This window comes from Hesperophylax consimilis, chromosome 31, assembly GCF_061612785.1.
Source record: "Hesperophylax consimilis isolate HC1 chromosome 31, BYU_Hcon_1.0, whole genome shotgun sequence".
Lineage (NCBI taxonomy): Eukaryota > Metazoa > Arthropoda > Insecta > Trichoptera > Limnephilidae > Hesperophylax > Hesperophylax consimilis.
This window is the reverse complement of record NC_142866.1, coordinates 1,304,027-1,420,364: the sequence shown is the minus strand read 5'-3', so window position 1 is coordinate 1,420,364 and position 116,338 is coordinate 1,304,027. Positions and strand designations below refer to the sequence as shown.

Below are 116,338 nucleotides of genomic sequence, written 5' to 3'. Positions count from 1 at the left end.
GACACCCGCGAGCTGCTCAATATTTTAAATCATTTTTCATGTACATTAAAAACAAATCTCTATGATAATATATATTTTTAAAGCGGAGACGGTTTACACGTAGTTCCCGTGAGCACTTAGGCCATAGGCCCATTGTACTATCTCCCATTTTACATCAATCCTTTAACAACAACCCAGTCCCTTATAATAAAGTAAAGTCCCTTATAACTTAATAAAGTTCACCAGGGTTGTCATTGGTTATGTGGCTATGTCTTCTGGTTCTACTGTATGTCTCCCCAGGTATCTGCGCCTAGTTCCCAGGACAGGACATTGGCACCATAGGTGAATTGGTGTCTCTTCATCCTCTTCACATTTCCTGCATCTATTGGTGTTTTCCACTCCCAATATCTGCATGTGTCTCCTGAGATAGCAGTGTCCTGTTAGTAGTCCAATTAGTTCCCTCAGCGAGTTTCTGTCCATATCGAGTAGTTTCTTGGTTCGTCTAGGGTCTGGTACTTTTATGAGTACTTTGGATTGTCTCATTCCAGGTGCCCTCTCCCATTCTTTGCGGTGCTGGGATTTGACCCACCTATCAATATGTAATTTTGTGTGGCAAGCTGCTACTCCTACGGCCGGCTCGGATCCTACAAGTGGTGCTTTCGCCCTTTTCCTTGCTAGCTCGTCACCCCGCTCGTTGCCATCAATACCTTTATGTCCTGGTACCCAGATTAGGGTTATTAGCGAGTTCTGTAAGAACAGTTCTGCGTTCCATCACCAGTCTGGAGTCGCATCGGTTACTTCCCAGTACCATTAGGGCTGCCTGGCTATCAGAACATATGCTTATGTTTTTATTCCTGTACCCAACATGTATATTCTACTGTGCGCAGGCCAAGATGGCTTTCATCTCAGCTTGAAACACAGTACAGTGTGTTCTAGAGGTATACTGAGTTCCCTCTGGGATCCCTGCAGACAGACTCCGGTCCCCGTTCCCTCCTCCATCTTGGACCCATCTGTGAACCAGATTAGTTCCTGTTTGGAGGTAGGACCTGGAACAGTGTCCCATTCCTCCCTTGTGGGGTAGGTCAACCCAAATTGCCGTCTGAAGAAGTATTCGGCTTGTTTGCCGTCCTGCTTCATTCCAGCTGTCGGGCTAATTGCCCTCAGTCTTGTTCCAATCTCTGTATGACTGTTTTTGGGCAGCTCACCTCTCCATTGACCTTTGCATTGAAGCCTGTAGGCTGCCGCCATCGCCGCCCCCTCTATTTCTAGGTTTAGTGGGGGTAGGTTCCGGAGCACTCCCATGGCCAGTATTGGAGTGGTTCGCATAGCTCCCGTGATTCCTCTGCAAGCGAGTTTATGAGTTTAGTTTTAGCGTTTTATGCGCCATGGTTAGTTGTTTTCTTGTTTCATTAGAACCTTAAGGAGCGTCGCAATTAATCTTAGGGTTAAACATAGTGTACATTCTGATTTATGCGTTCATAGAGGGCCTTAATTTAATTATTTTATTAAAATACACGCAAGTTATTCGTTTCAGTATAATAAATCAATTCCTTCAAGAAATATAATACAATATAAAGTAGGACCCCGTTATTTCGAAACCCGATAATTCTAAATTTTCGCCAAAAATATTCACAGAAATTTTTTTTCGTACTAAATGGTTTTTAATTTGAAATTTGTAATTCAAAATCAAATTGGTCCGTAAACGAACATTTATTCATGTAATTCGAATAAAATCGATAAAATATTTCGTAAATATGAATCTGAAAGACTGTACAACGATAATACTATTAGAATTTATAGTGTTTTATATATGGTGATTCAATCTAATATTGTATTTGAAAGCCTTTCTTGAAAAAATAGAGTTTTATACATACAAAGTTATTTATTCAAATTTATATTCCATACGTACATCCGCAAATTTTAAAGCATGGTTTGCATATACGTGGTTCTTACCATATCTCGTATATGGAAGTATTTTAGTATATTGATTCAACTATTGTGACAATTTCTTCTATGGTATATTCGTGTGAAAAACTATTCCTAGGCGTGTCGACGACATTGGAAAACATATTGAAGATAATTTGAAAAATCGAGCATTTAAGTTAATTTTTTATGCTCTATTGGATGAAAGCACAGACTTAACAGATACCGCCCAAGTGGCGATTTTTATCAGGGGTGTTTTATTTAATAACATATTCAAATATAGTTAACTAGCTGTTTCAATCAAATATTTTTTTATTTTAGTATACTTTGGCGCTGTTACAGAGGAGAAAAGTGCGGGACGAAGCGGGGGGCGGCACCTGACAATCTACGAAATGCAGTGTTTTATTTAAACTAGTGTCGATAATTGTCTCAAGGTGAAAGGTCGCGCGTCAATTATATTCACGAGTACTTATTGGAAAAACGTTTTTTAAGTGAATTAACATGACTTCTAGAAGACAAAATTTAAAATGTCCGAAATTTGGTGTAAGTGCAGAGTTGAAAGAGAATATCCTACCTACGTATGAAAAAGTGATGAAATTCTACAAATGGGTTCGACAAGACTTAAAAGTAAGGAATAACACAACATAAGAACCCACGTTTTTGGAAATTGCCTAAATAGTTTGAACGAAAATTGAAGAATTGTGGATAATTTTTTTTTTTTTTTTTTTTTTAAAGTCGGAGGCGGTTTACTTACGTTCCCCGCGAGCACTTAGCCCATAGGCCCATTGTACTATCTCCCATTTTACCTCATTCCCTTGCCAGTAACCCGGTCCCTTTTATGAAGTTCACCAGGGCTGTCATTGGATATGTGGTGATGTCTTCTGGTTCCACACTGTGTCTTCCCAGGTATCTGAGCCTTATTCCCAGCAGAGCGGGACATTGGCACCATAGGTGAATTGGTGTCTCTTCCTCCTCTTCACATTTCCTACAGATGTTGGTGTTTTCCACTCCCAACAGTTGCATGTGTCTCCTGAGATGGCAGTGTCCCGTTAATAGTCCTACCAGTTCCCTCAGTGAGTTTCTGTCCATATCGAGTAGTTGCCTGGTTCGGTTAGGGTCCGGTCCGTTTATGAGTACTTTAGATTGCCTCATTCCGGGTGCCTTCTTCCATTCCTTCCAGTGTTGGGATTTGACCCACCTCTTGATATGTAGTTTGGTGTGGCATGCTGCTACTCCTACGGCCGGCTCGGATCCCGCAAGTGGTGCTTTCGCCCCTTTCCTTGCTAGTTCGTCAGCCCGCTCGTTGCCCTCAATACCTTTATGTCCTGGTACCCAGAGCAGGGTTACTTTATTGATGGTCGCCAGTTCTATTAGGATAGTCCTGCATTCCATCACCAGTCTGGAGTCGCATCGGTTACTTTCCAGTGCCATTAAGGCCGCCTGGCTATCCGAACATATGTTTATGTTCTTATTTCTGTACCCGATACTCATATTCTCCTGTGCGCAGGCTAAGATGGCTGTCATCTCAGCTTGAAACACAGTGCAGTGCATTCCTAGAGGTATACTGAGTTCCCTCTTAGATCCCTGTAGACAGACCCCGGCCCCTGTTCCTTCCTCCATCTTGGACCCGTCTGTGAACCAGATTAGTTCCTGTTTGGAGTTTGGACCTGGGACCGAGTCCCATTCCTCCCTTGTGGTGTACGTCACTTTAAACAGCTGTCCGAAGAAGTATTCGGCTTGCTTGCCGTCCTGCTTCATCCCAGCCGTCGGACTAATTGCCCTCAGTCTTATTCCTATTTCCGTGTGACTGTTTCTGGGCAACTCTCCTCTCCATTGGCCATTGCAATGTAACCTGTAGGCTGCCGCCATCGCCGCCCCCTCTATTTCTATGTTTAGTGGGGGTAGGTTCAGCAGCACTCCCATGGCTAGTATTGGAGTGGTTCTCATGGCTCCTGTGATGCTTCTGCATGCAAGTCCCTGTATGTGATTGAGTGTGACCATCACTGTTTTCAGTGTTGTTCTCCTCCACCAGACCAGGGCTGCGTGCATGATCCTTGGTTTTACAACGGCTGTGTAAAGCCATTGCATCATTTTAGGTTTGAGACCCCACGTTCTGCCGCAGATTCGCCTAGTTGCCCACATCAGAGCACAGGCCTTTCTGCCTACAGTTTCCACCTGGTTTTTCCAGCTCAGTTTGGCATCTATGATGACTCCGAGGTACTTAACCGTGTCAGAGGGTTCTAATTCCTTTCCATAGAAGGTTGGATTGCTCCATCCTTCTAGTTTCCTTTTACGCGTAAAGATTACTAGTTCTGTCTTGTCTGGGTTGACTGACAGTCCTGTTTCTTCACACCATTCTTCCACTGTTGCCAGTGTTGACTGTATAAGGCCTCGGGTTGTGTCTGCATCCCAACACCTTATTATGGTTGCAATGTCATCCGCATACCCTTGCGTATATAGGCCCCTGTTGTTGAGTTTCCGGATGAGGTTGTCCACCACCAGGCTCCACAGCAAGGGTGATAAGACCCCTCCCTGTGGACACCCTCGTGTCACCAGCACTTTGATGCTTACCTCACCCCTTGTCACCGTAAGTATCCGGCCTGAGAGCATGTTCCTCAGCCACCTTCTGGTGGTTTTGTCGAGTCCATGTCTTTCTGCCGCTTCATCAATGGATTTAATAGTGGTGCAGTTAAATGCTCCCTCTATATCCAGGAATAGCCCTACCGCCAGTTCCCCAGTCGCTTGTGCCTGCTCCAGTTTGTACACCAACCTGTGCAGTGCCGCGTCGACTGACTTACCTGCTTGGTAAGCAAATTGTAACTCGTGGAGGGGCTTCTCTTTCAGTGCCCCGTCCCTTATGTGCCTGTCCATTAGCCTCTCCATTGTCTTCAAAAGAAATGAGGTGAGGCTAATTGGGCGGAATGCACCTGGTTGGTCGTAGTCAGCTCTCCCCGGTTTGGGTATGAACACTACCCTTGTCTTCCGCCATGGTATGGGGATGTATCCGAGGGCACAGCATGCCCTCAGGATCTTCGTCACCGGAAGTAGGATTGTATCTAGGCCCCTCTGTAGAAGTGCCGGAAAGATTCCATCCTCTCCTGCGCTTTTAAAAGGGTCAAACCCTCTGATTGCCCATTTAACTCTGGAGGGAGTAACTATTTTAGCCGCAGTGTCCCAGTCTTTACCTTCCCGTGTAACTCGGGCTGGTGGTGGACCGGTGTCATCTGCTTCTAACTTTTTGTAGCCGGGAAAATGTTTCCCCAGCAGTACCTCCAACTCCTCCTCCCAACTGTTGGTAAATCCTCCATCAGATTTTTTGAATGGGCCTTTTGCTGCCCCTGGGTCTTTTGCAAGAATTTTTTGGATTCTTGCAGTCTGTGGGATGGTTTCCACCTCCCCACAGTATTTCTCCCAGGAGCATGTTTTGGCTTTCTGGATTGCCACCTTGTACTCTTTCTGGTATTGCTTGTGGGCATCCCAGTTTCCTGACTTTTTGGCCTTGTTGAAAGCTTGCCTTACTATTTTCCGTAGCTCCTGCAGTCTTCTGCTCCACCACGGTGTTTTGTCCCTGGTACTTGTCTTCAGAGGGCAGCTATTTTCGTATGCCCTTATCATTGAGTCCCTCAGTACTTCTACTGCGTCCTCAATTTCTTCGGGGCAGCCGTATTTAGCTGGGAATCTTGTCATTCCTATATTTAGTTCCTCCGAGTATCTAGTCCAGTCAGTTGCTTTTGGGTTCCTATATGTATCGGTCCCCGTTTTGCTTGTTTCTCCCTCTAGTTTAAATTCTATGTGTCGGTGGTCCGACAGGGATGGTTCGTCCGATACTCTCCATCCTGAGACTCTCAATGTTCCTAGGGTCAGGTCTATCACCTCCTGTCTGTTACTTATAACGAAGGTGGGTTCCCTACCTCTATTAAGAATCTCAAGGTTCACTGTCATCAGGTATTCCAGGAGGTCCTGTCCTCGTTTGTTGATGTCCGTACTCCCCCACACAGTGTGGTGCGAGTTAGCATCTGCTCCGAGTATCAGTTCCCTACCCTTCTCCCTGCAGTCCTGGACGAGTCTCGTTATTTCCCTTAAGGGTGGTGGTTCCACAGAGTCATAGGGCATGTATGCTGATGCCACAACTACTTCCCTGCTTCTTTGGTCCAGCGTGACCTGTAGCTTCACAGCCACTAAGTCCCTACTGCAGTGTTCGGGTAGCAGTGTGCCAGGTATCCCTCTGATGAGAATACAGGCCCTGGGTCTGTCCCCCGACTCGTTATAATAGAGTAGACCTTGGTTCATGTTTAGTCCTCTGACCTTCCCCCTATAAGTCCAGGGTTCTTGGATCAGCGCGACGTCCACACTGTCCCGGGTGACTCTACTGCTAAGCACTGCAGTTGCTGCCGGACTGCGGTGCAAGTTTATTTGAATGAACTGTAAGTTTTTAGTCATTACTGCCTAATCCTTAGGTCATTCCTCCTGTTTACGCTCCTCGGTGTTAGGAGGGCGCACCGTGAAAGTGGCCTTCCTTATCCCGACATGCGCTATTTTTCAGGTCCCCTGATGGTCCCTGCATTTCCACGTCTGGATCCCCTGGGGGATCCCGCCGCGTTGCGTCCGTCGGAGGTCCTTCTTTACGGTTCCCAGAGGGCCCCTCAAGGGAAGAGTCCACCAGGGTGGTCCCATCTCTCCTCTCCACTTCCTCTTGGTTCCTCAAAGGCCCCAAGAGGGATGAGTCCACCGAGGCGGCCTCAACTCCTCCTTCCACTCCCCCTAGGTTCCTTAAAGGTCCCTCGTCAGTGTTGTCTTTGTTTTTGCAGTCCATATTTGGTCCCACGAGTATCTAGGGAAATAAAAGGTCCACCCCAGCAGAGCCCCGAATGCCGGGGTAAGGTCTGTATATACTCCGAGATGCGACCTTGTGTCTCGGAGGAACCGTTCGCGACACTGTTCCCCAGTGTCATTCAGCCCTGGGCACGGTATCCCACACCTTAGCTTGGGATGGCTATTGCAGGTCGTGTTTTCACTCCCTGAGCGATGGGTTCGCCACACTCCCTACGCTTGATTGTGGATAAAATCTTCTATTCCAATTTTCACACACAAAAGAATCTTACAGTTAATAAAAAGTTATCACTCGAAGTGTTATAATTTGAAAAAATCTTTGAAGAAACTTAAGGAAGAAAAGTTAGAAGAGTTCAGAGTACAAAGTAGAAAGATTTTTGACATAGCTGAAAGTAAATGTAAAGAATTTGTAACCTGTATTTGTTTGAGAGAAAAAAAAGTGCGAAAAGAGGAACAAATATTTTTAGAAGACTAACCCACTAACTGACTAATGGCTTTAGGAAGAACAGATCTTATCCAGAGTAAAAAATTGCTGAATAGAAGATTACATACTCTAAAACAAGAAATGAGGCATAATAGATAGGATGAAACTAAGAAGAATAAGACAGAAAGTACGCAAGCAAATTTTAACCGAAGAAAAAGTAACAGAAATTCCTTCATTATAATTTGATGGAAGGAAAGACAAGACGGCTAAAACTTTTTTAAAAAGATCGAAGAGGCTTAGAGTGATTGTACAAGAGGAACATATTTCGATTATAAAAGAACCAGATACTGTTTATGTTGAGTATAGGGTTCCAACATCGGGCAGTGCAAGAAATATTGAAAGAGCTATCCACAGCTTTTTAACGACTGAAAAGATATCACTAGATGGTTTAATAGCTGTTGGCTGTGATGGAACAAACACAAATACAGGGAAAGTGGGAGGCGTGATTCGTCTTTTGGAAAACAGACTATCTCGACCATTGCAATGGATAATTTGTCTCTTACACGCCAATGAGTTACCATTAAGGCATTTGTTTACCTATTTGGATGGCCCTACTGCAGGACCTAAATCATTTTCAGGTCAAATTGATAAAGCATTAGAGATATGCGAGACGCTGCCGTTGGCAAACTTTGAGAAGATAGAAGGTGAACTACCTCCACAAATATCCACAGATCTCAGTACAGACCAGAAATATTTACAAGAAATTACTACTGCTGTCATAAATGGATCCTGGTCTCCTGATTTATTACAGAGAAGCCCAGGTAAACTACCCTATGCCCACTGGTTGACAAGAGCTAATCGCATACTGCATTTGTATATTTTTACAGAAAATCCACAACAAAATCTTGTGACTTTAGCAACGTTTGTCGTATAATCATACGCTCCTGTCTGGTTTGCTATAAAAACACATTCATCCTGAAAAGATGGTTCAAATCATTTATGGAAGCTCATTAACAGCACTAGATATTTGTCCAACTAGTTGTTAGCGATAGTGGACCCTGTTATAATTCGAAACAGTTACTTAGCTCATCCAGAAAACTTGTTGTTGAGTATGATAACAGGTTAACGTAAGAACATTAGAGAACTCGCTGTAAGACGCATTTTAAAGGCTCGTCAAGTTAATGAAAATTCTGCTTCGCGCATGCTTGAGGCGCCAAAAGTGGACTTAAATGCATGTTCTTACATAGGACATGATTGACTGGCAACAAAATATATACGAACCCCCAATACTGATGAATATTTCCGATGAGCAGTTACAAGATCTTATTTAAAATGGAGAAGATACAGTGTTGGAGTTTATGAGACTGCCTTGCCACATCCAGGCTGTGGAAAGATCTTTAAAAGTTGTGACAGAAGCAACTCTAAGGACCAGTTGTTTCGGAGAATTTGAACAATTCATCAAATTTCAATGTTAATTTGCGAGTTCTGTGAAAGTCCTATTCAAGTTCTGATATTATATCATTATAGGCTAGTTTCTTGACAGAACTGAAATAATAACAGAACTAGAAAATATCTTTCACAGAGCTCGCAAATTAACGTTGAAATTTGAAGAATTGTTCAAATTCTTCGAAACAACCCGTCCTAAGTGTATTCGACAAGACAAGACGAGAGGGATTCATAAAATCTTTAATTTCAAAACCAGAATTAGGGAACACGAACTATGTTTAAAAAATAATAATTTCTCCGAGTTCGCTAATCATTTGATAGAGACAGGCCATAGCTTCAACCGGGATAAAACTAAGTTTAAACATTCTAACATTAATAAATATTTTAATTTGTGCGCATTAGAAACATTAGAAATCAACAAAAAAATTAATTCAAACATTAATATAGTTAATAAAATAATCGCACCTTGCAAATCACCTCTATTGACAATGTTCCCCGTTATGTTGACTCCTCCCTCCGTTTCCTTCTCAACCCACTCCCCCTCCCTCAAATCCCCTCCCACCAAAGAATCAAACTAAATAAAACCCCATATTTCTGCAATTAAAAATTTAGTTTTATAATAGCTAGTTAATGACACGAACGTGTCGAAACCGGTCGCTAATTAATAAAATTTATAAGTAACAAATGTACATTGTGAATAATAAAACTCATTAAAACAAAAAATGTCTAGAAATTGTTACATAGTGAATGCCAAAGAAATACAAATAATATCTACCATATTATTATCAACTGCACCAGTCTGTTCTGTTGGTTGTACAGGCAGGCTCCAAGGTTCCTATGTCTTATAGGGTCGGGGCCTTCCCTTCGGAATTTTAGCAAAAAAAAAAACATATTCTAGTGGAGGGGACCCAGCAGCAGCGTTTGGGGCGCATTGGATGCCCTCTCCAGCCGGACTCTCCCGGCCTATCGCCTAGCACCGCAGTGAATGGGCTGGAACCAAACGCTCATCACTCCTGGACAGCCTGAACCCCAGATTCCTACCCACCCCTCATACCTTTCCTTTCCAGACCTTCCTTTCCCTTTCCCTTACAAAAAAAACTTAAAATCATGAATATACCTACATCAAAACAATTTTAACATCGTTACAGCGGCGAGTAGCAGGCGTCCCCGGTGCGGGCCAAAACTGTTGGTAAATTTTGCCAGCATTCGCGGCCTGCACAATTTAAATTCTGTTCATCACCATCTTTTGTCCCAACGTCCCAACCTTCTTTTCCTATCCGAAACTCAGATAGCCGAGCCGCCAGATTCCTCCTATCTGGACTGCCCGGGCTTTACCCTTGGAAGCAAGTTCCGACTCAAAGGAGAAGTCTGCCTCGAGCTGACGTCAACTGTGTACGACTATTGAGTCTGGAAAACTCCAGATTCGACGTAATGTGGGTGCGCGTCAATCTTGCCAGTACGGCAAGATTCTACGCATGTCTATACCGCTCACCGAACCATAGCGAATCAGACACTTCCGAACTCTTCAAACATTTGAGCGATACTATTGATGATCTCTTGCCCCGCCACCCTTCGGCCGAGTTTATTGTTCTAGGGGACTTCAATGTTCATAACGAACCATGGTTGAAGTTCTCAGGCCCAACGGACTCGGCTGGCCGACAGGCGGAATCCTTTGCCATTTGCTACGGATTAGAGCAACTGGTTCAGGAGCCTACAAGGGTTCCTGATGTCCAGACTCACCGCTCCAATCTGTTAGACCTATTCTTAACTACTGTGCCACACGGTTTTAAGATTGACGTCACAGCGCCTCTGGGATCATCCGACCACTGCCTAGTGACGACATCAATCCCCGTTAGCCTCAGACCAACCAATGGGAGGCTGAGGAGAAAAGTGTGGCACTATAGGTCAGCAGATTGGTTCGGTATGCGGGCCCATTTCAACGCTTTTCCGTGGTCAGCTGTTTGTTTTCGGACTTCGGACCCTTCAAGATGTGCCCAGGAGATTGGTGAAGTCATCAAATCGGCAATGGATTGCTTCATACAATCGACTACTAAAGAAACTGGTGTGGGCTCAAACCGTGGTTCAGTCGACAATGCTCCGAAGAAGTTCGACGAAAAAACGCGGCTTACCGAGCCTTCAACACATCTAGAACGCCCGAAAACAGATCAGCATACAAAAAATCGGCAAAGGAATGCAAGAGAATCATTAATAGGTCAAAATTCGAACACGACCTGCAGATCAGCAAAAAGCTGGCTGCCTTCCCGCATGGCAGCAGAGCATTCTGGTCGCTTGCGGGCTCAATAGGTCGGAATTTTCGCAAACCCAGTTTGCCGCCTCTTACCAGACCTGACGGCTCACTAGCAAACACCGCCAGCGAAAAGGCCAACCTATTAGGGAAAATGTTTGCGGAAAACTCGACCCTCGACGACGGAGGTGCTGTTCCGCCATCGGTTCCTCACTGCGGCTTCTATATGAAAAAGCTGAGGATCCGGCATCGGGATGTACTCCACGTTATACGGGGGCTTGATGTTAACAAAGCTAGTGGACCTGATGGAATACCTGCCCTGGTATTGCAGAGGTGTGCTGCGGAAATAGTTTCAGTTTTGACAAAGCTCTTCAAAATGTCCCTAAGTGTGGCACTGTGCCCTCTGGTTGGAAAAAAGCGGTCATTCACCCTATTCCCAAGAAAGGTGACCACTCTAACCCGGCCAACTACCGCCCCATAGCGATCACATCAGTTCTGTCCAAAGTGATGGAACGTGTGATCAACAACAAACTGCTCACATACCTCGAGAAGAACAAAATTATCAACGACCGTCAATACGGATTCCGGCGGAACCGCTCGTGCGGTGATCTTCTCGCGTATGTGACGCATGTTTGGGGGCGGTGCCTGGAACGTCACGGTGAGACTCAAACGGTCGCACTAGACATATCCATATCCATGGCCTTGGACCGGGTCTGGCACCGAGGACTTGTCAACAAATTGCCTTCTTACGGACTTCCCGAATTCCTGTGTACGTGGATTGCTGACATCATCAACAGAGATGTGCAAAATGGGTACCCAAAACCATTTGAAATGCAAAATGGAAATGGGTCAAAACTTTTCCATTTGAAAATGCAAAATGCAAAATGGTTTTTAGAAAAGCATTTCAAATGCAAAATGCAAAATACCTATTTTCAAAATGCATTGAAAATGCAAAATGGTTTCTCAGGTCAAACAATTAAAATAATTATAGAATTTTTAAACAGTTTTGTCATTTAATAATGGACATCAATGTAGAACAAACATATTACATGATGGTAAATCAAAAAATGCCACGACTACGGATTATGAACCACAAAAAATTTGCGCGGGACAAATGTTGCCAACGTAAAAACATAGAAACTGCTATCTAAAATTTAATATTACAGCGTCATGGCCCCATGTTCAGTGTTTGAATCAGTAGTTTTTGTAATGGTATCACTCAATTGCCAGGGCTTCTACCAGGGAGCAACTTGACAAATGTAAATTATCTCTCATAGCGAGGTTGAGGACCGACTGATATTTGGGGCTTATGAAAAAAAGATGAGTGGAGATAGTAAGAAGAATGTTGCAAAAAAGCATTTAAAATGGAAAATGCATTGAGAAAAGCATTTAAAATGCAAAATGCAAAATGGTTTTTAGAAAAGCATTTAAAATGCAAAATGGAAAATACCCATTTTGCATTTTGCATTTCCATTTGAAATGGATTTATTTGAAATAAAGTACATCTCTGCACATCAATGACCTTTTGACATGTGCACCGATTCATTGTTACGCGGATGACAGTACAGTTCATGATAGCTTTTTGTTTGACAACCCCCAAAGGGGACACAAACTCCAACGGCTCGGAAGGCTTTGAAGCAGAGAATGGACGGTTATCTCGAGAGTATTTCCTCCTGGGGTAAAAATAATCTCGTCGAATTTAATGTTTCAAAGACCCAATCCTGTCTGATTACGTCTAAAAGGGATCCAAATGATAATCTAGTCTCCTTCAACGGAAGCAAACTTCCGAACAGGCCTTCCATTGATATGCTTGGTGTAACTATAAGTGACCAGCTCAGGTACGGGGGCTCCATCGAAGCCAGAGTAAAGCTGGCCTCTCAGAAGCTGGGCGTACTGTACAGGGCCCGCAGATACTTTAGTAGTACACAACTGCTGACCCTGTACAAATCGCAAGTGCTCCCTACTATCGAATTTGGCAGCCATCTCTGGTCCGGAGCCCCTAAATACCTGAAAAAATCCCTTGACTCTGTGCAAAACCGGGCGGTCCGTTTGATAGATTCCCCAATCTTAACAAACGGACTGCAATCTTTAGAGCACAGGCGTCAGGTAGGTATGCTGTCCTTGTTCTATCGATATTACAATGGAAGATGCTCTGAGGAACTAGCGTCATTGATCCCTTCGGCACCGGTGCGTAGTCGGGATACACGCCAAACGCGCGCCCAACATTTGTACACGGTTGACATTTGTCACATGAGAACGGGTCGCTTCTACGATTCGTTCTTAAGTTCAACAGCTCGGCTGTGGAACGAACTGCCGGCCTCTGTGTTTCCTCCCTCCTACAACATGGGACTCTTCAAGACCCATGTTCACTCCTTCCTCTCCACAAAAAGACCCTCCACACAGCATCCCCAAAGATGACATAGGCCCTGAGGGAAATTATTTTCTTCAGGGCCTCCTGTGTGGAAATATAAAAAAAAAAAAAAAAAAATAATAATTATTGAATACCGTACATTAGTTGCAATTCCTCAATAACCCTTGGGCTCGTGGAACTATTGCATTCCCACTTTAGACACATAGTTATAACTTTCACGAGAAACTCGAGGAGGAGGAGAAACTCGAGGAGGAGGAGAAACTCGGAGAATTTTCAATCCTCAAAATTTATCAGCTTGACCGGCTAGTAGCCGAGTGGACAAACGCGTCGGATTCCAATCCAAGCGTCGCTATTTCAATCCTCTGTTAGCTTAATCATCCAGAATTGCATAAACAACGTTTTCCGCTTGTATGATGATTAAAATATTGTCAGGTTATTTGTATCTCGATAAAGTATGTTTTCTTCAAAACGCAGACCTCAAAGAGCGCCGAAGACGAAAAAAACCGCATTTAATGTAAAACTAAAAGAATATTTAAAAAAAGCTGGTCATTTTTGGCGGGAGCATTCATTGAATACTAAAAATGGAAATTCTGTCCTACCGAAAAGGAACTGTAAAATTGAAATCTTATGAAAATGCGCCGCAGGCTTATTTAGAACATTAAGATTTTCACCACAAAAGAAACCAATTTATTATGATATACACTTTGAAGCCGAGGAATAAACCTGTCTGGAAATTACATGAATCAAAATAACTAAAGTTGTTTTAAGAATTCTATTTTTTCACGTTTTGTAACGATAAAACTACAATGACGTGAAAAGAAAATTAAAATCACAAAATTACATTTTCACATTTACTGATAAAATGCCATTGCCACCTAGAAGAACTTTTCTATGTTACGCTTCAGCATCTACGGGGAAAAGAGAAACCACATCCCCAGGAAATCTCATCCTGCCTGCACCAAAATAATACAATACTTATTTAAACCCCTACATTTACCCCTCTTCTTTAAATTACGAAGAAACCCGCGTAACGAAATCCAAAGAGAAAGAGATGGACAGGTAGCTTGTGTTAAATTAATAATATTGGACTTTTCATTCTAAAACATGAGTTGCGCATTCCCGACCGGTATTTTAGTTCCGTTTATTAGACATTGCACAATAAGATATTCACACTGCGCAGCGGGACGAGTAAACTAAATTATGATAATAATTTATCCGTGCAGCATTATTATTTCTTGTCCTAGAATACTGGAACAAGGCAGTCGCTGTTGAATGATGGATCCACGCATAATTAATTTATTGAAATTCGCAGCAGAAGATCTGATGTCGGACAAAAGAATCTGAAAATCTAGCGATTCAATGTAAATGCACGTTTTCCTGTTTTAACGCATTATACAGAAAACCATATCTTGGTAAAAATCGAACTGAGACAATGTGTTTACTAGAATGTAGACATATGCAAACGTACGAATGACAACATAAGACAAGGACAAGATAATTCAATTTATTGCATTAAAATTTTGCAATAACTCTTTGAATTCTTATATTCAACAAATCCAGTGAAAAATATTATGGCTTAAACCAAGGTTCGTGGAAAATGATTCATAATTGATTAATTCATAACTAATTAATTAATGTATAGGGTATCTATTGGGAATGAACAAAGTATGGAGAGAAGGAAAATAAGATGATAAATCATTTGCCAAGAAGGAGAACACAACACAATATAATGAGTTCTACCGCGGTACCCCGAACACAACACAACGAATAAAACGCTTTCAACTTCTTCTGAATATGTAGAGTTTTATCATGTATAATAAATTTGACGTTGAATAAATAGAAATTATCATAAATTAATTAAACACCAAATTTTATTTATTGTAAATAAATTTAATGAAAATAAAACATTTTGTAAATACCACTACTTCAACAGAATAATCGACATATTTCAAAACCAGTGGTTTCTTCGTCAAGACAACGTATATCGATTTAAACAAAAATAAAAATTAAATAATGGACTAATTTGGAAAAGAGGCAACACGAAATAGAAGAAGAATGCAAATCATAAGTAAAGGCTTTAGTGTATCGGCGGTTTCCGACTTCATATCTTCATAGTTGGTTCATTGTTTTTTATAAATGGCTATTTTAAAAATACAAAGTTAAGGATTATTTCATAGTCCCTATGAATAGTCCATAGACTAGGTACTCCTGTTCCGATGCGGACTGTAGTTGTTGTAAGCTGGGTGGTTATCATGTTTTCCTCATCTTCATGTATGGTGATTTCCTCAAAATAAAAAATTTGAATGTATGTTTTGCAACCAGTTGTGTTGATGTTACTTCGTGATTTTCTCCGTGGTGTTTATAATGTAATTTGTAAGGGCATTATTTAGTTTTGTATCATGGAAATTTTGTTTTTTTTCTTCCGAAAAATGTATTTATTTTTGGGAGGCACAGTAGATTTAAGATTTTTGTCATTGGTGTCTTAGAAATAATTTTTTTAATTTTGAGTAGAGTTTATGTGTTACCTTTCACACAAATTCATAGCTACTAGCGGTGTACCCCAAGGGTCACATTTAGGCCCAATACTGTTTCTCCTTTTCATAAACGATATTGTTACTGTATTTGATAAAAATGTTGAAGTGCTACTTTTTGCCGATGACCTTAAACTATTTAAAATTATAAAAACAATAAATGACTGTATTCAAATTCAATTAAATTTAAATAAACTTCAAGATTGGTGCAAAACTAACAAACTTTATCTCAATATTAGTAAATGCCACATTATAAGATTTTTTAGAACAACACAACCCCTTAACTATCAATACAAAATTAATAATGTTTCTTTCGCCTCTGTAAGTGAAATTAACGATCTCGGCATTATTTTCGATTCAAAATTTAACTTTCTTTCACATGTAGAAACAGTCACCAACAAAGGACTAAAAATGCTCGGCTTCATTCTCCGAAATGGCAGAGACTTTAAAAATATTTCAACACTAAAAATCTTATATTCCTCACTTGTTCGAAGTCAAATCGAATATAATTCTCCTATTTGGTGTCCTTACTTTAAAATCCACTCCGACTCTATTGAAAAAATTCAGCATAAATTCCTAAGATACATTAACTATAAACTCGGTCTACCTATAGAATCAATAAATTACAATCACTTGATGAAAGAATTAAACTTACTTAAACTCTCAGATAGAAGACTTATTTCCGATTTGACTTTTATTTTTAAAATTGTCAATGGTATTATAGACAGCCCTGATATATTAAGCCTAATTACCTTCCATATACCCACTAGAACCACTCGATCCAAAATTCTTTTTAATTTCAATAACAATATCAGGACTGAGTCATTTAGAAACTCGCTTATACCTAGATTGCATGCAGTTGGCAATGCTTTCTCAGAAGTAGTAGATGTGTTCAACTGCACGGAATATAGTTATAAGAAGGCTATAATAACATACCTCTGTCGTAATTATCAAAGTTATTAGGCATAATACCATTCTATTCATAAGTTATCACAGAACCTAAACTATGCACTTACATCAGATATCAGACAGAAGAGTGTTATCTAATAATTTTAAATACTTAATCAAAACTATAATTTTTCCCAAAATTGTTATGAGATGTCTTACTGACAGCCCTGTTTCAATAGAGCTAACTCTTAGTTCTCAGCAAATTCAACCAAATCCAATATTGAAGGTAACAATAACCTCAATACTAAACTACTGTACGGATTGAAAATAAAAATGCTATTGTACCTATGTATACCAGATGTTATTCTTGTTTAATTTTCAACATAATTTCTCAGTAATTATTCTGTTTAACATAATACTGTTTCGCTCCTGTGAACCACTGTAAACATAAATCATGTATATTGTAAAAGCCTTTTACGGCGTCTAAATAAATAAATAAATAAATGTGTGAATTTTGTTTTGATATTAAATTATGTAAGTATCCTTTTTTACTTTTGGTGAAATGGAAACATAAATTGAGAGACCTTATGAACTACAATTGTTCTTAAATAAATATATAAAACCGCCGAAATTATTAAAAAGCATTTGAAATATTATTGTTATTCTTGGAGTTAATGTTTCTAAATATAATGTAGATTCATAATTTATATTCAGTTTGTTTGTGGCGGGCGGGCGGCGTGGATTAGATTTTTGTACATATCTACAGTTTTACCCCGAGGTTGATGAAAATTTGCACACTTGACCTTCAACGAGGGGAGGGTCACTGCCTACATGAGATTTCGAAAACAAACCCATCCTCTTTTCCCACTATACCAGTATTTTGGCACAACTCACAAAGAGTGCCGCGGTGTGTCTTTGTTTTTATATAAATCTATAGTTTTATTCCGAGACTGTTGAAAATGTACACACTTGACCTTTCTAAACAAGATTTCAAAAAAACTTTCCCATCCCCTATTTCCGCCCCGTAAAGCTGGATTTTGCTACATCGTGATGAAATTTTTTACACTTGACGTTCAAAATAAGAGGATTATTACCTCTCCATCTGAGAAACTCAGATGGCTAGATTGTTTCGGCGTAGAGAGCGGATGAACCAAGAAAAGAATCTTATAAGATTATATACCGTGGAAGTGAATAATATAAGAAATCGGGGGCGCCTGAGGAAGATGATGGCACGATGAAGTGAAACAAATACCTACAACATAAACTCTTTCAATTATTCTTAATAGTATTTTTTTTTGCTTTAAAACTACTCCCAGTTTCCTAGAATTGACAACCTCAAAACTTTACTGCAAATCATTCGTAATCCCCGAGTAACGCCAGGCGCACAGCTATCTTTTTCACGGAATTTGATTTTTATACAAATCCACAGTTTTATTTCGACACCGATAAAATTTAACACCCTTGATACCTTTTAAACAAGAGCAACGTCACTGTCTATATATTATTTCTAAAAACTCTGTGTTCAGCTAGAATAGTACATAATTATAAGTACGGTAAAGCTAATTTTTAATTTGATATTTTTAATCATAACCTCAATAATATAAGAATGAGCGAAGAAAAGAGTGTAAGGATAATATATGACGCAAATGTGAATGGCAGCAAAAGATCTATCAACATGAAAGTTGGCCGCCATACTAAAGCCGTATGTGGAATATATATATCCATTTACGTGTATATCTATAATCGTATGTGCACAAAGTTGTTGTTTATTGTCATTAAGTTGAATCAAATGTGTGTGTGTTTTTTAAAATCGGTAATCTTAAATAAAAATTAACATATAATAAAATAACGTTCAATGGTCGGGACAAGAACGTATATTTTTTATATTTACTTTTTTGTTAGATGCTGACACTTTACATTGTGAAAGCCTTGGTGGATGAACGTAGAAGAGTTTGTAATAAAATTAATCCATTAGTTGGGGAACTAAACAAAACGTACTTAATTACTAATTATATCATCTGCATTTTTGGTTGGTTTAATTTTTGCATTTAGAATGAAAATTGAAGGGTTGATCAATATTTATTTTGTATTTAGTCAATAACTTTGAAAGTACATATACGAGGCATATCCAGAAAGTAAGTGTACTGAGGCTCTCACGACCGAATGAATTTTATTTTCGATATGTTGGCTACACTTACGTGTAGCCTGACTCTTCTCCTCCGGAATGAGACCTGTTCAAGGTCAGTACGTTGAGAAGTGTTAACGCGACAACACGTTTCGTGAAAAATGTCAATCCAATCTCCCGCCAAATGCGAAATACGCGGCGTCATCCGTTATCTCGTTTGGAAGGAAAAACCTCCGTTTGAGGTTTATAATGAGGTTAAAACTGCATATGGTGATAAAGCTATGAATTGTACGAGTGTGTACAAGTGGTATCGCGAGTTTAAAAACGGTTCTCACCTCTTCACCCTCCACCAAAAAGTTCAAAACCACAATTTCAGCCAAGAAAATCGTGGCATCCGTGTTTTGGGACTGTCAAGGCATAATTTTGATTGAATATCTGCCTCAAGTGGAGACCATCAACTCTGCAAGATACTGTGAGACCCTAAAAAAATTGCGGAAGGCGATTCATAACAAGAGGAGAGGCATGCTGACAAAGGGAGTCAGCCTGCTGCACGACAATGCCAGACCACACACGGCCAACGCCACGAAGGAACTGCTTGCTTCGTTTAAATGGGATATCCTGAACCACCCCGCGCATTCACTTAACCTATCACCTTCAGATTATTATCTCTTTACCTCCCTGAAGCTGTACATGGGTGGAAAAAGGTTTTCAACCGACGAGGATGTAAAGGAGGAGGTGGAGAAGTGGACGAAGGGGTTGGCGGGAAACTTCTTCGAGGAAGGCATCAAAAATTGATACCCCGCTTCACCACATGCATTGAGAGGAATGGCGACTATGTCTAAAAATAGCTTACATACGTACTACGGTAATCATGAAATTTTTTTGTTTCAATAAAAAGATTTGTAACCTACAAAAATTCAGTACACTTACTTTCTGGATACGCCTCGTATTATGTAGCTATAGGCCACTGGGCTAGAAACCCTTCGCATAGGCGTTTGCGGCTCTTCATACAGCTCCAATTTTACCTCCACTCAATCAAACTTTGGATATGGATTAAATGGTTCTATTTTCTTGACTCATTTTAAAGTCTGCCGACCCCTGTCCTGCGTCGTCTTGTCTTGACTTTTGAAGCTCTTAATATGGGCATTTCAGCTGCTTTCTCGTTCAAAATAACCCTCAAAGCTCGCTTTGAGGGTTATTTTTATTCATGTTGCTCTATCTTTAAGACTCAGACAAGATAAGCCGACAAAGAACAATCCTGAGTTTACTGAAATACTGGAGGAGCACTTTAGTTTGGTGTATTTCAAAGTTTTATCATATTTGAGATCGTCACGACCAAAAGTACTATCGTGATTGATTTTTGGGATATCATGCCGTGTTGCGCTTCCTCCTTCTTTAGCCAAAGTTACAGATGATCTTGCAGTGTCCATCCATTTGATGAATCACCAACATAAAAACATGACCGTTACGCTTGACAGTAGTTGATCACAATTTGATTAGAAACTGAAACGGGCGACCAGGAGACCGCAAAATGTGATATCAAATGTAAAAATATCATAATGGCTCAGATAGTCGATAACATGGTCATCAAATGTGATGGAGCATGAAACACCCTAACCGATAATGTTAGTAATTTTTTGCGAGGCTGCTAAAGAGAAGCAGGCAATTTAGCGGCCTTCTGGTTTCTTCGTTCGCTAAAAGGCGCTTCCTATAAAGCCGTGAATACATTAGATGTAGTACTCCACAAAAACAATGACATGTTATTCTCAAGAACCGGGGCAATCATGTGCGGCGTGGTGGGGGGATCTTTATCGAATCATGGGAGGATGTCATTCATAATCGAAGGCAAGGAGCGCGGGGAGGGAGCAAGCCGGGAGACTACTTGAGACGAGAGGCAGTTACCGCGTGGTACAGTTAGTGGGGAGACTTCGGCCATGCCGTGGCTCAGCATTTGCGTAGCTGCTCTGGCGGTCTTGTTCACCGCGCAGGCCTCCTTCCACCCCATGGTGAGTCCATTGCCACACCATACCTCCTTTTCTGACAGGGGTGATCTGCACCCTGCGACGACTTTATCGCATAAGTGCAAGCGTGTGTTTGTATTGCAATTTTGTGAAATGAAGGTAACCGTTATGACAAAAACAGCGACAGTTTTTAATGGTTTTCTATAGTTGAAAAAGGTAGGAAAATTTAATATTAATATTCTAACCGTCCAGGAAAATTATTGCTTCTTAGAAATGATGCAACAACTGTTTTTTTGTATACAGTTGCTGAGAAAATCTTTTTTTTCTGTATGCAAAAAGAAAACTTAGATTATTTGATCGTTGGACTAGGAAAGTTATGTGAAAAAAATTATACTCGTTAGAGTTTTGGATAAATTGTAATAATTTTGTGAAGTAGCTAAAATGTACAAAGTTTTACATATTTATTTTAATTAAAGTAATAATATGCAGTACATATTTATAATAACTGACCGAGCATAGCTAAGTCCTGATTTAACTCGACCGCTTTGCATTCCGTCTGTCTGTAAATTTGTTTATACCTTCCGTTTCCGGTTCAAGGTGGTAGCCGTTTTAAGAGTTCAGAAAGATTATTATTTCAAATTTGATATCGTCTTGATTATTTTATGATACATGCCTGAAGATAGTTTAAAAAGGATACGTCATAGAAAAATTATATCTAATGTACAGCTTATAATTAAGTAGTCGGGTCAGGCGGGTACTTAAATACAATTACAAATGTGATTTCAGGGAATTTAAGGTTTTGATTTATTTAATAAGATTAAAATACAAACATTATTTTTCTGGACGCGAGGTCTACTGTTCACGGAACTGCTTATATAATGGTCTAAAGACTAAAGTTTTCATGACGGCAGTTGATGAGTTTTTTTACTGTAGACGAGAGTATCTCCGCGTTGCAACTTTTATTTGTTTTTATTAACAATAGAGAAAACAATAAATTACTTTATTAATAAAATATTAAAATCCACCGCAAAAGTAATATCGTTGTTTTGTGATCATTCCTTTCTAGAAGCAATAATGATTATTTCATCAACTTTAGACTTAGCTCCCGAATCAAACGTTTATTAAAGTTTGAATGAATTTGTATACACTGGTATCGAAGTTTCTAAAAAATGACTTTGTCAGTCCCCTCTTACCCCATGAATGCCCAATGATACTGGGTGCGTAGTGACTTTTATCAATTCTGTTTAAATTTATAGACTTCCGATTCAATTATCAGTCCCCTCCTACCCCATGAATGCCCGAAGATACTGGGTGCGTAACGACTTTTATCAATTCTGTTTAAATTTATAAACTTGTGATTCGATTCTTTAGCCTCCTGACAAAATCAAAATAATTTTTTATCCATCCACTATACAAGCAAGGGTCTCTTTAAAATGATTTATTTTTCTTACTTATAGACATCATTTTAAGTAGGTAAACCCGTCATCCCACGGGTCGGCAAGCAATCGACATAAACCAAGACTGCGCAGAAAAGTTCCACACTGAACTGCGCTCCAGACCGTTACCTTACTATAGCGAACTTAATTTTCTGCGAGACCCTCTTGCGGCTTTCGGTTTAAGTCGATTTCTTACCGACCCGTGAGACGAAGTGCTAACTGAATTTAATTAATTTGATGTAGAAGAGAACAGAAAAAACCTCTAAAGAAAATCTAATAAAATAAAAAGGCAACAGTAAAACTTCGTGACATTTTCACATGAGTGGGACAAAAATTGTTTTGGCTCTAATATATCCAGCGGGATTCCCGAAACATTCGTAAAAATAATATACATCCCTAAAATGGTTGTCAAATGTCTGTTTAAATAGGAAAACAAATATTTTTGTAACTACGGTATGCAGTAGCAGAATAAAATTAAAACCAATCTTTTTTATGGAAAATAGATGACACCATTTGACATCCATTCAGCGTCATTTGTCTTGATTCTTCGAAACTCATTGTTTGATGGAAAAGATTGGTGGTTATTTTTTTAGTTGACGTATCATCGTGATTAATTTTTGGTTTATTACACCGTGTTGCGCTTTATCCATATTTAGCCATCGTTTAGTTACAGTAGGTATTTATCATCTGCCTGAACATATCGTATCTGACCTGATGTGGACGCCGTAATGTCCGAAACCTTGGACAAAGAACGGGGAAGCGCAACATGGCGTAATAACACAAAAAAATAAGTGTAAGGTAAAAACAGTAAGTGTTCTCCTTTCACTGGCGGAATCACGCTCATTATCACTATGTTCACAGAATTGTCAGGACACTGAAAAAAGAAAGCATCAAGCCTATCTTCGGAACACCTATTACAATCGAAGACCTTTTGAGGCTTACAAAAACCAACTTTCCTCTTGATATAGACAGATTGAGTTTATAAACTTAACTGTTCAGGAAGTGATAAGGTGTATATAGGCCCAACAAAACTGACCATATCTAAAGGAATCTAAGAACACTTTCGAAAGCGTTCTCCATATCTTTAGGAAGTTCTCCCGATTTATCTCTAGAACATCAATCAAAATGCATTGTATTCAAATTTACATAAAACAAAAAATGTATATTTAAAAAAAAATCATATTTTAAATTTTTTATTGGTGGTTTTTACTAAATTTCATGGTCAACATTACATGAATGAATGAGTGGTAGTGATAAAAATACGTGGCGTTTGTTATCTTTTATTATTTGACCTATTTCATTCCTGTGTGCTATTTCTTTGGTTCCAAGCGTAAGACTTTTTGTTTGATTAGAAGTTTTATATGTCTGATATGATATGTCTTTATTTATTGTATATTTATTGCCTGTGCATAATCAATGAACTCTTTACCAGGACATAATCAGGAAGTTTTAAATATTCAATCTCCACATATTTTTTGCCGCTTGAGAATTTTTAATGCAAAAACTTTTACCATTGTTTATTGACGGGAATCTGAACAGGAATGCAATATAATCATTGTTTTGACAAACAGTTTCTCGTAATTACTTGAATATGAAGTATTAGGTAGACATCAACTATTCAAAGTGATCAGCTAAGCGTTGTTGCAAACTAAATAACTTATTGCGTAGTTACGAATGTTCTTTATGGTATTTTTATAAGTATATTATATTCGTGTAAAAACCCAATAGGCGTCTAAATAATCAAATAATGTTTTTGTGATTTTCACAAAGCTCTCAAAAATTCATAACTACACATAATATTATAGTGATTTCTTTTTGAGTTATTATACCGTGTTGCACTTTCTCCTTCAGTAGCCAACGTTTCTGACAGGGTTAAAGTGTTCATTATCAGTGTAGAACATCTGCCATCAGATGATGGAAACTGTTACGGTGTCCGAAACATTGACTAATGAAGGGGAAGCGCCACACGGCTTAATAACAAAAAATATCACGATAAACAATAATTGTATGGTAAAATTTAAAACTAACCATGTTGATTCTGTAAAAAAATATAACGATATGAACAAAGTTATCAGTTCTGAAATATTTTTGAATGTGAAAATCTCAAATCATGTCTGCTTACATAATATAGCATGATCAATCTGCGTATCTCTAATGGGTGTAAATATTTTAGAAACCTTATTAATATTTGCTCCTTATTCCGGAATGACGATGATGTGAGCACTCAACTAACATTCTTTTTTGGCCACCTCAAGGATAATATAATATCTACTAGTAGGTTTTAATTTGTTAGAATTTGAACAGTTCATTTGACGAACATTTTTTTTCATCAAGCTCTCCCTTAAAGGGATGGTGAGACCCCGTCCCTGCTCCAACACATCGTTCTGTTCCCATTTGAATTTATAGAATATTTATGCTTTTGTTTTTGTACCATATTATTCCTAATTACTATGAATGTTAACATTTGTTTTCTGTTAAAATTTCATTACTCTTACTGTGCAAGTACATATGAGGGTCTAGAGTAATTTTTATACAAATATAGTCTCGTTTAGTTAAAAAATAGGTCTTGTAATGCTCCTTGAAGGAGCTTATAATAGGGCGGGAAAGTGTTGGATCCCCTCAACTGGCCATCTCAAGGAACTACTGCCTAACTCCTAACTTTCCCTCCAGTTATTTACATACATATGAAGCCTTGTTTTTGGTCACTACGCCTTAGTTAAAGTGTTTCTACACTTCTTCCCATCGATTAAGTATGCTTTATGCGATCATTTCAGAGCAGTCACAGTTTATCAAGCTCGTTGTTGTAACTCTTCTGTCTTCTGTCAGACACCAATTTCTTTCAAAGCTCCAATGTTTCTTCCTTGGATGGTTCTCTAAAATATTCTAAATGTATTCTTACGGGTTCAAAACTGTAGGGCGGGAGCTTTTTTACTGGGTAAGACAGTAGTACAAACACGTAGGTTGGGATTGTCGAAGATCTGCTTCCATTTACATATTACCGAAATTTTATCACAGTGCCTAAGATTTACTACTGAGTGACTTATAATATATAGTTCATATGATTTTTGCTTTTTTTTATCAAGCTTTGATTAATCTTCTAGTATCTTCTGTATTTTAATTCTTTCAGTTAAAATTCTTAACATTTGAACTGTTCCAAATGTACCTTTATCATGCGAGCGTTTGCAACAGTTATTAATATTATTATTGTTTCTGTAAAATATTATATCTTATTATTTGTGTGCGAGTGTCCTCAATAATAGCTGTATACCGATTATTTGCGATAAATGAAAATCAGAGACTTATTTCAAGTAATAATATGTAATAATCATTATGATGATTTGTGTCGCGCATGCATTTTAGAATAGTATTCAGTCACTGATGATCGATATACCCAGTACATAATGCGTATCGACACGTCCTCTGTAAAATACGTAGATATAGTGAAAGTTCATTTTTTTATCCGTTTTGACATAGATTTTCCTACTGTGTTTATATGTACAATGTACATATGTATTAAAAGTGTACAAATCTGTTTCAGTAAGGCGCGTTGATACAACAAGTACCTACCTATATATTTATAAGAAATGTACATACAGGTACTAGTTGAATATAATGCGAATGTATCAATTTTTTTCTGTATGCACCTACCTTTTTTTGTCATTGACATTTAAATGAATTTTCAAAAATATTGATTTTTTTTAGGTAAAGCAATCGTCACAACTGAAAGAAAACAGATTCGAAAGTGCTCCGCTGGAAATAGCAGATGCCATCAATAAGCTTGGAAATGAAGCAGACTACGATAAGATAACAGTAAGTTATTTTTTATGTCACTGAAAAATAGCACGAATTAAAACAATAAACTTATCGATGTTCGTAAAATGATTATAACAATGCATATAAATAACAGAAATTTGTGAAATTTCACCTCAAGTATAAAAAAAATCCAAATGATCGCTTTGATGACAACGCTAAATGAGACATGGGTTCAAACCATCGTTACGGAAATTACAACCCGCCTAGAACGCAGAACATTCGATGAACCGTTTCTTTATTCTTATCCAAAATTTTACTTACGTTACCTTAAATCTTTTATTCACGATTTTAAATTTTTATCCACTTTTTGAAATGACAATGATTTTTAATATAATATAATATAAAAAATTTATCGTTCTAAATTATAAGCTGAGCCTTCATCCCGACACAAACAACATTTTCAGCTTATTGTGGTGGTGATAAAAGATTTTCAGCTTATTGTGATGGTAATAAAAGATTTTCAGCTTATTGTGGTGGTAATAAAAGATTTTCAGCTTATTGTGGTGGTAATAAAAGATTTTCAGCTTATTGTGGTGGTAATAAAAGATTTTAAGCTTATTGTTGTGGTAATAAAAGATTTTCAATTATTATTAGGTTATTCGTAACTCTGGAATATTTATCTTAAAAAAGTGATGGAATTCCAACACGAATCTACAGTATCAAAATTAACACTTTAGAAAAAATGAAAATAAATTATATAAAGTCAAAAGTCATGAAAAGTGATGAAAAAACTAAGTAATACGGGTTACCTTAAGTTGGGCCAGGTCAGAATCTTAGGCCCTTTTTTATCACTTTTGACTTTATATCATTTTTAAGGTTTGTTGATTTGTCACTGTTCTGAGTTGTCGTGGAATCAAAAACGGAAATATTATACAAAGTTATTTTGCCAACCTCGCCTATGAAATTTTACTTAAACTTTAAACGGAAACCCGTTTTTACGGAAATCAGGCAAGTTCACTAGTTTCTTCCTATTTATATAGAATTTTTTCAGTCATTTTGGCAGCCAAAGTAATTACAGAACTTACGTACTTACGAACTTACATCAACTTACGATTAGGAGAAAGATTTCAAATGTCTTGTATGACCTTAATATTTTGTCATTTCAAGATATTTAGGTTAACATATTGTGATAAAAAATCTAATGCAATAATAATTCAGTGATCCGAAAAACACTAATGTCATTATTTAAACCAGGAAGCTATTTGAGTTTATCCGTTAGAAAATAATGTATTCATAACATTATGGCTTAACTGTAACTATATATATATATTTTACATAACGTATCTATATAAATTATCTCTTTATATTTAATACTTTATTAATCCCAAAATTATCGATTTGGCGTCAACGGTACCTACAAGTATGTGCGCGAAAGAATCAGGTGAATCATATTCGTTACCCAATTTTTTGCAGTATTTTCAAATTCTAAATCGCGTTGTATCCCGACTTGTCCCCTTTTCCCCTTTCCACACAGAATTGATAACTGAAAAAACTTCCTACACATTGTCATAAAGATTCAAATTATTGACAAGGGGAGCTATCTTGTTTTTTTTTTCATGTATAAAATCAGTCATTTTTACTTTTAAATCATTTCGCATACGAACAGATACTTTCTTTTTTTGTTTTGAAACGTCAAATTAATGGATACAGGTCAAATTTTACATACCTACTTAGGTTTGTGTATTTTTTATTTACTTAGTTTTGCGTATATTCCATTTTATTTTCAATTGAATGTGTGAGATAAATTCATTGAATAACCAACACTTCTGCCATAGGTCACCCCCGGTGCTACGTTCAGTGGCTTAGCTGAGGTGCCATAGTTCATGCGGTGAGGTTTAATTCAATTCAATTCAATTTTGTTTAGTTTCAATTCAATTCAATTTTGTTTATTCATTTTAAAAACATTACAAAATTGTTAATTTCAATGCGTTTTTAAAATATTTTTATAATAAGAATTCTTAGATTAATATTAACAGTGTGTATATCAAATATACCAGTGATAATAGAGCTTGCCTTTTAAAGGAAGTTTCATTGATGCTAAAAATGTCGATATCCGAATTGATTCTGTTCAACAGCAAGATTGCTCTCCCCTCAGGCATGACCATTGGTAAGTTAGTTCTGCAGGCCGGGAGATAAAATCGTCTATGTTGTCGGTGACGTAGATAACCATCTGGAACATAGAAATGAATGCTCTGCATGATGACCAAGTTTTCAAACCATCCACGAATCAGTCTAAAGAAATGTGTAGCAATGCGCACATCTCTCCTGACCCGTAAATATTTCATTCCGAGCATACCCAAAAGAAAGTCAGTGGGATAGAGCCACGGGTAGTAGCCATACTCCCTTATGTAGAGAAATATCAAGAATTTCTTCTGAACTCTCTCCAACATGAGAGAATACTTTACCTGGTGTGGACTCCAAATCACCGACCCACTTTCAAGTCTACTCCTTACTAAGGAATTAAATAAAACTATAAGCACCCGGGTATCTCTAAAATTCCTTGCAGTGCGTCGAACAAAGCCCAGAATTCTCAGTGAAATGCTACATGCCGTCTCAATATGAGCATGAAATGTCAGCCTACTATCAAACATGATTTAATCGAGTCTGCCCACAGTTGCGTGGCGGGCAGGGTCGGGAAAGGCCGGTTGAATCAGACCCTTTGACCTCTCCAACCATACTATCTTAACCCTTCGCCTTGCACAGCAGTAGGGCAATGTTCGTGACTCCTGGACATACTGATCCCTCAGATTCCTATCCACCTACCATGCCATTTTCCTTAACAGAATGTCGTCTAATTAATTCCTTTAAAAAAAGCTCTCTCTTTAAAGAAAGCAATTCTCCTCAGGGCTTCCTGTGTGAAGTTAATGTAAACAAATATATTTCGATAATTGTGACAATGGAAGGTAGGATGAACTAGAAGTATGTCCAAATCTACTGTATATCCCGAGTTCAGGTATAGGAGTACCAGTCTAGGATGTATAATGTAAGATGACAATATTTAACATCACTTTGGTCACTCGGATTCTTGTCCCAATTCACAGTCATCGTCTTTACGACTTTATCATATTGTGGGAGTATACGAGACGAGCTACAGCAAGCACATACTTCGGTCCCACTATATTATGATTCGCGGCGAATTGATTAGAGCTCCAATATTGCGACAAAACCAAAAGTGTGTTAGAAGTGTCACAGATAAGTGATATAAGTCATTGACTCTACCGAGGACGGTCTGAATTAGAGATATTTGGGGCCACTTCCATAACCCCAGATAATGGTGCTAAGGTCATTATTTATAATATGACCCACATCCGAAATAATTGTATTCGTCCATCATGCAAAAATTATTTGTACTTTTGGATGAATTTTTTCCCAAAAACTTAGCTCTAATCTTAACATGGTATCTCAGTCAAATAACGTAACAAGATGTTATCACTATAATATATACGGGATACCTGTAGGTACTCTGTAATTTTAAATTACTTCTACCTACTTGGTCAAGAGGCGGGGTGCTTCCTCATGTAAGAGAGGTTTCAGAAAAAGTTTCTGAACTTTCTCTACATGGAGTGCGGCCACCTTTTGCGGCCATCAATTGCCCTACCCGATGAACTTTCTTCTGGACATGCTCGGACTTCACTATTTGTGAAAGAGTGATATCCCTCTCTAAGGTCAAGATTACTATGATTACCTCTTATGACTACCTTGGGCAGCGTCATCGTAGATTATTCTATCTTCCTGTCTGTGGGACAACCTCCCAATGACTCTCCCGGTAGGGAGAAGTGGAATGCTCCTGAACCAAATCTCTTCCGTTACGGATACATATAGCGTCAGTAAGGAGGGATCAAAAGGGAAATTCTACTAATTCTTGAAATAATCTCTCCCCATCGCTGCCTGATTTTTTATGTTGTTCTGCTTACCTACTGCACCTTAAATATTTGTAAATGTATTTTTTGCGTACATTACATGTTCAATACAATTTTTTTTTATTCAATTTTTACAGGTATACAAGAAATTTAATAAATTAAAAACGTATTGTCATCAAAACAAATATTCTATATATTTGAATACCTGAATAACTGAAATATTATGTGAATTTGAAACAACGTTGAAGTTTAAGGACGGGTTGTTTCACAGAATTTGAAAAATTCATCAAATTTCAAAGTCGATATTCAAGTTCTGTGAAGGTTTTATTTAAGTTCTATCACTATCTCAGGTTTGCGGAATAACTGGCCAATAACGATGTAATAGCTGAACATGAATAGACCCTTCAAAAAACTTGAAAATCAAATTTCAACGTTCACTTTCGGGTTCTGTGAAAGTTCTGGTATTATATCATTATAGGCCAGTTACTTGACAGAACTCAAGTAATAACAGAAATTTCACAGAACTTGAAAATTAACATTGAACAATTCATCAAATTTCAAAGTTGATTTTCAAGTTCTGTTATTATTTCAGTTTTGTGAAACAACTCAGGCCAATAATTATATAAGAACAGAGCTTGAATACAACCTTCACAGATGGTGAAAATCAAGTTATTTTTCAGTGGCAAAAGCTTGGATTTTACAAGCCCCAGGATGTGGAGACGGGTATTTCGCAGTCAGTCTACAGAAGCAGTCCCAAGACGAGATCGCGCAGAGATGCGGCTCTCTCCACCGCCCACAAGCCGCCTTTCAGGGGGCGCTACAGAGGGCAAACGCAGTCACAGTACCTAAACATCGGAGAATCCACTCCCCCCGGCAGGGCGGAGGCCGAGTCTGGTCCTGAAGGCTCTAGGGCTGTCGTCAGTAAGTGCATAATTAAATTAACCAGCTAACTAACTTAACTTATCAATGGTTGTCGTAAATGTTAAAGAAATATTTGAATAATTATTAAAGCGCCATTGAGGATTGCAACAAGGGTGCTGTACAGATATTAATTCCACGTTAGTCTTAGTTAGTCTGTTAGGTAGTGAATAAACCATTTTAATATAATTCCTAGCACAAAAAGTTCAGTAAAATAGATACTCTAACATCGAATAACTTGCGGAATCCTACAGATGTTCAGGCCACTCAGAATATCGGTGTATATACAATATATAATGAGCTTTTGCCGTCTGATACGATTATATTTTTATAACCATAGCAGGCTTTTATTATACGGAATTCTGTCACCCAGTGATATAAAATTACATTTACATAATTTGGAATTAAAGCATTATTATTATATCTGATTATTTTTTCAGGTGGCAACCGTGGAATGGGACAGGCCCAAAGCCAGTCTGGATTTAGTTCAGGATGTGAAGATTGTGATTCACAGTCACAAAAGATAGCTTACGGGGGAGATTACAATGCGGATCCTGGAGAGAGACATCGTGGTTATTTGAGAGGACCTGGGTCATACTCAGATGGAAGAATTTCTGGAAGGGAAATGGGAGGTTCACCAACTGACACCGGTCCAAGAAGCACAGGACAACTGTACCCAAGCGGAACCGAAACACCTGGCCAAAGAAGGAGACCTGGTTCATTCACTCAAGGTGGACAAAGTCCTGAAATAGGACCGCAAGACACAGGGAGGCAAGGTCAGGAGAAGGAATTTAGCGCTGTAGGTGGACAGGGCCAGAGACCAGGTATTTATACATCCGGCGAAACAGGTCAGATACCGGGAACATATACTCAAGGTGTACGCGGTCAAACGCCAGGTGGTCAGGGACAGTTGAATCAAGGCGTGGAAAATGGTAGACCGACGGTTAATGGTGAAAGAGGACAATTACCAGGATACAATACCCAAGATGGTCAAATTCCCGGGTCAAGACAGCAAACAATAGGACGTCCGGGCCCAGACCCGTATGGCCAAGGTGAACAAAGATCAAGGCCCGGAACATATACACAAGATGGTCAGGGAACAGTACCAGGAATATATAACCAAGACTGGCAGAGTCGAAGACCAGGAACGTATACTCAAGATGGACAAGGACAAATACCAGGAATATATACTCAGGATGGACAAAGGCAAAGATTATATAACCAAGATAGACAAGACCAAATAACAGGGACATATGGCCAAGGGAGACAAGGACAAATACCAGGAACACACATGCCAGTTGGTCATGATGTAGAAAGAAATCAAGGTTCCGACCAAGGGCAACAGGCCGTTGGTCGACAAGGACAAGGTTTTTATCCCATAGGTGGACATAAACCAGGAACACCTGATGGACAAGTGCTAATTCCGGGTGGACAAAGCCCGGATGTAGATACGTACATAGATGGTGGAAGGGGTCAAAGAATAGGTGGTCTTCCCCAAGGTGGTCAAACTAAAATACCATCGACGTACATACCAGGAGGACCAGGCCAAATTCAGGGATTAAATCTAGAAGGTGGTCGAAGACCAGGACTAAAAGGTTCACAAACAGAAACGTACGACCCGAACCAAAGAGGAATTTACGGTCCAGACGGACAAGTTCAAAGACCAGGGGCATATAGCAAAGGTGGACAAGGTCAAATTCCATTTGATTATACTGAAGAAAGGGAAGGTCAAAGACCGGAAATCAATATGCAACGCGGTCAAGATCTGCCACCAGGAATAGGCCATAAAGGTGAGCAAGGCCAGCGACCTCGAATATATGGGCCTGGCGATGGAAGATTCGGAGGTGGGCATGGCCAAACTCCCGAAAAATATGGAACTGACGACCAATTTTTAGGTCACCATAGGCAAGATGGACCAGGCTTATACGTGCACGGGCAAGTCCCATTAGAAAGACAGTACCCTGAAGATAGACGAGGTCAAAGACCAGGGACAGATCAAGGTGGCCAAGACCATAGACAAGGAGCACATTTCCAAGATGGACAAGGCCAAAGACCAATACCCTTCACTCAAGATGTACAAAGACCAGGCACATTTACCCAAGATGGACATGGAGAAAGACCAGTATTAATCACTCAAGATGGTAGTCCAGGGACATTTACCCAAGATGGACAAGGTCAAAGACCAGGATCATTCAATCAAGATGAATTAAGTCAAAGGCCAGGGACATTTACCCAAGATGGACAAGGTCAAAGACCAGGATCATTCAATCAAGATGAATTAGGTCAAAGGCCTGGGACATATACCCAAGATGGACAAGGTCAAAGACCAGTATCATTCATACAAGACGGACAAGGTCAAAGGCCTGGGACATATACCCAGGATGGACAGGGGCAAAGGCCTGGCACATATGTCCAAGGAGGTCAAGTTACAAGACCCGGAGAATACACTCAAAAAGTACAAGGTCAAAGACCAGGATCATACACTCAAGATGGATTAGGTCAAAGGCCTGGGACATACACGCAAGACAGACTGGGTGAAAGGCCTGGTACACATGTTCAAGATCGAAAACCTGGAGCTTATGGACAAGGTTATGATGGACAAGAACCAAGACTGTACAGTCAAGATAGACAAGGTCAAAGACCAGTGATATATAGTCAAGATAGACAAGGTCAAAGACCAGGAACATACACCCAAGATGAAAGAGATCAAAGCCCAGGGACATACGCCCCAGATGGACAAAGTCATACACCAGGAGAATACACTCAAGATAGACATAGACAAGGACCTTATACCCACGATGAACAAGGTCAAAGACCAGGAACTTATACCCAAGACAGACAAGGACAAAGACCTGGTACATACACACAAGATGGACAAGGAATTAGACCTGGAGAATATAGTCCATCTGGCCCAGACTTTTCAAAGGGAGGGTATGATAAATCACTTCCGTACGGAGTTAAAAATCAAGGATATCCCTCAGAGACACCCAATATTCCACATGGTCCTGGCGGTCAAATGCCTTATCAACAATATGATATTGGATCTGAAAGACAAGATGCTTATTCTCCAGGCGGGTATGGAACAGAATTAGACAAATATGCACCAGGACCTTCCAAACAAGGAAATAAAGATACACAACATGAGTCACAGAAAGGAGATTATCCAATCGGTTCAGGAGGCTTTGATCAATATTCACCAAGAACAAATGTTGGCCCACAGGGGCAAAAACCCGGCTCAAGCCAACAACCAAGACCAGGCAGTTCATCTGATGGTCGGACTTATCCATACAACAGTAACATATATCCAACTGAAACTGGCGGAAGAAATTATCCTGGCCAACCTGGTTCATACTCACAAATTCCTCAAACCTATATACCTGGAACGGGATACGAAAAAGGAACCAATGCATATGGTAAACCAACAGATGGTTACGGATCTAGAACTGATGGGTATCCAAGCAGAGGTGACTCCTCAAGATATGCTGACAATTTGCTACCCTACACTGATACTGTTTATGGCAACACTGGTGATAAATCACAACAAGGTCAAGAAATTCCAGAAAATGATGATTCAAATTCGCAAGCGCAAACAAGTATACAGCAAATACAAAACGGTACCCAGGCAAGTGCATCATCTGTTGGAACTCATGGTGGAGGAAGTGCACAATCCCAAATCACAGGCAGTTATACTGGTTCAGGTTCTTTCTCTGCACAAGCGCAAACAATAGACGCTAATAGAGGAGCACAAAGTCAAATTTCCGTAGGAAAAGATGGCGCAACGAGCAATGCTCAAGGAAAAGCAGGACGCGGACAATCTCAAGCACAATTACAGCTAGCCACGGAAACTGGCGCGACAGTAGCTGAAGCTCAAAGTGGTGGGTGGAACCACGGCACAAATACTCAAGTACAAGCGAGTTCTCAGGGAGGTCTTGCAGACGCACAAGCAAATGGACCTGGAAGTACATCTTCTCAAGCACAGATTGGTTTCCAACCATATAAAGAAGGTGCAGTGGAAGACGATAAATCCAATTCACCATTTTATGGAGGTGGAACTGCATCTGCACAGTCAGGAAACTATGCAGGGCAATCCCAAACACAGATCCAGGGTAAATTTAAATATGGCATTAGTTACAATGGAGCAGCTCAGGCTGGATCCGGTGTAAAAGATCTTCTGTCTAAAAACAGAACAAGCATGAAACCATTTGATGTTTTTGCACCAAAAACGATCAGAACAGATCGACAAACTTCACAGTTAGATTTCAAAGAAAATGAAGAGAAAACTCCAATTGAAAAAACTATTAATGAGGCGATGGAAGAATCAGAAACGAAAAATTTGGATCGGACTCATGTTAATCATGATGCAAGTCATATTAATCATGGTGCAAGTAATATTAATCATGGCGGAAGTAATATTAATCATGGTGCAAGTCGTATTAATCTTGGTTCAAGTCATATTAACCATGGTGGAAGTCACATTAACCACGGTTTAAGTCTTCTAAATACTACAGAAAACACACTTCTTCCATCAAGCAAAAATGACATGATTGATGTGGATGATATTGATGCTAAAGATACTCAAAATATTGAAGACTACGAAGATCTTGAAGAAGATGAATATGATGGTGATTTCTATCAAAGCACAGAAGCAACACATCAAAGTTTAAAAGTAATAAATCAGCCCCAAAATGTTGTTTTCCAGCAAACTGGACATGGTCAAAAGCAGCATATTTTACTTGGTTCTCTTGATAAGAGTGGGATACACATTGTCAAAGATTCTACGACGGATACTTTAAAAGAAGGGATGACATTTCAACCGGGAGAGATAATTCCTGGTACACAGGGCTATACAATACCCATTGGCTTCCGGGGAAGGGTTAGCTCTGTATCACAAGGGGATGAGACCTTTGCTTTCGCTGATGAAAATGGAGATTCCCAAGCACAATCCATAACTCTCACTCCAGGTGCAGGAAATATAACTTACACCAAGCCTGTTCAAAGCCCTCAACCTACTGTTAAAAAAATAAATAGTCAAAACTCTAGAAGTTTGTTAATCCCTGAACGACCCCGTAATAATTTGAATCCTAAAAGGAGAAAAGATCAGGACAGTTATGTAACGGTCACAAAAACCGTAGCAGGTGAATTGAATGCAGATCAAAGTGATTTATTAGAAGACAAAAAGTTTAGCCATACTTATTATTCAAAATCATCAACATGTGGTTATTTTACGTTTACTTGCAATTCAGTGTACGGCTCAAATGGCCGAACAAAAGTATGTAAGCCTAATGTTATACCGAAAAATCCAGATGGTTCTCCCGTCCAATGTTGAATGTACGAGTATTGTTAGCTATTATGTCTGTACCAATAAAATGTATAATTTAATTACTCAAATTTCTTTTTTTAAATAAATATATGTATTAACTTTATAAAATATTCTTTCCATATAATATATAATCCCAATAAATAACCTACTTTTTAATTCCCAATAATAATTGGTTCTGATAAAAGCAGAAGTCACTACGTGATGTGAATTTTTAACCTGCTACCAAGCGTTCTACGCACCGGTCTGGCTACCAACTTAAAATAAAGCATACCTTTAAATGGAATATTTTTGTGAAATGTAAAAAAATTATAAAATTCAACCTTTTTTTTTTATAAAGAAAGTCAAATATTCCCGGGTTACGAGTACCAGACAATATGTGAAAATCTTATACTAATACTAAGCGAAAATTTTTGCTTGTATGGTAATAGAGGACTTAGCCAGTCGAGGATATTCTTGTGGTTTGCCTCCAGTTCTTCGAATTTTTAATTCTTAAATATATAAACATATTAAACAATAGTTTTAGAAATACAGATAGTTCGAGGCGATTTTCGCTAAAAATTATATATTTTGTTTAACAAAATTGCCCAACTCAATAGAGAAATTATTGTAGTTTAATTACTTATTGGGGAGTGGCGCCATTTATAGTTTATAAAGTGTTTAAAAAAAATTACATTAGTTGAAGTAGATAATTAACTAATAATAAAATGATACCCAGACTTCATGTTAGGACATTTTGGAAGTCTATAGTGGGGACATTGGTTCCTGTTCAAATTAGTCCCAGGTCGATCGATCCGATAACCCTATATGCAGTCGCTCGCCACACCCATCCCGGGTGCTGATTAGCTTATAGCCAATAAATCAAATGATGGAATCTTTTTTGAAAAAGTGACACAATTGATCGTAGGTAGTTCATGATCATGATAAATCAAGGCATTGCACTATGAAATAATACATCATTATAAATTAACACCTTACTTATAAATGCAGTGTAAATAAAACGCATTGCATAAGGTCAGAAGCGTGAAAAACCTGACTTATTACCTTCAGTATCTGTTTGGTTAAAACGGCATAAAACTAGGCTTAAGGCCGGCTTTACCATTCCAACATTGGACTCTAATCTAAGAATCTAATTAGTAAGGTGGTAAGTATTAAACTGCTTTGTGAAGTTTGCATGTGGATAATCATTTATATTCTAAAGGAAAAAAGACCTTCTATTTTGGTGTACAATTTATATTTCATTCAGTTTGTCCTACCTCATGTAAAATAAAGATTGAACAGAAAAAAAAGTATGTCAGTTATAATCTTATTTTTATGGCAAACCATTTTGAGTGGTGTTAAAATAGGAACATGGTCAAATAAAATTAATCTATAATATTTGGGAGTCATAAATAAATTTAAAAAATGGCTTATAGATAATAAATGCCTCAGGATTTTTAATACAAATATCCCGATGCATTTATAACTGTATATTATGTACTTACATTATTATGTAGGAACCTAAGTATAAGTATTTTTTTAATACTGTTTTTTGTCAGAAAACAATTAAATATTAAAGTTAAATGAGAAACAACAGACAAATATTAACTATAACTAAATCTGTACAGAAAGGTGACACCAAAAACAGTGTGTACAAAATCAAAATTTATACATAATATTGAATGAAAGTATGTAGAACAATTTTAAGGTGTGCCGGAATATGGATAAAAACACATTGTAATTTTAAACCTTAGATGCAAAGAGTGGTAGATATTTTATTATTATGGACGCATTCAGTTTGGCCAAATTTGTAATAGGTTTTTATTTCTGGTAACATAAAGAGAGTTTTAATCATAGACATTCAAATTAATAGACTTGCCCTAACATAATATCTGGGTATGACCATATTTTTGGCAACGGGAGGGTTCGAGAATGCTTTGAATAAACTATGACATCAGACATACATTGATCAACGAAGAGCGCACATTGAAATAAACAGACCATGTGTAAGGCAAAGGTTTACAGCGCTGTCCACTGTGGGAATTTTCTGCACAAGAAATGAATTTTTGTTTTAAATTAATCGCCTGGCGTAGTGACGCCAAAATTGAGTGAGGTGGCTAAATTATAACACATTTATAAAAGTGTCTAACTAAATAGCCTAACCAAAATATGAAATTTTGGAAACAAACCTGAACTTTTTTGTACCCGATATGGGATATATGTAGTTAAGTTTTTTTAAGCAGCCAGCAATTTGTGTGCCATTGTAAAATAGTACTAGTTATTAGTAAGCAGATTTTATTTTTGAGGACTGAATAATGATATTAAAATGAGTTGTCTGTATACTGCCAGATTCATTCATTGATAAATCACTGAAAGTGAGACAGTCCGCCACCTCACGAGCTCCGCGCAAGTTGGCTTGTTCCCCTTTCCCTGATTGGCTCGTCAATTGATTTGGATGTCTATGATTTTAATGCACATATTTCAACATTTACACTATTATTTAAAAAGACACCTACAGATTTAATCTTATTTAATAAGGTTGCAGAATTTGTACTAGATAGTAACCACTACATATTTCATAATTTTGATTGAGATACTATAATAATATAATCAGTAAGGGTACAATTACATAAAGCTACCATGTAAACAATGTTTATAACTTTCCTAAAATAATGACTTTGGTGTTTGGAATTCCATCCAGTTTATTTAAATAACATTTTATAATCTAGTTTCAATATTATTCTAAAATATTATTTATACAATACAGCCCTGTAGTAAAATTATTATTTGGTGGTGCAAATGTAATACAATTTGTCCTCATTGACTTCTGTGTAAAATGTAATATTATAAAAAGTGGCAGTCTGTGACATTCAGTGAGCTAGAGTGGTAAAACCGAAAAAATACTACACTAATTCTTGCAGCGCCAAATAAATGTTTTTATTTTTAAAAAAAAAATTATTTTGAATGACGAATTTTCAGTTTGGGGAAGTTGTGCTCCCACTAACTAAAATAATTCTCAAAACCTTCATATAAAAATAGAATTTGCAAAAAAAAAATTACAATATTTTTAGCTACACCATCTATAAGGTTGTGTTTTTCAATAGTACCAATCTATCTAACTGAAAAATCATGGACCACTACTGAAATGTAGCTATGGCTTTTGTCTTCTATGCTTCGCCATGGATAAGATCAAAGATATTAGAAGAACGAGATGTGCTATGAGCAGTTCATACTGTGAGGAATTGTTTTGCCCAGTGTCGCCGGTTTTGTTCACCAATACTACTGCACACCTTTGCTTACGCTAAGGTATCCGCACTAATACATAGAACAGATTTCTGTGCGTACACGTCCCGATAGTATTCAAAGTACCCTAATTAGGTAGTACTCCGCCTACGGTCCGGCGGCCAATATAGCATATCTCGTTCTTCTAATATCTTTGGATAAGACGGTGTTTAGATGATATATAGGTACATGCATATATATACATGAAAAACAATGACATATTGGGAGCCTCGTGTCATTTTTTTGTGGTACGTTTGGGTACCAGTATCAAAAAACAATCTTTTAATCTAACTAACTAATCTCTATATTTTTCAGTTTGATTTCATGCATTTATGTAGAACACATCTGTTGAGAAAGAGTCCATTAAAGTCTCTCACTGGTGATTGGCTCGTTGTAAAACCCACATAGTTGCAATCTAAAAATAAAAGAAACACTGATTAAGTAGTTTTTTAATTAACCTGCCGAATACAGTTCAGCAGATATACATAAAAACAATCCTGAAGCGTCTATATATAAATATAGATAAATACTACGCAAAAAGATTAAACACTCGCCATACTCAAAATATTAACAAAGATTTACTCCAAATTCCTGAAATGCATACTACTTTCGGTCGAGGAAACTTTAGGTACTTTGTGACAACACGTTACCATATTCAAGATAGCATAAAAAAAAATACACAAAAAAAATTCAAAAATAACCAAATTATTTTGATCTTTAGTTATGACAGGGCCTTTTCCGGTCCACTCTTGCAAATTCTAAATTATTAATTTAACTATACCTTTGAGTGATTTACATATTGTATTGTAATATATACGTATTATAAAGTAACTTGTAAAATGACTGCCTCAACACAGGCTAGCCTAGCGAGGCTGGTTATGAGAAACCTCAACTTATAACTACAGTAGAACCCCGTTAATTCGAACACCAATAATTTGAAAAAACAAGTACTGTGGTGCCTCACACAACGAACTTAATTCGTTCCAGGAGCAAGTTCGTTATGCGAAAAGTTCGTTATGTGAAACGCGTTTTCCCATAACAATACATGTTAAAAAAAATAATTCGTTCTGTAGCATAAAATATGGTAAGATGACATAAAAAAAAGATAAATTTTTTGTTATTATTTTTATTTAGATACATCTAAAAACATAATGAAAAAAACACACATTTTTTAATTTTAAGAAATAATCGAAACCCGAACCCCGAATAAATAACCCGTTTCATCGGCATTGAACACTTGTTGTGGGCAGTATCCTTCATCCATAATAAATTTTTGAAAATTAATAGAGAACTTTTCTGCTTCTTTTTTATCAGCACTGCCAGCCTCACCATGCATATTAACGCTGTGGATTCCATACCTTTTCTTAAATCTAAAAAACCACCCCCTGCTGGCTTTGAAATCTTCTTTATTATCTTGATTGCTGCTACTTCCAGGGATGTTTTTCTTTAGATCTTCATAAATTATCTTGGCCTTGTAACAGATAATATCTTGGGTTGTTACGTCACCTTTCACCTGCCTGTCCTTAATCCAAATCGCTAATAGCCTCTCCATTTCCTCGTGGATTGAAGATCTATGTTTTTCATTAAATAGTTTTGATACTCCTTTGGCTACTTTGGCTGATTTTATTGCATCCTTGTTTGTCAAAATGGTGAAAATGGTGGTCTTGTTGAGGCCAAACTCTTTGACGAGGTCACACTGTTTTACCCCACATTCACTCCTTCTAATTATTTCCTGTTTCATTTCAAGAGAAATCACCTTCCTGCTTTTTTTAGAACCCATCATATAAAAAAAATGTTGAGTTTATCTTAAAAGGACGACTGCCGTGATACGTGTGCGATTTAATTCGTAATGAAGAACGATTGCTGCGATACGTGCGTAAGTTAAGCGTACTACGCAGTGACTAACGAGTCTAACGACTGCCTGCGCGGGAGGATGCAATTAATCGGCAGTGATCGTAGAAGATCGGGCGACTTCGTTGTGTGAAGCGAAGTTCGTTGTATGAATCGTGAAATGAACGAAAAGGAAGTTCGTTGTGTGCAGCATTCGCTGTGCGAGGCGTTCGTTGTGTGAGGCACCACTGTAATTCGAAATTTTCGCCAAAAAAATATAACTAGAAATATTTTTTCATACAAAATAGTTTTTTAATTCGAAATTTGTTAATTCGTAATTCCAAATTCATTTTTGTCCGTGCACGAAAATTTGTTCTGTAATTCGAAAAATTAACATTTTACATCTTCCTAATTAGTATTATTATTTTGTAAATCTGAATCGATTTACACATGAATGTCATATTTTTTCGAATTTATTTCGAATATCCAAGTTTGAGGGGCTGAGAATATTCGTTTTACGCGGAAATATGTCGTAGTTTTACGAATTTACACCAAATATCTGAATTTAAATGGTCAGCCGCGACAGAAATTGGCAGCGAAATTGCGATTTACGCGTAAATATATCGTATTTTTATTAAATTTACTCCAAATATCTAAGTTCAAAAGGCCAACCGTGTTAACAATCCGCCGAGAAAATTCTTTTTACGCAGATATTTTTACGAATTTACATCAAATATCTGAATTAAAAGGTTAACCGCGACCGAAATCGGCTGCGAATTTTTAAATTTTTTTTTATTACTTTATTTATTTTCATTTCTTTACACATATTATACATATTAATAGATAGTATATAATAACACAATATATAATACCAAATAGTATACACAAGAAATGAAAACCCACTAAGTAAATTCGATTAAATATCGATTTACGAGTAAATACATCGTAATTTAACGAATTTAAATTGAATATATGAATTTAAAGGGTCGGCCGCGACGAAAATCGGCAGCGAAAAATCAATTTACGCGGAAATATATCATATTTTTACGAATTTACGTCGAATATCCTAAATTAAGAGGCCTGCCGCGAAAGTTTGAAAATATTGTGTGGTGTTTTTATGAATTTACTTTGAATAACTGAACTTGAAGGGCTGACCGCGGCGGTAATCAGCTGCGAAAATTCTAAATAATTTGTATTATTACGAATTTACTCTAAAGATACTACCCGAATTTGAAAAGGCAGCCGAGGAACTAGATTTTCGGGGTCCATTTTTTTTTTTAGCTGTGGTTCAGTGTGTCTGTGCAGATGGCGCTGTTTTTCAAAAAAACATGTTTGTCCAACAGATGGCGCTGTTTTATTAAAAAGCATGTTTTTAACTGTCACTGGAGACATTTATATAATGTAGGTATAAAAAAACACACACGTATTTGAATGCAAAGTTGTGTCAAAATTTCAAAGCAAATGGTAAAGAACTTTTGAAGGTATAAGATTTTGAACAAACAAACATTAATATTTTTATTTATATAGATGTACACTGCGCACACTTAATGTGTATTTTAAGTTATATTTGCGAATTTCTCGCAATAAAGATAAATATATCAATGCTGAAAAGGATAAATGGCTTCAGCGCCATGTAGCAGTGTAGCAGGTAAATGAAGGCTAGTTTTATCATTAAAAGTGTATTTTACTAGTTTACTAAGTATTTTCTATTTTTTGTACTCATAATTTGAAAATATATTAGGTATACATTGGTGAACAAAATGATAGTAGAGGTAGGAAGGTAGGTTCATACGACGATAAAAAAAAGATTTCTGATATAACTAGTGATGGCTACAAGGAGTAAATTTAGTCAGTCTCCTTGTGCTCATTATCACCATGTCGTTATTTAATTATTTTTATTTGTCGTTAATAATAATTCATGCTAGCCCTCTTGTCATGGTTAGTGTGGACACCCCATGACGGGAGCTATCACAGATACATACTTTGTAATATTTGGTATTCAGTGAAATGTTACTATTGTCAATTGTAAATGTACTACCCAACTATAGAATTTATAGCTTCAATAACTGTAGTGTCATGTTTATTTAAGTAATAATTTGTTATTAATTTTATATGTAGGTTAACACTGTTTCACTTAAATTGTACTGCTAATCATCTTGACACAGAACTGCCCTACTGAGATGAGTGGCTTATGTTTTTATTTTGTCTCAAACTTTGGAGAGTAAATAAATAAAATATCAAAGAACTTAAAAGGCAAGGCAGTTTTAATAAATAAATAATCCAAACCTTAGATTCAGTCTCTCTATTTCTTTTACGCAGGTCATTTTGTGTTCCGAAAATTCCTCATTTTTTTCCTTGAGCTGAATGATTTGTTCTGAAACTTTATCTATCTCTTCTGAAAATATAAATGAAAACAAACACTTTTTAGTACAGACTTAAAATACCGGACAGTTCGCATTTTTAAAAAACATGATAAATAGTACAATAAAAACGAACGTATAGGCCCACATCCATAAAGCAAGTAGCTTGCGGGCAAAGTGCAAACTACATGAGCGTAACCTACTATCGCAATGGAATCGGATCTTAAATATAAAATCATTCTGTTACTATTACATTCGCTACATCGCAAAAAAAAGTCATTTATAATAAGGTCACATAGAATTAGAATCATTTGTGAAAACATTACTACACATATTTTTTTAAATGCAACTTAAAGAAATATATGAGTATAACCAGTAATTAATTATGATACATAAATGTATTTGTAAGGATCGCAGGTACGGCCTACCTTGCGCAATGCATATTTCATAGCACAGGTCTCTTATCTGTGAACGAAGAGTGGAGTTTTCAATGAGAAGCCGGTCCTTGTCGGGGTCTGGACCAGTTGCCTGAAAAAGATCAGTTAAATAAAGAGCATAAATTGGCATGCTTCAGTCAAATTAATTATTATGGTTTATAAAAGAAGTTACAGTATCATTACCACCATGGAAATATCATTTTCAGAGAATACCGTGCTTGAATATGTGCGAGTACCAAGTCAAGTTAGTTCCAGTAAAATACAATCATGACATTGAAATAATAATAATACAATATAAGAGAAAAATATCCTTACCTCAGTAGGCTGAGATGTGTCACGTATCTGCAGTTGTTGTTCCTGAAATATAAATGAAGTTATAGATCTGCAAGATACAAATGTGAAATATACATATTATAATATATACCTTGGCATCTAACAGTGATGCAGCATGTTAGCATGCCTGAACGTCATTGGAATCTTCTTCTTCCACAGGAATATGCAAGTGTCGAATACTGATGTTGCGTATTCACATCGCAAACAACTTGTGGTGCACAGTCCATACACGACGCTACTCTTCGCCAGAATCTCTCGAAACGTCAAAACTAGCTTTCATAACCTCATTCGCAACTGTCGTAGTTGTCATTTTTTGTTGACTGTTTTGTTCTTTGCATTGATCTAAAGCACAAAGTGTCTGACACAAGTAACCATCATATCTCATCATCTCATCAGACTATTAATTTTGCTAGACTATCATATTGCTCCATCATGTTTCAAGTCTCGATGACTTGAGTGGTAACGACTTCGACTAGCCAGTCGTGGGAGACTGGCTTCACCGACAAGTTTACAAAATGTCAGCATCATGTGACTGTGTACGTAACTCCGCGCAGACGTATGAGGGTAGTTGCCAAGATACTTGAATCGTCGAGTATCGGATATTGCCTGTATCTGTGGAAGAAGGGCCTAATAGGAGGTAAAATAAATGATTATAGAATATTACCAACCTTCAATGTTTCAAGTTCCAGCTGAGAGACCCGAAGTTCTTGGTTCAGGACAATCTTTTTAGATTTGAGATTCTCAATGTCTTTATGGAGCCTTTTCTTTTCCGATGATATACTCTCCAACTTAAAGAAAGAAAGCAAATACATATTCGCAATGAGGATTACAAAATCACAAATTCGATATATATTTTTTTAATAATTTTCATAAATATTTATGATTCTTCTATTGTGGTTTGTTATGGTTAAAAGAAACTTCGTACATATTGTTTTTTCCAAGGAAATTAAAACACGATTTTTTCTTTTGCAAAAAGAGAGACATTTTCACTTCAATCTATTCAAAAATTAAAATAAGTACCTAAAATAGCCACTCGGTTCCTTTAAGCATAACAACACCCAAAAATGGAGAAATAATACATAATTTTTTCCAAGATTGTGAAGCACATTATAGAGAGCAATGAAACCACTCATTTTAAAGGAGTTGAAAATATTGTTACAGTTTTACACATCTCCCAAAAAGTAAATAAATCACATTATTGTTGTGAGTACATTTTTGAATGGGTGTCCCAGATGCCAAAAGGCTTCCTGACTCTGGTGAAGAAATTATGGAAAATAAGATAAAATTGAAATTTGCGATGATTAATTGAAAATAAAAATAAATCCGTCCTTTAAAAACAGTTTGATAATGTTTTCTCAAGCTAAAACGGATTTCAAACTTACTTAAGAGAAAACAAAGTACATATACAGGGTTTTCCAATAAGAGGTGTTATTTTGAATAGCCCGCTATTTCGGCAGATGTTACTTTTGAAGCTGTTATTTTTTGACATTTGACAGGTAGAAACTACGCCATTAATAAAAATGGAACGATACACACTTCAACAACGCATTGAAATTATTAAAATTCACTTGAGTGAATCAAATGCAAATAGTCTTGAGTGATGAGGCCCATTTCCACCTCGGTGGCTTCGTCAACAAGCAAAATTGTCGCATCTGGGGCTTGGAAAACCCAAGAGTTATTGTTGAAAAGCCTCTATCCTCAACATGTGACTGTTTGGTGCGGTTTGTGGTCCGGCGGAGTCATTGGACCTTACTTTTTTGAAAATGAGGCTGGAGCAAAATACCGTGAATGGATTGCGCTATCGAGAGATGATTAATGATTTTTTATGGCCGGAATTGGATGGTATTGATTTGGACAACGTTTACTTTCAACAAGACGGCGCTACGTGCCACACAAGCAACGAAACCATTGATCTTTTACGATTGAATATCAAAATAACACCTCTTATTGGAAAACCTGTATTACATTAAAGATCAATAAGTTGAAATGCTCGACTCCAAGTTGTTCTAGATTCTTACTGACTGATAACATTATTATTTAGTAAATGCAAACTGCATAACGCATAGTTGGAAACAATTTGCTTGAAAGTGGCAAAGTGAACTACACCAGGATTACAATAGACATTCAAAGAGCTTTGTTGAGGCAATGGGTCCAAATACTTAAATGAAAAGGTTAGTAAGGTAGGGATGATAATATATGTGTGGGTGATACTGAGAAAAGTTCTAACAAACCTCATCAGACATAATTTCTAGAAGAGACTCATTCTTTTCTTGATCAACGGAGAGTGAGACCCGATTGGATTTGCTTTTTGAAGATTGTGGGTTCACACTAAAAACAAAGGAAATAATTAAGTTAAATTTTTAAATAAAAACACAATGTTGAAAAATACCTCTAGGACCGTACTAATAAATGAAATTTTACAAACTGTTTATCATACTTATATGATTGTTTATCATTTGGGTAAAATTCGAAACACTTTTATTGTAAGGGGGCTAATGTAAAAATATTTCATAGTAAAACGGGAACTGCACCTTTTACTTTTGTCTTTTTGAATGGAAAAATCTTCCTCCTGGGCTCTATCCTTAGATGGATTTTTTCTGAAAAATGTAATACATAATTGTTTATATGTAAGAAATATGATTATTTTCCACCTACTTCTATTTTAATTTCTATTTTGTTTTCGTGAATGAATGCAAATCTTGGAAGTCGAAATTAACCCACTTCACAACACGTCAAGCTGAAACTTGGCAGAGAGGCTCGTTGTTGATTACAATGCATTCTATCAACTTTTGGTGGCACTTATACATTAGTGGACATATACGCATTTCTCTGCAATTGGATGACATTAGAGCAATATACAAATTAAATGTTGGTTCTACCCAATCGGGAGTTGGATCAGTTGTTAGTGAGGTTGACATCATTCCCTGGGGAGGAAGGTTCAATCCTCAGTCAAACAATTTATTTTTAAATACTCTCTTATATCATCTAATAAAATTTAAAATATTCATAAGAACCTAAATCACTCAATTTTAGAAGGTTTCGTGAAGGAATTTAAAGCAGATATGATTTGAGATTTTCACGGCCAAAAATAAATCTCTATAAGAAGTTAAAGTAACTTACAATTTAAGATCTGCAATATTGAAATCACTTCCAGAACCGATATTCACTTCTTCGTCTTCTTGGGTTTTGCCAGTGTCTTCTGAAATAAAATAAATATTCTGAATTATAAAAGCTGGCAGGTTATTCTACAGCTAGCTGAAGCACTAAAGGTGAAAGATTTTTTCATGTTCATGTGTTACAAACAGGGAAGGGTATCAAATACTGTGGAACATAGATGATTAATTTTCTGAGCACATGTAGAAAGATTATTAGATTAGAAAAAAAAATTGGTTTAGTATGGACCGTCGAATACCAGGTTCGTTAATAGAAAATGATTGGACAATCCTAGAACCACAGTGATGTTTACCTTGAGCTCGTGTGTTACGGTGGAGCAGTGAGTTCGAACATCGGGGAGCTTTGTACTATACTTTGCAAACCTGCCCTAGTCTTTCCAATGGCAAGAGATGCCGTTCGTCAGTCTGCCGAGTTTATGTTTATTGTCTGAATTTTAGCCACAGTGTGTGGTAAACATTAAAGTCCCTAGAACAAAAACTGGGCCAAAGGGTAGGGGGCAAGAGATTTACAAATGTCCATACATTTATTATGTCTTATCAATCTATAAATAGGTCTCTTACCGTAAAGTGGTTCAGGTGATGTATGAGATTCTTTTGGTCTACATTTCCGGAGAATGCTTTCTAATTTGGACGTCAGAGCAGAGTTGGATTCATCGTTCGGGGAATTGTTCAATATTTGTTGGATCTCATTCAAAATGCTGTTCAGTTGAGTGTTTGAAGAGTTCGCCTGCCTCTTGAAAGAGTCTCTCTCGTGGCGAACCTAAGAATATTAAAAAAGTAATTCAATATGTAGTAATACAAGTATATGATGTCTAGTAGGCTGTATTTCACTTTCCCAACTTTTATGTGAATAGTTTGGCAATGTCCATTTTAAAATGTACATTAAATTAATATACAAGTCTCTGAATGTTACACCTATTAATATACAATATAATATATGAAATATTATTTTATAGTATTGTAAGTCAACATGTCACATTGTCTGATTCCTTGTATACGGAAAGAGTTTATCATAAACATACAAGATTCACTAAAAATGAAGGATTGGTGGTTCCGAAATGTACCAATAAATGCAGTGAAAGAACCCAAAACTATATTGTACCCAAAATATTTAATTAACTACCAATGATAATTAAAAATAATAGCATTTGTATTGCTGAAGTCAAATATAATGTAAGAAAATGGCTATTAGATACAGAAGATTTATATTGATGCACTACTGAAGCCCCTTGTATTGCTCATTGGAATTTACATTATAATTTGGTATTACCTCATCAATGAAACTATTGCTACTGCGGCACATAGACAAAATATGGTACTTTGGTATGGCAACATTTCGGTAGGTAAGTACTTCATTTGTAATAAATAGGCAAAACCTATGTTTTCTTACTGGCAATGATTTATAACCTTCCCAACTTATTATAAGTCATAATGCCATTTTTTAAACACACTAAATGTACTGGCTTCCTAAATAGTAACGTAAAAAATGAATGAATTGTTCACAAACTCGTAGCTTCTTCGGTTGGTAGATAATATCGTAATTAAACAGCTAATACCTAACATTCCAACATTTGACAATAACAAAAGAATAATTGCGTAATTCCAAATGAATATCAAATCATATTAGGTAGTACACACAATGTACCCACGGGAATATCTCGTTTGTCAAGCAATCTGAGATATTTTTGACATATCTCAGATTTGGGAATCGATGAATTCTGACCAATGACATGACTGCTTTTATATCGATTAATTCTGACCAATGACGTGACGGCTGGGGATTCGAATGATTTTTAAAAGAATTGATTCCATATTCAATGACGTTTCAAAATGATTGTGTCAGACTGTGTGATGATTTTTGGCAGAATCGATTCCTTGTTTGATGACGTTTCAAAACAACTGTTTTTTGGAGCATCTATTTATTATTTTAGGAAGAATTCATTTGTTGTTTGATAACGTTTCAAAACGATTGTCTCGGACTGCGTGATGATTTTTGACTGAATCGATTTGTACATGACAATGTAACGAAATATTTCTATGGTCAAAAAGATAAGTAAATCATCGGTGATTGATCGATTGTGCCCATCGCTGATACAAATGAAGACATTATTATTATGTATGTATCCCACGCATCTATAAATGTTCTACATATTATGTAAATGTAATATTAACGATTACATTAAATTTATATGGAGCAAATTTTTTATATCATTTCGCCTCAAGGACCCCTAACAATGAAGTAGTATGACAGTACGCTTTTTGAATTTAATTTTTAGTATGACTATTAAGTTTTTTTAAGTACACATTTTATTTCACACATATCTTACAAAACTGAGCAATCAGTTTCATTGTAAGAATTCTCTCATTTTTCATATTTATTTTAATACTTAACACTTAACTTAATATTCTTATCTTTTATAAAAAGAAAGGCAAACTTTCCCGGGTTACGAATAACCTGACAATATTTGAAAATCTTCTACTACCACCACAGAAACGGAAAATGTTGCTTGTATTATGATGGAGGACTTGGCCAGCCGAGGAATTGAAATCACCTCGCCTGGGTGGAACTCAGCCACTGACCGGTTAATTATTATAATACTTAACTTATTATTATGATAATTAACCTAACATTATAATGCTAAACATAAATACATGTAGGTATTTTAGAGCAATATTAAAAGGTTTATTTTTAACAATTATAGTATGGTATGTAGGTACGGATTACAGGCCACAGGAAATAATAAAACAATCGTTCAATAAACATTTCATAAATGAGTGTAGGACATTTAGTGTAATTATTATGATCAACAATGGCTGAAATCAGGTTTAGTTTGGTAATAAGATGTGTCAATCAGTGGTTTACCTTACTCCACTTCTGCCTCCAGCCCGCCGTGCAAGCGGTCCACCACCGAACTGTCTTTTCCATTTGACATTCTCTAATCCTCGCTTCCTCCAACTCTCGCAGTAATGCAGCCTGAAAATTTAATTTCAACTATGTAAGAACTTATTTCACGTTAAGATTGAATGCCTGTAACCTATATAAACAAAGCAAAACAAAAACTAAAAGCAGGTATTCTATCTTCAAGCCTTCAGATATCTATACAACATGAAAATCATTATTTTTTTAAGCAAACATCAAAATGTCTCGAAACGAAATAATTTAATATTAACCTCCAAATCGAAATAAACTTACTTTTGATAATTCGTCTTCTATTTCGGAATGAGTCGTCATTTTAACTTATGAATCTGCCAAAAATAATATTTGTGCTTGGGTTTTAGCGAACTCTATTTATTGAGCTGTCAAATTATTACCATAGATGAAAGTTGTCGTAGATGGCCACCTCGGTTTTCAATTCTATGATTTTATAAAAAAAAAATGTAACTAAACTGTTAAATTCAGGCAGGACGACAAAAATTGTTTCGAAAAATATCGAGATAATCATTTATATTACTAAATTATTTAACCAAGTGATAAGTTTGCTTTATAATAATGATTAAATTTACAAGGAATATATAAATTTTGATTTTGAAAGCCATCATCACATTATTTAAAGATAAAAAATCTCTCGAATAGTTTTTCTAGCTAATCATAATTTTTACTAAGAAGCAAACACATGAAATAATTATAATATTATCAGAATCAGACGACACATGAAGCAAAATGAAGATTGCAATATAAAAAGGGTTAACAAAAATGAAGTAGGTAACTGCTTATATTTTTACGAATGGGAAAAAATACCAAAATATTTTAAAACAATGACAAATTCCAAAATAATTTGAATTATTAAAATAACCAGACAACAATAGTTCTACTGGCACACGACGCAAAATTCTCAAAGCGATATTTGGGCGGGTCAAATTCAATCATTTGGGCCCCACACGGAATTATTAATTTTTTTTTTTTGGTCTCCACGATTAAAATTCTTGGCTACACCCATGTATTTATAACTTGTATATGACCAATTATCACTCCTTAGAGCCACGTAGAGGTATTGCTCTATTGCTCAGAATCTCACTCCCGAGGACGTCACCATAATCTCATTTACTGCAGAGCCAGCCGCACCAATGCCAGACAGATATGAAACATCGAAATTGTGTTTGTAGGAAGTGAGAATAGTAGTAACTTAGTCTTTATATTTTTGACAACAAAAAATTAATTTTATTACTATCTAAATATGCACATATAAAAAACCACATTACAAATTAAAAAAATATTATTTAATGTGGTTAAGTTGTTTCGTAAACGAATCATTTTTCAATACAGAAATACCACACATTACTCAAGAAAATAGATTTTAGCGAATGTATTGACGTTGAAGAAAGTCTCAATACACAACAACAAACTATACTTATTAGCTCCAGGTACTCAAAACAACCCCAAAAGTTTACTCTTCGATGAGCCTTCCCCGCACAGAGTTTTGGCGCCCGGGCGGAAAGAGCCAACGAGTCGCGAAGCTGGCCGAATGAAGCGTGGTTCATACAAGCCCATCTTGCCGAGCTTGTTACGCAAACGTCGATTTTACCACCCTAGGCGCGCCCAACGAAACATCACAACGAAAATAAACATCGCTCGCCATACAATCCCATATAGACATTTCACATTTAAAACCTTATTTTTCCTATCTATGTTCTCGGGAAATTTAGAAATCACATCATCAAAATCAAATCCTTTCACTATTTTGTTTTCAACGAGATGGTTAAGCCAAAGACCCACTTAATGGTGCAATTACATTTGCGAGCCAAAACGTGAGCTGAGCCTCGAATAATAGAAAAGGAATGAAGCAACAGCAAGTGGCACGAAACGCTGCTTGCGGTTGCTTCGTTCCTTTCCCATAATTCCAGGCTCGACTTGCGTTTTGGGTCGCAAATGTATACCATCCAATGGAACTACGGCTTCTGTAATCAGGGCATATCGTAAGTCTAAATGGATATGCATAAGACCTATAAAGACATCGGAGAATGCGCCGAAGGCGAACATTTTTCATTTTGTGCATTTAATCTTCACGGTGAAACCAAAAAATGCAGTCGTTTTTATTATTCGGAACATTTAAAAAATATAGTACCTATATTTTTAAAAATAAAAACCTTATACACCGTAAACCCTAGAAAAATGCTTCAGACGATATTATTAATTTACAGCAAACAATAGAATGTTGTCATTTTAAACATCCTGTTCCAACGTCAAATCAATCAAGAATGTCGATTTTTATAACGTGGAAAGTCAATTTACCACTGTAGCATCCCATTTGAATTACTGCACATGTAACACAAGTGTAATCTTTGTGAGTAACAAAACCCTAATTAAGAGAATGGAAATAATTCAGAACAGAGCATGACGTCAATACTGTGTTGTAGCAGGTACACCAGGATAAAAACCACGCAACGCCAACTCAATCTGTATGGCAACGATTAGTTTACAATACCTTAGTGTTTATTTATAAGTCAAAAAATAAAATTTACCAGATTACCAGTCTCGAAATATTTCAGTATTTTTAAAAAGGTAATCTTCATACATAATATATGTAAAAGGGTACCCTAAAAAAGGCTTTTTTATCATCCTGAAATGTAGAACATTGTAATTCTGGGTATGTTATGAATTATAACATTCACTAATATACTAAAAAATGGACCGCAGGCGAAAAATTAGCCACTAGTAAATTTGTCTTAAAATTAATTAATGAATAAAAATAGTTTACAGGACAACTTATTATAAAAATACGCCAAAACACGGTGGTCAACTACGAAGAAATTTCAAACTGTGCCGAGTGTAACTTAACTTATATGAAAATGAAACACTTTGTAAACACCACTTTTAAATAATAATAATCTGTAAGTTTCAAAGCCAATGGCTTTTTCATCAAATAATATATTATCATTATCCTGACGAAGAATTAAAAGTGGTGTCTACAAAGGGTTTCATTTACATATTATAATCAAAATATCGGAACAAAGTAATTTTGAAACTATTGACTAAATAAACTTGTAACTTAATTTATTTTGAAATGGAAAATGCAAATATTATATAGATTATTATGAGAAGAATATACACAAGTGGGAAATATGCTGCTTGACGGTTTTCCTGGAATGAATTGATTACGTAACAACACTGATTTTGCACTTGGTTAATGCTTACAGGATATTTAATTGAAGATAATAGAATTATAATATCAACATAAACATTGAAATCAGTTAGTTTACAAAAACATTTACTGATCTGTTGCATAAAAGAGATTGCACCAGAGTGTGTTGTGCGGAAAATACAGCACCACGATATTCGCCAACTTCGCGTTACTTCCGTCGCTTTTCATGCCCGTACGTCGTACGTCATCCCGCTGATCGACTCTCATTCCGCTGGGCACCTCCGTCGTAGTTGTACGCTCGCTCGTCGCGAATTTAAAGTCCGGGATTTTAACGTTTGTGTGGTGAATTCAAACATGCCGACAGACGTAGGATACGTATTCAAACCGGAGCCGTCCGTAAGCAAGAATGCGTACGTCAACTCGATGCAGATGTACAAGGACATGCACAAGAAGTCTCTGGAGGACCCTGAAGCCTTTTGGGGAGAGATCTGTGACCAGTTTCACTGGGAAAAGCCTTATCAGCCGGGCAATATTTGCAACTTCAACTTCAACTTAGCCGATGGTCCAATTTTCATAAATTGGATGAAGGAAGCCAAGACTAATATCTGTTTCAATGCACTGGACAGGCACGTTCGTGAAGGAAATGGAAACAAGGTAGCCTTTTACTGGTAAGTTTACAAATTTTTTATTCTCAAATGTTTTCAATCCTTTTCGTGTTTTCATTGCTATTTCATGTGTCAGCAAATAATCTGTATAACAACATTATCGTGGAATTGTTTTATTTTGTGCTCTTATGTGATTTGATTTAATGAATATTTTCATTGAAAAAGGTGTAGCGGCGTATTGTCGAATAATGTAATAATCATGTACCTACTAAAATTCCTCCAGACATTTATTGTTTCCAAATTTTGCAAAGGTTTGTGTATCACGTAACGCACTCTTGCCCTAGTTTTATTTAGTGAATAATTATTTTCTACCTTAAATCAATACGCCAAATAATAGGTCAGGGATGTTGAGGAAAGGAGACGGCGCGGCGAACTGGGCGCTATTGATCGACGCCAGATAGTGTAGGTTATATAGGAGGAAAATGCACATTTAAAGATAGAAAATAGCCCCATCATTAGCTTCATTCTCAAATTAAATAAGCCTGACGAGGAATTCCCTCAATTATCACAACAGCAGTGATCCTGATTTCCTTTACCTTGAATCATTACTGTTTGATGAATTAGTTATGAAGGAATGTTAAAAATTAAGGATCATCAGAATGGTATGCAAAATGTTTTAAGATCGTTATTTTTATGAAAGCGTATTTTTAAATTGCGATTGTTATGTTTGTACAACTTTCATTATTCAAGGTTTTCATACGCTATCAAGAAAAATGTTTATTTCTGTGTTTAACATTATTGTAGGGCGACTAAACAAATAATCAGGTTCTAGACATCTTTTCAAATATGTAGGTTGCGTACGTTTTGCTGATGTGCTGGAATTGTAATTTCATCTTCACATATTCCGTAAAATTTCATAAAATTGACAGCCTTATTCTGAAGGTTGCAGGTTCGATTTCCGCCTTAGCGCCAAATATGTTGCTTTTCTGTTTTCTTTGCTGATTGTTACGATTATTTATCCTAAGTTAACGTAAATTGCTTTTTAATAATAATATATTTATTTACGTATGTTATACGCTATGTGGGCTTTTACAAACATATATGCAGTTACATAATAATTAAGTCGAACATTAATCAAAAGATAAAAATTTATTTTAAAATTATACAGAATCCACGCAGAAGAAAATAATAATGCTAACGTTAAAATTATTATTATTACTGAACTATGTTATTATAACCTTCTTGTAACTATATTCCGTGCAGTGGAACACATTTAAATTTTCTGCGAAAGCATTGCCAACTCCATGTAATCTAGGTATAAGCGAGTACCTAAATGACTCAGTCCTGATATTATTTTTGCAATTAAGAAGAATTTTCGACCGAGTAATTGTATTTAGTATGTTGAAAGTGATTAGACTCAATATATCAGGGCTGTCTATAATTTCAGTAATAATTTAAAAATAAAATCAACAAGTCTTCTACCTGAGGGTATTAATAATTTTAATTATTTTATCAATTGGTTGCAATTTGTAGTTTCTATTGGTATCATTTCTGTGTATATTTTAATCCTATCTTAAGGTAATACTCTGCTAAATACGGAAGTATTGCCTAGTTACGATATTGATTAAAAAGGTCGTCTGGAAAATATAAATGTATTAAATTTTTGTATGATAATTATTACTCCAATTTTAAATTCAAAAATATATTCCTGTAATAGCAAATCCTGATTCTAGGATCAAATCTCAAATCTAGATTCCTACCCAACCCTCATACCCTTTGTCTTCCTAGAACTTCCTCTCTTTCCTTTCCTTAAAAAAGACTCTCCACACAGCATCCCATAAGATAACATAGGCCCTGAAGGAAATTATATTCCTCAGGGCCTCCTGTGTGGGTTTAATGTAAATAACAAAATTATTCACAAAACATTTCTGTATACTTTAATGAATCCAGATATATTAAATACTTAATTATTGTATGCAGGTAATTTACAGTAAATTACAATAAATGCTTGCTTTGCACTTACAAGCAGACAACAATTTTCTATTGTCTACGGCTAGCGGTAACTTCAATAAGAAGAGACAATACTAAAATAAAGCAAGAATCAACGACGTAAGTGAAGCAGCCGTACACAAATATATGCCACGCACGGCCCTGGTGGATAGGACAGACCTGCGGTTGAATTTGCCTTATAGAATCTTTAAAATAAAGTGGGAATCTTAACGACACACGTGATGAAGTCTGGTATAATTTTTTTTTAATAAAGTACATACGGTCAACTTTGCCCAGCAGACCTAAAAAATTGATCTGTCCGTGAGTTTTATTTTTGTTATTTCTGATTAACGTATTACTAAAATCTGTTTGAATGTTTCTAGAGGGATCCCTCGGGATGTTACTAAATCATTGTCTAGAAAAATAAAATCTGGTGCTTACCGCTTATTTTATAGTTGAAAAACGTTTTACAATATTTTCAAACCGTTTTATATAAAATACTTTTACGGTAAGGTCCTGTTTTTATTAATCTTATATTTAAATAAATTACACCCGTAAGGAAGTTAATCAGAAATCATTAACCGTTTGAGTGCCAAAAACATTCATACAGTTGCTTGTAAAATGCCACCAAAAAAACATTATTTTTTATGAAACTATATATTTTTTTAAAACCCCATAAATTCTTTGAATTTTCAAGGATTTCGATGATTTTTTCGGTGTTTTATTAAAGAATATTGGTTTAGAATCACGCGGAGGAGGATCCCGAAGTCCAGGCGTTTCGAAAAAATGAGAATTTTACGTACAGACGTACGCGCGAATCAGAACACGACTGACGCAATCGACGGAAATCGACGATCGGCAATCTTCGTTAAAACACGAATCGACGAAAATCGACGATTGGCACCCAAACGGTTAAAATGTGACCGTCGAGCAAACCCCTGTTATTAGAGTCTTATGTCGCTCTAGATAGCGACTTAAATATTCGTTTAAAGGCCATGGTAATGTTCGTTACAAGTTAAAGACCTAGGTGTCTAAGATATCTTTCATACTAGAACTGCCAATATATTTGCGATTATTGTGTCAGTAACGTATAACTTTAATATGTATGACGTCATTGGCCACTGTACCACGCGTTAAAAGATACAGACTAGCTCTGGATATGACGAAAGAAATATGCGGAAGGTCAGGAATATGATGAGAAAGGCGATTATGCACCTTAATGATTTGATAACATTATGTATTTAACGAAACATGAAAGTAATGCACTTATAAATATACCATACATTTTAATAATATACGGAAAAAACGAAAATTACTAATTTATTAAAAATGTACACAAATTAATCCTAATATATCGGAACTTTTGGGATCCGAGTCTTAATAATATATAATGACGAAATGCTTGATTTTCATGAACACGTGTTCCGACATCAAAAGTTTATCAGGAAACCTGTTTTGAATTTAATTTCAAGGCCTGCAAGCCCGTTTTTCACCGGATTACCAATGATTTGAAGAGATTCTTAATAAATAAGTAATACTCATTTTTCTTCGTGAAGTGTAGTGTAAACCAATGAATGCGCGGTGATATTAAATAATACAAATCTTATTATATTACACATGGAGAAAAATGTGAATTGCTAATTTATTAAGAATATCTCCAATTGTGTCGGAAAACGTGTTACGCCGTCTTGATTATATATTTGTAATCCCGTTTATAAGCGTATTATCAATAATTTGTAGAGATTCATAATAAATTATTAATACTCATTTTTCTTCGTATATCACATTAAAGGGTAAGAAGCATAAAAAGCCTTTAGAAACTTATATTATAGAAAAACTCGGCTTCGGAATAAGAATTCGGCTTAAGAATTCGAATTCGGAATTTCGAAATTCGAATTTTTTCCGTTCTTTTAAATTAACGAAAAATATTGTTCTTATAAGAACGGTTCATCACAATGCTTTGACAATGTGTCGAATGACAGTGCGATGTTTCAAATCGTTGTGGAAATTTGATTCAAGTGCTAAGAAAAATCTTTTGGTTCTGAAAACTCGTGAAATCGGCCAAACAACATTGCTCGTCCATTTTAACACTGGTTTTACTAAGCCTGCCGTTCTCTTTGCTCGGTATCGGTACCGAATTGACAATAACCGGATGCAAGCGCAGAAAAATCTCACAATGTCTGCGCTGCAAACCGTTGTGAACTTTACTTTCTGCGCAGGGTCTCCGTTTTTGGCGATTCGGTACCGATAACTAGCCAGTGGAACGACAATTCAACCGTCGGAAACGGAATGAAAAACATTGTATTTTTTTTTATTTTAGGAATAATTTAATGAGGCAAACCTCGAATTGTAATATTTAATTATTGAAAACAATATTGGTAAACAATTGGCCAGACGGTTGGGATTCTTATTAAGGACTTTTATATACGAATAGTAATAATTTTACAGTATTCATTATACGTAATTAAACTGCCTCAGTAACAATCTTACATAATCTTCCTGAAGAAATTTTGAAAAAAGAGTAGCCATTGAGATATTGAAATTTCTTTTAGACAAATTACGTAATTTATAAAATTTATGGTTTATACATATTTATAACCCACTTACGAATCTGATGATTTTAGACGAAATTTTGGTTTCGATTTATTAAATAAGAGAATTAAGTATAATAGAGATTAAGTATAATAATCGTATGTTTACCGTGACATGTTCCTTATCTGTCTGCAAAGCCTTCCTAAATACCACTACTTACAGAATAGCAACATAATAACATCGTTTTATTTTATTTTCGAGGTTTAAGATAATCAATTTTTATGATATGATTAAAAAAATGTTTTCAAACAGCCGATTTTAAATCTTATGAGTAATTTAACATAAGGTTGTGACGTGCATGGTCAGAAATTCAAATGTCCTATTATATGAATTATGAGAAGCTGACACGTCTCACAGTTCCGTCTTGTTCCTCACTTCTTGCTTCATTTACATTGGTATATCGTACTCATACATATTTTTCTGTTATTCTGACTTTTTGAATGTGAAACCGCTCAAGAGTACCAACTGCGCCCAACCGTCTGGAGCCAGAGAGACTATGGCCGGAAGAGGAATGTGGGGAAGTATCTGATTATTCAAATCAGGTCACCAAACACGGCCAAAGCCATTTCAAGCAAACTTTCAATTCTGAATGGTGGTCTTACACGAAGGCAATACTGAGAGTATCTCCCGCTCTGAAATGTGCGTACCCGGTATTTGAACCCGGGACCTCTGGCTTACTAGTCGAGAACCACGGAGGCCGTCACTTGACATGACTCGATTAAAGTAGTTATTTGATTCGATTGATCGTGCCGTATCTTCCTCGGACATCAATGGCGTGCAATTGTTTCAGGCTGAAAAGCTGTGATACCCCAAGGAAAATAATAAAAAATTAAAAGATGATCGAAAAAAATACTAGAAATTTATTATTAAAATATATTTTCCCAACATTTGCAAAAAATAAAATGTAGGTATGTAAAAATTTTTCTACTATAAAAAGAAGAACCCGTGAAATGTGATTTGGGTGATTCATTATAAAAGTCCGACCATTTTTTATAATTCGGTCTCAGTACACTTTTCAAAATCAAATGGAATTTCGAATACGATGTCGAGCGGGTAATAGACACAGAATACGCAATATCGATTAGCTGTCTCGATCTAAAAGTCAAAAGGTACTATGTCAATGGCATCTTTATGCATTAAAGTTTACGTGAAACGTATTTATTCTTTAAGGTGTGTGTTTACATATTTTTATGTGTGTCTATGTGTATGTGTGTGTGTTTATGTGATAGTGATAGTGATAGATAGAGAGAGAGAGAGAGAAAGTGTGTGGGTATATGGGCAAGTGTGTATATATTTTTTTAATGGATTCGGACAATTTATACCCTAGTTGCAATTGCAAAAATATACCTAGCTGTATTATTTCCATGCATTGGAGATCGTCAATCTATTTTTGACACATAATGCAAAACCATTTATTCGCGTACTGCTCTCAGTAAAGGAGATGAAATATTCCGCCTACCGATAGTAATGTTTGCAAAATTAATTAAATATTTAATCTACAATTCATTCCAGAATATATCATAAATTATATTATACCCTTATCATAGGGCAACGCACGCCACTGTCGGGCATAACTACATTGGTAATACGGTCAAACACCTGTGGCTCGCTATTGATGATCCTCAGCATTCAGTCTACTTACATCCTTCCTCTGCCACTTTTTTAACTCACCAGCTTCAAATATAGCATAGTTTTGGACCCGATAAGTGGCGTTGTTGTCGAGACCTAAATCATCAAAAAAATAGAAATGCAGACCCGGACCCGGGCCCTTTAGTATATTATAATATTACGGTTCCATGATAACACAGTGATAATTCAACACACTTTTAAAAAGTGATATAAAGTCATTAGAAACGATGAAATTTTTTTTAACCTAATCTAAACTAACCTAACCTAACCTAACCTACTTAACCCAGTTAATAAAGTTTTTGTTTCATCACTTTTCATGACTTTATAAAACTTTTTAAAGATGTGATGAATTATCATTGTGATGATTTATCCGGTCACCAATATTACATATACAAATAGAAATCACATGTCCTGTGTTCGTACATCCTAATCTCCGAAAAATGAACGTTTTTTGTGATGATTTAAATAGGAGTAGGTACATTTTGAATTTATTTAAAGTTACGTGTAAGGCTATTGTTATTTACTTGAATAGCCATGTCCTTTTTGAATTATTATTTTCTTTGCTAGTGGTAGGATACGTTTTCTCTAAACTTATTCTGTTTTTTTGTGGTAGGCACTAAAAAAAATTATTTCCTGTGATTTTTTTTTATATTAATGATATTAACACTTGATCAGCTTTATATCTTCCATCTTTGTGACTGGTGTTTCCACATAATATTATAAAAGGCAGTATAGCCGTTTATGTATTTAAAATAAAAAAAATAATAATTTATATAGTTTTCCTGATTTTACCAGATCTCCCATTATGTATATGCTTGCATTTCTCATTAGGTTGTTATGTGTCTCATTTGTCGCGGTATTCGCTTGCAATATCCAACAAAGTCCAATTTATGGGCTACCTTACTATTTACTTATATCTTTTCCCGCTATGCAAGGAGATACCTAGCATTCTTCTTTGTACGATCATTTAGCACCATTTAAAAAAAGTTTGAACGGTCCTCCTCAGATTCTCGGCTCGCCAGCTGTTTGTCGTTCTTGAACCGATCGAGTTGCGTTATCAAGCATAACGGTAAACAAAATTTTACTAAATTCGTCGGTTAAAATATAAACGTAAAAATATTTTGATAATTCAAATAAAGGGTGTTTTTTAAAGAGGCGTAGAACTTTAAAATTAAATAAAACACATACAAATCGTGGTAATGGCCATGTTATCGGCTATATTCGATAGATAATTTTATGCTGTTAGTGTTTAAATATGATTTCGAGCATATGGGCACCGCTGCTGACCCGAATAAAGCGCAATCTGTAAGTCTAATTTTCGAGCATCTGGGGCTGTATATCGGCAACAATGCGGCGTACGAGTATGTTAGCTTCCAAGTCGTCCATAATCTCTGCTTTATTGTTGTAGACTAGAGACTTTTCAAATCTTCACATAAAATAATCAAAAGAAAAATCCTCGATCCAGATGATCTGAAGGACAATTCACAGGTCCATAAAACGAAATTATGCGCTCATCGAATGTTTCCTTTAATACATTGATTGCGACAAGATCTTCCACATTAAAACGGTGAAATGACAAACCAAACTGAGTTAAAATTGGTTGTCGCTGGAGAAAGTGTTGCCAATTCGAAAAACAAATCTCTAAATAAAATACCCATTACTAATTTACTAACAGACAATTATAATAATTGCCGATAACGATTTCAAATGTTAAGGTGGTTCATACAACTCGATTTTAGCGTCACTGTCATAATTTAAACAATTTGTTCTTACAGTTTTCGTCCTGCTTAGGACACATGCATTATAGGCATCCCTCAAATGTCAAAAGGAGTATTGCCGACTCTTAGATGTACTTACCAATAGCCTTCATGAATTGGTAAATTAGATATATAATTTATGGCCTTAATGCTTATGTTGTTTCCTCACTGTCGCAAGTGCGCTTATACACCCGAGGTGTTCTAGCGCACTTGATCTTCGGTTCTTAATAAACATATAGTACGCTAAGATTAAAGGTCGTGATGTAATCATATTATACTAATTATACTGAAAAGAGATTACTTTAGCTGATTACTGGTGTTTTACAAACATCACGTCATGTGCCACTCAGTCTTATATGTAATTTGTGTCCGTTCTTAACAACTCATGGTCAATAGTTCAACTCCGTCCGATAGAGTTTATCTAGAAATCTTTCTTTCATATTTGGTTTCTCCTTTCATCTCAAGTTACTTTTGCATAACGTGCAACAATGCTGTGGTGTGGGCACTTACGCCGGTGATATTATCTATATTGACTGTGGTTTTACAGCAAAATAACGCGTACAAAATACATCAATGGCAACTTTTTGCCCATTTTCAATGGAAAACATCATTTGCTGATAGAAGACATAATCTTTGATAATACTATTTCAGTTGAACAATGTATATATATATAGCTATATATACGAGTACATGGTGATTGTAATCAGTTCTTTTGGGGATTGCATTGGTGTCTCAAGAGAATACTAAATTTGAAAAAATTCATAATATATTTGAAAAGCCCAGTCCGATTTGCTCAATTACATTAAATAACATATTGTCCCCATTTCAACCGTCACTCCAATTGACTGGATCCAGTGAAACGAAACTATTTCTAATTCTAATCTTAGCAGTTCCGTCTTTACTCCAGAGTAAGGGGCCCCGGTACTCACAGTACAGACAAATTATCTTGTGTCTTTTAGTTTTCCTGTATACTTTTGTTTTTCAAAATTGCCCACAAACTTAATGCAGAGCCCCCAAACTCAGCTTTGTTGTCGACTTGCCAAGTGCCAAGGAGCCATAGGAACCCCAATTTGTGGGAAAACGCGGACCATGTCGGCCAATTTTGCTGTCAGAAGGTGCTACTTTGAGCACAGTTACAAATTAATAAGATAAAGTGCCATTTTTTCACAAAATTTTACTTCCATCAAACCCATCTGCCAGTTAACTTCATTGATAAAATCACGTCTAATACCGCCTTCATTTGTCGCGGTAATTACTTGTCTATTCTATTTCGTTGAAGAATTCCATTCAATATATTTAATTTCAAATAAAGTAATTTACTTTCCACGCGCAGTTTTCTTTAAATTTACTAAAAACCTGCCGAAACTACCCGATTGTCACATTTCTACCGAGTGGAGATAGTAGCGTGCTCGGTTAGAACTTGCCCGAATGATTAGATATAATATATTTTTTAAATAAATGTGTAATTATTATCTAAACGTAAATTTGTATATACATTGCAGCCAGAATTGGGGATTTTTTTTAAAGATCCTAATATTTTCTTTAGAAATTATTAATATTATTATTTTGTACCAATAGTTTAGAGTAGTAATTACCTTTGTTTACTTTTTCGAAGTTCAAAGCTTTAAGACACTTGCTTTATATATGTCCCCGGTCTTGCCCGGGCTTTACAAAGAGAAATCAGAGGTCGGTAGTGACCTTCCTCTTGTTTTGAAGGTCAAGTGTGTAAAATTTCAGTAAACTCGGAATAAAACTGTAGATTTATTTAAAAAACAAACTCACACTGGGACACACATCTTTATACATATACATAGATAAGATATATCCCCATTCAATTATTATGAAGCATATTATTAAATAAAAGTGTATTATCTTGACCGCATTATGTGTTGCCTTTGCAAATTGAACCAGATAAGCACATGAACAGATATGTAAATAATTCGTGGATGATTTATTATGCAGTGTTTCTTTTCTTAGTTTTTTAGCGACCGTTTCGGACAGCGTTACAGTGCCCATCATCAGGTCATTGACACTTGTAGGTGTTCTGTAAACGAAACATTTTTTTGCATTGATTAGACGCTTCCAACTCTTTCCAACCCCATTTCTACATAATATCTTCAAGTTGTGTTGTCGGTATTTGTTTATATGTACGTCTAGCATGTCTGCATTATTTAAAAAATAAACTTATTTGACGGCAAACAAGTTGATGAGACATAGTTATTATATTATCGTAATTTGAAAACAATTTATTCTCTTAAGATCCGTTCACACGCGGCAATTATGTACGTGTATCATGTGCGATTTTTGTAAGTTTTCTCATTTTTATATTTTATGAAAACGTTTCTTACAAGCTTAAGTGAGATTCAGCGTATGGACGAACATTGAAGTACATTCTGAATGTTGAACACGTACCCATTTTTTTAGATGTGAATATGTTTTAAAGATAATAACAAGGTTAAGGATATTATTTTGAATAAATCTTGTCACACACGAGAACCATAATATTATGTAGTCTGTCTCACAATATCGCTCGCCATACAATCCCATACAGTCATCTAAAACGGGTAGTACACGAGATTGTATGGCCACGCCCACAAATATTTATATATAATATTTATATATTATATACTTCGTGTGTAACAACTAAATTGTGTATTAAACCAAGACTTTTAAAACTCCACCTTTCATGATCGACTTCAATATGTAACACTTTTGGGCAACTGTTTGACTGACCGTCACACCGTCAATCGACGATCTGTGTCATATATGATTTGGGATTTTCACCGTTAAAAGAATTATCGTGATTAATTTTTGAGGTATTAAGTCATTTTGTTCTACCTCCTACTTTAGCCTACGTTTCGGGCAGCGTTACAGTGTCCATCATCGATTGGGTTGTCATGGTTCCATGATAACTCAACACAGTAACAATTCAACAACCAAAGCGGACGACGTACGGGTTGCACCATTTCCAGCCTTAGGGTTATTAAGGATATCATTTCATTTTCGACGATCCATTGCTTTTAATTCCTCCCAGCTACTTCGGGTTAGCCAGAAAGTTGTCTCCAAGAATCTGACCTGTTCTGCTTTTATGCTTTGTACAACATGCCTTGGTTTCGAACGCCACCCCAATGGCTATATAATTATCCTCCACGGCTATGAAGGTAGATGGTTCAAGGAAGAACATTTTATTTGTTCTTACGTCTCCACGTTCCTACTAAAATACCTTATCTATCTCGGTTCTGAGATCAACCTAGAACTCTATTGTTAAACCAGATTCCTTGTTGCTACTTTACAGACATAGTTTACAACTGCACTATATTATGTAAATACTGACTTGACAATGATATTGCGTAACCTACTGTACGTAGTTTTGTATTGACATGACCTTTGTTCTACAAAACCTTTCTCGGAGGTTTTGCATTCCAGGCTGTTTTGAACTGTATTTAGAAAAATATATATCTGTCTGTTTTGTTGCAATCGCTCATGCCGACCAAGAGGTAAGTAGTGTAGAGCACGTTTGATGTTATCGTCTAATATTTATAACCAACCTATTTGCCTTAAGTCACCCCAAGTGGTTCGCTACGTTTGGTGTCATAGGAAAGGTGCCTGGGTTCATTGTCTAGGTCGATGGTTGCGCCTGCATACCTTTAGTGAGGCGGGCCCGATTTGGAAAGATACTGGAGATCTTTTTATCTCTCGAGCGGGACGATCTCTCATCGCCTTGCACCCACATACCATTTTTTCTGTCCTGTCCTTCCTTTTCTTAAAAAAACCCATCAACAGAGCATACCTAAAGATAACGCAGGCCCCAAGGGAAATTATTTTCCTCAGGACCTTCTGTGTGGAGATGATGTAAAAAAAATGTCGAAATTACTTTGAATAGGATTCCCACCATTTATCAGAACTCAGATATCACCGATCACTCTAATATTTTTTTTATTGAGTAGTTATCTAATTAATAATTATTTATTGACTAGTGCAGACCCAGGATAATATAATTCCAATTTAGAAAAAGAAAATCAAAATACTTTTTCATTAAAATGTTATATTACTTGTAGCTTCCTAACTACTACCTACTTATCGCTTTGTTTGAATCATTCACACAATCAAGTTCCATTTTGAAAATCACACACAGTCAAAGCAAATTTGAGTTAATTAAACCACGATTTGAGTTCATTGGGTAACACACAGACAACCGAAATTAGCATGGTCAATTATCTCTATATACGCGTACGTGAGTAAAATATGTTTCTGGTTGTACGTTGTTTTACGAATTCAGCGATAATCAACCACTTTCTGTGGATTTCCTATTATGAATTCTTTGTAATAAATCGATGGGTACCTGTACTGTCCTACCCACTATGCATACCTACATAACATTTTGAAATGTTATGCATTTTTAAATAACAGCGCATTTACGTACGACTGGTTTAAACTAAATATGGTACCAAGTTAGTGTGTGTATCTAGTTTTGGAATCGCTTGCAATAATGATGAATTAATGATTTCATCACGGTCACCAAACCTGGTAATAAAACTCTGCTTTCAATAACAAATGACATAACATATATATGTTTGTAATGTGAATGACGAGGGAAATTTAACTGTTATTGTTTTACAGTGGTAAAATCTTAAGACTGATCGCCATTTCTAAGATTGCCAATTATTTCAATAAACATAACAATATTTAACCATATAGATTTTGGCTGTGAGGCCTAAAGCATCGGATTCCCTCCAGGAGCCGCGGGTTCAATCTTCTGCTAGCAAAACTGACGAAAAAAAAGAGATGATTATATTAAGAGGAATTCAAACATTGTCAGGTTAAGCGAGACCTGGGAATGTTTGTATTTCTTTAAAAGAAGAGAGACAGTACCTACCTGATCTTATTAGGTACCTACTCATAGTTATATAATGAAGAATATCGTAGTAGGTACTAGCTAATATAGGAACTAGCTTTAGCCGTATTTGGTGACCAGATCTGAATAGCCAGCCCACCTACCTCTTTCTCACCTCCTTCTCCTAACCCCCACCTTCAGCCTCACAACATACCTTAATTGGGGATGCCACAGTCTCGCACTGTTAGGTTGCAGTTGAGGCTATTGTACGGTACTATCACAAATTAAAAAAAAGTGACTAGATTAGAATAGACAGGTTCTTCTCAACCTCCATCTTCCTTACGTCCCTTTTCTCTATCAAAATTGAGGTTGTCATTTTCCGTAGTCCAGCTAGCTCTTAGGCAGTTAGGTAATAAAAAACCTAAAGAAATAAGTTCCATAACCGACTAATAATCTGGTTCCTGTCAGACCAGCTGACTATTAAACAGCTCGGCTGTGGAACGAGCTGCTGGCCTCTGTGTTTCCTCCCTCCTACAACATGGGACTCTTCAAAACCCATGTTCACTCCTTCCTCTCCACAAGAAGACCCTCCACACAGCATCCCCAAAGATGACATAGGCCCTGAGGGAAATTATTTTCTTCAGGGCCTCCTGTGTGGAGTTAATATAAAAAAAAAATAAAAAAAAGACCGACATTATTTATAATTTTTAGGTTTTTTATTACCAGCGCCAGAGCGCAAGAGCCAGCTGGACTACGGAAAATGACAAAATTGAGGTTGTCATTTTAAGTAGTCCAGCTGGCTATTAGGCAGTTAAGTAATAAAAAACCATTCCATAACCGACTATAACGATAATAATAATAATTGGATGACTTGTATAGCGCCGTTTTTGTACAAAATCACCCCAAGGGCGCTGTACAAACTTATAATACATTTCTACAGTGATCTATGTTATTACTTAACTATTTATGGAGATAATATACAGTACGATACTTACCTGGTAGGTCACTTGAGATTTACACTTAATTAACATTATCTAATTGTTTTTTAGCAAAATTAATCTGGTTCCTGTCGGACCGACATTTTTTATAATTTTTAGGCTCGTTGGTAGGCATAATAAGTTAATGTGCGTAAATCAAAACGGTTTCTTTTAAACACATGAACGTCGAGTGGTATATTATAACGAAATTACACTATAAATACTATTCACGGCAATAATACGTCAATTTAGCGTCTACCGTCAAGTAGATAAATATCTAAACGCTGAAGTATTACGTAGGTACATACGCAAAGTGATTAAAACAACATTGAAAGTATTTATACGTAAAGGAACGAACAAAATTGAAATAGGTATGTAAAAATGACTCACCTTCAAGGGGGTGGAGAATTTTTATTGTAAGTACATTTATATTTGCCCTTATCTTATCTTTTTTATCGGAGGTTGGCGTCTTCACCCTGTAAATTGGAGTCCAGATCAATTTAAACGAACTGCATTCCACGTTTGCGCCGGCAACATCTGTTAGCGTGGTTAAAAAATCATCTTGTAAATGATAAAAATATATGTACTTACGTATTTCTTTGTAATTCCCAAAAAAAAAATTATGTACGGTGTCTTGAAACCAGTAGAACGATCGCGATACCGGTGAGTCCACATCAAATAGAGAACAATAAAGATTATTATTTTTACATTATCTCCGCACAGGAGGCCTCGAAAAAAAAATCCCTCAGGGTCAATGTCATCTTTGGGGATGCTGTGTGGAGGGTCTTTCTAGGGAAAGGAAAGAGAGAAAGTTCTCGGAAGGAAAAAGGTATGAGGGGTGAGCAGGAATCTGGAAGTCAATGTGTCCAGAATGATGTACGTATGAATCCATGCCTCGCAAAACGGCGAAAGGCATTTTGTGTTTTATAACGTTTGACACAACAACAGCGACCCACGTTTTCATCCGATTCTTGACCCGTATCAGAGTTTGATCAAACTAATATAACAACGTTAAAAATGCCACCGAATGCAAAATTTGCGACGACTTCAAATGTGACGAAAGTTCCGACACCACAGTCCTAAGGTTGAAGTGCACCGATTCAATGGAACACTAACGAAAGAACCGTTCACGAGGGTTATATTTTTGACAAGCTCCCTTCCACTTATCATGTCCGTACGGCTTGGGAAGTTTTGAGAAAAAAAGTAGACCACGTCCAAAAAAATAACTGTCTTGTGCAATTTGGTGGATGCACTCTCCCCAGTAAAAATACCTTATTAAAATGCTCGGAAAAAGTATATCAGAGCAGTTCAAGTATCGGGGCTCTAAGAAACCATAAGTAAATCTAGCTTCCAAGAAACTGGGGTCTTGAATAGGGCTAGCAGATTCTTTGAAAGTAACCATCTGCTAACCCTATACGAACCTCTCATGCCCAAAAATTGAATTTGGGAGCCACCTCTGGGCTAGAGCCCCATAATACTTGTTAAACCTACTTGGTTCTGTGCATAGGTGGGCGGTACGTCTGATTGACAAGTGAGTCTGTTCTATTGGTATTTTAATGGAGCCTGCTCTAAGGAGCTAGCAGCATTGATCCCCGGTGCACCGGTGTACCAAACTCGATGTACATGAGCGGAACACTCGTTCATGAGAACGGGCCGCTTCTTCGACCAGTTTGTATGTAAGACGGTTCGTATATGGAACGAGTAAGCGGCATCTGTTTTTCCTACTTTATATAATTCGGGCATATTCAAGACCCGCATTAATAAATCCCTTCTTACAGCCCCTACTTTAACCCGCTTACAACGCTGCCCAAGCGGTGACGATATAGCTCCCCCTGCCTCTACACTGTTAAGACAGGGGCGCTTTTGTAAGGTGTCACATAAAAAAATATAGTTTGCATGGCGGAAAATCAAAATCAAAGTGAGGGTACCTTTTGAGACCTACTTAATTTATGAATAAAATGTTTTTGCTTTGCAACAGGGAAGGGAACCACCCAGAAGACCACAGCAGCATCACGTACCGCAAACTGCTCGAGGAGGTATGCCGCTTCGCCAACGTGCTCAAGAGTCACGGCGTGAAGAAAGGAGATCGGGTGGCCCTCTATATGCCAATGGTCTTGGAGCTGGTTGTGGCCATGCTCGCTTGCGCGCGCATCGGGGCCGTTCACACCATTGTCGTAAGTGTTATCTTATTCTATTCACTACAGAAATACATTACTTCTTACACTGAAGAGCTCCTTCTTTTTGAGACGTCATCTCATTGCTGATGATCGTCACCCCCACTCCGATTTCCCTTCTTAACCAGAAGCTTTACCATTCCACACGGTTCACGATATCGAAGAAAACGCATCGGTGATCTCCCTTGGAAGTTGTAGGCAGAGAGTTGATATCCTATTTTGGATAACCATCCATGCCGGCATGATGCCGTCCATGGAATCCTAAGCATTCCTCCAGCACCACATATCCAGAGCGTCTATATATTTCCTTTCCGTGGCTCTAAGAGTCTGATGAGTTCCAGTCATCTTTATATTTGATTGTTCTTTTTGAATAAGAATTGTGCGATGAAATTTTTAGTCAAAAAAAAAAGTTTTGCTGAAATGTTGCACATAACCGTGTTATGGAGAACATGAATAAATAGATACATTTATAACAAAACAAATCGTTCATAAATACAATTTTTATTAAATTTTTGACGACATTATCGGTATCTAAAATAACTCTATTTCGCTGACTAAAATTCTGCGAATTATATGAATTTAATGATATTTAAAGCGAAAAGTATATAAAAAGAGCTGTGTATTAATTTTGGCATGAATGTGCTGATTTAACGAAATGCGAATCAATAGGTGTATTTCAAATGATTCTTGGAAGCGGATTGAAATGAAAATATTTAAAGAGGTTAAATTAATAAACCCGCTAAATTGCTTTAGGTTTGAAGATGTCATTTCTGTAATAATTTTGTCACATCAAGATGCAAAAAATCTCAAGATCATAAGATTACAAAATCACCAGTATTACTAAATGTATCATGATTTCGAAGGAAATATTGCCTGAGTTCCAAATTATGCAAAAGTAACAAAGCAACCGCAAACGGCGCGACACGCAGCTTGCGGTTGCTTTATTCCTTCTTCCCGTAATTCGTGGCTTTACTCGCCAATTTTGTCCACATTATACGCAATGTTAGGTATTATCAGCGCCTTTGGCAAGTCGGCGCCCGGAGCGGACTGCCCAAATTGCGCCTGCACAGGGCCGGCCCTGATTGTTGCCTCAAGAAATCTGCCATTGAGGAGAGCCCACATATGATGATTGACGATAACCATAGATTTTGACGTCAAATAAATTTTTTTAAATTCCAGTTTTTTCGAACAATACTGTTGATAGATATGATTTTTTGTTGATTCAATTTAAATGTTTAAATATATTATATTCCGTTGACGTGCAAAGATTATAAATCTCTTAGATAGGAAATCATTATAAATCTTGAAAACATCTCTCATTGAAGCGACCGTCACCGCTGCTTCTGTAATAAGCTGTTTGTGTTATTTCTAATAAGTATTACATAACATATGTTTTGATTTAAAATATAAAATAAAATAATGATTATCGTAAAATACACGACCCTGAGAACCTGAGTTGTTCCGTGTTACAAAAAAGTAGGTAAATTAAATTATACAAATATAGCGAATTAGATATGTACCTATAGTAAACCGTAATATCGGATCAGCAGAAACAGTGGGTCAAAACGCATATATGATAATCTATGTTGGTGTCTCTCTAGCCATGGGTTATGGCTAAGGTTGTTTGCCGTTGATTAACGGCTCTCGAAATTTCATAGATTTGTCTAGTAATCGATATTGCTTTCATAATTAAATCAATTGATAGAGCCATGTTTGCAACATGTTTGCACTTTGTCTTGTGTGAAGGTGCTCCACCTAGACGTCGCTGTGTCGTCGCGGCGCCCCGGAGAGATGTGCATAATATTATTCAATGTTTAAAATGGAACTCTCTGGAGTTAATTTACTTTCGTAATAGGTAGGAACATTCTTTAATCAATTTACTTGCGTCAGAATGACGCAAATGATTGCGTCAGAATGACTGATCCTGAATGACCGAAATTCCTTAGATTTAGAAACAAAAGGTAACTTTATATTAATTTTTTTCGGAGGTAGGTATTCTATTTTTTTTATATATAGTTGTGTATTATTTCCAGTTAGTTGGACCTAAACACTAAAATTCAATAATTTTGTCAGTCGGAAGTAATTCGGGGAGTTGAAAAGGGGAAGAGAAATCAACTTATTAACATCTGATTAGCCAATATATTTCTTTTAAGTCACTTAACAAATATTTCGGGAAGCGTGATCTATTCCAACATGAAAGAAAACTGGTGTATCTGGTTCACATAAAACGTTTTGACTCCTAGGCTCCAGATTATATGTTCAAGAAAGATTTACGGTATTTGAGTAATTTCACTAGAAAAAAGAGATTGCTTCAGGCACAGGGATATGCCCACAAAACACAACTATGTTGTTTGTATCTTCGGTGGTATATACTCTCAGTTTCGCCCTGATGAAATACCACCATTCGAAACATCGCGGCATAATGAAATGAAATATCAATTGCCGTGTTGAGTGAACAGATCTTAATAGCCAGGAAGGTATTTCCCAACATTCCTCCTTTCAATCTCTTTCCCATTCTCACACCTCGATTGGGTATACCATAGTCGCACTGGCCATGGACAGTTGGAGCAGTTAGGACTCTTGTGCTCAAGAAGTGGATACATAACAAATAAAGATATCTGATTCACATAACAAAAAAATCTTTAAAAAACTCGCAGTGAGAGCTCATACGTACGTCATCGAGGTTCTGCCTCTTCCTTTTCACGTTTCAAGTTTTGTTTGAAAACGTAAAAGGCGGAAGATACTAGAACGATGACGACACGTACGATTACCACTTCTGAATGGTGGTATTTTATCGCATGATTAGAGTAATATTAATGATTTCAATATTTTTTCTTGGCAAAAAAAATAATTTATGCTTAGATTATTTATTTAACAAAATAGTAATCCAGTGGTATAGAAACTAGTGGTACAAGTGGAAAGCTAGTGAATCTAAATCGCATTTTTGGATTCGATTTTGTGCTACCTATAGATAAGTTTTTTCATTTAGGCTTTAGTCCGAAGTTGGAATTTTTAAGGGGGAATTTAAAAAAGTGGCCTGTTACGCGGTTACTTTAAGTTATAAAGCATATATAGACCCGGTTCCAATAGTTAATTAACCCTAGAGTTTGTGATTTTCCTCAGTTTTCAGCTTGTACTACTAGTTTCTGGACACCATTTATATTGGTTAGACACATGTTCTCATATAAAAATACGACATGTTCAACAAATAATTGTTTTTAAAATTATAATTTCCAGTACACAAATTTTAAAAATAAAATACACCTTTTTTCTTCTTTTACAATGGTCAGTAATAGTTGTTGAAATATCTTTGAAATTTATATGTATAAAACATTTAAAATTTTAAAACAGTTTGGTATTTTTAATAAAAAGGTTAAATCATTTATTTTACGTCTATCTTCGAAAATTGGTCGGAAAACAGATCGGGGTTTAGTAATAAAACAATTAAATCAAATAAATATATATTTTCGATATTAAATTGTTTGCATTTCAATTTCAGTTTGCGGGGTTCTCATCGGACTCGCTCTCGGAGCGCATCGCCGACTGTTCCGCCATGGTGCTGATCACCGCTAATGCGGCCTGGCGGGGAGAGAAGCTGCTGCTGTTGAAGGCCATCTGCGACGAAGCCATGGCAAAGGCGACTGAACGGTACCAGCACACGGTGCAGACGTGCATCGTGGTCTCACACTTCAACCGCGCCACCGAGTGCGGCGACAGTTCGGGATACACGGTATAGAAAATTGATTCTTCTTCATCATTTTTCGGGGCTCTCTGGTTTTGGAGGTTGGCTGCCATCAGAAAAACCTTTACCATACCCCAAACAATTCTGTCCTGTAATTTTTTCTAAAAAATTTGTTCAAAAACTCCATGGAAACATTTATGTATCTTTAATTTTGGTGAAAAATCTGAAAGCAGGCACTACCGATACTAGTAAGAATTTGTTCAGGACAAGGGTTTCCAAAATATATTTAACCAAGTTGCAAAACAAAACTTGGGTTGCCATTTTTTTTTAATTTTCATAAATTTTACTTCAAATTATTCTGTATGTAGCTTACAAATTTAATGGTTTTCGCGAAATAATAATCATAATGTAGTTAATTTAAAAAAAAAACATCTTCATTCCGCAACGGAAGTGGCCTTCGGTTGCATTGATTTTGTCTGTAACAAGCAGCGACGGACATTGATTACCTTATATCATCACGTAGATTTAGTAATAGCATGAGTGAGTGAGATGGCGCGAATTTCCCACACAATATACATGTGCGTATAGATTTAAAAGTTAAAAAGTCTAAAATTGCGCATGATATATGAAGGATAGTAATATTAGTGAATTTGGGTACCTACCCAAATTGTTACCCAACGGCAAGGTTAAAGTAGTTAATCGACTTCTAACAAGAACACTGTAAGAATTTTTAAGGTTGTTTTTTTAACTTTTCATTTTGAATGGCTAAATTCGTTAAATATCTTAACAGAATAATAATGTGTTTTTATAATTATTTATGATGGTTTGATTTTCCTTTATATATTTTTTTTTTATATACGCCCATGGGGCTCTTAAGTAAAAAAAGTTAAATTAGTAGTAAAATAAATTTTGAAAAGAGTGAATAATAGAGGAAATATGTTGAAAAATGGATAAGCTATATGATGACAGAAAATTTATTTATATATTATTTTTAAAAGTACCTGTTTATTGGAAAATATTATTATAAAATTAAAAACCAAGTGTACCTACCTACAAACGTGATATTAATTAAAATTAAACAAGGTGATATTATAGTTACAGAAATAAAAAAATAAAAGTGATTGTAAGAAAATTAAATTTAATAAAAATATGGAAATTATAAGGTATTCAGATATTATGAAGTTCACTGTAGTAAATGGAATTTAACTTCATGATCGATCATTGGGAGACAATGGTTTAGGACATGAACAGAATAAAAAAAAAAACTTTACAAAATTTTCTCAGCCATTGTTTTCAAATAAGTAGCACGGCCAACTATTTAATTTTTAAGCGAAGTGCGCTGTACGCAAAGGGCGGCAAGTGGCCTGCTGACCGCTGGTTGTACATCACTGTAATAGATCAAGTTTCAGAAGAACAACATCTTTTGCTTAGAAAATATAAATAGTAAACACCTTTTTATTGAATGATGGATTTTGTAATCAATGAAACCTAAAAAATGTGGCAGCTTCCCTGGAATGATGGCAGGGATTATTGGTGGCATGAAGAGATGGAGGACGCTACTACAGCCTGCTCCCCTTGCTGGCTGAACGCGGAAGATCCATCATTTATGCTTTACACGAGGTACCAACTGTTAACATGTTATCACTTATTTTTTTTGTAAAATGCATAATTTGGAATATTTTATGTCATAAACACAAATAAGTAAAAACCCTCAAAAATGAACCTTTGACCCAGCTCTGAAAAGAAACAGTTCGTCAGAAAAATAATAATCAGTGAGGGGAATAATTATACCATCTCTACAAAAAATACTTAGGCCTTACTCAAGGCCGGCCCTGAGCCAAACGGCACCTGGCGCTAGAAAAACCTCAAGGGCGCTGGGTTGGGTGTTATTAATCTCAGCGACTCGACTTCTTAGCGCCTTGGCAAGTCATTGCAAACGGGACCGGCCCTGGTCTTACTAAAGGTGGGTCTCCTGTGACAATATTACAACAAACATTATGTTTGCGAAAACACATATCATGGGGGCAGAGTCACAGTGTTTTTATTTTGCCGATGGAAAACGAAATACGTTGTGTCCCCGCCCCATTTTTATTATTTTTGTCCAATGTTTTGTAAACATTTGATCGCTGGAGATCACTCTTTAAAAAACTATTTTGCTTGACTAAGGGTTACATTTTTTTAGTAGATACCGAAAAAGAGTTTCATTTGCTCCCAACTGTCCCGGGTCAGTGGGAATGCAGCATTCCTATTAGAATGGTTGTCTTTCACCAGGGCGATAATGAGAGTATATCGTCGACGGCAATCCATCACCGCGTAAATCATATTTGGCCACTTTTCAGGAGAGACATAAAACAACTTTTCTTAATATATTTACATCGAAATCGCGGCAAATCATTTTATTTTTCATGTTCAATTTTCTTTACAATTATGTATTTAAAAACATATACGTTTTTAACCGAAAATAAAATAATAAATGACTTAAGCGGTGATGTTCAGTAAAATACGGCAAAAGTTTAGACTTACGCGGAAATTTATTCTTGTTGGGAGTTAGGTATATAATATCATTATAGTTTTAAAACACGGGAACGTGGAAACAAATGTTATTTTTTTTTATTTTTAATAATAATAATATTTTACAACAAAGTAATATTATGTTACATGACATTATTTAGACAAATAAAATAGTAGATAGGTACCTTATCATAAAAATACACAAAATTATTAGTTACTCAATGACACCGACAATCATCAACGTAAAAATTAAGCTCATCAATTTTTTTATTAAAAAAAAATAAACTTACACTGTAGGTACCTCGTGTAATTTTAAAAATATAAAAAAAAATTATTGATATAGTAATGAATCATAATAGCTATGACAATCTTGCGGTATTACAGATTTCAGTTCCTGTAAATGTTTCCACTTGGATTCTTTTATTTTAATTCTATCTTTGTAAAGTTTTGGAATATTATCATTATAATTTTTATTATTCGACAATTTTGGTCGTCGTGGCAATTCGGCAAAATCGTCTTGGAAGTTTGTTTTAAAATGAATTATCCCATCTGGTGAGTATTGTAACACACGTAGGTTATTAACAGTTTGATCACTAACTATTCTGCCTGGCCTGATTGAATCGTGTAAAAAAGTATTTTTTTGTGCATAATTCAAAAAGAATTCGAATGTCAGTATTTGAACGTCGTATGGCTTATTAGGAGGTTTTCGAGCCAGTTTAGTGACTTGAGCATACTGACTTGGTAGGTATATTTCTTGTTTTTTTTAATTTATTTTCGATTCTACTATGTACTGAATCACATTCCATGTAGGTATGTCCTTTCTCTAAGAATTTTTGTGTAATGATGATGTTGAATTTCATGGAGAGACGAAGCAAAGCATTACTGAGGATGATATTCCTATTTTGATAGCCGCATCCATCGCTATAAATTATAACTGGACGAGCAGGGGCTTTGTTTAATTCTCCTACAATGTAATCAATAATGCAGGAGGTGAATACAGATGCCTCCAGTCCGGCGTGGGTTTCGTCAAACCAATATGTCATTACAGCCTTACTTGCCAAATTAAAGACTGTAAAATTATGCACACATAATTTCGTCTTGTAATAAATTGCACTTGCGTTTAAATTTGGCGCCAATTTGACTGCTTGCAAATCGTGAGTGAAAACGTGGCACTTTCCTTCCTTTGCCAGCTGCTTATCTTTAACTTTTTCTTTATGTGCCTTATTTTTACGTACGATGTGTCTTTTCCAAACCTCATCGCTAATATTCCCAACGTCGTGACCACAACATGTGTCACACCGATCTTTTTTGGGCATAAAAATACTCATGTTTTCTTTTTTAAACACATTTTCGAAAGTTCTGCGACTCATGGGATTTCCTACATTTTCCTTACAATAATCTAAATAAATATCATACAGTTGAGCCAAGCTTTTGATTATTGGTTCTAAGTACAGCTTTTTTGTAGATTTACGACAATAGTGAGATTCGAGTTTTGGAAGATCGTGAAAAAACTTCAGTAATAACATTTTTTTAGAATTTTCTCCTGTTGTTCGTCGCCTGTTCTGATTCGTCATGGATGACATCGGAATCATTGCAGATTCTGATTTTTCTGCCCAATACCTCACGGTCCATTCCTTAATCCCCAGGGTATTCAAAAACGACATTTTGCAAACTTGGGCTGTAATATTTTCAATGGGCAAAAAATACACCAACGTGCCTTGTCTACGAGAAGCACTTGTTTCCGATCTTCTTTGTTTGGGTTCTTTTTTCATTACATTAGATGCAACAAATTGTTTTCTCTGATCCCAATTTAGTTTTGACCAAAACATTTGGAAAATAGATTCTCTAGAACCTTGGTTAAGTTTGGGACAGTTTCGTAGTTTTGATCGAATGCACATTTTAGATTTGCAAGCTGGACCCATTTGACGAGCTTCTTTAGGCACATCGTGTACCATGTTGAATTTCCCATCTTGCAGTAAACTTCTTCTGTAGCCTAAATAATCTTTCCCTTGCATCCTCAATTTCTTGTTTAATAATCTTGATGAATCTGCGTGTATGTCGCCATCACTCGGCCGATTTGATGGGGATGCTATTATTTCCGAAGGAGATAATATAGTACCTGGTGTAGGAGTACTGTAATCCACCACCTGCATTTCAATTGAAGTTGAATCAACTATAATCTTTTCATTATTTATTATAACAAAAGATGTTGAATTATTATTAATGCTATGAATATCTTGGCATATGTATTCAGGAGATACCATCGAGATCAACTCCGCACTGTCTTCTGTTGTTGGTGGCTGATTTTGGGAATAATCAACGATAGAAAATTCCAAATTATTTATATCAATGTTTTCTATATTTTCATTTGTAGAACATTCACCAACTTTTTTTCCAATGCCCTGTTTGTCAGATAATGTATTTATTCCGAGTTCTTTGCACATGGCATCAACAAATAACTCATCATCGCTAGAATCGAACATTTTGTTACTGAAATAAAAAATAAATTAATAATTAATATATTTGTTTCGCTATAAACTATTAGTAGTGTATAATATATAATTAATAGTAAAGTCACAAAAATTAAAAACGGCAAATCAAAAAAGAATGAATCAGCGCGTATCTCACGTTTTCCGATACAATGAAACGAACCATTGCGAAGTGTATCAACGCGTAAGTTCATAATGATTTATAATAACGTCTACCGTGTGCACAAAACAATGTTTGCAATATATAATTACTTAGTCTCATAATACATACCTTTTGTAAGACATCCGATGAACAGAAAACACATAAATTTAAAAAAAAACTGTTGTAATCAGCGAAATAACGTGCTGCGGCAATGACGGTTGGTCAACGACTGAGATAGGCGATGATTTTACCCAAACGGAAGGCAAATGAGATGCGCGGTGATACTATTTTCGTTGTAGGACTATTTCCTTACATAGAAAAAATCCTATAATAATCCCAACGATGTAGGTTTATGACCGCCGTCGAATGGCATTTCAGGATGACTTACGCGGTGATGTTACATACGCGGTGATGGATTGCCGTCGACGATATTACACTCTGGATGGAATCATATAAATGGTTACAATCCTTTAAATTTGTATGGATTAATGTGTATGAGGGTTTCTGAAGTTCGCAACACAAGTTATAGAGGGCATTTAGAATACAATAAATCATACCTAGATCAAGCACGATTCATTCATACATATCACTCGTATTTTGTGGTACAGAAGGTGACATTAGCATCAGAGAATGATTCACTGATACAATTGTCAACAAACTAGATGCTCTCATGAGTATACGTTTGAATAGCTGACAAAGTTGTCTGCAAACAGCCAAATATTGCACAACTGTATTGGATGGTCTCAATGTCAAGCGTATTTATGCAACATTTTGTTCGTGTTACCACTAATGATCTCACTTCACTGGTAGGGAATGGAAAGGACGGGGAATGATGAAAAATTCTGGCTATTCAGATCTGGGTATCTAGAAAGGCCGATTAAGAGGAAGCTACAAGCCAAAAATGTGTATATTCTTGGTATACCTTATATTGTAAAATCGCTTGACAAACGGAGTCTAGAAATGTTCGATTGCAAGCATAAAACTGGTTTTTATATATTTTGTAAATAATTTTATAAAAAAGCAAAAAAGTTTAACAAGTGAAACTGTCACAGATAATCCTAGCTATTTTACTGTATTTTTTGAGTTGTTTTGTTTCCATTTCTATTGAAAAAAAAATCTTTTAGTAGTTTACATTATATTTTTTTGTTAAGTAATTTATTTTTTTATTTGTATTCTACTCAAGCGAAACGATAGGAAAACCTTCAATTTGTCAATGCCTTCAATGAATATTTTTTGGTATTCATAATTTACACCAATTCGTTATAAAGATTAATCAAAATAGTGATTTAGCATTAAGCTTCCCCTTAAACCCTTTATCAATATGATATTGACTGACTCCGTCATTTACGTTTATTAGGCCACGATTCCGACAACTGGTAGCGATAAGCTTCGGTTATCAATATCTACAACTTTATGAATTAATTAATATTAATGAACCAAATCAGACTAATGAAGCTATTCGAATTGAAAGACGTTGAATACGCGATCAATTGAATCCATTGGAGCTTGGATAAAAACAATTCTGAAAGTTGTTCAAGTATCACAAGTTATGGCTAATTTAGTAACAACAACAACAAAAAAGTACATAGGACTTTATCAGCAAGGAAGTCCAGGAGTATTGTTGTTACTACCAATTGTCCACCATCCCTTTTCCAATAAGCCACTGACTGCCAATGATCTAGACATATTTGCCAAAATTAGTATAAAAAATGTTGGCATACAAAAAGTACTTTTTGAGAAATCGGAAAAAATGACTGGCTGTTTTCATATTTTTTCAAAGCATTTTTTCTTTCGGTTTCGTTTTTTTGGCCAGTGTTGGTTAAAAAAAGTTTTTCTTTGGTATTGACCAATTTTACACAAGATAATGATCATCATAAGTAACCAAAGTATCAAAATTAATCTAATTTTCCCTAAATCAATGAAATATAAACAAATCACCTTTCAGCGGGTCAACTGGCAAGCCGAAGGGGGTTCTGCACACCACCGCTGGTTACATGATTTATGCCGCCCAAACATTCAAATACGTGTTCGACTACCACGAAAATGACATCTACTGGTGCACCGCAGACATTGGATGGATTACTGGTCACACATATGTGACTTATGGCCCACTCCTCAACTGCGCCACATCTGTGATGGTAATATGCTTTACTTATTTAGTTGTAGAGAAATATTATTATATTTATCATACCTATTAATAACACAAATTAAGCCCATTTTATTTGACTGTAGTGAGGATATACCTACCTACACAATAAGAGCCACATACATTTTTATGTAATAAAGTAATAAATTATTAAGAGGCATCACCTTTTCTGTAATTTGATAAATTGATTCATAAGTTTTGATTATAATAAACATGAAAAATATAAATAACGCCATTTTTCCATAAATCAGTATTTTTCCATTTTTTAATAAAAAATTCCATAAAATTAAAAAATTTAAGATTCCAGACATGTTACAAAATATTAACAAATAAAACACAATGCAGAAATAAAACTTTATCACCATAATATTGAAAAATATGCCAGGGGGAGGGGGTGGATGCACAAACTGCCATATTTAATTAAGTAATGGTTGAGTGGTCTTGACCTTACTGTTGAAAAATTGCACGCTAAGGCCTGTCACCATAGGCTTTGTGCTGCCATCAATTATTGCACGTTAAGGCCTGTCACCATAGGCTTTGTGCTGCCATCAATTATTGATCATATCAATTATTTAAGCCTTTATATTTTCAAAAATAGTATTTTCCCTCACAATGGCTCAATTGCTCTTACACGCATTCAGTAAACTTAAATAAGCATAGCTAAATTAAAGTAATTGATATGGCTTATTCATCGCTTCTAGGAAATTAATAGTTTTCTCTAAAATTGACATTTTTTTTATAAATTTCATTAAAATGTCAATTAGAAATAGTGAAGATGTCATTTTGGTTTTATCACAAGTTTTTGAACAGGCTTTTTTTCTTCTTTATTTTTCACCTGCGCCAATAATTTGAAGTCAGTTAGACAAAACATTGAGTTACGCAATAAGCATGACAATTTTTACATTTATAGATATTTCTTTATAGTTTGAGGGGACTCCATTCTATCCAGCCAATGATAGATTCTGGATTATCGTGGAGAAATACAAGGTGACACAATTCTACACAGCACCAACGGCTATTCGCTCTCTGATGAAGTTTGGAGATGAAAATGTGAACAGGTAAAATAAATTACTTCAGAAAGTCATTACATGAGGATTTTTTATGATGAATTTCAATTTCTATTTGTAAATTGGATGATGATAAATAAATTAATTAATTTCCTTCTCTTGATTTCGAAATGCAGCATTTACTTAGTAATAACTTAATAAGAGTTGAACCAAACATAACCAACCGAACTCACATCTTCGCAATAAGAACTACCGACATTGCCTTCATTTTTCTCACCGCGCATTTTTATTGGCAACTTTATGTATGATCGCAAGATTCAACCCGAAATAAATGCAATCTAGACAGTGTCTTTAGATAAACATATCTTATTTAATTTTAATGTGCTTCATCTATTTACTTTTCTGCAAGTCTAGGATTAATATTTATTTTTTGGAATAACTTAGTGAGTAAAACCGCTCTACCAACTGAGTTGATGGGACCCTATCTCACGTAACCCGGCAAGGCAAGTGTCCTGAGTACGAGTCCTAGATGTGACCGTATCTTTTTCTGATTTTTCTGTTTCAGATTTTCGTTTAGGAATCACTAATGTTGTCTTCAAGAATTCAATATAAGATTTGTTTGAACATGTGTCAATTCCTTCACTCTACCCTTTGAATTAAAATGAATTTATTTTGAAGTTCCCGCAATCTGCTAATATGTATAATCATTAAAAATGTGTGTGTGTGTTTTTTTTTATTTTAATGTGGTAGGGTAGGCAGTTAAAATGTTTTCGTTTCATTGAATTCATTAGTGTCACAATTTTTGTTTTAAGTAAATGAAAAAAATTTAGTTGTGATTTTATTCAGGGAAATAAATATCGCTTGTTGTATTGCAGGCACAATCTTTCTTCTCTGCGCATTTTGGGTAGTGTTGGGGAACCCATCAATCCTGAGGCTTGGCTGTGGTACAGGAAGATCGTTGGTGGCAACAAGTGTTCCATCGTCGACACATTCTGGCAGACGGAGACTGGAGGACATGTCCTCACACCTCTTCCTGGAGCCACACCCATGAAACCAGGATCAGCTGTGAGTATTACTATTATTATTTAATAAAGAACAAAACACGTGGAATTAATGCGAAAGTTAAAGAATCTGAAAGTTTAGTAATAATAACATATACAAAATGATTGATTGATTGTGAAAAAAAACCATTAGAAATATACAATAAAGTGGCACTAGTAGAAGAAAGTGGATGTCACATTCATATTCATTGAGTAGCGGAGAAAAAAAATAACTTCTTACTAATTAGATTCTTAAACACCATGGTAATAAGTCAAATTTTTCACTGGTATGATTTGAGATTTTCACTGCTAGTATTACTGTAATGTAATGATTACACATATGCCCTGATGATGGACACTGCAATGCTGTCCGAAACGTTGGCTTAAGAAAGAGGTAGCGCAACACGGCATAATACCCCAAAAACAAATCATTATAAAAGTTTTTCACTGTTCTGACTTTACGCGCTGTGTAATATTTTCACCGCATTTTTAGTAAGGCTGTAAATGTTTGTACAGACCATGTAAATTTACAAAAGCAGTAAGCTAAGTAAAGCTGTAATTTATGTAAATGAAAAAAAAATAAAAACACATTTATAAACAAAAAAGTAACATGGTAACAAACTAGTAAAAGAAAAGGTACAGGTAAATAATATTATGCACGAATGAAGTGATAAAGACTGCTTTAAGTCCCATTATGGTCACATGCGACAACGCTCATTAAAAGTCAATGTGAAAAATGCAATATACAAATATGTGTATATTGCATATTTCTGTGACCTAGTATAAAAAATTGTTATTAGAATCTGTTAACCGTTTTGGAGTAACACCCCAATAATAATCTGTATTTATTTATTTTGGAAAACCAACAGCTTTACAAATAATACAAATAATATCTGATGATAGGTTTTTACTTAAACATAAAATTATAATAACAAACTAAGAGTCCAGTACACGTAGTTTAAAAAATTAAAATAAAAAAAATCTTATTTCCTATAGTCCTTCCCTTTCTTCGGTGTGGAGCCAGTCCTGCTAGATGACTACGGAAGTGTCATCGAAGGACCTGGAGAAGGCTTCCTCGTGTTTTCCCGCCCCTGGCCCGGCATGATGCGTACTCTCTTCAATGATCACCCTCGATTCGAAACGACATACTTTGAACGATTCCCAGGCTATTATTGCACTGGCGATGGTGAGTTAAAACTCAATGTGTATTTTACTGTTAACTAACTACCTTCAGGCGTAGGCGGAGAGCGTGATTTGTCACTCAACTCTGTCTTGGCACTCTGTTTTACTCATTAAGACATAAAATAACTAAGCACTATTATCGATGAATAATGATCAATATTTATTTTGATTTTATATTTATTCACTTGATAATTTTTTAAGCTCGCGGGTTTAGTCTTAGTGAGGAAAATAGTGGGATAGTAAAACAATACATTTTAAATATAAAGAAACAATAAATAAAACAATATAAGTCACTGGTGTTTGAAATGATCGGCATCCTTTATTTTATTTATTTTCAATGTACATTAACCTTTTACCCGCTAAAAAATTATACCTAAGCGGTTGCCCCCACGCGGCACATTTTTTGTTTATGAATTTTTTGTCGAATGTTATTTTCATATCAACCATTTTATGTAAACAAAATCATAATCTGAATTATTAACTATCATAAAATCTTCCTCCAACATCGAAGTATCAATAAACATTCACTTGAGATAAACTGAAATAAAGATAATGCCATAATTGTGTTAATATAAACACACTAAGTGATTTCAACCGAAACAAAGAATCCCTGTCATGGCCGACTGTAGCGACGTACGATGTAACATATAGGTACCTACCTACTTGCGTAGAGAAATATGAGTCCTTAGGATGGCCACTGCGCCGACGCTCTGCTTTTAGTTTATATTTCTTTTTTCACTGACTTCACTTAGTTTTTCTTTAGTTGACATTTTATTGACGTTTATGCTGTGAAATTATTATATATTGTTTTCACTGCGATAAATTTGCAATAATATGAACTTACACTCACGACAATAGTAAAAAATATATACAAAAATACACTTATAATTTTTAAAAAGGTTAGTAGTTTTTTTTTTCGTGGTAAATACGGAAACACGGGTAAACACATAATGTCACATTACACTCTGAGCACATGTATCTTGAATATTTTTTTACTTTAGTTTTCAGTTTGGAGTTGGTACATACACGACACAGCCGACATGGGTTTGCACGTTTTGCCGTTGAGGGTATTATGTCTGGCATGTGTTTTGCTAATCCTTTGGCTGACAAACGGAGTGGATCATCAGAAAAACGTGACGTAAATTGAGATGGTTCACTGTATTTTTCTATTAATTGTCTTATAACTTTCAATTGAAAATCTGCTAATGTAGTATTTTTTCCGGTAACCTTGTTGAAGAGCGTGTGCGAATTTAATAAATAAAGATCTATTATATGGAAAACCACTTTTTTGTACCATTTTATTGACTTCCTCATGCATTTCAAACTGCTCAACATCATGTCGGTTTTGTCGACTGCGCCCATATGTAAATTGTAATCCAAGATACATTTTGGTTTAAATATTGGTTCATTTGTTTCCCTGTTAACTCTTCCTATTGGAGATGAAGAGCTGTCGTGTATAGTTGTGATCATATGAATTTCACGCTTATCTTGCCATTTTAAAGCTAACAGTGGTCCACGGTGTTTTGCCTCTATTTCCCCCTTTTTTAATTTTTCGAAACTTGGCATGGTCTTTCTATTTTTGCGCACTGTTCCACAAGCATTTGTTTTCTTGCTATGAAGAAAATCAAATAGTTTTGGGCTGCTATACCAGTTGTCGACCCAAAGATTATGTCCTTTACCTAAATAATTTTCGAGCAATGTCGTTACGACAGCTCCCGAAACGCCAAGGCACTGATTGTCTGTTATGTCCGTACCTTCACCAACGTAAATAATAAAGTCTAAAACAAAACCAGTCTTACAATCGCACATGACAAACATTTTTATTCCGAAACGGTGACGTTTAGAAGGTAAATATTGTTTAAAAGCTAACCTACCCTTAAAAAGAATCATGCTTTCGTCGATGCACAAGTTTTCTTCGGGTACCAATGTCTCTTTGAAGATTTTTCTGGTGTGATCAACTAACATTTTAATTTTATGCAATTTGTCACCAGGGATTTGTGTTCTAGAATCACAGAAGTGTAACATTCTATGTAAAATCTCGTACCGATCCCTTGGCATGGTTTTTCCAAATATGTTATTTGACATCAAAGGATCGGTAGACCAATGCTCTTCTATCGTCAGATGACGATTTCTGGTCATTAACATAGTCAAAGCAAAGTAAATATACATTTCTTTAACCGATGTCTCCACCCATCTGTTGAGGCGAGAATGTTTGGATGGTGGTCCCTTTTCAAGAACAGCCAGATAAAATTTATTAGTCTCTTCAACAATTTTCTCCATTATCTCATTATTTAAAAAATATTCAAAATATGCCACTTCTTCTGAATTATCTGAAAGTAATGTAGACGGATTAACTCCAGACAAGAAGTCATCAAATTCATAAACAATTGGTATAAAAGGACCTGTACTCCAATTGTTAACTATTTCTTCAGGAATAACATTTGATGTCTGTTCTGATGAAGTACTGGGGTGAGATGGCAAAGTCAAAGGTTCAGCAGAAGAAGTTGATGGCTGAACTGACGGCATTGAGGTATCACTTTCATATTGCTCATCAATAACAATATCTGTGTCGTCATCATTTATTTCAAAATCACTATCCGCATCTAACATTGTTTCATATATTTCAATATCAGATAGGCCACGTTTCGACATTTTGAGGGTTGTTAAAAAAAGTTTTTTTAAATTCATACGCAACAAGAACGTAATACAAAACACAAACACAAAACAAAATATTTTTAAATCGAATTAGTCACTTTAAAATAATTATGTACACAACAAAATAAAAAAAAATTCAAAGTGGATATCGACGCACAAGTCTTATTACGATTGGTACGGGGTTCACGCCAGAGACACTAGCTTCTTTTCGCGCGTGTTTCAAAACTGTGACTGACGGCAATCGCCGGGCTCTCGGTTTTATTAATTTTATAAGATAAACAATGAAGTAGTATATACAAATTCTCAGAGATGTCGCAACACAAATGAATATTCTTATTTTTAAAATAAATTTCGAACGAATACGGTATACATGTGCTTGGAAAACGAAGTCGAAACTTGAAAATGACTAAAGTCAGCCGCCGCGTGGTGCGAACGATTTGAAGAAATGACTAAAGTCAGCCGCCGCGGGGAAAAGATTAACAGTTAACTTAACCAATAATAAATTTACATTATATTTAACTTCATAAACGTGATGACTTTGATGCACAACCGACCAACATAAATATAGTATAAGAATTAGCATAAAAAGTTTTTTTTTTGGTTGATATATCTATTTGTGAAAACACTCCAAATATTTTATTATTTAAAACAATACATATTTGTTTCCAGGTGCTTTGCGTGACGCTGACGGTTACTTGTGGGTGACTGGACGAGTGGACGACATGCTTAACGTGTCTGGACATCTGATGTCTACTGCCGAGGTGGAGGGGGTTCTGACGGGGCACCCCCATGTCTCTGAAGCTGCGGTTGTCTCCAAGCCCCACCCGGTCAAAGGCGAAAGCCTCTACTGCTTCATCACCCCTAATTACGATGTTGAATTCAGCCCACAATTGGTGGACCAACTGAAGCGCAGAGTCCGTGAGAAGATCGGCCCATTCGCTCAGCCTGATGTTATCCAGTACGCCCCCAATCTGCCCAAAACCACCTCGGGTAAAATCATGCGCAGGGTCCTTCGCAAGGTTGCCATTGGTGACAGGAATGTCGGAGACACTTCCACTCTTGCTGATGGAAATCTGGTCAATGAACTGTTTGATAATAGACCGAAGTAAATCACACTGGTTTATTGAATTATTCTCATGTTTTCTCAAAGCGGTTTTATGTTATTTTATTTATGCATTGAAAATTCCCATATAAAAGATAATTTATGTTACTTTTAGGATCTGAAATAATACGCACTTAATATAAACGAATAAGATAAACGCTTTTATAGTCATTTTAAAGATAGATTTGTGAATGTCCAAAAAATTTAGAAAAATTGTGTTTTACAAAATATTTAGTCAAATAATTCAATGATTTTAAGGTCAATAACATAAATTAATTTGCTGAAACTTTTTAATTCGTTCATTTTCATTTGCATAAAGTGTGTATTGTGCAATTATTTATTATTGTAATCTTATGAACTGTAATTTTTTTTAATGTACTTCTTTAGAGCTTTTACTACATTATTTTATTGTATTATAAATATTCTTATCAGTCTGATGTGAACACCCCAAAGAAGACAATACTCCAATAATCCAATAATATTCACGAAAGCCTTCATTGGATATCAAAGTTTAATTAACGTAAAGATATTGTAGGATATGAAAGAGGTACATGAAACATGAATCCAAGAGGTATATTTCCACCTGAAATAATATTTTATTTAACCCCTTTCAACCGATGAAAGAAATTTCGGAGTAGCGATGCGCCACACTAATAAAGCTTTTAATAGTAATCACTTAGGTCAGAGAAATTAAATTTAAACAAAATCTCTAGAGACAAGATTCTTTGAAAAAGTACTCTCACAATCGTACGTTTCAGGAAAAGTGTGATAGTATACCCATGATCGTGTGCGTACTATAATTTCGGTACAATTTAAAATTTCATTCTACAAAGCAAACGAATAATTCAAATAAAAAATATATATTTATTTATATTTGCTATGCTTCACCTCGTTTCTGAATATTATGAAGTATTAATATTATTATCTTACGAAACGCATAAAAACAATTTTTACACATGATTTGATTTACGTCATGAACGTTAAACGCTCGCCCATCTGAATTCTGTTGTAAAGGGTTTACTGACTAGCACAAAGTAATTCCAATAAATATTATCTTATTTTCTTGTATCTAACGCTTTTTAAATTATTTTTTGATAGCATTTACAAATATTATAGGGCAAATATATATTAAATAATTTCATTATTTTTTAAATATGTTTATGAACCAATACGGTTGTTATTATTATTTACCATATTTAATAATTTAATGAAATTGATTATAATAATATAATATTAATATGTATTGTTGTGATATAATGAAGTATTGGTTGCTGATATTGATGATAAAATATATTTGTTGTGCTTCAAAATAATTTTCTTCACCTCATTGAAAGTGAGCTTTTGTTCTCAAACTATGGGCCAAATACCTACAAATACATTTTGTTTTTAAGATAAATATCATTTGGTATACCAAATGTTACGATGTAAATGATTAAAACTGTTAATTGTTGATTAATATGTACATGGAAGACTTCTTTAATGTAAAACATTGAAGATGTCACAAAGAATTTTATGAATAATAATGAACATTGTATGAAGATTGCTGATACATAACTCTGTTGCTAAATTTAAAATATTTTAAAAGTTAAAATTATTTTTGGAAAAAATATTACGTTTCGGAACGGATATCAATGAGATATTCCTTAAGGTTGATCTGCAAATTATGGAACATACAATTTAATGTGTCCATAGATCTGATTTGGATGAAAATATATAATTGTGTAACCTATTCACTAAGTGTTACATGTAAACATAGGTAATAATCACAGTATTGCTTGATGTGTATTTGATCTAAATGAATGAATAAATTGCTTCTTACATGCATGTCATTACTGTGTAGATACTTAAAGACATAAAACACAACTTTTAACCCTTTATTGCATCTTATTATGTCCTACAGTGCCAACCAAAGATATTAGAAGAACGAGATGTGCCATGAGCAGTCCATACTGTGCGGAATTGTTTTGTCCAGTGTCGCCGGTTTTGTTCACCAATACTACTGCACACCTTCGCTTACGCTAAGGTATCCGCACTAATACATAGAACAGATTTCTGTGCATACACGTCCCGATATTATTCAAAGTACCCTAATTAGGTAGTACTCCGCCTACGGTCCGGCGACTAACATAGCATATCTCGTTCTTCTAATATCTTTGGTGCCAACACAACACTATTTCACATATAAGATATAATTTAGTATCAGGTCAAACCATTATTTTTCCCCGTTAATTTGTCTTCATGAATCAGGCGCATCTTAATTATTAAAAAAAGTGTTTAATTAGATGTTTTAACAGCACCTACTTTTAAAAATAATATTTCCCTACCTATTCAAAATGTTTATTGGTATAGAAAGAAGGAAGAGAGGTAATGCATAAACCTATAACGATACATATCAATCTTAGTGAAAATGCAAATAAGATTAGTCATATATAAATGTTGCTTACTCAGAATAAATCAAATGTTGAAACTTCTATTCAGTTTAATTAACCTTTTCACCGCGTTCACCATATATATATATGTAATAGTAGGCTTTTACTGAATGGTTTTTCTTGCTATGTGACAGAACAATAATCACTATCTGCTGAAATGATCGATATTAAATGAAACCTTAAAACAATATCTACGATAAATGTGGCTTGCGCATGTATTCTATGTTGCATAAAATATCAGACAACTGCGACAACAGATAAAAGGCGTTCATTCATATATTTTTCGTACAGTGCTGTATGCACAAATTATTTCCTTAAAGTATATAATTAGGAACGAACAGGTAAAAAATGATTTAATATCATACAAAGATGAGCCCATCAGGGAAAGGGCAACAAACAAGCATACACCTAGCGTGGGAAGCGACGTGACCATCCCACTTTCGGTAATTTGTCAATAAATGAATCTGGTAAAATACAGGCAACTCGCATTGTAATATGACCATTCGTCCACTAAAATAAAATCTGTTTATAAATTAATAGGCCTTTACACGAGAGCTCACAAATAACTGTCTGCGTAAAAAGTTTAAATATGTATTAGGTATTACACTATTAACACTTATACACTTTTACAAATTTATTATAATTTGGCCAACCTCTCTCATTTTTGGCGTCGCTATGCCAGCTGATATGAATGAATCAAAAAATGTTATAGTACTTTCAAATGTGTGATGACTGACTCGAGCATTTCATAGTTTTACATTGAACATGAAGAACTGCACCTTTAGGTGCGCAATGCCGATATATCGGCGCATATCGTGTATATCGATATATCGAATGCCTGGCCTATATGTCGATATGTCGACGTATAGGCTGGGGCCATAGAAAACATTTCGAAAACTTAGCCGTAGCACGGGGAACAAAGAACATGTGTCAATGTAACCAGTAGCAACTGTACCGAAATAATTATTTTCGCATTATCTTTAATTCCGGGTGTATTTGCTGTTTTTCAACGTATTACAAAATAAAATACAGTCCTTAAAAGTAGATCTTCAAAATTTTATTAAAAATATTAAAATTTTGAACAAAAAACAAAGATAAAGCTTTTATAGTCGCTTACGGAGGGATTTTTATCAAGTGAACTACAATTGCTACTCTACATGAAACAAACAAAACTAGAGCATCTGGTTGAATTATTTCTGACGATTTTTTTCATACGCAAATGCCGCGGCAGGAATGCCAGCATCTAAACAGATTGTAATTAATGGCTTTGAGCGCCTGATTCCCCAGAAGCCACTTACTGTTTTGGTCTATCCAGAAGCTCCAGAGGGTAAAACCTCGGAGGAAACGCTCAAGACTCTGGAGAAAATTCTCAACCCCAGGAAGGATGACTTCCGAATTGTTCGCTTAAGGAAAATCAAAGGCGCCGGAATGGCTTTCCAAGCCAAAGATAAAAAGGGTTTGGAGAACATTAAGAAAGCCGAAGCAAAACTCGTTGCAAGTGGTCTGAAGATGATAAACCCTTTTGGCCGCCTACTAAAAATCGTAATATACAATGTGCCAAAAGGCGAGCAATCCGCTGATCCGGAACTGTTCTCCGAGATTTTTTCGAATAATTTATCTGGCCAGACTTCTTTGTCTTTGGAGGATCACTTTCGGACCATACGACGAGTTTCGCTCTTTGGTAAACGCGACACTCCCACCATGAACATGGTGGTGACTTGTTATCCAGCTGCTCGCAATGTATTACTAGATAGCGGAATGTGCTTCCTTGGGTGGAATGCCTGTCGCACTCGCAATTATACAGGAGCTACAAGATGCTTCAAGTGTCAACAGTATGGCCATATTAGTAAGTCCTGCTCTCAGGATAAGGAAACCTGTCGCCACTGCGCCGCCTTGGGACACAGTCATGAGGATTGCCCCAAGAAGGCACTTCCCGCTGTCTGTGCTACCTGTACACCCGCTTCAGGAAGTTAGCTGACCATCCTACTCGGGATAGGGACTGTCCGGCACAGCTGGCTGCAATCCACGCACAAGTCAGAAAGACTGACTATGGCTCCTGCTAATCTCCTCTCCCTAGGTCAGATCAACTTACAGCGTTCCCGGATGGCCACACTGGAGGTGCTGCGGGTCATGTCTGACCTAAACATCGACATCATGCTCATTAGATCACTCTGATTAGCCCCCTCCTTCTGGCCGGGTTATCCAATGAGTACCAAACCTGTGTATGTATTAAATTTGCCGATACTGAGATCTATTTGATCTCAGTTTATTTTAAATTGGGGAACCCGGTAGGACCACATATCCTGAGTCTGACACGCGCCCTAAACGCGCTTAAAGGTCGTAACATAGTTATCATAGTTATTCACTATAAAAAAAAAAAAAATCGGAGGTGACTTTAATGCTCGCTCTCCACTATGGTTTGACAATAATAAAATTCATTCAGTAAGATCACGGACTGATGCCGTCGAAGACCTGATTGCTGCGCAAGGCCTTCGTATCGTCAACGAACGGAGTTCGTTTTTCACTTTTTCAAACCATATGGGAGAGAGCAACATTGATTTGACTCTATGCTCTGAATCAGTTGCGGCCAGGATATCGAAATGGATGGTCTACGAATGCGCAATAAATTCGGATCACAGACTTATCACATTTACGATTGGTGTCAAGAAAACCGAAGCTCCAAGATCCTCCTGGAATTTCAACATCACTAGGGCGAACTGGGATAACTTTGGGGAAGCTCTACGAGATACATTAAGGGATTTTCACCACGTAGCAGCTACTGATCCGGATAATTTGGGGAATTTTTTTAACTCGGCTGTAGTATCAAAGAAGGGTCCAAAGAAGACACCAGGGCATGACAGGCTCAACGGTGTGATAGCGAAGCAAGTATGGATCCACGCTAGGGAGGAGCTCTTCCAAGTGATGGACACGTGTCTGAGAAGAGGAGTTTTCCCTTCTGAATGGAAGAGAGGCGTGCTAAGGGTCATACCAAAGGGGAATGGCAAGCCACTAACCGATGTCAAAGCCTATCGGCCTATTACCTTACATCCAGTGCTTGGCAAGATTCTGAAAAAACTTGTCCGGCATAGACTACGTCAATCACTCTCACCGTCCAGCGATCTCCAATTTGGCTTCGTCCCCGGTAGATCCACTGTGCACGCCATGTCGTTTGCGCTTAACTGGGTTTCCACTAAGAGGTATGTAGTTGCAATCTTTCTTGATATCACTGGTGCCTTCGACTACGCATGGTGGGACATGATACGCATCAAGGTTAAAAACAGGAATTGCCCGAAACTCTTATTTAAATCAGTGGACAATTACTTGTCGGGCCGCACCATCATCAAATCTGGGATGCGTGGTCCCAAAAACTAGAACCACATTCGCTCAACGACAATTCTGGTACATCGCCCCTAAAATATACAACGCGTTGGACAGGGACATAAAATCAACTAATACTATATCCCTTTTTATTATACGTGTCCAAAACTGGATATTTGAAAGGGGACGAGCCTTTTTTAAAGAATACATGAGTTCCTAACTTTTAAACCATTATAATAAAATTAACCATGTATCTATATATGTATGTATATATGTGAATACACATTACGTTTGTGTGTGTTCATATATAGATGTATATGAATGTATTTATATATGCATTTATGTATGTCTGTGTATGTATTTATATATGCATTTATGTGTGTCTGTGTATGTATGTATATGTGTGCATGTATGTGTATATGCATGTATGCATATATATACATAGATTGTATGTATGTATATATATATATATGTATGTGTGTATATATGTGTATGTATGTGTATATATATGTATATATATATGTATATATATATATATATATATATATATATATATATTGACCTCTTCCCGTAGTATGTTGATCCAGTAAGAAGTTGTTAGACTATGTTGATCCACCTTTAACACCATATAACTTGGCTATTGTGGAATACATCTGAATGAATTGACAACAGTGGTACAATAATTATCAATGTTGCCAGTTTGCCAGAAAAACCATTTGATATACTGTTCATAAAATTTTCTAAATTTGTATGGAAATCGGATGCATAATTTATGTTGATCTACCTAAATTGGCATACTTATGTTGATCTCATATATATTGATCTATTCCCGTAGTATGTTGATCCAGGTAAGAAGTTATTGGACAAAGTTGATCTGTGTCCCTATATATGGTTTTACTAAATGAACCAATCAAGAGCAATCGGTGGACTGTTCATCACAAGGTTTTATCTGATTCCGTAATCTTTTGTGATATTGAACTCAAAGTATTAGTCTCTAGAGTCGGATATCGCATGAAATGACTGTGAGATGGTACCGTTTCAAATCAAAATGACGTGTTCATTCGACTGTTTGTTGCTTGAATTGTTTATAAGAAATGTATGCGTATTTAGATTGAAACGAAACTTTCGCAAAAATCAAATCCATTAAAAAAATACCTACTGCGTGGCGGGCCGGATCGAAAGAGACTGGTTGAGGGATACCTTTTGACCATCAAAATCCAAAATGGCGGCAAAAGGCATAATGTTATATGGGAAATATTGAACTTGCATCTATTACCATCTCTCCTGATTACGCTTCGTGACTTAGTAGGGGTGGCCGGGTTCTTGGTTATAATGGGTAATTAATGGATGATTGGACGAGGTTGGAGCTAAGAAAAAACTGTCCAAAGAAGCGAAGCTAGCAGTCCACAATGGAGTGCTGGTACCTACCCTAATATATGGAAGTGAGGCATGGAACTGGCAGAAGAAGGCTGAAAGTAGACTGAATACTGTAGAAATGAGATCCCTGAGGCATATGTACGGTAAAATCATGTATGACGAAATGTGCGTATGCTGTGTCTATTCTACAGATATTTTATTAGAGCCTGTTAAAAGGAGCTAGCAGCATTGATCCCCAGTGCACCGTGCACGTGCTTGATACTCGACAACTGCTTGATACTCGACAACTCGACGGACACGAGCGGATTGATGTTATCGATACATATATGAACGGGTCGTTTCTCCGACTCGTTTTATCGTAAGTCGGCTCGCATGTGGAACGAGCTATCGGCATCTGTTTTTCTTCCTCAATATAATCCGGGCCTCTTTAAGACCCGCATTAATAAATTCATTCCTACAGACCCTATCTTAATCCGCCCCATAACGCTGCCCAACTGGGTGGAGACATAGTTTCTATGTATTTAACGTATAAAGACAAGGGCACTCTTGTGAGAGGTGTCACATAAAAAAGTCATACCTCCGAATTTGAATATAGAGACATACAAAATGATCTATATTATAAGCAATGAATCCACCCATCTTTTATCGATTATCACATTATTTTAGAATTTAAAAAAACTCGTAAGCTTAATAATCGCAGAACTCAACTCAACTTCAAATATTAATATTCTGTATAAACGATTGTTACATCTTACCGGAGATGACCAGATAAATCATCAAAATGATAATTCATCACATCTTTAAAAAGTTATGTAAAGTCATGGAAAGTGATGAAACAAAAACATTATTAACTGGGTTAAGTAGGTTAGGTTCGGTTAGGTTTAAATTTTGTATTCATCGTTTCTAATGACTTTACATCACTTTTTAAAGGTGTGTTGAATTGTCACTGTGTTGAGTTATCATGGAACCCTTACCGGAAATGTTTATATTTTAAAGTTCTCTAAATAAAATGAAATGCTCTTAAAAGAAACATCTCATATTTAATATTATACAACAATATGACCGGAAGTCGGCATCTTTCTTTGAAATAAATAAATCATAAACTAAAAAACAGCTACAAGGTGGTTACAAATGCAATTATATTTAATCAATTTGTTCGATTATATTTTATATGAAGTTTTTTTTACAGTGGGCCAAATGAATTCTATATGTGGCCAATTGAACCAATTCAACCAAAGTTGTCCAATTTTAATAACTTCGACGAGGAAAAGAAGTTTTTTAATTAGTTGAATAATAATTTTTCAAAATTTCAATTATGTTTAACGTAATACACTATCTGGCATCAAGAAAATCAGTCTAGTCACGAACCGTAACTATTTAGTGTAATAAAATAAAAAAATAAAATTATGTTTATATCATAGTTTGCTTTAATCTCAATAAAAAAGAAGGAAAAAAGTTTTTTTTTTATGAATGAGATAAAACTTTCCCCCAAACAACGTGTATATTTAACTAACTAACTAATTAACGATCACGCCGTTTCCCCGCAGGGGTAGACAGAGAGGACGGACCGCCAAACAACTCGGTCTTGGCACACACTTCTTGCCTCATTCACATTCATACATCGTCTCATAATACTCTTCTATTATTCTGACTCTTGACATGACCCGACTCGAGTATCTGATTCACTTGATCGTGCCATGTCTTCCTCGGGCTTCCCCGACTTCTGCTACCATTCACATTTGCATCATATATCCTCTTTACACACTCCTATCTTCGCTCATTCGCTCTACATGCCCAAACCATCTAAGCGTCCCTTTCTTAATCTTAACCACACATACGCCTCAGGGATCTCATTTATGAATTAAAATTAAAATAGCAACTTCACATTAGGAACGAACAAATAAGTACATTGACTAAGTGTTACGGACGGACATGCACTTGAGCAAGACTTGGGAGCTGTATTCACAGAAACTTTAAAAAAATAACTGACGTTTAGTTGTAGTACTGGGTCAATTGTACTGGTATCCCCCGAAAACATAAAAACATAAACAATATAAACTAATTTTTGAAAAGAAAGACAAACATTCCCGGGTTAAGAATAACCTGGCAATATTTGAAAATCTCCTACTACCACCACAGTCAGCTGAAAATGTTGCTTGTGTTGTGATGGGGGACTTAGCCAGCCCAGGAATTGAACACACTATGCCTGGGTGGGACCCAAACGCGATGTCAACTCGGCCACCGACCGGTCTAAAATATGGCAGAAATCGCTCCAGTGGATAAATAATAAAATGTAGTTTATAGGCACTTTATAAAAAAAAATCGTCTAAAGAAACAGAAAATTTTTTAAAACAGTAATAAATAAAATACATTCTGGAATCGTTAATAAGTCGTTATGAAATATTTAGCCGTGTTAAGTAATCAATAGTATCGCGGTGGCAAAACGTGGAATTCCATAGCCGTTTTTAATTTATTAAAAATATTTATGATATCAAAGACAAAACAATTAAATGTATTCTAATCAGGGTGTCGTTATATCCCGGCCGGCGGCCAGAGACGGACGCTTCGAGTCCTTTGACTCGGGCGCATTTACCGACAACAATCGGAAGTCGGGCGACGCGAAGCGAAGATGCCCGAAGCGAAGCGAAGTTCGTGCCCACACTATCGTATTAGGTCAACTTCGATCAATTGTTTATAAGAAATGTATGCGTATTTAGATTGAAACGAAAATTTCGCAAAAACAAAATCCATAAAAAAATCATAACTTAGCAGGGGTACACGGGTTCATAGGGTGAGGTTTGTCTAGGTCCTGGCGGCGGATGCGTTTGCCCATCTACTGCGTGGCGGGCCGGATCGAAAGAAACTGGTTGAGGGATACCTTTCGACCATAAAAATCCGAAATGGCGGCAAAAGGAATAATGTTATGTAGGAAATTTTGAACCTGTATCTTTTACCATCTCCCCTGATTACGCTTCGTGACTTAGTAGGGGAGGCCGGGTTCTTGATTATAATGGGTAATTAATGGATGATTGGACGCGGATGGAGCTAACTAAAAACTGTCCAAAGAAGCGAAGCTAGCAGTCCACAATGTAGTGCTGGTACATACCCTAATATATGGAAATGAGGCATGGAATTGGCAGAAGAAGGCTGAAAGTAGACAGAATACTGTAGAAATGAAATCCCTGAGGCAGTAAAATCATGTATGACGAAATGTGCGTATGCTGTGTCTATTCTACAGATATTTTATTAGAGCCTGTTAAAAGGAGCTAGCAGCATTGATCCCCGTTGCACTGTGCACGTGCTTGATACTCGACGGTCCGAGCGGAATACACGTTCACAGTTAAGTTGATGTTATCTATACATATATGAACGGGTCGTTTCTCCGACTCGTTTTACCGTAAGTCGGCTCGCATGTGGAACGAGCTATCAGCATCTGTTTTTCCTCCTCCATATAATTCGCGCCTATTTAAGACCAGCATTAATAAATTCATTCCTACAGCCCCTACCTTAACCCGCCTCATAACGCTGCCCAACCGGTTGGCGACATAGTTTCTCTGTATTTAACGTGTAAAGATAGGGGCGCTCTATCGAGAGGTGTCACATAAAAAAATCATACCGCCGAATTTGAATATGGAATAATTTCCTTTTGCCGCCATTTTAGATTTTTATGGCCAAAAGGTATCCCTCAACCAGTCTCTTTCGATCCGGCCCGCCACGTAGTAGCTGAGCAAACGCAACAGTGTACCCCTGCTAAGTTATGATTTTTTTATGGATTTGATTTTTGCGAATGTTTCGAATAGCTCTAAAGATGATTCTTTTAAAATCATCCCATATTTAATATTATAAAACAATATGACCGGAAATCAGCTGAACTAAAAAAACAGCTACAAGGTGGTTACAAATACTATTATATTAAATCAATTTTGTCATTTAATTCCCAAACAATGTGTATATATATATTCCTTTAAATTAAAATAGCAACTTCACATTAGAAAAGAGAGGACAACGAACAAATAAGTACATTGACTAAGTGTTACGGACGGACATGCACTTGAGTTTATAAAACTTGGGAGCTGTACTCACAGAAACTGGAGTTTAGTTGTAATACGGGGTCAATTGTACCGGTATAATCATCCCCCAAAAACATTAACACAGAAACCATATAAACTACTAAATGCGGTTTAAAGCTAACGAATCCACCTAGATTTAATCAATAATCCCATATTTCTAGATTCCATAAGTACCCACTCTATTGTGTACCTAGAGGTAAAACTAAGATATTGCACAATATTGGCAAAATATGGCAGAAATCGCTCCAGTGGATAAGTAATAAAACGAAGTTTATAGGCACTTTATAAAAAAAAATGTCTAAAGAAACAGATAAATTTTTAAAACAATTATGAATAAAGTACATTCTGGAATCGTTAATAAGTCATTTTGAAATATTTCGCCGTGTTTAGTAATCAATAGTATCGGGAAACGCGGTGGCAAGACGTAGAATTCCATAGCCGTTGATTATCAAAGACAAAACAATTAAATATATGAAATTCTCTGTATGAAATTAGTTTTCATACAGAGAATATCCAAATAACCCTTTTTTGTGTATAAAAACATATCGGCTTTTTGGTTAAGATGTGGTGTGATATGATTTGTATTTTTTTATGAAACACTAATATGAGGCATGAAGGAATTACAAAATTTAAATAAAATATATTGAAGTGCTTTTAGTTGGTATTACTATAAACTGCACGTGTTAGTTCATCTTCTGCCATGTTTGTGCTAAAAATACTTTATTCAACTTCTCGAAGCAAGCTGTAGCTTTTTGTAGGAAATATGATATCTGATTATAATATTGTCAATATTTCTTTTTTCATTTTTTACAAATAAAAACTTGTGTGAATACCGCACCAGAGTCATACAGTCCTAACCGCTCCCGTCTGGAGCCAGTGAGACTATGGCATCCTCAAAGGAGACCTCAAAGGAGATGACGAGGAGGAAGGTGGGAGAGTACCTAGCTATTCAGATATAACCAAACACTAATTGTAAAATAGTGCAAATTAATTTTAGTAAAATTTATTTGAACCCGCGACCTTCGGATTGCTAGTCGAGAGCCACCTCAAGTAGTTTGATATGTTTGGTGACTTAGCAGGAGTGCCCGGGTTTATGGGGTGAGGTTTGTTCGGTTCTTGGCGGCGGATGCGCTTGCCTACCAAATGCGTGGTGGGCCGGATCGATTAATCCTCTTTCAACGCATCGCCTTGCAACGCAGTAGGAGACTTGGATTCTTATGTTTATCACTCGAACACACTGACCCCCAGATTACTACCCACCCATCATACCTATTTCCTTCCCAGAACTCACTCTCATTCCTTTCTTTCAAAATACCCCCAACACAGCATTCACAAAGATGACATAGGCCTTGAGGGTTACGATTTTCCTTAGGGCCTCCTGTGTGGAGACGATGTAAAAAAATACAAAAAATAAACAACTTTCTCGCTAAATCGTTGGCGGTGACTAATGGTAGGGGTATTGGTTATCTAATAAATGGTTCCCGGGGCGGCGGTACACATAATTGTAATAGTTCTCGAGGGCTCTGATGTACAGACATTATGGCTCCTGTTGATTGACGAACATATACTAAAACATCGTTGGTTGGAATCGGTGCTTGAAATGACTTTAGCCATGTTTAGTAAAAAACAAATTGGAATTAATTTTTCAGCAATTTCAATTTAAAATTTGAAAGATTAAATTCTCACCAATCTAATCGCCGCAATTTTAATAGGCACATATTATGGATATTACGCTTTGTTTCAACTTAATCATTACAAGAAACTTACGTCGGGAGAGATGGTAAAAGATACATTATAATAAAATTTGATTCAATCAATGTTCAAAACTTCTCTTATAAAATGACTTACACAAATCTCACCCCATGAACCCGGGCACCCCTGCTAAGTCACGAAACGTAGTAAATGATGCATTAAAGTTACATTTTTGTTTAATCAAGTTCAAAAGGTTTTTTAAGCATGGATTTGACGTTTGCGAAAGTTCCATTTCAATATAAATACGCGTGAGGCAGTCTATCCTCTTTAAGTACAGAGTCATTTTCATAGAATATGGATGTTCTAACGGAATCTAAAAAGTACCACAACGCGCGCGAAATTGGCGGTTACAAGTTACAACACATACAAGCGGTCAAGTTTGTCTGAAATATATAGATCAACAAAATAAATCGTGTAAAATGTATATGCGACCGAAAAATGGGCGTGGCTTACAGCTAAATCTCGATGACACAAGTTGATCTGTAGGGATTTACATATGTATGCCAGCTTGGGTAATGGATCAACATATCCGGGGTGGATCAACAAATGCAAACGGATCAACATATACCTGGCGTACCGTCGCGCGAGATCAACATAGTACGAGAGGGGATAAATATATATATATATATATATATATATATATATATATATATATATATATATTAATAATTATGGTTTACTACCTAAGTAACATATTTTTATTAAGTAAGAGCAGTTTGGTTTTGCTCATTGATCTTGAGGGCAAACAGTTTTTTCTTAAATATATTTATTCTATTTACGGTTGTCAGGCTATCAGGAAGGAGATTATATATGTGTACACCCTCATGGCCTATGTTTCTTTTACCACACTCTGTCTTTGCTGAATTTGTGTATAATTTATTATATTGTCTTGTGTGGTGGTCATGTACTTGTGATGTTTTCATAAATGAAGTATTTGTGTGTATGAGGCCATTTATAATACCCCACTGCTAAATATTAGCATAAAAAATACTTATGTTGGTGGACTAACTGTACCACCCGTACGAACCACAACAGCACAGAATTATGTATATAAAGAAATAAAATTATTTAATCAATTACCCGCTGATATGCGAAAAGAAAAAAATACGACAAATATAAAAAAAAATCATATAAATCAATTCTTGAAAAAAATACGACAAATATAAAAAAATCATATTTTTATAGTACCACCACACTCACATAGTACCACAAGCGTCAGCTTTTGTAGGAGAGTGTGTAATGATCTACCCTTTCTACTTCAAACTTTTTCCTTCTCTTCTTTCTAAGATAAATTTTCTTTAAGTCCCATAGGTAACTTTTCCATAAGGCTTTGGTTATGTATATATCCGGGGTAGGAAGGTCCTCCCTGCCGTCTTTCAATCCCTTGCCTCTCTCTTTATTACACACCCCTTCAAGTGTGTACATCCTAGTTTGTCTACGTGACGTACGACCTTGAACGTACTCATTTCACGTGACGGTTCAGTATAAAAAGGTTTCACCGAACGTTGTGTTGGTTTTTTGTTTCTCGGTTTAGAAACCTAGTTATCTATGTATGTGTGGTATCCCTTGGTTCTTTTGAGATAGAGTGAGTTGAATCCATTACCGCTGTGTTTTAAAGCCATTTTATAAACCTTTATTCTAAGTCGCCTGCTCCCCCAACTGGCTACGCAATTCTATCTATCGTAGGGTAATGTGAATATAATAAAGTGTTAGATTTTATATATGTGATATACATACGATAAATTTATGGTGTTAGTTGTCGGCGCCATCCATGTATATATTTTGGGAGGGGAAGGAGAGGAAAGGAAATGAATTTTTTTCAAGTTAAGATTGGCTCCTCCTCTTTACCAAACAAAACCGATGGATGATAATTTGAGCAAGGCGATCGATATCTGCGTGTCTGGATATCACAACCGGCCGGGTCTCCCCTTGTTCCAAATCGGCAACCGTCACGCCAGAATAAAGAAAACCAGGTCTCATCACCAATTTCAGAATTGCCCCAACCTCAAACACCTCCAGGAAATCTACTTTACTGAGTGTAGAAGGGGAAAGCCATGACATCCCTTGTCACGAATCTAGTCGCGAAAATGTGACACGTAAGGTCCTAAGTTACGTGCCACCTCTAGAAAACGTTGTAACTCCCTCGTCGTCGGGGATTTACATCCCTTTCTAGGTCAATAACATAGATAATACACGACAATCTTGTCGACATTTAGCCTGCTTTTTAGCGATAGGTTGTGTGCCTACCCATTCAGCCAATTATCATGTGAGATATATGTAAGGTCTACTCGAGATGCCAAATTTAGGATGAGGACTGTCTGTATTTTAATATTTGGTTCTAGTAATTATTTTATGAGGTTACTAGCATCCTCGTGTATTAGGTATGGGTAACTTCTACTGAATACCTATCCTCTCAGGTAGGTATAAACGGATAATTGGTTTGATTTTTGCATTTAATTTAAAGAGGCTGCCTACCTCTCGAAAAGTACCTGTTGAGAAAAGTTGTTCGGTTGGTAGTTTCATTTCGGAGATTACCATCTCCCTCTTTTGCCTCTAGATATGTTTTTGTGCATCCCAATTCGTAACTTAGAAAGTCAAACAATAGATGAAAAGTATTAAATTAGAAAGTCAAATAACAGAAGAAAAGTTTTCATTTTGTTCCGTCTGGTTGCATCCGATCGCTTTCAATTCGGGAGGTCATACGCTAGCAAAACTTCCCCTTTGACTGACTGTACACCGCGCCTCTCGGCCTATATATGAAAAGGTCATTGGCCTGTCTCTCACTCACAGCTGATTGACAATCCGTCTAGGGTATTCCTTTTAATGATAACATTATTTGGGCGGCAGGTGTCGTAACCTTAGTTAGATCCGTCTTTTAGGGGTCCTCTGGAATTTAATAAATAATATAAAAAAACTCACCCAGTTAGTCATCTCTCATTCTCAGCGTGAAGCTTACCTGGTTACACTATATAGCTAAATCACTTTAATTTTCGACCTCCTCCCTACGCCTATAAAAGGGTAATTAAATATTCCTGTAAATAAAATTGTACCTCCCTAATCTGTCAGGATTCGAACCCACAGTTAATAATTTATTTGATTCTCTGGTTTTCGGTCTCCGTGGATAGAATGCCTGTTCAGGATCTTAACTTCACTCTCCTGACAGAGCAATCCGGCGTGGTGAGTCACCAGATTCCAAGGAAGTATGACTGGAGTAACTCTTCAATAATAACTCCAGCTCTCGAATAATGGTCTTTATTTAACAATAAAAAAGACCCGTAGGGCAGCTCATGTAAAGTGAGCCCAATATTGCTATCTCTCTCCGCGGTTTTATAAACCACATGTAAGTGAAAACCTGGCAGCTCTGCCGTTTTGCCAAAACGACCCGCCCAAGACGGATGGTAACAAGAGAAGAAAAATTAAATCCGTGGCAATACGAAATTGCCCCGGCAATCGCTAACACAAAATAAATGTTGCCACATCATTAGGGTGACAAGCACCAATATTAATATTTCAGTACCTGAAATCTTAACATATTCCCGCCCCAAAACGAGTATTAAGGAATAGTCGTTTTTCATAAAATAATGTAGGAAGAGATTGCAACATTGGTACTCAGAATTTGCCCAACAAGTTCACATACAGACATAAACAATATTCAATACATGGATATCAAAATAATAACAAAAAACTTATGACAACGTATATAACCCTATGTCAGACTTGACATTAAAAAATAAAAGTCTAATAACGTAGAAACTTCTGGTGCGCTGCACCCACTTATGAGAAAATATCTTATCACTTGGCACTGTTGAGCCTGACGGCATTTTGATTCACACATAACATCACTTTTAGTGTTGTAATTGGTTCTTCATCCAGGTTGGAGGAAGGATCCTCCATGGGAAGTAGACAGAGCTGTGTCACGGCTCTTTTGGTGACACCTCTGGCCGTCCTCAAGGAGACGACGCGGACGCGTCCGTCTTGACCAGGGTGGATCTCCGTCACTCGCGCCATCCTCCAGTACTGCGGAAGTAGTTGGTTGTCTTTGATGATGACCATGTCACCAGGCTGTAAACTGCGTTGACGTCCTTCTTGCCATTTGACTCGGTTCTGCAATTCTGCTAGGTATTCCCGGCTCCATCTGTGCCAAAAAGATTGAACAACGGTAGACATCTTTTGGTAAATATTAAGCCTGTTTGTAGGCAGATGATGGATATCAAGCTCAGGCAATGCTAACAGGTTGTCGCCAATAAGGAAGTGTGAAGGAGTGAGTGCGTTTAAATCATTTGGATCTGATGATAATGGAGTCAGAGGACGGGAATTTAAACAAGCCTCAATCTGTATTAGTATGGTATTCATGCCTTCGTATGTCAAAACAGTTGACCGCATTGCTTTTTTTAAATGTAACTTGGTCATTTTAACTGCACTTTCCCAAAGTCCACCGTGATGCGGTGAGCGGGGAGGCAAGAAACTCCAGCTAATATTCTGCTGGGCTAAAAAATTATGGATTTCCTTATCAGATGCCTTCAAAAAATCAAATAGTTCAGTAAGTTCCCTATAACTACCTGTAAAGTTAGTTCCATTATCACTAAAGAGTCGTGAGGGTTTACCCCTCCTAGCTATAAATCTTTTCAATGCATTCATAAATGCCATTGAAGTTAAATTAGTCACTAATTCTAGGTGAATTGCCTTCGTTGAAAAACAAATAAATAAACATATGTAAGATTTTACACTCTTAGCATTTCTGGTTAAACCAGACTTAATTAAAATTGGACCTGCATAATCTATGCCGGTTACATAAAATGGTCTTTGGATTCGGAATCGGTCAGCAGGAAGGTCACCCATGAGCTGGCGACACTCGCGCGGACGGACTCGGAAACATACAATACATTTATGCAGTGCTCGCTTTACTGCGTTTTTACCAAATATTGGCCAAAACCGTAAACGCAGTAATGCGAGCAGAGCATTACATCCTAAATGCAAATTCTCATAATGCAGATGGGTTACTATTAAGTCAGTCAACTTATGATTTTGTGGTAACAAAATTGGATGTTTTTGAGAGACCGAGGTAATATCAGATTGTGATAGTCGACCTCCAACACACAATAACCCATCCTGCATAAAAGGATTTAGTGCCTTTACCTTGCTCTGCCTAGATACAAATCTTCCATCACTCAAAGAAGCTATTTCATCACGAAATGCGAATCGCTGAGCGTTCAAAATCAATACATGCATGGCATGTTCCAGTTCGATTACAGAAAGCTCGTCGACCCGCATCGGTTTTCGTTTAGAACAGTTATGTATGAAACGTAACATATAAGCAACTACGCGCCTCAGTCGTCTTAATGAAGAATAATTATTAAATATTTCCCAATCGACAGGACTACTAGTAACCAAAACTATCCTCGCCGTTTCTGGCAACTCCGTGGGAGTATCAAATGTAGAACGTGGCCACTTATCCTCGTCGGACGTGAGCCATGGTGGTCCTGACCACCATAATGAAGATGATTTCAACTGCTGAGATGTTATTCCTCTGGAAATTATGTCAGCTGGGTTTTCAGTTGAACAAATGTGACGCCATATAGCGCCATCACCTTCACGTTGTATTTCTGATACGCGGTTAGCAACAAAAGTAGTCCAACGGTACGGTTCTCCTGCAATCCAAGCCAATGTTATTGACGAATCACACCACAAAGTGGTGTCAACAGTTATTTGGAGAGCTGCCGTCACCCGCTTCATTAATTTAACTAATAATTGTGCTCCACATAACTCAAGACGTGGTAACGATAAATTTTTTAGTGGGGCTACACGAGATTTAGCGCATATTAACTGTGATTGGTGAATGCCGTGTTCATCGGTAGATCTTAAATACAGACAAGCGCCATATGCTACTTGAGATGCATCGCAAAAAACCGTGTAAGCTAAAAGATTTTTTATTGAAGCAGAAAATTTTCCTCGGTACCCGAATATGATTTGCTTTACTGAGACTCAGCGTGTAAGTCTGCCAGGCCAATAAAAGGTCATTGGGTAGCTTGTCATCCCAGGATGTTTTTAGCTTCCACAATCTTTGCATAATTATCTTACCGACAATGATTACTGGGCCTACCAGTCCTAAAGGGTCAAAAACTTTTGAAATTAATGATAAAACTTGACGTTTTGTTACTTCTAACTTTGAGTCTATGTTTTCTACCTGATAAGTAAACTCATCAAGTTTGGTGTCCCATATTAATCCTAGAATCTTAGCTTCATTGAATTCATTTGGCAATAATTCCAAATTATCTTTAGAATCATTAATTGAGGGTGCATTAGACCTCCATTTTCTAATTTCCATGCCTGCTGTAGCAAGCGCATTAATGATTTGGGATTTAAGCACGTGACAAGTATCAATGGAATCACTACCAGAAAGAAAATCATCTACATAAAAATTTTCCTTAAGGGATTTACTAGCTAATGGATGAGTAAATGAAACGTCATTACCTAGCTGGTGCAGACAACGTATTGCTAAATAAGGCGAAGGAGCCAAACCATATGTCACCGTGTTTAGCGTATAATGTTTCAAACAATCCTCCGCATCCCTTTTCCATAATATACGTTGGTAATTTCTGTGTTCCGGGTTGATATTAATTTGGCGGTACATCTTTGCAATATCTGCGGTGACTGCATATTGATGTTTTCTGAAAAATACCAAGTGACAAAATATATCATTTTGAATGGTGGGCCCGATCATTAGAGCGCGATTCAAAGAAATCCCTCGAGCGGGTTTAGCCGACCCGTCAAAAACAACACGAATTTTAGTAGTTGTGCTTGCTTCTTTAAATACAGCGTGATGTGGTAAATAATAAGTAATTTCATCGCGTTTTGGAGGTTCACATTCAGTCATGTGACCTAACACAAGATACTCATCAATAAATTCCGAGTATTGTTCCTTTAAACTAGGTTGTCTTAAGAATTTCCTTCCCATTGACGCTAATCTACCTTTAGCAATACTAAATGAATCTCCTAATTGAGATAGGTTAGATTTAAACGGTAAGTTGACTACAAATCTACCGTTTGCATCGCGTTTATGCGTGCCTTCGAAAATCCTTTCACATTCACTATCTTCCAGAGAGTGATGCTTACTATTTTCGGTTTCTTCAACCTTCCAAAACCTTTCTATTTGGTTCTGCAAAGAATTTAATGAAATATGACAAACTTTAACTGGCCTCGTATTATGACGACTCTGTACAGCTCCTGATATTATCCAGCCTAGCTCCGTTCGATGCAATGTAGGTTTACCCTTTCCTAACTGTATCTGATCCGTACGAAGCACCTGCCAGAAAACCTCTGCTCCGATCAGCATATCAATAGAAGCTGGCTGGTAAAACTGCGGATCAGCTAACCGGACACCGTCTGGAATGTTCAACATTTTTGGGTTAATCACGGTCTGTGGAAGATTGCAAGAAATCTCATCTAATACCAAACAAGATATTTCATCCTCGTATTGAGAACATAATGATTTAAATTTAATGTCAACTGTTTCCTTTACATGAATTAAATTATTATGCAAACCTGAAACAGGTATGTTCAATTTTGTACAATGCAAATTTAATCTTTTACAAGTATCCTTTGTAATAAAATTAGACATTGAACCTGAATCCAAAAGTGCGCGTATTTTGTGTGTTCCACCGTACGCGTCTTCTATTTTTACTATTACGGTAGATAGTAAAATTTCTCGCCCGTTCATGTCGCTATGACACGCTAAATTCACTGGTGCCTCCGACTGACCCTTGCCAGTTGAAGTACCCGCTTGTACATTATCAGTATTGATATGTAACAGAGTGTGATGTTTTCGATCACAAACACTGCATTTTTCCTTCCACCTGCACACCTTTGAAGGGTGCCCCGGTTTAAGGCAGTTATAACATAAATTGCTCTCTGAAACGAACTTTCTTCGTGCCGCTGGTGCTTTGTTAACAAATATTTTACAAGAATAAATGAAATGGCTGTCATTACACAGCATACAATTAACGTTGCTTGACGCTAACGTAACCTTGTTCGTAGAATTCCTTTCCTTAAAATTAAAAAACTTTGGTTTTGTTGCAACTGGTTCCGCTTTCTGTTGCATTCCACCATTATCACCTTGGATAGTTTCCAGGATCTGCGACCTTTGTGAAATAAAATTGCTAAACTGCTCGAACGTAGGATAAACTTTATCGCACTCCATGGATTCCCACAGGCTACGTGTGTGATTATCTAACTTTGAGGTTAGAATATGTATAATTAATGTGTCCCAATGTTCCGTTGGAAGCTTTAAATTATGTAAAGCTCTCAAATGAATGTTTGCTTAATCAATTAAATTTCGCAATTCATGATGATTCTGTCGTTTTAACGGTGTAACATTACATAAGAAATTCAAATGTCTATTTGCAATAAGTCTGACATTTTCGTATCTTGAAATAAGCATCGTCCAGGCTGAACTATAATTATCCCCGGTTATTTCTAGAGAACTAATCAAATCAAGTGCGTCTCCGGACACATAACTAATAAGGTAATGAAATTTCTGAACATGATTTAATTTACTGTTATCATGAATTAGGGCAATGAACGAGTTTTTAAAAGTCAACCATTTATGATTATCTCCTGAAAAAATGGGTATTGAAATTGGTGGTAAATTCACAGATGTAATCGGGACATTTTCAATCTTCTTAAATTTTGATAATATTTCCTGTCCTAATGCAATTAAATTAAAATATGTACCTTCAAAATTATCCCTCGCGTCATGATCTTCTGATTTATTCAATAAATCAATCTCCAGCTGAATTTTGGAGAATTCTATCAGAGAAGGTTTGATGGCATCTAATCTCGACGACAATACGCTGGGCCTAATATCATTTTCGTTGCTTAAATAGGTTTCAAATCTCGTTAATGAACCTTTCAACACCCCGCGCTGTCTAACCAACTTGTCGAGTTCCATTTTTTAGAAACGAATAACACAATAACCTGATTTAAAACTTAATACACAACTCGAAACGGCAGTTTGACGTTTGACGTGAATAAAATAATACTATGGATTATAAAGAAACCGATTACAATACTATGGCATGCAAAGACAGCTTGCAAACGCGTGGCTAGATATGTAGGTAAGCAAAGCAAAGTTATTCGGCAGAATACAACAATAAAAATTATTATCACCAACAATTTTATGCTATTTTGAAAGCATCTGATTATGAACACCCGAATATAATTCGATATAATCAATACGAAATAATGTGGCATCTACACAGATTTTTAGCTTTTTTAAATGGAATTTGAAAGGACAATGAAAGGAAGGCTACAACCTGATTTGCTGTGCATGCGAGCGTCGTGATGAGGCTCGCTTGATCAATCCAATGATGGTGATGAGGACGCCGACTGGACCACTCCCGATGATGATGAGGCCCGACTGGACCACTCCCGATGATGATGAGGCCCGACTGGACCACTCCAAATAATGATCTTCCGTCTCAAATGGATCAATCCAAATAATAATCATCCGGCTCTTGAATGACCAATGTTCAGGATCTTAACTTCACTCTCCTGACAGAGCAATCCGGCGTGGTGAGTCACCAGATTCCAAGGAAGTATGACTGGAGTAACTCTTCAATAATAACTCCAGCTCTCGAATAATGGTCTTTATTTAACAATAAAAAAGACCCGTAGGGCAGCTCATGTAAGGTGAGCCCAATATTGCTATCTCTCTCCGCGGTTTTATAACCCACATGTAAGTGAAAACCTGGCAGCTCTGCCGTTTTGCCAAAACGACCCGCCCAAGACGGATGGTAAGAAGAGAAGAAAAATTAAATCCGTGGCAATACGAAATTGCCCCGGCAATCGCTAACACAAAATAAATGTTGCCACATCATTAGGGTGACAAGCACCAATATTAATATTTCAGTACCTGAAATCTTAACAATGCCATCTCGCCAAATCAATAACCTAGCCCGATTAAACACTTCCTGCCTTTATACGTTCACTCTGTTTTAAAAACGCAATCATTATTTTTATCATTTCCATGTTTTTAAGACAAGTCACTTAGTTTGAACTACATATTTACGAAATCACGTTTAATCTAACACACTTTCACTTCACACAAACACCGGATCAATAATCTTTCTCTTTAATTCAATATTCCACAATATTCTCTAATACCATTTGAATTCAATAATTAACTGTAATTTCACATATCACTTCTGACTTGTATTGATTTCTCGGAGCTGTCAACGTACTCAAGTTCAAAGACCGACTGTCCCTCCGATCTCTCCTTTCCCGTAGGAATGTGTTTCTTCAAGGCCCGCCTGTCAATAAATCTTCTCATATTCTAAACAAAAATTTTTTTGGAGTATGTTTGTCTCGTTTATTTTATGTGAGTATCCAAAACATCACAAGTGTTCACAATATGTTTTGTTATATGTAATATTTTGTAAAAAAAATGGCTTAAGCCATGTTTTGTGGCGAGATCTTAATTGCCAGATAGGTGATTCAGAACCTTCATCATCCACATTTAATTCCTCTTCCTCTCCCTGCAATCTTACAACATACCCCAATTGGTGATGCCATGGTCCAACTGATGCCGGATGGTTGGGAAAAGTTCGGGCGCTTGTGCATTATTCACGAAAGATTTTAAAGAATGCACTTTCACAATGTGACCACAAAGGTATCTACAACATCACGACATATTTACAGGGAAGAAAGACAAAATATTTAATTTTGTGTCATTTAATGTCAAAATTCATAACATACTTTAAAAAATAATGTTATTTTAGAAAACTTAATATTTTATTGAATTTTTATCATATTTACTTCTTCTGTTTGCTTTCAGTGTTTTGAATTAATTTTATTATTTATTGTCAAAAGTATTATTTTTTTAATATTATCTGGAGATGTGAGATTTACTGGGTGTTGTTTACCCGTGCTGAGGCCCCCATTTTACAATTTTATGTGACAAATTGTATGTAAATAAAATGGACTGTAATATATTATATTACAGTCCATTTTATTTAAATATATTAATTGAAAATATATTATATTACAGTCCATTTTATTTAAATATATTAGGTAATTGAAAATATATTATATTACAGTCCATTTTATTTACATACAATTTGTCACATAAAATTGTAAAATGGGGGCCTCAGCACGGGTAAACAACACCCAGTAAATCTCACATCACCAGATAATATTAAAAAAATAATACTTTTGAGAATAAATAATAAAATTAATTCAAAACACTGAAAGCAAACAGAATAAGTAAATATGATAAAAATTCAATAAAATATTAAATTTTCTAAAATAACGTTATTTTTTAAAGTATGTTATGAATTTTGAGAGGTCTGTGATTTTTGTGCGTAATCTACGGTTTCGCTTATAAATACATTGTATCTAATATCTCGGCGTGGATTAAAAGTTTTATAGTTCATAAACACAAATTTAATAAAATTATATTAACTCCATTTATCTTCTTTCACTTAAAGTGTTTTCATAAGGATATTGTAAATAGCAATGGGGTGAGCACTCGCGTAGCACATATTGTAATGCAAGGAAATTATATCCCCGGAAAATATTACATGCATCTGGATATAATGTGTTTGAAAGTTGCGCTGTGTTGCCTTTGACAATTCCATTATCCTCGAGGAAGGCACGATTCTCTTGCTCGCCGTCTTGGAAGAGATAAGACTGTCAACACTGTCAAGGCTGGTGTTGACGTTTTACTTCACAAAGTTCAAACGGAAAATCCAAGTCTTTAAAATGCAGTGCCTCGAAGAACATTCTTGCGAAATTTAGGTTGTTCGGCGCGCGGGCGAAAATTCATTGATTTTCATTTCTTTATTCAAGTTCATAAAATTCCATGCATGTTTGTTAATCTGTATTTGTTAGAAAAAGATCTCGAAATTTGCAAATGGTTCCATGATAAATCAACAATTCAACACACATTTAAATAGTGATATAAATACATTAGAAACGATGAAAAAAAAATTAAACCTAACCTAACCTAACCTACTTAACCCAGTTAATAGAGTTTTTGTTTCATCACTTTCCATGACTTTATATAACTTTTTAAAGATGTGATGAATTATCATTTTGATGATTTATCCGGTCACCGACTAACATACATATTTACGTTTACAAATATAGATTTTTATGATCCCTGCCCGTGATGTCAGTGGTAAGGTATAAAATATTACAACGATAATTTACGCATAGTAAATGCTTATTATCTTAACCTTTTCTTATCTGTGGTGTGTATTTACTACACATTGCTTCTAATAACTTTAATAACTCTATAAATATAATAAATTCTAGGTTCAGATTTTAGGTATTCCTCCGTTATACATTTATGCACTGAATTAAAAATTAAACCTTACATAGTTTTCAAATTCAATTAAAAATGAGAGATTTTTATTAAAAATCGGAAACAAATACACCAATACAATCAACCGTGTGACACTGCTACGCGAAGAGTGTGCGAGGAAATGACACGCTATTGATGTCCCGCTTTAGTTCGCTATGCGGGAACATGAGAAATCCACACGTCCGCGTTGTATTTTGTTTTAGACCATCATAGCTGTGTGTGTGCTAGCCGCCAGCCAGTCAATCGCGGACCGTCGTTAGATGTGAACCTCTCGCAAGTTTTTTTAGCATCTGCCGATGGTTTTTTCATGTTTTCAGCAATTAAATTACAATTATTATCACTCTTGATGTAAAATATAATAAACATAAGCGATTAGCTATGAATATTCATATTTTTCCGATGTTAAATCGCTTATTTTGAGATGTGTATTGAATACACAGCTCCGGAACGCGTGGATTTTTTTTAACACAGTAAGGGAGAGGTTAAAGTGGGTAGTCAGGAGAAAAATCCCCTGGACTGAGCAATGAAATTCTACAGGGAAAAAAATACCGTCATTAATATGGACACGACAAGTTGAAAAACTGGGTCTTTAGTTTTGAGAGTTTTTACCGACCGCTTGTATAGATTGGGTTCAGCCACAGAGGTATGATTTTATCTACTTAATAATTTCACTACCCAGTCCAAAAGTTTTTCCAGGTTGTCTATCAGGAAATTGTGGTCGATGGTGCTAAATGCTGCACTCAAATCTAATAATGATAGCAAAGCTAGCTTACCTGACTCATTTGCAAGCATCATTTCTGACAACTCGCACAGTAGTTCAGTCTATGTAGAATGGTACTTCCTATAAAGTGATTGGTACTTTGACAGCAGTTTATTTTTCACCAGATTGGCTGTTATCTGCCTGATCACAATTTTTATTGGATTTTTGAGATAAACGGCAAATTTGACACAGGACTATAATTACTTAAGTCCTCAGAATCTAGTTGGGATTTCTTTAAAATTTGTGATCAAGGGCCTTTTTAAGTAGTCGGGGTACCTCGATTAAATCGAAAATTTTGTTTTAAAGGTAAACTAGGAAGAGGACTACATGTTTCATATACTTTTTGAGAAGCCACGTTGGGATTGGGTCTAATGAACATTGTTTGTTTTGAGAACTGGACGCAATTTTGTTGACTTCTTCAGATTTAGTGTGTCTGAAACTTCTATGAAAAATTCGCCGTTGTAGGTGGTGAAAGTAGGTAGAGGTGCAGATGCTGTCGTGGTCCGAATATTATAGATTTTTTTTCTGAAATAAATAAGAGAAATCTTTCGGATTGAACGCTGCTGAGGTTGAGTTTTCAGAATCACCTATGACAGTTTTATGCGAGTCTTAAAGACGCTGGGGGTCAGAATCTTCACTCTTGATCTTCGTTATCCAGTAATCGGATATTTTTCTCAGAATTAGGTTTGCATACTCACCCACGCTTCCCTTTGGCTGGCTAGTTTTCTGCTCCAGTATATCCTCTCACGTCGAAGCTTAGCCCTTTTCTTTTCCCGGCATTCTGAGTCAAACAGACTTGCGAACAGGACAGGTTTTGGTCAAAAAGGGGGCATGTTTGTTTATTACCGCAGCTAAAGTACCATTATAAACTTCTGCTAGGCCTTTATCAGTATTTATCAAGTATTCCGCCTGCATTATAGCTCGGAATATCTACCTATTGACTACATTCCAAGCACTCTAAAACATCGAAAAATTTAATCGCGTTATTGTCAGTTTTCATATCTATTCTGATATTAAGGTCCCCGGTTATAATGAGGGCACCAAGTTGCGCAAATTCGTTATAAAATTCCACAGTGATGATCCTCGAACCCGGTCGGTAGATAGTGATCAGTGTGAAAGACGCCCCCGTTAAGAAATGCAACATTCCAGAGATTCGATGTTGTAATCTCCAATTTTAATTTTGGATATACGCAGTCCTTGACGATCAATGACCGCCACCCCTCCATGATCCACAAAGGAGATGTTGTTGTTTCTGGGGTCATCTGGAGATTTTCGTCTTATCTGTACTAAGACCGTATAACCAAGAGCTCGTAACTTTTTTGTGGGGGTGGAGTCATAGTTTTCATGCCACGTCTTAGTGATAGATAGGATATTCAGCTTCCTCTGGCCAATAATATCGTGAAAATCATCCAACGTGCATTCCAATTTGCCACTGCGAGTCGGTGGGTTTGTAAATTTGCATGGCGCTGTATGGATTCGTCTCTTATTGAAGTTTTTTTTTAATTTCATCTGCCTTCCCTTGGTTAGGATTGTGGGATACTGCAGTAATTTATCTTGATTTATTTTTAAGATTTTGTCCTCGTTTAGTTAAGTTGTAGTTTTTCTTGGATTTAGGTTGTAAAAGTCAATTTTTGCAACCGCTAAAGGTTTTAATGCCACCCGAGTGTTTCTTAAACATATTAGTTCCGCTCTATCGTACACAATCACCATACTGATGCCATAAACTAAACCGTCCAGCACATTTATATTATTGGGTACATATTTTCAGTAACACAAAAAAAAAAAAAAACAAACACTGGTCAACCCTAGCACTTGACCCTGTTAGCGAGATGAGGCTCGGCGTCCGAAGGGACAAAACATGTGGTCAATGGTCAATGGTTAGGGCAAAAATAATTCAGTCTATGGCACTGTATTTAGAAACACTATTGATTTTAAAATCGTAACAAACATTATTCTGAAATTCCGAATTACGTCCACATTAGTAACATTAAAATTATTTTAAGTTTATTCGCTTAACCTAAAAATTATTATGATTATTTTATAGTATATTTACACTGCAATAATTGAGAATTTAAAAATAAAAGAGGAGCGATTGTAAAACGCTGCCGGCTGCCCGCCCTTAACTTTTCAATGATGACGATGATGATGATAATGACTGAAACGTCGGGATGCCTGGAGCAGTGCAATATTTTTTTAAAGTTCAATAAAAGTGTATTT

At 36.3% G+C, this 116,338-nt stretch overlaps 4 protein-coding genes across 5 annotated transcripts; 2 read left to right on the top strand and 2 right to left on the bottom strand.

Annotated features, from left to right (window-relative positions):
- Nucleotides 1-20,656: 20,656 nt before the first annotated feature.
- Nucleotides 20,657-36,132, top strand: LOC149409319 (uncharacterized). Its single transcript, XM_089649943.1, has 4 exons — nucleotides 20,657-20,768; nucleotides 25,862-25,969; nucleotides 30,513-30,753; nucleotides 31,191-36,132. The coding sequence occupies exons 1-4, from the start codon at nucleotides 20,697-20,699 to the stop codon at nucleotides 36,074-36,076; spliced, it is 5,307 nt and encodes a 1,768-aa protein (XP_089506069.1). The 5' UTR covers nucleotides 20,657-20,696; the 3' UTR covers nucleotides 36,077-36,132.
- Nucleotides 36,133-37,528: 1,396 nt separating this feature from the next.
- On the bottom strand, nucleotides 37,529-50,759 carry LOC149409318 (uncharacterized). The gene is made up of 11 exons (XM_089649826.1): nucleotides 50,655-50,759; nucleotides 50,325-50,435; nucleotides 48,023-48,221; nucleotides 47,409-47,487; nucleotides 46,820-46,885; nucleotides 46,520-46,616; nucleotides 44,957-45,076; nucleotides 44,271-44,312; nucleotides 43,947-44,046; nucleotides 43,445-43,553; nucleotides 37,529-39,743 (listed from the first exon to the last, which is right to left on the bottom strand). Exons 1-11 carry the CDS (start codon nucleotides 50,691-50,693, stop codon nucleotides 39,692-39,694), a joined length of 1,014 nt encoding a protein of 337 aa, XP_089505952.1. The 5' UTR covers nucleotides 50,694-50,759; the 3' UTR covers nucleotides 37,529-39,691.
- A 3,011-nt stretch (nucleotides 50,760-53,770) lies between these two features.
- On the top strand, nucleotides 53,771-90,509 carry AcCoAS (acetyl coenzyme A synthase). Its single transcript, XM_089649758.1, has 9 exons — nucleotides 53,771-54,209; nucleotides 69,903-70,098; nucleotides 73,598-73,828; nucleotides 75,285-75,400; nucleotides 80,868-81,060; nucleotides 81,993-82,126; nucleotides 82,951-83,140; nucleotides 84,112-84,301; nucleotides 87,622-90,509. The coding sequence occupies exons 1-9, from the start codon at nucleotides 53,896-53,898 to the stop codon at nucleotides 88,059-88,061; spliced, it is 2,004 nt and encodes a 667-aa protein (XP_089505884.1). The 5' UTR covers nucleotides 53,771-53,895; the 3' UTR covers nucleotides 88,062-90,509.
- Nucleotides 90,510-104,278: 13,769 nt separating this feature from the next.
- LOC149409316 (uncharacterized) lies at nucleotides 104,279-110,009 on the bottom strand. 2 transcript variants are annotated; one of them, XM_089649958.1, is made up of 2 exons: nucleotides 109,731-110,009; nucleotides 104,279-107,668 (listed from the first exon to the last, which is right to left on the bottom strand). In XM_089649958.1, the coding sequence occupies exon 2, from the start codon at nucleotides 106,731-106,733 to the stop codon at nucleotides 104,793-104,795; it is 1,941 nt and encodes a 646-aa protein (XP_089506084.1). In that variant the 5' UTR covers nucleotides 106,734-107,668; nucleotides 109,731-110,009; the 3' UTR covers nucleotides 104,279-104,792. The 2 variants fall into 2 exon arrangements, 1 of the variants encoding a protein (XP_089506084.1); XR_016305204.1 differs by lacking the exon at nucleotides 104,279-107,668 and adding an exon at nucleotides 107,717-108,383.
- Nucleotides 110,010-116,338: the final 6,329 nt, after the last annotated feature.

Coding starts and splice junctions, on each gene's coding strand:
- LOC149409316 (XM_089649958.1), bottom strand. CDS start 106,733: ATGAAGCGGGTGACGGCAGCTCTCCAAATAACTGTTGACACCACTTTG.
- LOC149409319 (XM_089649943.1), top strand. CDS start 20,697: ATGCCGTGGCTCAGCATTTGCGTAGCTGCTCTGGCGGTCTTGTTCACC. Junction 20,769..25,861: donor AGGCCTCCTTCCACCCCATG/GTGAGTCCATTG, acceptor GATTTTTTTTAG/GTAAAGCAATCGTCACAACT. Junction 30,754..31,190: donor AGGCTCTAGGGCTGTCGTCA/GTAAGTGCATAA, acceptor TTATTTTTTCAG/GTGGCAACCGTGGAATGGGA.
- LOC149409318 (XM_089649826.1), bottom strand. CDS start 50,693: ATGACGACTCATTCCGAAATAGAAGACGAATTATCAAAA. Junction 50,436..50,654: donor TAGAAGACGAATTATCAAAA/GTAAGTTTATTT, acceptor TTAAATTTTCAG/GCTGCATTACTGCGAGAGTT. Junction 46,886..47,408: donor AATATTGCAGATCTTAAATT/GTAAGTTACTTT, acceptor TACATTTTTCAG/AAAAAATCCATCTAAGGATA.
- AcCoAS (XM_089649758.1), top strand. CDS start 53,896: ATGCCGACAGACGTAGGATACGTATTCAAACCGGAGCCGTCCGTAAGC. Junction 83,141..84,111: donor CCATGAAACCAGGATCAGCT/GTGAGTATTACT, acceptor TATTTCCTATAG/TCCTTCCCTTTCTTCGGTGT. Junction 84,302..87,621: donor CTATTATTGCACTGGCGATG/GTGAGTTAAAAC, acceptor ATTTGTTTCCAG/GTGCTTTGCGTGACGCTGAC.